Source organism: Notechis scutatus, chromosome 1 (genome assembly GCF_049901735.1).
Source record: "Notechis scutatus isolate UNSWTSFEM ecotype Mainland chromosome 1, rNotScu1.2, whole genome shotgun sequence".
NCBI classification, from domain to species: Eukaryota; Metazoa; Chordata; class Lepidosauria; order Squamata; family Elapidae; genus Notechis; species Notechis scutatus.
This window is the reverse complement of record NC_142009.1, coordinates 307306734-307450912: the sequence shown is the minus strand read 5'-3', so window position 1 is coordinate 307450912 and position 144179 is coordinate 307306734. Positions and strand designations below refer to the sequence as shown.

Sequence of the window (144179 nt, the reverse complement as noted above, 5' to 3'; positions counted from 1 at the left end):
AATAATAGATAAGCTTACATTCCATTTCAGATTACCTTTACAATCTGAATTACAGTGTAATTAGAAAGCAAGTATGTGACTTTCGGGACTATTATTAACATGCCTTTTTAATGTAGAAACTCCTGTTTATTGAAGAATCTTAGGGTAATAGAACATGCAATGTAAAGGAACACAATTTGTTGCATAATTAAGAGATACAAGTTTTCACATGAACTCAAGTGAACTCCCTCTGGAAGACAGCTAAGTTTACAAAGTCTATAAATATATTTTAATGTTTCACATTAAATAATGGCTAGCAAATAATGGCTGCTGATGCGATCTATGGGATAAATATCTCAAGATTAGTTACTTTTTCATTTCCAGTATACTAAGCTAATAAGAACCGCTTATCCTAAAGAGCTATAGGATTCACAGGGCATGTACTGCATTTTTAGTTTCATTAAAACAATAGCATCAACATTTTGCTGCTTTCTCTAAGAGTGAAATAGAAAATATAATGATGCAAAATAACTCTTCCCAGTTGTTCGTTAATCTTCCAATAACCAAATACCTGTTTCTAGAAATGTCAGCCTTAGTGATTCTTTGTTCTTTAAAAGTCATCACTATTGCATTCCTTTTTAAGAAACTGAACTATTTATTTTTAAGAAACTCAAGCAGTATTTCGCATAACCTTTTCAAATATGGCAGTATGCAGGAAATGAAATCCCACCTTAATGGCTTTTCCTCAACAACTGAGTTAAATGCTATCCACCGATGGTTGAGCTGACAGAAAGGTATGGCTGCCATAGATGATACCTTACGTGCCTCTGCTCTGTTTTATGTATTATGTGAAAAATAGCATCAGGTTATAAGAAGAGACAACTTCCTGAGTGGAAATTTTGAAGACATTCAGTTCCTTACACAAGAAACCAATCGACTATGAAGCTAAACAAGCTCTACCAAACCAAATGGCAAGAATTCCTCTAGGTCAGTTTTTCTCAACCTTGGCAACTTTAATGTGTGTATATTTCAACTCCCAGAACTCCACATCCAGCATAATTAAAGTTGCCAAGATTGAGAAAAACTCATCACAAAAAATATGTAAATAAATTGCCTATTCTTGTGGTGTGGGTGTGGGTGGGTGGGTGTACATATATGTATATATTAGACCAAGGAAAGAAGAGTGCCACATCAAACAACTAAGTGGAAGAATGAAATATTCTAGCTACATGGCTAAAGATAAAGTCTTAAAATGAATTTATCAAAACTGGATTCAAATCAAATCAAATAAAAAGGATATGAAATCTTCGCCTATTTCTTTATAATCTCTTAAGTTCTGCCTTTATTTCAATATTGTTATACAACACCTAATCAGTCAAAAATAATTTAAAAACATTAGGATAAATTTTGTATTGATCTAACTTTCAGCAGAGCTATTAAAAATCACTTCATTGCTTGATGGACAGTTGATGGTTTTGATCTAAAAATGCCAAGATTTTTGGAACAGAGTCACATATCATCTCCTCTGCATTATTGGGGAGTTATTTACACACACACCACAATTTGATTTCCAAATATATACTTATTGTAGAATATTTTCAGCTTCTATTCTCACTCCAATTTTGGGTGTTTCTCTTACAAAAACTGATGTGAATTATTCATCCAGATAATCATATGTTTCTGCTAGCCAGCACATTGCCAAAGTCCATTTGACTTTATTGCAGAAATTCTAAATATAACAGAGCAGGTTTAATTAAGTCACATGCTATGATGACTATTCAAGTACACGAAGAACTGCCTGAACAGAATTGAAATTTTAAAATCCATTGATCCACTATGCTAATTCTCTAACACCTAATGTGATTGAACCAGAAATGTTTTCTTGATATTAAACTAGAAAACTTTTTCAGAAAAAAAAGGTAAATGGTCATCTTTTATATAAAATGATAGACAAGCACAGAGATAATGCTGGGCAGTGAATATCAATATTAAAATGAACTATGAATCTTGATGATACTTCTTGAATCAGTTGAAGTGTTAACGAGTAAACACTCGCTGTGTTAGAGATGGGCTCCAAGGGAAATGATATCCAGAACCTTTATTTGCTTCGACAATGTTATTCCTGCATTATTTATTTTATTTATTTATTTATTTGATTTGCCAATTGTTTACAAGATAATAAGTATAAGTGTATACATAGTTGTGAATACATGAAATGGGTACATATAAGAAAAATAAAAGAAGAATAAGAGAAACAATAGGACAGGGACGGTAGGCACGTTGGTGCGCTTATGCACGCCCCCTACAGACCTCTTAGGAAAGGGGTGAGGTCAATAGTAGACAGTCTAAGGTTAAAGTTTTTGGGGTTTGGGGAAGAAACTACAGAGTCGGGTAGAGTATTCCAGACATTGACCACTCTATTGCTGAAGTCGTATTTCCTGCAATCAAGTTTGGTGCGGTTTACTTTGAGTTTGTATCTATTGTGTGCTCTTGTGTTGTTATGGTTGAAGCTGAAGTATTCATTGACAGGAAGGACATTGCAATGTATGATTTTATATACCATGCTTAAATCAGACCGAAGACGGCGTAATTCAAGGTTTTCTAGTTCTAGAATTTCAAGTCTGGTGGCATAAGGTATTCTACAACGAGTAGAGGAGTGGAGAACTCTTCTTGTGAAATATTTCTGGACTTTCTCAATTGTGCTAATATCAGATATGTAATGTGGGTTCCAGACTGATGAACTGTATTCGGTATTGGTCTAGCAAATGTTTTGTATGCTCTGGTTAGTAGTGTGATATTACCAGAGAAAAAGCTACGTAGGATTAGGTTAACAACTCTTAATGCCTTTTTGGCTATGTAGTTGCAGTGGGCTCTAGCACTTAGATCATTAGAGGTGAGTATTCCAAGGTCCTTTACAGAGCTTGGGTCATCAACAAGATCTTGACTATTCAGCTTGTATTTTATTTTCTGATTTTTTTGCCAATATGTAAGACAGAGCATTTATTTGTTGAGATTTGAAGTTGCCATTTGTTTGACCATTCTGATACATAGTCAAGATCTTTTTGTAGGGTAGCAGTATTGTCTGTGGTATTGAACAGCTTTACATCATCAGCGAAAAGAACGCATAGTGCTCTTAATATGATCACAGAGGTCATTTATGTAGAGTATGAAGAGAGTTGGTCCTAGAACACTGCCTTGGGGGACACCACTATTGACAGGTACAGAATTTGATAGGACGCTCCCAATTTTGACCATTTGTTGTCTGTTTGCCAGGAATGCTTCTATCCAGTTATTCAGTTGTCCAGAGATACCATAGGATTTTATTTTTAGGAGTAGTTTGTCGTGTACCACTGAATCAAAGGCTTTACAGAAGTCTATGTAGATTGCGTCTATTGCTTTGCCCTGGTCGAGTTGTGTCGTCCATATGTTTTTGCAGTGTAAGAGTTGCAGATTACAGGATAGTTTTTTCTGAAACCAAATTGTTTATTGGAGAGTAGGTTGTTTGTCTCTAAGTGGAGGATGATGGATTGGTTAATAATTGATTCCATGACTTTACAGGTGACACAGCATAAGGAGATTGGTCTGTAATTTTCAACTAGGCTTGGGTCTCCCTTTTTGAAGATGGGGATGACTGTGGCTTGTGACCATAGGTTAGGCAAGGAGCTGGTCCTGAAAGATTTTTCAAAGATTATGCTTAGAGGTTTGGCTATGGCAGTGGATAGCTTTTTTTAAGAAGTAGGCACATATTCCATCCGGTCCAATAGATAGAGATGGTTTTAGATTGCGTAGTGCTTTTCAACATTGTCTTCTGTAAAATCGATATGTATTAGATTGTTGTTATCTGTGGTACGGCTAGGAAATACTGGGCATGATCCATTGCTGTTTACAAATACTGAGCCGAAGAATGTGTTAAAGAGGTTGGCTTTAATGGTGTCGTCGTTGCAGTCTTTACCATCAGGTCCTATCAAGGGTGGGATGGACCTTGAGTCTTTTAGTTTGTTGTTTAAAAATTGTAAAAAGCACGGGTGGAATTGGTGCTTAGAAGGTTTTCCTCTTGTTTAATGTGATAATTGGTGCATTCGGTCTTTATCTGGTGGCATAAATTTTTGTATCGGCTTTTGAAATTGGCAACGTGACCAGATTTGTTTTTCAGCCAGAGTGATCTCTTTTTGGATTGAAGTTTCCTTATTGTTATGGGTAATCTGCTTTTTGTTTTGTTTTGGGAGTTGTTGTTGGTACATATAGTTTGATGACTCTTTTGACTTCAAGTAAAAATATGTTGTAATGGTCTTCAACAGTATTGCATCCAGTGAATAGAGATTGCCAATCAAGGGATGAGAGATGGTTGTCTATAAGATCATAGTTGCCTTTTTGAAGTTACAATTGGGGATTACATCATTGTGGTGATTTTTGTGTGGGCGTATGTTGAGACAAAAGTCAATCATATTGTGGTCACTGCTGGAAAAGGGTTCTTTAGTTTGTATTCCGTAAATTAAATTCAAACTATTGCAGAAGATGAGATCGAGGCAGTTGTTTAGTCTAGTGTTGTTGGTTACTAGTTGTTCCAGTCCCAGATTTGTAATAGCATTGTAGAAGGTTGTGTGTATGATTTCAGTTGTACATTCATTTAGGGTCCAGTCAATATGAGGTAGATTGAAATCACCAAGAAAGATAAAAGGGTATGGGCAGGATGCAGCCCATGTTAGTAATGTATTTAGCTTGTTTACATGTTCGATGTCATAATCAGGTGCTCTGTAACATAGTAAGAATCGAATTGTGATATTTAAGGATAGTTCACAGATGATGGTCTCAGGAAGAGCAAGCTCCTGGGTAACTTGGATATTTTTAGATGTAAGGACTTTTTATAGAAGATAGCAACACCACCTCCTCTACAATTTCACGATCTGATCGGTAAACATGATAGTCCTTACTGTGGTAATGGAGTCAGGGAGAGATGCATTGAGCCATGTTTCACAGACAAATATAATGTCGAATTTAGCCATATTTAGTAGGAGGAAAAATTCAGGTATTTTATTCACGAGGCTTCTTGCATTGAGTAGTTTGCATTTAAGGCCAGTAGTAGTTGGAATTGAGGTAGTTAGGGGCGTGCATGCCTAGTCTTGGGTGATGGTGGATCGGTTGAGGTAGGGTTGTGGTTGAGGGTTAAAGCTGAGTTGCGGGTTGTGTGGCTTACTTTTGATACAGTCAGCATGGTAGTCAATGTACAGGTTATCTCCCTACTCCTCTAGTCTAAGTAAAAGGTAACAGGGAATCTCTACATTTCGGGGCTTTTCCATTGATTCATCGAGTTCCACTCCAGTGTGCAACTGGGATTTTGAAATATCTCCACGTACACCTGTGTTTTGGTGGTTAATGGCTACTAGTGGAAGGGAAAGAGACGGTGACAAAGAAAAGAGTCCACTGAAAAAAGATACCATGATACTTACATTACAATCAGATTTCAACTACATATTTTAGGCAGCAAAAACAATAACTCAATAATCATACCCAAAACAGGACGTAACTTGTTGCCGTGACATCATCATCCTGCTTCCTGAAATCATTCTCTTATAAAACACAACTGGTTGTCTAGTTCATTGTCATATCCTTTTTCTGTAGCCAGTACAATAGGAATTTCAAAAACTGTTGCGATCATTTATCTACATTTTACTTACTTATTTGTTTATTTCTATCCCGCCCTTATTATTTTTACAAAAAACTCAAGGAGACAAACATATCCAACACATCTTTCTCCTATTTTACCCACAACTATTTAAATTATTATCATTACATTTCATACATCAGAACAATTCTGTGTGTGAACTCTTATTAATTATACAGAGAAAAGAATCTAATTATCTGCAATTCAGCTAAGAATTTTCTAAAGCTACAATTAGATTTACCTAATTGAGTAAGGTCCAGTTTGGTCCAGTGCATTCCTGTTGGGCAATTTGGTGAAAGTGTCCTTATGAAGACCTGCCCCAGATTATTCAAGCTCCAAATTGCATCCCGGCAAGCTGAATAATATACCATTTCATTATCAGAAGGAAGCTGAACTGTTGAAGGATGGAACTGAGGATTCTGATCACCAACACAAAACAGATCCTTGCTATTTTGGGACAACCATAAGAAACTTCCTGAAGGAAGGACAAAAATTATAAACTCTATATTCTTTAGAAACCTTTATAAAAATTAATCAGTATTTGTACATAAAGCTAAATCTGCATTCTAAGATTGCATTAATATAATTAGTATTATCTTCATAATGTAGTTAATTCACTTCACAAATACTTGGAAACCTGTTTAAATACATTATAAATTGTTTTAAAGTTATTCCTATATTCCATTAAAAAAAACAAGGCTAAGAAAGTATTTAAAAAAATATTCTTTCAGATCAGTGGCTGTTTTATCCTAGCATTCTCTTTTCCATAATAATTATATGTTTCTGGGAAACCAACAAGCAGAGCAAGAGTCAGTACAAACTGCTGATGTTGATCATATAAGAGAGGATTCATTTTAAATTTATAAAAATATATGCAAATGTTTCATTCCATGGTTTACCTTATATAAAAGCATTTATTTTATTTCTAATACTCAGGAAAATAACAAAAAATTAGTTAATTACCACAATACATTGGCACTGATCTAAAGTAAAACTGTTAATACTGAATGTGAAAAGAACAATCTTAGGCTATGCAGCACTGAGAAAAATAGAGCAATATATAGGAGTTTCCGGTTTGTCGGCTTCGCGGCGGTAGGGATTCGCGGGCTGCGCGATCCTGCCGCGCTAGCCGTTTTTAGGAGCTCCGACCCGGACGGGTGCGGAGCAAGGCTGCCCTGCAGGGGTAGCTGAAGGTAAGGGGATCCGGAGGAAGGGTCTGGGGTGTTGCAGACCCCTCCTGGCCGGCAGAACCCCTTTTACCAGGACGTGCAGCGGCGGTCGTAATGGCCGCCACAAAAGAAGTCGGCAGCGGGCAAGTATGCGCAGGAGGAAGAAGAGAAAGTTATTGAAAGTGAAAGTTCTTCTTGGTTGACCCAGGGCTTTGAGATTTATCTAATTTAATTCCTGGAAAAGATGGTTTTTGATGATTTTTTTCCACAAGAGAAAAAAAAGCGGCTATTTTGAGGTGCTGAAAGGAAAGTTTACTCTCCTCCCGCGGAATTAAGCCGGAAGGGAGAGGATAAAGAAAATATATAAATTTGGATCTTGTTGGAGGAGATGCCTTGAAGATTTGAGGACAGAAATATAATTTTAATAAGGCTTTAAAATATAGATTTGGACTCTTTTTTTTTTATTTGTTTGATACCACTCCTGGAAGAGGAAGGGGAATTTTGGCTTGCTTGGATTTATTGAGGATTGTGGATTTTGGGATTGTTTTACCTTTTTCTCGGAATATTTGGTTGGTGTAAGAAGAAAGAGGAATAAAGAAAAGAAAAGATTTATTTATAATGGCTTTCCCTTTTGAAGACCTGAGGATGAATATGAGCAAACAAAAGCAGCCTGCAAAGATGGTATGGAAAAAGCCTTTCTATTTCTAGAAATGGCGCTGGTCAATTACCAACAGACAATGGAACAGATGGAAACAGAAGAAGAACAACAAGGAAGAGGCGAAGACGCCATCTGTATTGAATCCCAAAACTTATCTAAGGAAGAAGGAAGGAAGAGAGCAAGGAAAATGAAGGACTTAAGATCTAAAAAAACATTTGAGAAAGAGAAAATATGATGCAAAGTAAATATAATGATAGCAAACAAGAGAAAAAGGGAACACAACAGAGAAGGGATCCCAGCAAGGCAGAGGTTAGAAGAAGAAGGGGGGTAGGAAGATTTGGTGGGGGAAGAAAAAAAAGGGAAAGGCGGAGAAAAGCCTCAAAGTTTTAAAATTGGATGGGAGAAGAGGAATTTTTTTTAGGGACAAAGGATGAAATATAAACTTCTGTAAGAAAGATTCTGCTAGGTACAGAAGATGGTATTGTAACATTTATATTTGAAATAGTAAATTAGAATGGTTTAAGAGTTAATAAGAAATTAAAATGTTGAAGTTTTTAATAATGATTGATTTTTAAAATGTAATAAAATATTGAAGGAAAGGAGGATACAATGTATTTAAACATTTTTGGTGGATAGAATGTACCAAGCAGAACCAAATTGGGTATTTGTTATGTTGAATGTTAATTTTACTAACTTAGGGGAGGATAGAAAGGCATCATACTCTGATTAGTGATTTCAGGAGAAATTCTTTTATTATAAGAAGAGATAGAGGGATAATGAATGGGCAAAAGATATAAATTTAATGATTTAATTAAGATGGATTAAATAAGATAGAATTGTGAAGAGTGATATGCGCTGCCCATGCAAAGAGAGGTAACTGGGGCCAAGGTACTTTACTAAAAGATTTTTTATGTTTGTTTGTGTTTGTTTGTGTTTTATGAGAATATTGGGGAAATTTTTGTAGAAAGACAGGAAAAGATTTAAATATGTAATGATTTGTTTGTTGTTGAAATTTTTAATAAAACTTGTTTTAAAAAAAAAAGAAAAAGAAAAATAGAGCAATATAAAAACTTGATATATCTATAAAACATGAGACTGAGGGTTATGCAGTTAAATATAGAGGTGGTAAGATATATAAAAAGTAAATGACAAATTCTCAACCTACAGTTTTACTTGATCATTTATTAAATATAATATATGGATTCCTAGTGAATCAATGGTTTAAAGGAACTGGCAAGGATGATCTTTGTAAGTTCTTAAATCAAAGTGCAAATTAAAGGCTCAGAGTAAGAGCACGAATTTCCAATTTTGCATTCACCTTCTTCTTGCTGTGTATTAATTAACTTAGAACTAAACAAGTTTTTAAATTACCCAGTTCCAATACTATTTTATGGATAAACAAAATGATAGCAAAGATCAATTTACATGTTTATCCTAGCAGAAACACATGAATATATTTTACACACACACACACACACGCACGCACAGACGCACACACGCACGCGGGTGATGGGATTTGTTTTTAACCTTCTTTTGTTGGAGCTGCAGAAGCTAACACAAAAGCCCATTTTGTAGCTGAAGCAGTGCCCCGAGGCACAACATTATTCCAATATGTACCTGAAAAAGAAAACAGGAAAACCATCAATATAAAAACAACCTCTGTCCCATGTCCCAGTAATGTCTGAACTACATTTTTGTTCTTTAGGTTTTTATTTTAAAGAAGAACATATTCTATATTCCTGGTTTCAATTTTCACTTTGATCTAATAATGACAATTATTAAGCATTCAGAGAAGAGGTTCCATTCATACTGAGATAGTCCAACCAGATAGGATTAATTGAACTACATATCATTGAAATAAAATATAGAATGGGGTTTCAGGTGAACTGAAAATGTCCTAGATAGGACTCAGTCACATACCTCTACCACTCACATCTTTTATACATTTTTAAATTTAAGATCTATAAACTCAATACAACATGCATACATTGCATTTGTTCTTGGTTTGAAGGCACATGATGTAGTGACCTCACTAAATCTAAGCAAGACTGGATCTGGCCAGTACCCAAACAAGTAAGTCTGCCTAGACATTCTTTGTAAGCTGCTTAGAAGATTCTGGAGGAACAAAATAATAAAAATGTTAATATTTAAAATAGAGATGGCAAAACTGTACACTAGGCCAGGGGAATATATGCCAGGAAGAAAGCATTAGACTCTGCATGCTTGGCTATGATACAATCAAATTCTACATGTTTGTTGATTCCCACATGCCTCTTCCATTCACAAATTGATATATGAGTTGGCAGCATTCATTATGCCCAGAAGTGACACAATGGACAAGATATTAACCACCACTGCTCAAAATAAATGTGTCCAGACACTTTCTACTTTGAAATAATTGGTAGAAATAAAATCATTGCTAAATGACTTTAGATGTGTATATACCAACAGGTTAAGTTTAAAAGTAACCTCAGCAACAAAAAATGCACTTGCCTATGAGGTTTCCCTTTGCTACATGAAATTCATTCTTCCCAGAGGAAATCCAAACACCGCTGCTATTGACTGCAAGTAGGCTTGGTTGACACTGAAGTTGTTGTGACCAGAAAGTTGTGCGCAGTTTGTCTGCCACTTTCTCAACAGGAGCCTGGGCTGCTGTTGCTACTGTTTGTGTTGCATGGATTATTGTCTGGAAAAGGCTGCACTGGTCAAACACAACATAATCAGTAATGCTTACCTGGGAGAGTAAAAGACATAAAAGGACTAATTTAGTTTCAGAGCACATTAAGCTCTCTCTTGATACATCACAGGAAAACTCCAACAAGAGGAACAACTTCTTTTCAACAGCATATAGCCTTTCATCATTCACATTTTCAAGAAACACCAATCTATTTCTTCATGTGGAGTTGGAAAAATTTCAGCTTTGTAACTATTCTATATATATTTTTTATTTGTTTGTTAAATTTATTTGTTGCCTTTGGGGGGCTATTCTAGGTGGCTTACAGTAAGAATAGAAAAATAATAGAAAGGAAGAAAAGGAAAGGAATGTAAACAGAGCAGAAATAAAATAATAGAACAATAAAATATAAACAATGAAAAAGAACAAAATGAAAATTCATCGATATAAATGAAAAGATGGATGGATGGATGGATGGATGGATGGAAAGCAAAATGTGGAGGGGGGAGTGGGAGGTGGAGTCTGCCATCAGTCCAGCAGGCAACTCCCACATGGAACTCCTCATTTGGTCCCCAGCCCAACCAGCAGAGCCCGGTCTTTAGGCTCTTGGGGAAGGATAGAAGGGTGGGGACAGATCTCACCTTAGAGGTAAGATGTTCCAAAGGGCATCATAATTTTGTAATTCTGAGAATAGACATGCAAAACTGTATCATTCAAAGTTCTGGAAGTCTTGCATGTGACTTATTTCAATTTCACACTTTGGAAGTAGGACAGTAAAAACTGCTGTAAGTTCTACAGTCAGCTAAGTGGTGCGTTAACAAGAACAATCAGTAGCTTGGAAATATCCCAGCTAATTTAATAGTCCCTTTAGAATAAAAGATATGCCATAAATATTCAACAAACTGGAAGCTGCATTAACAGCAAGCAGTCCAACATACCTGTTTTTAAAAAGGACAAATGAGAGGACAAAAATCCTGTTTTTGACAAGAATCCCTAGATAACCCAATGGGTCTAGCCAATTAGATGGAAAGTTTCCAAAAGATGTAGCCATCTTAAGCCATGGAAACCATCGAAAAAGTAAATGAGTGACAGAAATTAAGTTTAAGAGGCATTTCTCAACCTAGTAGCATCCACATGTCACAACATACATTACTGGCAGAAAATGAAATTAATTCATCTTTACGTTGATAAAGGCTATTCACAGAGAATGCTTCAATGTGAAATTAAATATTTAATTATCTGGGAAGGGGTTTCCTCAATTCAGTCTTGACTCCTGGTAAATATCTGAATAAGTCCCCACAGGTTTCTTGGCAAGATTTCAGAAGTGATTTGGCACTACCTGCTTTTGAGGGCTGAGGAAGAATGACTGGCCCAAGGTTCAAACCTAGCTGGCTTTGTGCCTAAACCAGGACTAGAATTCAGAGTCGCCTGGTTCCTAGCTACACCACTACACCAAAATGGGCCTTACTTTTTTTCCTTTTACTAAAGTCCAAATGCAAAGTTGCGGGAAACAGGAAATACCCTCTGAAAGATGCCTTGAATTCAAATCTTATTTTTCAGGAGCTACAGAAAAGGGCCTTCTTCTATGTGGCAAACATGGCAGTTATTTATTTGTCATGGCTGACAGCTTAACAGATTTAATAGATAATCAGAGTTGGAAGGGACTTTGTAGGTCATCTAGTCCAACCCCCACCCAAGCGGGAGACCCTACACCATTTCTGCCAAATGGCAGTCCAATCTCTTCTTGAAAGTCTCAAGTGATGATGCTCCCACACCTTCCGAGGGCAAGCTGTTCCATTGGTTGATTGTTCTCACTGTCAGAAAGTTTCTCCTTATTTCCAGGTTAAATCTCTCCTTGTTCAGTTTCCATCCAGTGTTCCTTGTCTGGCCTACAGGTGCTTTAGAAAATAGCTTGACCCCTTCCTCTCTGTGGAAGCCCCTCAAATATTGGAACACTGCTATCATGTCTCCGCTGGTCCTTCGCTTTACTAGACTAGCCAAGCCCAGTTCCTGCAACCGTTTGTTGTATGTTTTAGCCTCCAGTCCCCTAATCATCCTGGTTGCTCTTCTCTGTACTTTTTCTACAGTCTCAACATCTTTTTTATAATGTGGTGAACAAAACTGGATGCAGTACTCTAGGTGTGGTCTTACTAAGGCTTTATAGAGTGGTATTAGTACTTCCCTTGATCTTGATTGTATCCCTGTTAATGCAATTTAGGATTGCATTAGCTTTTTTGGCTGCTGCTGCACACTGCTGGCTCATATTTAGCTGGTTGTCCACTAAGACTCCAAGATCCCTCTCACAGTTACTGCTATTGAGCCTGGTTTCACCCAGTCTATATGTGTCCTTTTGGTTTTTCTTGTCTAAGTGTAGGACTTTACTTTTCTCAGTGTAGGACTTTACTTTTCTTGATTATCTTACATTTAGTAAATCTGTAAAGATGCACCTCTTTCACCAGACTTCGTTATAGAATTTCAGTATTTTATTATTTTAATCTACATTCTACATTGCTATGTTCTGCTTCATTTTACCTTTTTTAATAAGGTAAAATTGGTAAATTTTATACGGTAAAATTGCCAGAATATAGTGAAAGGGTATAATATAAATACGTTATTACATTGATCATTGTTATTGTTATTACAGCATTCTAATATATGTATTCCTCTATAACGTCTAAAGGAATGTTATCATTCTGAATGTGGCTACATTTTGCCTTACAATTTGTAAAATAAAGTTTATAATTATTAGTTTTGCCACAATGTTTATTTTCTGTCTGAGAATTGCATTCTTGTCCCTTTTTTGTTTTCTTTTTGAATTGTTCAATTAAAGTAATTAAACTTAGTGTTCAATTGAATGTTACCACTTTTCTCTTGGTAGAATATCAGGACTCCCTTCCCTCCCTTCCCTATCAGGGCTAGAGCTCCAGTTCCAGAATCGGATTATAGACATAATACAGATTTATAAGTAGTATCCCTACAAACAGAGAAACAAGACAACCAATGGGTATCTAGATTTAATTGATAAATGAAGCATGATTTCACCACTATCTTAAGAAGGCAAACTCTGGCACAGTATCATTTATGGGTGTTCCCCAAATCTTACGTCCTGTGATCTTCTGGCTAGGATTGAATTCAGGATATTATTAGGAATGCAAGTAAGAAATCGCCACCAAATAACCCCGCTTTCTACTGGAAGTAGAATAGGAAATGCCTACTTGCCACCAGTGGTTGTTGTCCCCTTGTGGCTTCTTTGAAACAACACCAGTTCTAAACCATAGATTTCCATGAATATCTAAAATCCAGATGGTCTGCTGGTCTCCAAGAGTAATACACACTGGCTCTAGACCTTGCATTTCACTGCAAAAGCAAGCAATACTTGTTTTTTTTTTTCTATTTATACAACCAATTCCTTAAGAACTTCTGTCAGTTTACAAGACTGAACATAACATCATTAAATTCAAAACACAAATATTGCTGTGTCCCTGTTACACTATCCTCCACAGTTTTAAAACTGTAAATATTTAATGCTAATTAAAAGTTCATTAGAAAAGCTAAATTTTAATAGCCTTTCTGAATCTCTTTAGGGAGAGTGCCATCTGGATCTCGGTGAGGCAGGGGGATATCTCCCAATATATATTTGAACAGTACCCAGAAGCCTATTGGAAGCCAACATGTTGGCTGTAAAGCTACTATTATGTGAATTAATGGATATCAACATTGACCATTGCAGCCTGCAACAATGGTAGATTCCAGACAGTTTTCCAGGGCATCCTAACATAAAATACATAAAATTGTAGTTGTGAGTTCTAGAGATGATTAGAATTGTTGCCAGGGCTTAATAACATTCTTACAGAAAATATTCCTTCCTCCTTTTAAAATAATACCAACCATACCGGAATTCCATTGAATTTCCATTCAATTTATTTACAATTCAATACATTAAATTCAAAATGGTATGGTATAATTTATTACTTTAGCCAATGGACACAACTTAATATTTGCAGATATATTTTACTGAAGAAAACGGAAACTTACATTCCACCGATATCAATGGACTATAACAATGATTGATCATGCCACTGCTCATTTTAAAGATATCCAAACACTACTTGGTGCAAATTAAATACTGCTAAATTTAAACATAATCTAAAAAGCTAATCAATTTGCCCAAGTCTTACAAAATCCAATAGAATAACCAAATATACAACTGTTAGCAGCCTATCATGAACAATTTGCAAAACTTAGACAGATAAGAGATTCTGGCTTTCCTTGGATCAGAATTGATCATTCACAGAAGGCCTAAAGACCTGGCTCTTCCCCCAAGCACAGAGCTAGGATGAGGTTAAATCAGGTCAAGAATTTGTTTGGTCTAATGCCTGGTGGAAGGGTTGTTCTATTTTTATTCCATTTTTTAATTAGTTGTTGGGACCCAACATAGAAGCCCTATGTGAGATAGGCATTCATTAAGTTCTTTAAATAAACGAATGAATAAAATTATCTGGATCTAGAAGCCTAAGTATAAAACATGTATGCAATTCTGATTATTAATGTAATAATAATTGTGTATGATGAAAAAAGTATATGTTAAATTGTATAACTTAATGGACATTCTTTCCTTCTTTTGCCAGGTTTCAAAACATTTACCATTTAACCAAAAAAAAAAAACAATAAAGCCTGATGTCCTGGTTGGGAAACTCTCTTCCCATGTGATGTAATATACGTTGTCTAAACACATGCAAGTCCAAACTGAGATGATGAAAATGCTGGTCCTTGCAAAATCAAGAACTATTACGAGACTGTTTACCTTATGGTATCACATTTCCAATGCTCTCCTTCAGGACAGAAACTGCTTACACCTTCACGAAAGAGAAGCACACGCTGCTCCGTTAGTGCCCAAATTATATTATTTCTGGCTGTAATCTGTGATAGTTGATATGGACAGTCTACTTTTACCGCCCTGGCACAGGGACGATCCACACTGAGGCCTTCAAATAAAATACAGAAAAGCAATATGTGCATCACTTGTTTAGTTTTTTAGTTTAGTTTTATTTCCTTTCTATATAATTTATAATCTAGTTAGAAAGATAAAGCTACCTCTGTTTTTGATATTATTGTATTTGACCTATACCCAAAGTATTTTCCTTTAACGTATTTCTCTCCTCTATGTAGCAATAATTCTTTTCTATTGTTATCCAGTTCATTCAGTTACTTAAGATTGTTTGAGAATCAATCTAATGGGAAAGTACTGCAGGATAAAACTAATATCTTTATAATTACCATTTACAAGGAAAGAAACATAGTTTTGGCCAGAATTAAAATGCAGTACCTATATTTTTAAAGCCCCAATCTTAAATTCCTAGGTTCCTCTTCAATGTGCTTTTTCTCACATCTGGATATATCATGCCCTGTTGAAAGTATACTTACCAAATATATTTCTATACAAATGCATACGCATGTTATACTTATATCTGTATCACAATTTTTAAACAGTATAGAGAAAGCAGGAAAGCAACATAACCTATTCCCATCAGCACGGCTACAAACTTCTAAGCAGCAGGAATTTATACTTAGGTAGGACTAAGATCTGGAAATATTTTGCCGCTAAATTTGGCCACTGTATGTGATCAAATATAATTACTGGACCACATATGTACTACCACAGCAGGGGCAAAATATATAATTCCTCTCTTAAATTTCATTGCAATCTTGGATAGAGTTTCCAACAGTGAGATTAAATTTCTCAGGGAGAGAGGAGGCATAGTTGGCCAGACATCTAAGAATTCCTGCAGGACAAAAACATACTGTATAACAAATCAAAATACTTGCTGTGAGAACCAGTAGTAGCTCACAGAAAAAGGCCAGCTATTCAATCATTACAGCCATATTTTTTTAACATATTTTTTGTTATAATAAAGTACACACGTAAAGGCAAAATAATAATCAGCATGTTTTGAAATTCTAAAAATGCCAGAATTATTTTTTCTAATTAATAAGAGAAAAGTCTTTCTGATGTTAAATACAAAGAAAGCTTTGTATTTAACAACAGGATGACTTTTTTCTTACTGATTAGAAATTTAAAAAAAATATTTACACAGAAATTAGTTTCCCTCTTGGGGCTGAGTTTATTTATTTATTATTTCTATGGTTGCGCATTCAGATACAAATTCTTTCCACTGCTGAATTACGTATCATCAAAGCATGAAAAGTGTGAACACAAATAGATGCTTCCATGTATTTGCTTGTTCGTTAGTATGACACAACAGCATGAATACAATGGGCTGGTTGCAGGCTTGCTGAGAATGAAACTCTGTTAACTGGGAGGGGGGGGGGGGATTTGCTGATTCCCCTTTGTGTGTGAAGCCTTGTATGTTGCCTGAAAAGCCAGTCTACTAGGAAAAGGAATCTTACAGCATAGTGTGGCAGGTATGTTGATTCAAAACCACTGATTTCTCCATATTGTTATTTAATACTAAGGCAGTTTAAACATTTTCCTAAATAAATAAATAATGCTCTGTCTTACCATTCAGCAGAAATCTTTGTTGGATTAATCATTTGACAGACAAAACATTTTAAAAGGACTCCTTCCATTGTAGACCAGCACGTTTGAATTTCAAGCCAATAACCCCATAAAGGATTTTAAACTATTTGACATAATTAAATCAAACAGCATCAGGCAATTAATACTTTCTATCTGGTTTTAGTTTCCAAAACTCTCTTTCAGGGAACAATTTTATTAGTTTTAATATTTTTACATTAATTTGTAACAACATTGCGTAGAGTGTTTTAGGGTGTAGTACAAACGAGCACAACCTAGCCATCACGCCATAACAGAGTTGCAACAGTGTAATCAACCCATTGTAGGAGAAGATTCATGATGGCAACAAAACTTCTTCCAAGAAAAACTTGGAATTTTCACTGAAAAACCTCCACTAATTTTTGAAGCATTCTCTCAGGATGTAATTTAGTAAGCAGATAATTCCAGAAGAAAAATAAAAAACTATCTTAGGTACCTGTCTGTAGATACAGATCACCATTTGTTCGAATTATCCAGGCTGTATCATCACTCAAGGATACAAATGCTGCTTGAGGTAAAGCTTCATACCAGTGACGTTTTCCTCTGATAGTTACTTTACCACAAGCAAAAGCTTTATTGGTTTTTTGCTCGATCTTCCATAAAAGAGTCCCTATGGAAGAAAGCTCACATAAATAAAATTATTCACAAAAGATCACCTTTAAATCTAATGAATTTGTTGTTTGGTAGCAGCAACTATTTTAAAGTCTAAGACAGTTTTCATCAACCTGGGGATGGTCTGACCACCATAGTGGTGGAAACAAGGAGATGGGAGTATGGAAATGACATTCCATGCATTACTGTGGAATGCAGTAATTTATGAAGGATACATCCACGGTTAGGTTCTTTAGAGGAACCGTCACAAGATAGTTGTAGTTTTAAAAATCCAACTCAAAACATGAAAAATGCCAGCTCAAGGTAAGCATTCTTCTCAAGTGTTAGGCCAATGAATAAAATCGTCCTGCAAGTATTCTTTATAGCAGGGGTCCTCAACCACCGGGCCATGGACCAGTCCCGGTCCGTGGAGCACTCTGTACCGGGCAAAGAAATTTTTTTAAAAAAAATGGCGGCTTTCTTCGCCTTCGGTGAATGCTGCTGGGATCGGGATCAAGGACACAAATGAAAGAAGGGGAGGGAGGAAGCAACTGAAGCCTGTCCTGCTTTCTGGCTCAGCGGCCGGTTTCCTCCCGCCTCGTTCCTCTCTCAGTCGCTCTCTCGCTGCTCCACCAGCCCAGGAAGAAGCTGCTTCAAAGAAGCCGGGGGTGGTGGCACTCTGCTCTGTCGCCGCAGCTCCTCCGAAGCGCCGTTCACCCCCACCCGCCATCGCCAGCATGCGGTCAATTCAGTGCCCCGTTCTGCCTGTCTGGTTGTTTGGGAGCAGCTTCGCTGAGAATAATAACTATTCGCCTCTTTTATCAGCGAAGCTGCTCCAAACGAAGAAGGCAGGCAGGCAGACAGAACGGAGCACTGTGGATTGAACCGTGCGTGGGCGGCGGGTGGGGGTAAACGGGCGCTTCGGAGGAGCTGCGGCGACAGGAAAAGCCACCACCCCCGGCTTTTGAAGCAGTTTCTTCCTGGGCTGGTGGAGCAGCGAGAGAGCGACTGAGAGAGGAACGAGGCAGACACCTGAGGGAGGGAGGGAGACACCTGAGGGATGGGGCTGAGGGAGGCAGGGCCGAGGCTCCTGACTTGGTGAGTTTGCTGGCAGATCGTTTTATTACCTGACTAGGTAACAACATCAGATGTTACCTAGTCAGGTAATGAAACGTCTGCAAGCAAACTCACCAAACTCGACTCTCCCCGGTCCTTGAAAAAGTGTTTGTGCTTGAAACTGGTCCCTGGTACAAAAAAGGTTGGGGACCACTGCTTTATAGGACAACCACTGCAAATAAGACATCTCTCTGGTGATTCTTATTTTCAAAATTCAATGTCAAGGAAAGTCCAATATAATGAATACAAAGAAGTAACCTACAAATCATGTAGTATTCTTTCTTCCTCCAAATCATTTTTCATGTATGTCATGCCTTTTAAACTGCAAGCCTAAAGCACCGCCCTGTTGCTTCTCTTTTTACACGCAAATAAAATGTAAAGATTAGAAATAAGCGATCTTTTCAGGAGTGTGGTGATCCTACAATAGAATCATTGTATCTATTGTAGCTTAAATGAATTACTACTAGTAGTTAGGGAATAATTTGTTGAAGCAGTCACCTAAGACAGTTACAGAGCTTCATTGGTAATAAACAGACCTCTCATAAAAGAAAAAGAGACCTAATTAGTTTCTGTACCTGATGGCACACACACTAGTGATTAGAGAAGTCAATACAGTATTTGTCAAATAAGTACAAAGTAGACTTACAGGCATGGTTCATTAGGGAAAGCCTGAAAGCTGAAGAAAATGATGGGACATGGACATAATAATTTACTCAGAGAGGACGAAGGAAAGAAATTGAATATAAAAGGTTATAATGATTGCTCCTGATTTATTTCTTGATTGATCATGGACAACAGAAAAACACTGTTGACATACATGGTATCCTAGCTTTGATTATGGATTTAAGGGATGGTAAAACCTCAAGGTCAAAACCACAACAATCTGGTGTAAAAGGAGGTGTAAAGGCAGTTTACAGATGTAACTCTACCATTTTCAGGACCAGGAATCAGAGTGTTACAGAATGTTTTGTTGATAAAAATACTAGAATATATCTTTCTACTACTTTATCCCTTTTCTTCAGAAGCTTTCTAGGAGGACAATCAATAAATATCTGCTATCTGAAGTAAAATAGTTGAAAATGGCATTTCTACAAAATATAGTTTGAAATCCATTGCTACAGAGCCTACAATATTTTGATGTACCCATAACAATTGAACAAATAATAAATGCACTCAAACCATTTTTCTACCCTAGGAAAAATAGACTAAAATGCAAATCTAACTAACCTGAAGGAGAGACTGCCATCTGCTGGACGTTATCTTCAAATTTCTGCCAACGCAACCCAGCACTAGGTAACGCACTACAATACAGGCCACCTTTGTAATCCAAGCACCAAATGTATTTATCAGACACAACTAGGCTGAGTATTCCATAGCCAGGACCTGCATATCCCATCCAGCTTTCTGCAAACTAAAGACTGAAGAATTAGAATAAGGATAATATATCTTCACGATATCTGAAGCTGCCTAATTTTGAAATTATATAAGGACTGTGTTTTTAGCACATTTGACAAATGTATGTTTTAATGTTTAATAATGATTATTGGGTGATCGTTGCAAAGCAAGCAGCTTAAGTATCTCTAGCAATGGGTGTTCAATTTATTCAGTGTGAATTTCCCAGGTTTATCACGAACCTCCGGAAAAAGTCATAACTTGTACCAATAATTCTGAATTCTGAATTCAGTTTGATGATTGTGAGAAAGTTCTGAAACTCTCAATTAAAAAGTGAGCCAGAAAGATAGACATATGTAGTCTTCAACTTATGATCACAATTGAGCCCAAAATTTCTGTTGCTAAGTAAGAAAATTGCTACGTGAATTTTGCCCCATTTTATTATCTTTCTTACCATAGTTAATTGAATCACGGCAGTTGTTCACTTAGTAACATGGTTGTTAAGTGAATCTGGCTTCCCCATTGACTTTGCTTGTCAGAAGGTCACAAAAATTGATCACGTGACCCTGGGACACTGCAACTGTCCTAAATATGTTGTCTGAATTTTGATCACCTGATCATGGGGATGCTGAAATGGTTGTAAGGGTGAAAAATAGTCATATCACTTTTCTGCATGCCGTTGTAACTTCGAACTGTCACTAAGTGAACTGCTGTAAGTTGAGGACTACCTATATTCTAGTAAAGTTATGGCACAATAATGAATTAAGTTAATGCTTTTAAGTAGGCAAGAGAATTGTTTGTGGCCAAGCTGTCACCATCTCTCTCATTGTCTCTTCCAGGGGTAGGATTCAACCGGTGCTACTACTGGTTCGGTATTTATGTTTTGCGCGTGCATGCAACCTGAAGCTGAGGTTGAAAAAGCAGGAAATAAAGGTCAGGTAAGAGCCCGGGTGGGCAGGTGGGCCAAACAGCTGCAGACACAGAACCGGTTCTATGTCTGCTGCTCTTCAGAGCTACCGGTTCTACAGAGCCGGGCAGAACCGGTAGCATTCTACCCCTAGCCTCTTTCTCATGCTCTCTCCTGTTTCTTAACACAAATCAAGCAAAATGTTCTCCTGTTCCTGAATTTGAGATTCAGATTGCAATTTTTTTAAAATGCAGTTTTTCGTGAAAGATACTCAACTAGTTTACCAGTAAACCACTCAGCAATTACTATCAAAGACTAGTTCTGATTATTGTAAACAAAGATATATATTGTGATACCCATAGGAAACAGCATGCCCATGAAAACTCTCATCTGTTTTCAGATCCCCTGCTCCATCCAATTTAATTTTAATACACTTCCAATACAAATAGTTAAATGGAAATCTGGCATGCTGAAGGTAAAGAATCAGCCTCAAGTATCATCATTTCCAAGAAAGTTTGATCTCTCTAGGATTCTTAGAAAATAAAAGGATGAGTATCTGCAGCATATTACTTCATTTCGATGTATGCTACCCTACTCAGAAAAAAAAGACAAGAATAATTTTGGAGGGGATATAAGGCACAACTTTCCCAGTTTGCTTTGTAGTAAAAATTGGGTCTTTCGCCACATGCTTTCAACACTTCAAATATGCCTGTCAGCTGAAAAAAAATTGAATGAAAAGATGTAAAAAATATAGTCATTCATTAAACTTTAAAAACACATGTGGAACTCAATTCATAAAAGCTTTCCTATTTCTCCTGCAATATTTCAGATTCTTTTCAAAAGCAACACTTCTGGCTGCAGGATAACAATATGAATGTGGAAAGGTGTTCAACAATAGTGGGGAAACTGAAGGAAAAGGTAAGGTGAATGCAGGTATGTTGCAATCAGATTAGAGAGACATGTCACAATGGTACTCCCAAGAATATACCTGATCAGATTTTGAAAGCGTCTCCTTCTCAACATTTGACTTGACTTTATCCTGTGGAAGATGGCAAGCTCCCATTTCTGTCACATTTGTCTCTGAAGATGAATAAATCAAGCCATGCCCATAGATATCCTCTTCATCACTTGATGCATATCTCTCAGCTCTACCAGTCTGAGAGTTACTCATCCACTCACTGGCATAGTCGGTGACGACTCCTTCTTTGAAATCCTGTCCAGGTAGCATCCTCTCCTGAGGATTTATTTCTTTTTCAGAAACAGCAGGATTATGCTCAGGATTCCCAGGGACTGTGGATCGTAAAAATGGTTGCTGCTCCATTACCTCAACAACCTCACTCTGAACAAACAATTTGTCGGCGCAAAAAGAAGTGTCCCTATTTACAGATGTTCCTTTTACAGAGTTGGTCTCTTGTAGGGAAGCTGAATTACTCGGCAGACGTAATTCATCTAAAGTGCATTCCGTTTTATGTAGGAGAGGAAAATGGTCTTCATTTGGAATAATATGTTTTGGGCTGGTTTCTAGTTTTTCAGACAGGGGGTTCCAGTTGTGTTCACTATGATCACTACTCATTTTATTTTCCACAACAAGCAAGCAGGAATTCGTAACACCCGATGCGTCTTCTTCATTCTTACAATTAGAAAGTTTTAGCAGTTCTTGTGTGTCCTTGTTGTCATCAGGTGTTAGAGCAACTATTGACTCCAGAGATTGAAGTACACTGAATGTTTCAGTATCGTTTTGTGTTTCCATACTGAACATGCTTTCCTGTTCTGCGGAACAGATGCTTAAGCAGTCTGTGGTGCTGCCTTGGAGGCTAGAACTAATGGAGCATGGTTTCAAATTTAGTATCTGAAAACTATCAGTGAAGGCTTGCTGTTCATAAGAGGGTGTGCTTTCTAGAGAGGTAGGATTTCTCCCGGTGCCATTTTCTAAATTCAAATGCAGTTGGAAAAGGTGGAGGTAAGAGAAGTTAAAGGAAGGAAAGGAGAAGTTTATTAAGAGCCAAATACCACAAAATAAAAATTAAAACATTGAAATTATACTTCATTCTGACTTTTACCCTGAGTGATTCAGTAGACTAAACTGCCTACCTGAACACTAGCAATAACAGAAATACTTTTTTTTTTAGTGTGGTGCCCTCTGAGAATACAACTCCTGCCCTTGATAGGAATATTAGGTATTGTGGTCTCATAAATCTGGAAGGCTCTGAATTGGAGAAGGATGTCAAAGTATTTTATGGCCACTTTTTAAGGTGGAAATGCTATTCAGGATTTCATGCAAGAAGGTCTTCTTCAACTCTGTTTTTTAAACCTTATTTAGCTGAAAATTATGGAAAATAAACTCGTTCTTTTATAAAGAGAACACATATTTTGTCACTGAACATAATGCTCCCAATTGCAATTTTAGCATAAACCTGATATATTGTAGTATCTAAAAGACTGAACCCTGAATCAGAAAACTACTTTATTTTGCCATAAATTAAGTAGGAAATTTGTTTCACATTGTTTCATGCACTATAAAATAGTAACATCATTGATCTACCTGCCCAAGACTGCTTTAGGATTAGAAGATAACACATGTGTAGCATTTTGAGATACCTGAAGTGTTACAAAAAGGCTGCTTTCTGCTATGACAATTCCCAACAGTAGGAATAAAACATAAAATCCAATACTTGATTCCACATTTGAAATTGGAACATTCACATTTCATCTTTCTGCTTTAAAAATATATTGATTCAGTTGTGCAGATCCCATGGTCAAAAGACATTGAAGGCCAGCTAAAGCCAGAAATCTAAAAAAAATCCAATCAGGTGTAAAATTTTCTACCCAATTAAGACAGAATTACCTGTGCAAATGACAAGTGTAATCTGAATCAAAATAGCCTCAGCACCATATTGCCAGGATCCAAAAAACAAGTGTACAGGGTAAACCAGCCAAACTTTTATCCTATTCATAACAAATGTATAAATTAATTCATTCTGAGATATGTTGATTAACAATGGTACTCCAGTGATATTCCATTAGATCCCAGTAGAATTTTACAGGCTACATACAAAAGGAAATAAAATTAATATAACAATTAGTCTTTCTCATTAAGCATTTACCTGGCTTTTTCTTTTTCTTCTTTTTTACTTTGATTGGTTTTATAATCAGTTCCTGGTTGAAATCTTCTGAGCTGATCAGGCTCAACCTTTGTGAAACTTGTTGATCCACTCTCTGTATTTCTGATGATGTTTGATCCCCATTGGTCAAGGAACTGGAGCCACTGTCCACAGAATTCATAGAGCTGCTTCTGCTTCTTGATTCACTGACTACAGAGTTGCCTCTTCTTCTTCTTGGGTCAGTGCTCAAGTCCCCCAATGCATCAAAGCTCTGTGAGCGAATTTTCTGTGCTATCAATGCTACTTCCTGGTCAGCTCTTCCTATGAAGCCATTTTTGTCACTAGGTGTCTGGGGTGAGGAGAAATTACTTGATTTTGGGTTTGCTTCTGGAAAGGGATCACATGAGACTGAAGCAATTACTAAATGTGGCCTTTCTAATTTTGGGCTCAAATCAGATTCCAAGCTGGTCCAAGCTTGCGAATTAATATCTGAAATGTGACAAATTAATAAATATTAGATGACAATTTACAGGAGCAAGAAAACACAGGAATGATTTATAAAATACAAGTAGTGTAAAATGAATGGCTAGAGATATCAGCCTCCTCAAATGAGTACTTCTTCTCACAACATAGTTTATTCATAGATTCTGCTGCTTCCATTAGCGTAAGATGTGTTTTTAAAAAGGATAATCTTTCACAACTTTGCTAGTCATGCTAACAGCAATAAATGTAAACAAATATTAAGAAAAGTACATTACTGATATAGTTCCTAGAAATATCCACCTAGTTATTGCCAAAAAACAATATTGATCTGAGAGAATCATTTATATTATTTACACAATATCTTATGTTTTTCCTACAATGACTATGACAGTAATGAAAAATTGACTGGAGAAAGAGGCAAGACCACAGAACTCATATGAACAGCAGGCAAAACTCTTTCTAGTGCCATAACATCTTATATAAAGATCAAGTTAAAATCTTTATTTTCTTAAAACTGTTCCGCCTTGGCAGGAACTAATTGTTAGTCACATTTAATATGACCTGCCAGCATTATCAAGGAATAGTTACAATGAGATGGGTAACCGTATACAAAAATAAAATAAAATCTATTCATGCTTTATAGTGTAAAGAAAGGTGTTCTCCTCTGTGCCAATGACTAAGTCATTTGACTTCTGAGAAAATCAAAGGACAGTGGAAACTTCCTGGCAATAATAGTCCTGTCTCTGGCAGTGATCACCATCTCTAGTCACCTGCAACAATAGTTAATGGAGAACTATTTCCTAATAATCAAGTGCATATGAAGATTTATGGATGCCTCTTGCCTCTGATAATTGATGTTATGTTTAAGAAATGGCTATTTTTGAGTGGTTTTACTGAATATAGTTTGTGTTGTTTCAATATAGTTTTTATATTAGGTTCTTTTAAATTTTTCATTCTTTTGTATTTACCCTGCCCCTAATGAAAGAATAGAAGAACAAGAATTTTCAGGATAGAATCATTTTATATATACTACTTAATATGCAAACCTATTGACACCAATCCTTCAGGTTTGCTTGAGATTCTAATGATATCCCTGTCTCCCTTTAAAAGGAATATCTCATTTTCGGTACAGGACACAGATACTATATCACCACATCCTTCCAAACTCCCAATCATGGTCTGTGAAAACAAAGAAAGCAAAAAAAAATAAAAAATGATAGGACTATATTAAGAATACATTATTATTACATATTTCAGAGTTTTTGTTTTTATTTATACAGCATTTTAAAAAATCAATGGTATACAATCAACCACACTATCACTTGCTTTAAATTTAAACCAAATACTTGTGCAACACTAATTCTGGGTCCCAAACTCAGTTGAAACATAGTCTAAGTTTTAGTTTGGCTATACTGTGAGCAGTGAACAACAATGAACTGCTTTTAAATTCAGTTTCTAACGGCAGTATCAAGAATAATAAATTTTCATATATATTCATATAGAAGCCCATCCACAGGTAAGCTGATCCTCAAAAGTTTTAATGTCCACCTACAGATAAACCAACTCACATTTTTTGTGGCATTTTGGTTTAAAAAATTGAGGATATGCTTATCCGCTGATAGGCTTATAAACAAGTATATATGGAAAATACAGGTACTTTCAAGAAGCTAGCCTCTAGGAACCAGACAGACAACAGTGGTTTGCAACCCTACCTGTCAGCTTTCTTACTGACCTTCTGGGGAAGACAGCAGGGAACACTGCAAATAGCAATCCTATGATCACAGGGCACTTGGCAATCCATCGTCAGTACAAATGAGTTGCCAAGCCCCTAGGTCACAATCACATGTAACTTTGGGCATGGGTTGGAAATCTCTTCATTCATTCACTGAAATTGTAATTTCAAATGGTCACTGAATGAATGTCATTAATCAGGATTACCTGTACATAGATTTGAGTGTTTGGAGGTGAGAAATATTATCTGAGATTCACTAAAATTGCTAGGGTCTTTTTAAAATTAAAATATATATATTTGCTTCTAAATGCAAGTTCTGGTGTCCTCCTAAAATGAGACAGTTTTCATATACATTCCCAAGTATATGAACCATTTAAAAAAGTGTGGCAGCAGCAGACTTCCTAGTAGTATGTGATGCCTCAGACTGTCACCTTTGATCTGTTTTTAGTTTCCATATATTCCATTCACTTCTTTAGATATCTGGAATATAATCCTGGGAAAAACATACAAAATATATATTTTGAGGGGCTACAAAGATTTAAAAAGTAAGAGAAAATGCAGGAGGAAGGCTTTCTCCCCATGTATTAAGTCTTTAAAAGGCTTATAATCTAATGGTGTGTAGGGGAAATAATTGAAAATTGTGTATTCATTTCTAGGAGCTACAAAAATTAGTTTGAGAGCCATATGCCCTTTGCATGCTGCAGCCCAATGCAACGCTTTTCTTCAAATCAAGTTACAAAAAACCTCCAGTAAATCGCAAGCCAAAATCTTTGCACGAAACATTTTTCACACGATTCCTTTCTATCATGTAACTATCTGAGAAACTAACCACAAATTCCTTGCATTCTGACTTGGCTTTCTTACCTGGTTTACTGTGTCTAACACATAAATGCTATATTCATTCCAGCTCATTACCCATCCTTCTTGGGAAAAGCAGGAAATGAATCCAAACTGTCTTTCTGGGAAATTACAGCTGCTCTTGTTAAAGGAGTTCGCTCGGGGATATAATTCAAAAGGCTTCATTCCAGCAGCAAATACATCTTTCAAAAGATAGGTGGCTTGAACCGTCCCATGAACATCTGATTTCCAAAGGCGAATCCCAGGCCTTGCAGCAAAGAGCATTAGGTCACTTTGTTTACGCAGCCCAGGTATAAAGCAGGCGCCAAATTTGCCTGTACTAAAAATATAAAAGCAAAACAATTATCAGTTCAGATAAACATATTTGAGAATGGGAAAGAATTTTTGTCACAAGGTGTTTGGGGTGAGGAGAGTGTTCTTAGTGAAGAATAAAATCATTGCTTAGATTTGTTCAGATACAGACGCTAACTATTTCCCAAAATGGGAAGGGCGGGGCTAGAAAAAGAAGGCAATAAATATTTTAAACCAATTTAGGATAATAATATAAAAACCAAAAGTGGTTGTATATAATTCAGGATACTGAGGACTAATTGGACCTTCAGTGTGCTGCTTTTGGTATCAATGTACTGACTTTTTATGTGAAACAAATTATTTTTATAAAAAACCAGGCATATTGTGAATGGCAAAGTGCCATTCTCTAATATATGGATCATCTTTCAATAGATTTCATAAATATTCACAGAAAATAAAATAAAAATGTTCACTTTGCCAGATAACATATTTCGGTAAAGAAGGGGGGAGAGAGGAACTATCGTGGTTTATCTGAGTTTTATAATTAGTTACATTTATTAATTTGTAAGTTCCCCAGCAGCCATTCTGTAACAATACCACAACATATTTTTGAAATTTCAAATATGCCCATCAGCCCCAAAAGGCTAATGACACATTCTAATTCATGGCAACTAGAAGTCCTCTTATAGTTTCAGTTAAGCATGCTACTTTAAATACAAACAGAACTTGAAATCATGCACCTTTTAAAATAACAATTTTAAATATTTTTAAAGAAAAATATTTGACTAGTCTTAAGTGTTCAAAACTTATCACAAGAGTTTTTAAATACAGACTTTCCTTCAAACCAAAATTTGATAATTACGTTTTTCTGGGTTGAGTCCCAACTTGTTTGACAGATTTTTCTTCAGTATAGAAAAGTACGGTTCGTTGTAAAGTGGAGATCAACAATACTTTCTGGCTATACTCTAGCTGTACGATTGAAGATGGTTCTTCCAATATCAAACTGGAATTGCAAAGACCCTAGAAAAGCAGAACATGGATACAGACTCTTCTGTTAAATAATCAGAATTCCATATGATCGGCACCCACTGGAATCCAACTCACATAATTCACCTGTCACTATCTGTTCCCTCCTCTTAGAACCACCATCAGACACTACTCAACTTTTTTTAAAAAACCCAGATCTCTCAGTAATAGATGTCCTACTCGTTGGCTCCCCAGAGGCAGCCGGATGACCACTGTGAGGAAAGATCTTGCTAGATTAAATGTATCCTTGATCTGATCCAGCAAGAATCTATATTCCTGGAATCAAATTTTGGGGAAAAAAGGTTTTAGTCAAATAGCTACTCACCTGATCTAAATCCAAAGCAGAATAAACTATTTTCCCTCGATCATCCCCAGAAAATAATTTCATTCCATTAGGACTCCATGCCAAGGCTGTAATGCTACTTTTGTGAAAACCAGACACATTAAATCTCCGAAGCTGCAAATAAAGAAATCATGTATCATCAATATATTGTATAAAAGAGACTGAAGGGGAAAAAGAGGAAATTAAATTGGATTGATTCATTAGTCTAGTTGGTATTTCTCACTTCAACTATTTTATTTTAACATATACACAAAAGTCACTGAATATGTTAATGGAGAAAGGAAGGGAGGGGAGGGGGGAAAAGGAAGGAAAAGAAGAGAGAACTCAAAAACCTATTGTATTTGAAATCACTAAATAATAGATTTTTTTTAGATGTCTTAATTAAGGAATTACACATTTCACTGGAACAAGTCTTGACTAGCACAAACTTCACATATGGTCCTTACTTGTTTGTTTCTCCCAGGTAATGAAGAAACAAGCTGAAAAATAGCAATCTTGCCTGAAACTGTTCCCACTGCAACAAGATCATCAAAGCAGTTTAAGAGTTTCACAATGGTAATGGATTCATTCTTCCCCTAATAAAACAAAAACAAAATAATGATTATGAAAATTAAGAAATAAACTTTACTTGTTTCAGGTCAGGAGACACTATTTTTAAATCAGGGCTTTGAGGTGGTTTAAATATTATCAGTTTAAAAGGAAAGAATTAAAAAGTGAATCTCAAAATGTCGATCTGACAAATGACTAGCTTGATTAAAGCAAGAGGTATGAAACTAGAAGTATAAAAAGTGGACTGCAGTCATCATGTTAATGACTCAGTTTTACACATGAACAATTGTATTAGTTATATTACAAAATCTGAAAAGTGTTACTGCTGAATGTTGACAAAGATTTTACTTTACCTTGCTGCTACTACTATATGTTTTTAATTAATATAATCATAAACATATTATACCACAATGAAAGGATTGCTTTTGTTGCAAACTGCTGTCTGGACTCAACTCAAGGTGTTGGTTTTAACCTTTAAATCTTTGTATAGTTCTAGAAGCAAATATCTCCTTCATTATGAATTTTTTCAGAAATTATTATTTATAAGCTTTTTGAAGAAATTAGTATTCATAAAGACCCATTTTAGAGAAGGATCTTGGACAATCTGGACAGTTTTTGCTGACTCTAATCTTCCCATTTTGGAGAGTGTTGTTGGAAAAGTGGTTGGCTGCAATTTCTAAAAGGTCTGGAGGAAATAAATTATCTGGATTCTTTTCAGTTAGTTTAAAGCGTATCATTGAAACAGCACTAGTCACACTTGTTAATGAACTCTGGTGCAACTAGCCTAGATTTTTCATAGTATCCTTCCAGAGCACCCAAGAATTTAGGAGTGGGAGTGGGAGACCTAAGTGCAATGATGATTATCTTCCTTTCCCCTTGGTGAGTGTCAGTCAGTGTTGATAAGAGGAGACAGTTGTTAAGGTTTAGTTCTTTGAGGGACATCTCCCTCTAGCTATTTCTCCCCATTTTAATACGATGAAGCAGAGTTGGCATGCTCCTGATCTATTAAACATTGTCATCTGATGGGATCCAAGATTCAAACAGCTCCTGTCCTTTAAATGAACTTTGAAGGTCTGGCTCTTTCCCTGAGCTTTAGGCTACAACAGATTGTGGAAAACCCTTTGCAAGGGGCTCTTATATCTGTTCCCATAGGATCATCATCTTCCTTTTCTATTCTCTCCTGTTCTAGTTCCTTTGTTTTCTGTCTGTATGTACATACACAGCATAAATAAGATGGATGGATGGATATAGACAAATACCATAGATAAAGAGAGAGAGAGAGAGAGAGAGAGAGAGAGAGAGAGAGAGAGAGATGCTCTGTGTATGTGTGTATGTAAAGAAAACCAACGAACTAGAACTCTGTGTGTGTGTGTGTTTTTCCAGTCACTGAAAAGTTGGGTGGCTTTAAAAACGTGTCTTGAAAATGTATTAGTGCTACTGAGGGTTTTATTCTCCCATTATGAGAAATGGTGTACTCTGTAAAGACATGATGCAGTAGAAGAAAAAATATGTCTTCATTGAGGGCAGAGATGAACACAGCTACTCTCCCAATTGTTTTCAATATACTTCCGTCCTCAGCTGTGTAGCAAATAGCTACAGATACTCAGCACAGCAATAAAGCAATGCTCTGAGGCAATCATGAAAACCACCTGAATTAATTTTCCACTTAAACAAGTACAATTTTCTGTGAGCATTAGTTTTCCAGGCAGCAAATGCTACAGAATTCTAAAGTATTGCAGAACATGTATTGATCTTGATGTGCTAAAGAATCATTTTAATATTCCCAGTGCTCTCAAAAATGGTAATACCACTGGAAGATTCAGCCACCATTATGTCACATATCCATGACAAGAGGACAAATAAAATTTACCTACCCTCAATCATCCTCCTTGGTTGAACTTAGAAAACCAAATACATGTAGTCCTTGACTTATGATCACAACGGAGCCCACAATTTCTGTTGTTAAGCGACACATTTGTTAAGTGAGTTTTGACCCATTTTATGACTTTTCTTGCCACAGCTATTAAGTGAATCACTGCAGTTGATAAGATAGTAACATGGTTGTTAAGTAAGTCTGGCTTTCCCACTGACTTTGCTTGCTGGACAGTCGCAAAAGTGAGCTCGGACACTGCAACCATCAAAAAAATGAACCAGTTGCTCAGTATCTGAATTTTGATCACATTAATACAGGGATGCCGCAATGATAATAACTGTGAAAAACAGTCATGTCACATTTTTCAACGCTGTTGTAACTTTGAATGGTCACTAAACAAACTGTTGTAAGTCAAGGACTACCTGTACAGCATATATTCCATTGCTGTCATTTACCTTGTAATCAATTGCTTATGAGAAAAATAGTATATAAACAATGTGATGAACAGTATAGCTTATGAATGAAAACATAAATTTATACAGTAAAGAACAAGTTTGCCTTAACCATTTTAGGGTGTAAATCAAATACAAGTTAACTTAAACAGAGATGGAGTACAATAACTATAATATAAATAATTTTTAATCTTGTTTTAAAAATACCACAGCAACTTACTTAAAACATTTTTGAACCTTATGTGTTTACCTATTTTTAAGATGGATGCTAAGTTAGCCAAACATCTTAAAAGACAGTTATGACAATATTAAGAGATGGTCTTACCTCAAAATTGTATTTTTTCATGTGATTCAAATGCCTGCAGTACAAATACAGCATGCCAATACTACTGCCAACCGCTATGTAGTCCTCATTAGTGTCAAGTGCAGTCAAGTAAACCACAATGGAACGAAATCCTTTTTGGATTTTTGTGGGAATGGCATTGAGAAGATAATACAAGGGGCAAAACTCCTTGAAGGTAAGTGACGGTATCACTGATGCCATAGTAAACACAGCACACAACCTATAGACTAGAAAAGATACATTTCATATACTTCTGCAGCCCATGAAAAAGCAGACAATTTTTTAAGAGCAACGTTCAGTTTCTAAAATTCAGTCACAGTAAAGAACAAATAGAATGCTCCTTCAAATTAAAATGTAGATTTTTTTTTTAGACACAACATAAATGTTTTGGATCTAATTCCAAAATTTTTCTTTCTGTAGTATAGGTATATACAGTACTAAGGAATTTGTCTTGTTTGTTTTAATCTAGGGCAGGGGTGTCAAACTTGATTTCATTGAGGGCTGCATCAGGGTTGTGTTTGACCTCAGGGGCCCGGGGTGGGGGGGCTGAGGTAGGGGTGGTCAGCTCGGCGTCACTTGTGTTGGGGGCACCTGTGGCTGCCTGAGTGCCCTGCCAGTGAAAATGCCCTGCTGCTGAGCTCCGTTTTTGGCTGCGACGGCCTCCTGCAACCCTCTGCCAGCAAAAACAGTGCTTGGATGTGGCCCTCCCGAGCTCTGTTTTTGCTGGCAGAGGGTTACAGGAGGCCGTTGCAGCCAAAAAAGGAGCTCGGGAGCCTGTTATCACTGGCACAGGCACCGCGGGCTGGTCCTTTGCTGTTTCCAGGGTGGCCCTGTGGGCCAGATCTAAGCCTCCCAGGGGCTGGATCTGGCCCCCGGGCCTTGGGTTTGACACCCCTGATCTAGGGCAATTCATGGTCCAGATGATTCAAAGTTATACTTTTTTCATTTGTCTTTATTTATTTATTTGTTTATCAGCCATACCATACTATTGCTAAGTAAAATATATTAAACCATACATTATGGTTTTTAAATTTTGGCTTTTAGTATATTAACCTTATTAACTATATAATCTGGATTATATAAAATTGTTCAACTTGAATATTGTTCAGCATTATGTGAATGAATCTTATAAGGTGATCAGTCTTTTCTTCTCCTCTAGCACAATCCCAAGGAGAAGACAAGAATCTTTCACATTGAATTATTATGTCAGGCATTTTTGATTAGTTATAACTATTATGAGAGCAGCTTCCTTCAGTAAGCCACAGATATTAATCACAGTTCAGAAATTTTCTGAATTTCACCTCAGAAGCACAATGAAATAAAAGTATGAGCTGAGATTCACTTATTTACACATATTTAAACATATCTTTTTCTGCACAAAACTGCACATATTTGTGCATAATTTTCCAAACTACTGCCCAGTTACAAAAATGGAACATTAAACGAATTGTGCACCAAATGAGCCACTGTTTATTTTAGAAATTAGCAGAGTTATTATCAACTCTACCCACAAACAACAATATGAATATTTAGTTAAAATACTTCATCATAAGTGTGACTTGAAATGAGAGGGATATAAAAAGGCACCTGTGTTTGTAGAACCTATATTACAGAATTCTAGGGATGTGCAAAACTATCAATTTGGGAATGAAACTTTTTGGAGAATTCCATAACATTGTGCTTTTCCTTTGGACTATGATGAACCTCTTCTAGACCATACCATCCCAAGTATGAAAAATTTCATCCAGAAAAATGTTTTGAGCACTTCAAACTGCTTGTGATTCAAAGTATTTACTTTGGAAATTGCCAACGCATCTCCTGGAACATCATGCTTTAGAAGAGGTCAGTATGTTTTAGACCCAGATATATACAGTAAACATACATTGAATATCCATTATAAAAATGTGAAAGTGAAAGTTCAAAATACTGTTCCTTGTTGAAAAGAAGGCATATCTTACTCTACTTATCTGCATGCTAATATAAGTGAAATTATGCATTTTCACTTGACAATCACTTTATGGAATATGGTAAGATCCTCTCCTGGTTTAGGAATTAAATGTATTTCAGGATTTCTCATCATTAGGAAAACAGATACATTTAAAATGATATATTGTAATTAACAGAGCTACTTTATATACTTTCAAGTTTGGTATTTTTTTCTTCTGTTAAATTTTGTCCAATTCACAGAGACTGCCTGCAGTTTTCTTGACAAAAAATTAGCTTGCTATTACCTCCTTCCTTAGGGCTGATAGAAAGAGACTAATCTAAAGTCACCCAGCGGCTTTGTGAATCAGGCAGGTCTAGAATTAACAGCCTCCTAATTTCTAGCATGATGCCTTAACCATATACCAAATTGGTTCTCAAAATAATATAAAACCTTCTAAAATTATATGTTAATAATAAATATAATTATAATGGATATTTCTAAAAAAGATTCCAATATAGAATAGACATAGGACTCTTTTCAAACAAATGTCCTTCATGTCACTAAAAGTATCAACATTTTACTAGAACATGTATGTCAACTTCACACTCACTTTATTACATACATGCCTTGTATCCAAGAATTGGTCACAACTGAAAGGAAGAAAAGAAGTCAGAATATCATCTGATCTTCTAAGTCCAGTTCCTCTAAAGTACAATACTTCCCTCCAGCAGACTTTCCTTTCAACTTCCTCCACAGTAGACAATTTATTCAATGGATCTAAAATATTTATCTGTACCCTTCTTTAATAATTTGCCAGAGTGCTCAGGAGCAAGAAGGCCCACAATTGTAGTTTTTCCTGAGAACTTTAATAACTGATGAAATTACAATACCGATTCACAAGGAAAGCATAGGTACAGCTCTAAAGAGATACACAGTTTGTCCATTTTATATGTGTGCAAAAGAAGAGCTTTAATTGTAATATTTTGGAGTTTTTATATTTAAGAATGCAATTTCATTAAAAATGTAAGGCCACAATTTATAACAAAAGGAACCATTGTCAACAAAATGTTTCAATAATTTAGCTCCTTTCCATTCACTTTTAACTCCATTCACTTTGGTTGCACAGATTTTTCACAAAATGTGGAATGCAGGATCTTTGTAGGACAGTGAGCTAAGTATATTTCCAAAATTTTAAATCAGTGGAAAATGCTCTACAAGGAGACAATAATGTATTAGCAAACATAGTAAACAGAGGATGTATTGGTTTTGACACCAAAAAGTGTTGAACTCCCAATTTTCACCAGCACCTGAAGGTTGCTTTTGAGGGGCATTTCCAGAGTAGGACAACAAAATACCGTTTAGTTTTAGTTACAGCTGGCAGAATCTGCTTCCACCCGTTTTTAATGTCAAGTCTCTAACAGAGACCAATTTCAGTCTTTTGAGCAAGTTCAGATGACTGTCAGCAACCGCAGCAAGCATACAAGCCATTTAATTGCGCATTTCCGAGGGGAAGGATTTGCACCAGCTAGTCCCGACCCCAGCAACCTCTTTCTTGAGAAGTTAACAGATAACAGATTAACAGAGTTGTAAGGGATCTTGTAGGTCATCTAGTCCAAACCCCGCTCCGCCCAAGCAGGCAGTTAAAGGAGGGAGAAGGAGACTGACAACTCACCCCCTCTTCTCCGCCTCTAAAGAGAGCGCCAGGCAGCAATTCTTTCGAGACATTAGCCCCCAGACCTTAGCAACACGGCCCTTGGAGACCCAGCGCTCCCCGCCCGCCTCGCCTGTCCAGGCCGCAAGCTCCCTACCTCAGTAGGACTCAGAGCCCCTCATGATCAACAAGGGAAGCGAGTAACCGCTCCCTCCCAGGCCTGGCGACGCTGGGAAAACAAACCGAGCGCCAGCACTCGCGGCAGCCGCGGAGTCTCTTAGCCGGGCGGGGCCGGACGTGAGCGCATTTCCGAGAGGAAGGATTTAGGAAGAGGGTCGCCGTCCGCGAAGTGGGAAGATGGCCGGTGAGTTTTCTCAAGAGTGGGGCAGTTTGGAGGAGGGGGAGGTGGGTTTCCGACTGCTTCGCTAGGCCACGGCTTCCTCTTTAAAGGGGGCCCGGCGGGTGAATGGAGTAACTACACGGTTCGAAGTTACAACGGTACTGAGAAAATGTGACTTAGGTCCATTTTTCACAGTTACGACCTCTGCAGTCTTCCCATATTCACGTGATCAAAAATTCAGATGCTTGATAGTCGGTTCACATTTACCATCATTGCTGTGTCCCAAGGTCCTGTGATCCCTTCTCACAAACAAAGTCAATTGGGAAGCCAGATTCACCTAACCACACAGTTACTAACTTTATCAACAGCAGTGATTCACTTAACAACTGCATCAAGAAAAGTCGTAAAATGGGGCAAAACTCATTTAACAAATGTTTCACTTAACAACAGAAACGTTGGCCTCAATTGTGGTCGTAAGGTGAGAACTACCTGTAGAGGTCGGGCAGTGAGGACCGCCCGCGATGTTTCTGTATGCCTCCCTCGACGTGGGTTGTAAACTGCCTCCCCGTAACCCACTGAAAAGAAAGTCTAGTCTAGTGACTCTTCGTCTTTGTGGTGCAAGGTCAATTAAATGAACACAGTTGACTGATCCAGCATTGGAGATTCTTGGGATAGGTTCTTAACAGCATGCCAGGCAAGACTTAAATGCAGTTTGGGTGGTTTCTAGTTGTCTAGGTAGGCAGCAGCATGTATAACTGCAGTTAGCTGGAAAGGCAAAGCAAGGTCGGGAATAGAAATTTGGGTAGGAAGCAACCAGAAATACTAACAATAACAACAACAAAATCTCTAGCATATCATTGCCGAGAATTCTTGAGTGGGTATCTCCTTAAAACCCTCAAGAACAGAACTTAAAGGAGATTTTTAAAAACCTTCTAAGATTGTACTTCAATCTGTGGTAGGAGCCCACCCTTTTAAGTTGTGGGAACCAGTTTCCACATTAAACGGTTGTATGGGCTGTTTGTTTAGGCATAACATGTTATGTAAATGAAGCAATTGTGCTTTTGTAAACCAGATTTATGGTCTACATCTGTTCACAAGGAATAAATTTATGATAGGAATCATGCCAAATGTGGAAAAATTTGTTATCTGCTCCTTCAATGTTTTGTATATTTATTTTGTCCAGACAACATATAAATCTGTTTTCTATTGACATTTTCTTGGAGTAGCATGGTCCATATATGACAGGAAAGAATAGATCTTTAAAATTTAAATAATTTAAAATCTTTAAAAGATCTTAGTAGAAGATATTTTAAAAATAAAAATATTAGTAGTAAAATCAACTAATTTAAATTATTTTAATGTATTTTTATTAGCTAGTAGTTCTACTCCTAGGACACCTGTATTGTCCATGAGTGCAAGAAAAATTAAAGATAATGCAGCAGACTGGCACAACCTAATGATGAAATGGGAAACCTTGAATGATAATGGATTTTCTATTGCCAACAAGATTGTGAACATCAAAAATGCTACACAGTAAGTACACTGATCTAATTTGTCAATAGTGTTGGTGCAAAACTCATTTTTATTTCATTTAAACTGGATTTTTTTTTAAAAAATATGTCATATGATGCACTTAGAAGTTTAAAGAAATTAAAGATGATTCTCTGTTACAATTAGATGATAGTTAAGGTATTTTTCTTAAATACTAACTGATTTTTTTTAATTATTAGGCTTAAAGACAGCAATTTGGAGATAGAACATGAGGATCCCTCTGACAGTGAAAGACTGCCACTTAACTATAACATGGAATTGGAGCAGTGCTGTACAGAACTACTTGGGACTTTTAAAAAAATGGTACTTCTTACTAGAATCTGTGCTGAGAAACATTTCTATACTTCTCACCTGTCAACGGAAGTATATCTTTGCAGCAAATTGTCATATTCCTTTTTAATTATTTTATCAGACCTATTCAAGACAGCAATCTTTAACTTTAAAAGATATTAAGCATATAAGCAAGATGTTAAATGAATGTATACTATGCATATTAACTCAGAAGTGCCAAACAAAACTATTAAATCATGTTTAGTTGTGGCTGTTAAAAATGTCCTTAAAGAAACATTATGGTTTGTTGCTATTGCTTACCTTGTCTATGTCCCACTTTTCAAAATTTCTTAGCTGCTAAAATTAGTGATCAAGCAATTTTGCTCAAAATGTTTACTGAACTTTCACTTCTTAAATGTTGAATCTTACTTTCTCAATTTTGCTAGGCTAAAATACATGAGAAAATGGAAAAACTGTGTTCAACAACTAAAGGGGTCTGTGACTTAGAAGCATATCATCATGCAGCAGAACCCAAGGCACCGTTATTTCACACGTGGCCTATTTCCCATTTCCGTAAGTAAATCTGACTTTTTGATAAGGACAGTTTATTTGAAAATGATAACAATTAATCAGAGATCTTGATACCTGCCCTTCATAAATTTATCAGATCCCCTCTTTAATCACATGGTAATGACATTTATAGATTTCTTTATGTTCAATGCAAAACATATGTATGTCCAAATCTCCTTCTGATTAGCTTCATTGAATGATACTTGGTTGTATTTTGAAAGAGATAGAAAAAAAATCTCTCCCTGCCAATTTGTCTATATCAGTGGTTCCCAAACTTTTTTGGTCCACTGCTCCCTTGGTGCTACAAACTCATCCTCGGTGCCCCCCACCCAGGGGTAGAATTCAAATTTCTGTGGGTGTGGCCTAATTTGAGGGTGTGGTTTGCTGATCACATGACTGGGTGGGTGTGGCCAGGTGACTGGCAAACCAAATACAAGTGGTCCTCACTTAATGACCGGTTGTTTAGCAAGTGTCTAATTTATGACTGGCCTCCCCAGAGCTACTTGACCAGTTTTTGGAGTTTTGACAGCTTAAGATCAGGGGTCTAAATCCCACCCCTGCCTGTGTGTGTGAGAGAGAGGGAGAGAAAGAGGTTGGATCAGATCTCTCTCTCTCCCACCAACGCCAGAAAGCCACCGTCAGTCAAAATTCATATTAGTGGTCTCCGGGATTTAAAATTATGAGTTTGGTGGTCCCTGAGGTCCAAAGGTTTGGTGACATCTGATCCAAAGGGATGAGCCTGAGAGAGGGAAAGAGAGAGAGAAAAGAAAGAGAGAGAAAATAAAGAGAAAAAGGAAAGAAAGAAAAAGGGACAAAGAAAGAGGGGGGGGATGGAAGGAAGAGACAGAAAGAAAAAGAAATAAAGAAGGAGGGAGGGAGGAGAAAGATAATGAGATATCTATTCTAGTCCAATCACCTGCTCCAGCAGGGTTAGAAGGGAGTGTGTGTGTGTGTTTTCCTTGTAATTTCCCAGTACATTTTGGTTTTGCCTTCAGAATTGGCACTGTAATACATTGGGGAAAAGTAATTTTTAAGGTGGAGATCTGCTCCAATGAATCCTGTTTAAAGCCTCAACAAAATGTGAGAGCTTCCTGATAGTCCTGACCATGTTTCGTCCACAAAACCTTTAATAGAAGCCAAAGAGGTTTCAATGTGCTGGCAAAGATGTTTCAGTGTGGAAAAGGGCCTCAGTCTAAACTAGGCCTCATTCAATCTGATGCATCAGGTCTCTCTCTTTCTCTCTCTCTCTCTCTCTCTCTCTCTCTCTCTCCCTCTCCCACCCTCCTTTCCTCCCTCCCTCCCTCTCAGACTGGCTTTGCTCTACTTTCCCAATGTGCCTGCGGGGCTGGCGCTTCGAACATGGATGGATGGATGGATGGATGGATGGATGGATGGATGGATGGATAGAGAGAGAGACAGGCAGGCAGGCAGGCAGGCAAACAGAACTTTTGGATGGATGGATGGACGGACAGACAGAATGCGACAGCAGCGGCACGTTGGGAAAGCAGTGGCAGCGGCTTTTCCCAACATGCTGCCGCATTCGAGGTACCGGTTCTGGAGCATTACTACAGTCAATGGGTGAACCTGCAGGGCCGGCACCTCGAACACCCCCCTGCCGCCTCTTAGCATCCCCAAGGGGACCGGCAGAGGGGGGCTAAGAGGCGGCAGGGGAGCGTTCGAGGCGCCAGCCGGCTCTGCAGTTTCACCCATTGAATAGCACTGCTCTGGAACCGGCGTCTCCAATGCGGAAGCAGTGGCACGTTACATGCCACCACGGCCGCGTTCCACGTGCCTCCCCCCTGCTGCCTCTTAGCGCCCTTCTGCTGGCCCCCTTGGGGATGCAAAGAGGTGGCAGGGGGGCGTTTGAGGCGCCGGCCCTGCAGGTTCACCCATTGACTAGCACCGCTCTGGAGCTGGCACCTCAATGGGTGAACCTGCAGGGCCGGCTGGCGCCTCGAACGCCCCCCTGCCACCTCTTAGCGCCCCTCTGCCGGCCCCCTTAGGGACACTAAGAGGTGGCAGGGGGATGGTGCATTGAACACTGCCGCGGTGGCACATAACGTGCCACCGCTTCCGCATTGGAGGCGCTGGCTCCAGAGCAGTGCTACAGTCAATGGTTGAACCTGCAGGACCGGCACCTCGAATGCCCCCCTGCCGCATCTTAGTGTCCCCAAGAGGGTCAGCGGAGGGGCGCTAAGAGGCGGCAGGGGGGCGGCGTATTGAACGCGGCCATGGCGGCACGTAACATGCCACAGCTTCCGCATTGGAGGCGCCGGCTCTGGAGCGGTGCTACAGTCAATGAGTGAATCTGCAGGGCCGACGCCTCGAACACCCCCTGCTGCCTCTTAGCGCCCCTCTGCCAGCCCCCTTGCCTCTCAGCACCCCCCTAAGGCATCCCACTGCCCCCCAGGGGGCGGTACCGCCCACTTTGGGAATCACTGGTCTATATCATGTACAATTTTATATCCATCTCCTCCTTCTTGGTTGTTTTATTCCAAGCTAAAGAATCTGAAACATTCTAACCCTTTCCTTATGGAAAATGTTCTATACTTCATTCATTTTGCTTTCTTCACTTTTTTTTACTTTTTTTTTTTTTTTTGAAAATTTTATTTGGGTTTTCATAAAAATAAAATACAAATAAAACATCTTTTTTGAAAATAGCATGGTCCCAGGTTATCACTTCTTCATACAGACACAAAACTCAATTTCATGCTCATTTTTATATTCTATTCCATATCTTATTACCATTTTATATTTTCTACATAGTTTTTCCCTCCTTCTAATTTTTTCAACTTTGTTTTAATTATCTCAATTCAAATCATTATATTTATACTTTTGTCTGTCCTGTTACAATTTCACATTATCTTTTCTTATTAAGCAAATTTTTCCCTGTAGTTACCAATTAGAGTATGACACCTTTATATCCTTTAATTTTATCCATTCAAGCTCTTATTTAAGCTTCAATGTATAGCTTTAAGATTATAGCATTCAATATAATACATAACTTCCAATCAAATTCTGCTTGGTACATTCTTAAAATAGACACTATATTCTTTTAAGAATATATATATATATATATAACCTCAGAAAACAAATATATATATATATATATATATATATATATATATATATATATATATATATATATATATATATATATATATATATATATATATGTAAGTAAAACACATTCCATTCCAATTCAATTCTATCATTAATATGCATTAAAATCTTAACATCTTTAACATTTCTTTTCAATTGAATATCATACTTCCTTGGGAACACTTATAAACTTTCCATAGTTAATTCTTTTTTTCCCATATTTCTCACTTATATTTTTATAAATCATTACTAATAATTAAAAATGTTCCCTTTTAATTCTCTCAATCATTTTAATTCATTTATTAACAAACATCCCACTGCATTACAATAAATATTTTATCCATCATCATATTTTCTAAAGTTATTTCTATTTGTAATATAACAAAGCTATCTTATGTACCTTTGCAGAATCCCTTTTACAATTAAATTTTCACCCATTATCTCTAAACAAACTTATGGTTACAATCCTTATATCTTTTCCCTGTTTCTCCGTTTCTTGTTTCTGTCTTTTACAACTTCTTTTCCTTGCCTTCTTCCCCCTCTCCTTCTCCCTCCCCTCTTTACCCCCTCCTCTCTCTACTTCTAACTCTCTCATCTGTAATCCCCTCTTCTGTTGCTTTCTAATATTATACTTATCTTTCAAATTGTTCTTCTTTTTGGTTGTTTTTTCTAATCTTAAACCTTTCACTCTCTTTCCCCCCTTTTCTTTTTTCCCCCCACTTAAATTATTTGATCATTAAAGATAGCTTCTTTGTCCCAATCTTCTTGTTCTGCAAGCGTTTCTTGTTGCTTCTCATAGTTCCAGATCTCCATTTCTAAGAATTGAAACACAAAGCCAAAAGAACTTCTCCCTTCCTGTGCGTCTTCTTTCCATTTTTAAAGTTCCATTTTCAGTTTTTCTAAGAGTGATACCATTTTTAAAACTTTTAAACAACCACCCAGTTAATTTTAGTCATCTAGATGCAAAAACCAAAAATCACCAAGTAATCCAAATAATCCAAGGCTGTTTCTACTTGCTTCTTTTTTCCACTTTCTCTTCCTGAGGTTCTATTATTTTGTTACCAAGTTTTCATTAAAATGTATCTTTGAGGAATCTTGTTAAAATTTCACTGTAAGTTCCTTTTAATTACAGTTCCATTCCTTAATTCCAGGCTGTCTCCTCCATTTTTCCAGATCCTGCCCTTCTATTCTTTTTTTTTTCTCCTTTCCAGCTTTGAAAAACTTTTAAATGTCCAGAAATCTTTATTATCCCCATGACTTTTATTTTCAGCTTAGATGCCTATTAATGTCAAAGTGGATTTTTTTTTCAGTTTCTTGCTTAAGTCTCTTAGCTGTCAGTATAAGGAAGGGAAGAAAAAAAACCTAATCCTTTCCCTTCTCTCTCTCCTTCGCAGCTTCAAAATCATCTTTGGGAACAATGTTGTTAAGTTTAAATTCCAGGGTACCTTATTTGTTGCTTTTGCTGTTTGACCCGGTCAACCAAAACTTTCTCTTCTTATCTTCCTCGTGCACATTCTTTTCCAGTTGAGTTCTTCTTTGAGGTGGCCATTTCTGACCACCGCTATAACCGCCTTCGGGAAAGGGAGTAATGGCCAGCTGGGGAGGAGAGATGCGGCTCTCCTCAACCCTGCAGGCAGTCTCCCCCCTCTTCACCACCTCTACGGGGTGGCTTAGCCCCGAAACCAGCTGGCTCAGGGCGCTCCAGCAGCGAGCATGGATCGAAGCCTCGGAGAGACGAGGTTTCGGTCTGTCACCAAAGAAGCTCAAACCGGAAGAGCACTTTTTTTCAGTTTTAATGTATATTGTCATCATACAGTTGTAAGTCCAGCCTATTATATTGTCATCATACCTTGGAAGTCCAGCCTATTATCCAGTGCAGGAATTTACACCATTCCAGATAAATGGCAGTTCAGTCTTTTTTTGAATGCCTCCAGTGATAGAGCACCAAGCTGTTCCATTGCTGTAGTTCTCACAACCAGAAATTCCTCCTTATTTCTATTGGTGATCTTTCTCTCTGTTAAGGTTCCACTTGTTCGTTCCTGTCTTACTTCAGGTACTAAGGAGAATAAATCCAGTTCTTTTAATTGTGTTCTGTAGAACTTACCAACTTTGTTCCTCTTCTTTGCACTCTTTATCAGCTCCTTAGCATCTTTTTTTATTATGGCAATGAGAACTGGACATAGAATTCCCCGTATGGTCTGACCAGTACAGCATAAAGTTGTATTATCTCTTCCCATTATCTTGGCATTGTATTTTGTTGATGCAGCCAAAAACTGCATTTGTTCTTTTGGCACATTGCTGGTCCATTCTTAATCTGGTCTGTCAATACTCCCAGACTCTTATTAAACACTACTACTACAATAAGCCAGGTGCTGTCTATCTTATAAATGTGCATCTGGTTTTTCCTGTATCTCAGTGCCTATTTGTCTAACTACTGAACAATATTTTTGTTAGGCAGAGCCAGGTGTTCAAAGCTATTGATATTGTTTTTTAAGCAGTCCCCCCACTTTTGTAATATCTGCCAGTTTTATGAATGTATCTCTTCTGTTTCCTCACCTAGTCATTATAAAGATGTTGATTTTTTTTTCAAATATGTCAACAGAACTGTACTTATAATTATAGAATCAGGCATGTCATAAATTTCTTAAGACCCTTAGTGTTGGCTTTTAAATCTCAGTACTTTTTCTTTTGACCCTTAGAGCACAATTTGTCTTTTTTTTACAACTACAGACGATGCTGTCTGTGTTTTGACCCACTGTACATCACTTTACATTTACTTAGATTTAACTGTTTGGTTAAATTGAAGCCATTGGATTGACCATTTCTGCTTTTAAAGGAATCCTTTTGGAACTGTTCACAATTATTTTCAAATTTTACCATGCTAAATACCATATATTGTAATCTGTCAGTAACCAAGATAGTTTACGAACAAGTTTAGAAACACTGGTGTCAACGCAGTTCAACAAGGTATTGCACTTCTTGTATCTATCCATTTGAGGCAATTGACCATTTATTTCTATTTTTACTTGTTTCTTAATTAATAATAGTAGCCCAATGTGCTTAACACAGGATCTGACGATTTTTAACTAGTTAGCAATCCATTAAACAAGAGATCTTATCCCATGATTGCTGAGTTCACTGATAAGGAACTTTGCCAAAGGCTGTTGAAAATCCAAGTAAGCAGCATCAACAAGCTTCATCTACCTACTTTTTGACCCAAAACATTCTGGAGTGGTGATGAAACAGGATTTAGTGCTGCATCTTATTCTGATTTCCCTTATTTACTCCAGATTATCTTTGGGTCCCATTTTAAAAAATGGTATCCCATTATAACAAGCCACAGAGATGGTTGGTCAAATAAATGCATTCATACGTGTTAAACTTTAGTTCTGTAGGGAGAATATTTCATCTCACTGTAGTTTTCAAGATTCTACATTATAAATCGAGATAGATGTATCCTATAATTTAAGCCAAAGTTATCAGTTGTATAAACTTCAGAATTTTTTTATCTAATAATAGTGAAAGGTTTTTAACTAAACACCTTTATGTATTGAGCTGAATGTCTAGTAAATTCATAGGCATATCCCCATTTTTTTCCTGGCAGTAATTCAAATGCTAATCAGGTCTGATCTACTTTGATTCAAAGATCAGCCAAATTTTATGCAAGTACTATGTTGCAGTATGCTGAGAAATGTGTGACAAAAATAGGGTTTAAAACACAATGCAGGACCTTTTTTTTTTAAACTTCTTTTTCAGATGATGTCTCGATCAAGCTCTTAGATATGTATTCGCAAGAACTGAAACTCAAGCACACCATTGTGGAAGAAATTGCTCATACGGCTGACCAAGATCTACTGATGGTCTATTTATCATCATGGTTATATCAGCCCTATATTGACAATAATAACATAGTTCTGTTAGAAAGTATGTTGTTAGAAACAGGGCATAGACAGCTATAATTGTACCTATTTATTTGATATTTCAATTCACCTTAAATTTCAATCTTTTAAGTAGCAAGATATATAGTGCTAATATTGTTATGGATTTATGATTTTGTTACACTTACTTGCTTGCAGCTTATTTATAATAAAAGTTCTTACTTTCTTATGATTTATACTTCTTTTTGTTCTATATTATACCACAAAGCACAATTGTCTTTTATTTCGAAGTATATTATGAGCAATATGGTTATTTTCAGAATACTTTGTAGTTTATCTGGGTATGTAACTGGGCTGTCAGAAAATTAGTTACATCTAAGTAGTTTAATCCTTCCCTAACATTCATAATGTGTGAATATGTGAGAATAGTTTCCTCAGTCTCCTCAAACTGGATAAAAGATATCAAGGAAAAAACTACAATCATGTATACTTCTCCACTCATATGAAAATAAAGCTGCATAATTATGTTTTACATAAATATATACAATTTGCAGAAGGCATAGTTTCTCTACTTTCAGACTCATATCTTAGTTAAACATTACTACTGGCATATAACTTATGACTTTTTAAGCGATTAATACAAGAAAACAAGCAATAGAGTGAAAACTTCAGATTGTGTATATCACATTTACAAATATGCCAAAACAAAACAATTCCTGGGCAGCTATTTAACATGGGAGTGTTCCAGTCATTGTAAAAAATAATTAAAAAACAAGGTTCAGAATAAGGAAGATTCTGAAGCCCTTCAAAAACCAAGCAACTCGTATGATACAGCCAGGATAAGGGAGATTAATTTCTAGAAAATAAAAAGGGAAATGCAGTCGTGGCCTGGTATGTAAAGATCAGCACTGTGCTCTTCCATTTTTGGTAACATAGTTGCTAGATGAATCTCTTATGACAGTGTCCTAGTATGTTACTGGTCAGTCTCTGTTCAGATTGTATTTATAATCTCTTTTGACTTCTTCCATCCCAACAAAATGTTGGAAAGATTATATAAAGGAAATCGGAACTCTTGATTATCAGCAGGATGACTCAAAAACCTGAAGAGAACGGGGACAAATTTGCTATAATGGGAGATTCCAGCCAAAGAAAGATCATGTTCAAAAATGGACCAAATCTGGCAGGGAACTTACAAAGAAAATAATTCTAGAAAAAAAATATCCAATGCTCTGAGAGAGAGAGAGAGAGAGAGAGAGAGAGAGAGAGAGATGTGCTTGGAATGGTGCATTTAGTCCCTCCATCCTGTACCCCAGGCACATTATGAATTACTTGGTTACATAAAAATTACAGAGATGCCTCCTATAATCACTGCTATAGTACTTGGAAAGAATTCAACAACTGTGTTGCATATACAGTACTTTCCCTAATTTGTTTAAAATTGCTGTTATGTGAGATGATGCACTAGATCATACTTAGCTACTTCCAAATCACAGCTGTGTGGATTAATCCATATTATTTTTTTAAAGGAGCTGTTGCTTAGACTTTTGCTCAGGAACTAAAAGGCCATATACCAGTACATAACATGCTAAACTCACTTATGTCTTATCAAGAGGCATATTAAGCTGGCTCCTCTTCAATCAAGTATGAGTAACAAGCATCTTCCTCATAGCTAGTTTAATATTCAGTGCAATTAAGGAATCATGACTTGTTCCAGAAACAAGCTAAGTCCATAGTTTACCCAACGTATTTTTAAAAAACACTTCCAGGAAACTGCCCATATTTTCCCTGTTTCTAGGAAGAACAGATATGAGCATGTACATCAAGAAGCCAAAATGTGTTATTAAATGCAAATGTAGTCTATCAGTGCATATGCCTTCCAAATTTCACCAAACATAATTTTAATTTAAGCTTTAAAATTCCTAATATGGCATGACATAAATTATTCAACTTTTTATATTTCTTTATGTCATGGACTGTTAAACTCTTCACTTCCAAATATTTGAATGTCTAGGTACTATGAATTAAAAGTGTTTTCAGAGTAACTTGGATTTGGGAAAATTTAAGAATATATCTTACAATTGCAAGTATGTACAATAGGATGTATCTTACAACATGAAGTAGATGAATTTTTACCTTTATAGCCATTTATAGATGTTCTATGTAGTAAACTAAATATTTAAGAAAACCTTGGTTATCTGTTTATTATCCAAGAATAGATGATATCTTTAAAACGTTAAAATGATTCAAGATCAAGAACAATCTGTAAGGACTTTCAATCTCAAATAAAGCTCTTCTACATTTTAAAAAAGTAAAATTAAATTGGAAATCTCATAGAAACAGCAATCTCTAAAGCACCATTTTCTTCAAGTTTATTCAGGATAGCATATACAAGAATTTAAATGTTCATTTTTAAAGTAATTCTGACAGTTGTCAAATTTATACAGTATTTTAGGTAGTCAAGCATTAATATATCCATAGCAATTGGTGCAACATGTTTGTCTCTTAGGAGAAGTTCATTTTCTATTAACTCCCTATAGCACCACTGATTACGCCCCTCATTTAAGTGCTGCTAGCTTTCCTGCAGAATTGATTCATTCAATCATTATGAGAATATTGACTCTTAGGAAGCCAATACATCTCCTCTTATGCAGACAAAGGCACGTGCAAGTAGGGACAAAGTGACAAAGTGCATTGTGATATGATGCAAACTCTGTAAGTTATGTAATTGTGGGCAATATGGCAACGCAAGTACAAAACAATAAAACTTGCATGGTAGCATCCCAATGCATGTTTTATCATAAAGGCCAATCTGCTCCTGAATACCTGAAGAGGATTAACAATATTATTAGAACCAGATTAGCAAAATTATCATTCTGGGGAGGTAACACCTAAACCTGGATATTTTTAGAACTTATGCTATATATTAAATACTGCCAAGCTTGTGGAATCAATTCATGTTTAATATACATTTCAGATAGACTTTCAAAACTGTTTCCAAAATATTTTTATAATGGCTTAATTTTAGTATTGTTAAAAGTGCTGCAACTTCAAAAGAATTTGTATAAATGTAGTAGCAGCAAACTGTGTTACAAGCAGATGTATAATGTAGAGCATCAGGAAGAAGCAAAGCCTATACTGACAATAAAAGTTCCCAGTTTCCATAATCTTCAACATCATGTTGTACTTAGTACATTCTCTACTTTTCTTCCATTAAAATACTATTAAATTGATTAGTCATATATTTTCAAGGAAGGATGAAGCTGGTCTATTCAATTTCCTGAGATCTAAACTGATGAACTACTCCTGTGATGTTTAATACTGTTGAAATTATTAAAGTTTTAAGAAAGTTCAAAATTTGTTAACAGCATTTTTTCTTAAGTTCTTGATATATTTTATTTTCACTGTTTTTTCATGAAGAAATCAAGGAGAACGATGACTGTATTTTTCAGATGTTTCAAGAGATATAATAAGTCATTTTGTTTACTGTGTCCCAACTTGACTTTATCTTTGTTCTTCTTGTGAATGTCCTCTATGGTCCGTTGGGCATCTCAAATAATCTAATCTTGGTGTACTTAAAGGCTGTAAATATTCAATTTTTCTTGAGTGTGTCGATCACATAAATCTGTATTTATCTTCCACAATTCTTGATTGGAGCAATTCATATTTTTCCCCCATATTTTTGCAGAATAATTTTTGCTGTACAGTTCTAGAACATAAGAAAACACACAAAAATGCTGTAATTTAAATGCACATTTTAAAGAATTATATAGCTTTTTGAATATAGAACACTGCAAGAGAAAGATTTCTTTCACTATGCATAAAATTTTGTATTTTTATTGAAAACCTTAAATATTTGCCAAGGTGAAAAAGGCATGTAAATTGTAAATGTATGAAACAGCAATTGTACAATCTCTAACTAATCTTAAAGCTGTATGAAGCTGTTGGGTCTAGGAGTGAAAGAAGTCTGCCAGAACATAACAAGGCTTCATAAGGTATTTCCAGCACCTCTCCACCTGTTTCTATTTCTTCATTTAGAAATATCTGTAAACTGCTCCAAATGCCCCCCACCAGGAATCTGCAGTTGGTTTTGTCATAGTGCTAAAACATGAAGTGTGTTTTGCATGCATAAAACAGGGTTGTGATTTTCATTTCATCCATATTCCACTGTGCCTGATTGAATTCTATTCTCTAGAGGCCACAGGTCTTGAAGAATGGCTTCTCATATAATATAAGGGGTTTAAATTTGGAATGGAAATCCCTATCTATTCTCAAACCCATCAATAAGCAACTGAGACAGGCAAGTAATAAATGGAGGAATCCAGGAATTATCACCTAGTGCCCCATCCAGGCCTGCAGCTGATTCTATTGATCAATATTGTTAATATTGATGGTACCTCTTCCATGTGAAAGCCTAGGCAACTGTTCTATTCTCTATCAAGAAACCTGGTAAAGGTTACATTTTAAAAAACATTAAAAAAACCAGCTCTCAGTATAAACCATGAATTTAAAACATAGCTGTTTATTATATTTAAAACATTTATGTAGCTGCCCACTTATAATCAATGCCCAATTAAAAAGCTATATTAACTTTCAGTCAAATCAAATATTTCTATCATTTAGTAACCATATGCAGTCACAGTGATGATGAGGTAAACATTGACTTTCACAGAACTGTACAACGAGGAAAGCTGAAGTAAAGCCATAAATAAGCACAATCACAATTTCACTTAGCAATTATTTAACCACAGAGTTGCCAATTGCAATTGAGGTTGCTAAATGAAGATTTTGCAAAAGTTCAATATCTTTTACTCCAGCTGCAATACATAAGACAAAACAAAAAACAGGCAAGAGGAGATTGCCCTTACAGCTATTGTTGGACTACAATTGCCATTAGCTGCAACTAAAATGGTTAATGGCAGGAATTAGGATAACTATAATCCAAAGCAAGAGATTATTCACACCTTATCTCACTCAAAGAAAACACTCTAATACTAATTCTATTATTAAGAGAACATTAAGGAGCAATGTCGTGTAACAAAGCATTATACCCTATTAATATAGGCAAAGTTCAAATTTTGCAAAAAGATAAATGATTTTCAATCCATTGCTGATACTTAGCAGAAGATAAATTTATAAAAAATAAAAGCATCTTAATGTTGCAAAATATATACATGTTACCATGACAAAATTTGTTTATTTTATACCTCAGCTGCTCATTTCTGTCCTGAGATATGGAGCAATATAGGCTCATCAGTAGATTCAGTACATTCAGGAAAAGAATTTGTCTGTATCTTTGTCACTTCAAGACAACAATCTGTAATTCCTAGTGATTCAGCTACCTGTTAAACAGAAAAAAAGAAAAACTTCACTGAAAGTGCCACCTGTAGAAAATAACTAGTCATTCATATAGTAATTATGAAAAGTGATCAAGGATTTTCTCTGTATTTTGCATCTCTATTTGTTATATGCTATTTGTTATATACACTTTTTCTAAAATCTAATGCAATTATTTACTCAGGGCTTATCAAGAATCTTACTAATAAAAGAAAATCCAAGTTGAATAATTAAGTATGTCATAATATCTGCTTCACCCATTTCAAAAATAATTATTTCAGAATGGTTTACATGATATTCACATATCTTTTCTCCTACATTTCCCAGTTTTTAGAATTAAACAAAATATCAAAAACAGTGGGTTAAGATTAGGATTAGGGTTTGACTAAAAGAATTATTAAATAACAGTGAAAGGAGAAATGTATACCAGATTGACCAACATATACGCTATGTATTGTTTGTCAGTGCTTGAATTCCTCCAAAAAGGGGCAAGGAAAAACTTTTGAGCAGTATCTTCATTTTTGGCATTGTTTTCTTTATGTGATTATCAGTTTTGAGGTTGCCTTGATCTTTTATGTTTTTATTCTTACTTTGTTGACTAGTTTAGCACAGCAAAACAAAATAAGTGTTCATTCGATCTGTTTTACTTAAGCAGATCAATTTTGCAGAGATCTTTATATTGGGACAAGTTATTGTATTCACATCCTGCTTATTTTCTTTATAACCATTGATGGTCATTATAGGACAGAATATTGATCCAGCATAGTTTATGTGAAGATGGAAGAATGCATATATAGAGTAATTTGATCAAAAAACTTTGCCAACCATATTGCTCATATTTTCAATAATCATTTCTATGAACCACATGGCTAGTATTTTCATTGTTTTCTTTTTGAAGGAAATGCAGTATCTATTTTATCTACGCATAATTTGACTGAGAAAGCTTTTGCTAACAAAAAAAATCTGAATTATTCTTACCTTATGATTTTTTATTTCTAATGGTTGCTTTAATTCAGAATTATTAAATGTATCTTGATACATTTTCTTTACCATTGAATGGAGCTCTTCAAACTCCTGGTAAACATCTGGAAAGACTGCTTTTTTTTGACATTTTTTCTCTGCCTGATCAAAAACAAAAGCTATATAAAAGTATAAGCAAGCTTACAAATAAAAATTGTACAATTTGTTTACAATCTTTTATTTCTTTTCCATTTCTGTTATAATGGAACTGGCTTCAGTTGATTACAAATATATACTTTTTCTAATATTATTTAGCAGACTCTTTGAATCTTTCCTTGGAAATCCCTTTTTCTCTTAGGCAATATCACACTTGCCTTGCTGACATTAGATCAAATTACTCCTACTTGCTAGAAAATATGGTTTTATGTATAATATAAGACTTGCCTTCATCAGTAGGAATTCAAATACAGTAACAACAGTTGTCAAACGTGGAACCACCAGTTCCATAAATTCTTCATTGGTACAATGCTGAATCAGCTGTTAAAGAACATAATTTATTTAAAAATGTCATAAAGTATTTTAATATGTAGATAAATAAGAATAAATAATAATATAAAGGAAAAATACCTCTTTTAGCTTAGCTTTTCTTTTAAATCTACTATTGGTAAGATGCTCTGCTGAGATACTATTAAAAGAATTGGAAGACAATTGACCAAGACTGCTAAATGTTGTAGAACATCTTGATCTATTAGACATCTTTGGTTGATAAGACCTTCTCTGCCGTTTTCTTCTTCCAGGCCCCAAATGGATGTTATATGGTTCTTCAGACTTTCTATTTTCTGCAGAAATATCAGACTTAAAAAAAAAAGTTCATTAGAATTGTTTTGCTTTTATATATTCATCAGTTTGAAATTATAGTAACAAATCTGCACTGTCACCATATATAAGGAAGTTAAAACCTCTCAAAGATAGCAAATGCATTTTTTAAACAAAAAAACACGATGATATAGATAAAAAATGTTGAAACATGTGGCATTGCAAAAAGCAAAAATGTAGTGGCAGCAGTAAAGTTATAAACTTTTTCAAATTGTGAAGTGGTAATCTGTATATTTTTATTTCATATTTGACATTCAAATTATTATGTAAGCAGTAGCCATCAAAGCTTCCTGCCACACCACATGGTAAGCACTATTCCTTTCTTGTCTTGCTTCCTAACTTTAGATTAGAATAATGTATGCCCCCCCCACCACCACCATGTTAAATAAGCTATAAATAATAACATTTAATGCCTGGAAGTGAAAAAGACTGAAGGACTCTGTTGAAGATGAAAGAACATTTGCTGATCTTCTGGTGAACATTTAAAAAAGAAACAAGAAGTCCTGCTCTTTGTAAAATTGATATTCAACAGATGGACATAAATGGTGGGAACAAAGGAAAAAGAAACAAAATTGTGTCAATAGGCAAAACCAACCTAGGCTGAGAGGCTAAGCCTTAGCAGACTTTTCTTCTTGGCCTCAACAATTCATAGGGATGGTGACATGATCATGAAATGCACATTTGCCATTTGGGGAAAAGATTATGAAGTAGCTCTAGACAAAATATCAAAGTGTAGAAATATTCTGACAACAGAAGTATTATCAAGACTGGTTTTCCCAGGACTAATATATGACAGCTGGATCATTAGCATGCCTGAAAAACTAAAAATGCATGTTTTTGAATTAAGATGCTGAAAGAAATTGCCAAGAATCCCTTCAGCCATAACAGAAGAAATAATTAAGTAATAGATGAAACTAAGTGAAATTTTGATTGGAAGCATTAAGCATGAAGTTAAAGTTAAAATGTCTGGGTGCATAATGATTGTTGGAAAAGTCTCTGATGTTTAACAATTAATTGCAATTAATTGAAGGCAATTAATCAAGTCAACAAAAGACAAAATAGCTATACAGGTCATCCTGGACTTATGACCAGTCATTTAACAACTCTTCCAAGTAAAGTAATTCTGGTTTTCATAAAAGTTTGCTCCAACCCCCAAACATTGCTGTGCTTGGCAGCTGACTTGCATTTATGACCAGTTGCTAAGTGGCCTGCAATCCTGTGATCACTTTTTGCAATCTTCTCTGCCAACTTCCCTAGAAATTCAGTGCGTTGTAAGGAGAGGGGATGGAGAATTAGAGGTCTGTTCCTGCAGTGCACTAGGTTAGGAGATTTCCCCTCCTCTTCATGCAGCAAGGAGAAATCCCTTGGTGGCCTTCAGGAATAGACCTCAAACCTTCAGGATCTGAGGTCTGTTCCATCAGGGCACCAGGGGATTTTGTCTCCTTTCTAGGGCTAGAAATCTAGCAATCATCACTGTTCTGATGGTTAGAAAGATATGGAGACGTGAGTTGCTTGCAGTTTAAAAAATTGAGTTGCAAAGATATGGATATGCTTAGAAAGGTACAGCAAATGGGAGCTGCTTGTAGGATGGCATAAGGTAGACCTTGGTAGGAAGACCACACCTTGTATCAGCTGGATGCATCTGCAATTACAGAAAAAGGCAGGGCTAAGTGGACCTGGGCATGGTGGCGCAGGGAGAGCATCCTTCACCCTGGCACTCCATTTAACAACCTACATACTCACTTAACAACCTCAACTGGAAGAGCTCTTCCAATTGCGGTTGTTAAGTGAATTGCTTTACTCTGATCAGTTGCTAAATGACTGGTCATAAGTCCAGGACTACTTGTATAGGTACTTTGTCTTCTGTTGGCTTGTTTAATTGCCTTTGGTTTTGCAAACTTCATAGACTTTTCCAACAAGTCATTATGCACTCAGAATGTTTAAACTTCAGTTTTGTGGTTAATGTTTCCAATGAAAGTTTCATTTTGTTTTATCTAGTATTTAATTCTTTCTTTTGCTATGGCTGAAGGGATTCTTGATAATTTCCTCCAGCATCTTAGTTTGAAGACATGCATTTTTATTCATTCAGGCATAGTCCCAATTGTTGAGGATTACCTGTATACTATCACTGACAACACCCATGAGATTACATAACACAAAGAAGCAGCTATTGATAAACAATCCTGGCAAATGATGTTCATTAAGTCATCATTAAGAGCTGCAAGTGACCGAATCATTAAACAACCACAATAAGTAACATTGGGTGGTTTTTTTAGCATTCTTTTATCCCACCTTTACTATTTTTATAAATAACTAAGAAGAAACATACCTAATACTCCTTCCTCCTATATTCCACACAACAACCACCTATAAAGTGAGTTGGGCTGAGAAAGAGTGACAGATCCAAGTCACCCCACCAACTTTAATGCCTAAAACTGGACTAGAATTCTCCTTGTTTGTTACCTGGTGCCCTAACTGGCTAATCCTCAAGGACTACCTTACCTGTTTAGCCACTAAGTCTTCTGTTGGAGATCCAGCTCAAGAAGTGGAAATTTAAATTATGATTTAAACTTATCCTATTTCTACACTTGGAGTTGATACCAAGAAGATGGTTTATATAACTCTGAATCACATAGGGTGTATTCATGATATGCCTATGCTTCCTGGTTATATTCCTAGTACAATATTTGGAATTTGGACATCAAGATTTGTGCTTTTGGAATACAACATTGAAGAAAGAAGCAATCTATTTGTGATTTGCATCAATGGATTGTTAATATTTAATTTTTTTTGACAAAACATTGAGGAAGAGGAATTTCAACAAACGAGGTGCTCTCTGAGCTTGGTTGTTTTCTTGTAGACATTTCATTACTCAAACTGCATAATGTCACTAGTACAACATCTCTAGCACTGATTATATTAATTGGGGTAATTACACATCTACAAGAAAGCAACCAAGCTCACAGAGCACAAGGACATCCGATTTCAAGCCTAAGCTACAAATATTCTCCTTTATTGGCAATTTCAACAAACAGTCATTTTCCCATGCATGAAGGCAAATATATGTGTCCCAGAATAAACTTGCAGGATCCAACCTGGGTTGGTCACCAGGACCAAGGGTTTGTTTTCTGAGCTTTCGGATTTGTGCTGGAGCCCATCTTCCGGGAACTTCTCTCTAGCTAGATAGGCTGAAGATGGGCCCCAGAAGATGGGCTAGAGAGAAGTTCCTTGAAGACTGGTTCCAGCACAAGTCTGAAAGCTCAGAAGACAAAACCTCTGATCCCAGTGACTGCCCCAGATTGGATCCTGCAAGTCATTTTTCTTAGAATTCTTATATTTATAATTAGCCAGACTCCTTCCTCCTCGTTTTATCTATGTAATGTTTTTGCAAATATTATTTCATTAATTTCTTGTATCCTTTCCTTTTATTAATTGGTTTAGCAGTGTTTTTTTAAATAGTGGGTGGGATATCACTCTAAAATACCAGTAGTAGCACCGGATTATAGCTCATTCTCTTTAAATGCATTAACAAAGAATATGTATTACCTGCTGTTCACTTTCTGTTTCAAGATTTTTTTCCAATTCTATAGTTAGTCCATTTTTGCTTACTAAAGCAAGAGTAACTGGTAAAGGTGAAGAAGGTTGATGGTTGCTTTCACAATTTGCCTTTTCAGCACACTCCAGTTGTGTCATTCTAGAAAATCTATTTATAGAAGATTCTGAAGTCTCTTGGTGCCCATGGCCTGGATTTATTTTATAGTGCCGTGATAATCCTCCTTTTCCTATGTAGGATTTTTCACAGTTTTGACACTTAAACAATTTTGGTCGCAGGTCATAGTTAAAAGGGTTTAATAATTCACATGCTTCCTTTACTTTGTTGCATTCATCATCTTCTAAGCTCAGCTCAGAATAGTCATCAGAATCAGATGGGTGACAGTCAGCCAAGTCTTCTGTTTTAATAAATTTGTAGTCCTTAACTTTATATTTGGGAGGGTGAGAAATCCGCCCAGAACGAGTTGTCACTTTCAGTGATTTTTTAATCTTTTGCTCTTTTGGTTGCTTCCCTTCATTTATAAGAGTTTTTGCTGAACAAGTTGGAACCAAAAAAACATTTGAAGAATCTTCTCTATCTTTTGTAATGGATTTATGTTTTTGCCCACGTGTAATTATTTTACTTACTGGCACTTGTCCAGGGGGATGTAAGGGGGCCGGTAGAAGTAGTTGAACTGTAGGTTTAAAAGAATTACATAAAAAAAATTGTTGAGATCCAGTGCCTGTAAAAGATTGTATCTGAAAAATCTCAGGATTAATGGCACTGAGTCCTAGAGGCTTAGAATTCTTCTCAACTGCTTTAGATCCAGCTATATTTTTAGACAGAGTTGTTGCACAAACAAAATCCAAACTTTTCTTCTCTTTTATCTGATCAGAGTCTACTTGGACATGAGTGGTTTCCATCTGTTTTATAAAAAAGAGAGGAAATATTAAAGAACAAGTAAAGATTTGATAACAAACGTTTTCTAATTATAATTATATTGTTTCCTTTTATTTTGATCCTATACATTAGAAACTTTTTGGGGAGCAAAAATAGTAAAAAATTTGCTAGTTATGCAACATTTTAAATAAAGTCCCATGCAGACTACAGATTAAACATTGGGTGAATTCATGAACAAATCCATGTACAAATAACCCTCAACTTATGACTGTAATTGTGCCTGGAATCATGGTTGTAAGCTTGTGGTCATTAAGGGAGACACCACATGATTGTGCCTGATGTTAGGACCTTTTTGGTGATGGCCATTAAACGAATGCTGCATTTGTTAAGCCTACACAGCAGTTGTTAACTGAACCTCTTTTTAACATTGATTTCTCCCTTCCCCCCAAAGAAACTAGTAAATAAAAGTAGAAAATTGTCATCACATGACAAAAAGCCATGAAAATTAATAAATGTGAGCTGGTTACAATCATGTGATTGCAGGCTATGTGTGCTGCCATTGGAATTTCTAAAACAGGTTGTACGTAGCTGTTGTAATTTGAAATGGTTGCTAGGAGACTGGTCATTAATTGAGGACTATCTGTGGTTATCCTGGCAGCAAGTGGTGTGCCCTGCCTTCCTATAGGATTGTTTTTTAATTCCCAGTGTACTCCATTGCCCTGATATCCCTGGAGATTTTCCATGCACCCTAACACTTTCTATCTTTCTGAGCTTCTGAATTCAGATCAAGACAGACAGATCCAGCATTTTAATTGTTGACATAAAAATAAAAAATAATAATAGAGAAAAGCTGCACTTTGCAAGTCACTGAATCAATGACACTTGCATCTAATACGGCTTGGAAGATACTGTACATCCAGTGGAAAACAATACTAACTTTATGGATCATTTGTAAAATGAAGTTTTCTTCACCCCAACGTACATTAATTCATCTTCACTGTCAGACAACTGTACAGGTAATCCTCAATTTATGACCAAAATGGAGCCCAAAATTTCTACTGCAAAGCAAAGCAGCTATTAAGTAAGTGTTGCACCATTTTACAACCATTTTCTCACAGTTAAGTGAAACATTACAGTTATTAAGTGAATATGGGATTGTTAAGTGAATCTAGGTTGCTCCATTGTTTTTGCTTGTTGGATACTGGCTGGGAAGGTTAAAAATAATGATCACATGACCCCCGGACAGTACAACTGCCATAAATACACGGCAGTTGCCAAGCGCCAAAATTTTGATCAGGTGACACTTATAAGTATGAAAATGGTTATGTCACTTTTTCAATGCCTTTGTAACTTTGAATGACCACTAAATAAATGGTTGTAAATTGAGAACTACCTGTAGTAAATTTTGAAGAGTAACAACAAAAGAACAATTGACTAGTTCACACTCAGACATGAGTAATTTTAACTATGGTTTGCTCAGGCTATGTTTACATTGTTCATATCACATTCAACCCAAAACGAATATGTAAAATTGTAACAATGTAGTGAATGAACTCAGTCTGTGGGCTTTTCAGTGTAGAATACTGAATTAGCTAGACTCTATTAGAGCCTATTCATATGTTCATTCAGTTTTAAGTGTTCAGTACAAGAAACATGTCAAATAGCAAGAGGACACTGCAGAATCATACACTTGGAAGGAATCTTAGAGGGTCATTTAGTCTGACTCCTCTTTAGTGCAGAATTTCCAAACTTGGGAAACATTGTGGTATGTGCACCTCAACTCCCTGAAATCCCCAGTAAATATGAGTAGAATTCTGAAAATTGGTCCATACAACTCAAAATTGTCCAAATTGGAAAATGCTGCCCTAGGGCACTTCTGACAAACCACTGAGTGCTTGTTTCAAGACATCCATGAAAGAGAATTCACAACTTCTTGTGTTAGCCCAGGGGTGTCCAACCTTGGCAACTTTAAGACTTGTGGACTTCAACTCCCAGAATTCCTCAGCCAGCAAAGCTGGCTGAGGATTCTGGGAGTTGAAGTCCACAAGTCTTAAAGTTGCCAAGGTTGGACACCCTGTGTTAGCCCATTTCATTGTTGGAGAACTCAATAGTTTCAAAGCACCTCCTGATATCTACCCTGAGCCTTACTCCCTTAGAGTTTTAACCTACAGATTCAGAATTTCCTCAGGGAGGCAATAAAGTCTACCCCTCTCTTCTGTGTGATAGATCCTTATTATCATGTTTCCCTTCTCAGTTTTTTTTTTATTTTGCAAGTTAATTCCTTTATTCATTCCTGAAAGGGCTTGGTTTCCAGTGCCCTCACCCTCCTGGTAGCCTTCCGCTCAACTCATTGCAATTCCTGACTGCTTTTGAAATATGATCTCCAAAACTGGATATACACAGTGTTGCAAGCGGAAAATAACAAGGGCAGAACGAGAGGGGGTGGTATGACTTTTCACGATCCCCGGGATTCTTTTAAGGCAGGTCAAGTTGAAACCAGCACCTGGAACGCGGGATAAAAACCAAGCCAAGCTCTACAATTCGCATTCACGACTCGGTTTACGATTTCCTGGGAAGCGCATCAACGAACATGGCAGTCTTTCTACCTCGGACAGAAGGGGTCCCGTCAAAGGAAGAAGCTCTGCCTCGGATCCGGCCTCCTGAGGTCTCTCCTGCCCCGGCTGCGACGAGCTGTGCAGGCTGCCGACCGGCTGCAGACGAGACCCCGAAGGAGAGGCGGAAGTCGCCGGGTTGAAATTCAGAGCCAGCAAGAGGGAAGGGGGCCAGGCGGTGCTTTGCCCTTGAGGTAATACGACAGCCCCGGCGGGACGACGGTCCTCGGCCTTCTGCGTCGCCTTTCTGACCGGTGGAGGGAGCCGCTCTTCTTGTAGCTTTCCAGCCATTTCCTCGGGCGCCCGAAGAAGCTTCCCGCAGCGGAATTCAGGGACCGGCGTCAACGGGCTCTCGGCCGGAAGGCCTGGTGCCGGACCTTCAGCAACAGCAGCAGCAGCAGCGTCGCTCCTGAAGCCCGGAGAAGACATCTTAGGAGGGAAGCGGTGGAGGGGGAGGCCCCATCTCGCGCCTCAGGAATCGAGGACTCGGGCAACACCGGAGCGGGCGGGTATTCTGAGCTGGCTGCGGTACGTCACGAGAAGGGCGGAGAAGGAAGTGGAGCGCTGCAGCCGGAGCTCTGCCGGGGGGACCAAATCTGGTGTCGTCTCCCGATCCGAAAAAAGGAGTTGAAGTTCAGCAGCCTTTAGAAGCGATGTCGGTGGAAAAGAATCCGGCTGTTGCGTTTTCCTTGCCTTCTCTTAAGACTGGTAATTTGCGAAGGCAAAGCCCAAAACAACACCCGGTCTGCTCTGTTAAAGATTCAAAACTCCATTTAGTTGCTTCATGGGGTTTCTAAAATCGGAGGTCTTTTGATGTCCTCGTTTTGCACGGAGAGCTATTAGGAAGTCTGGGAGAGGCTTAAAGATTAACACACATACACGGAATATCAACATAATTGAAAGCAAGATTTCTGTGCAGTGTATTTTGCACGTTTCTTGAAGATGTGCTATTAAAGATGTATGCCCAACTGTATTATTTTAATAAAATCAGTTGATAACTTCATGTGTGCATATTTTTATGGATGCCATTCAAGTGGCTTTGCTGTGGATGAAGCATTCATTTAAAATTTACTAGAATTTCAACGAAAAAGGAAATACTCCGATGGCCCGTACGGGGATCGAACCCGCGACCTTGGCGTTATTAGCACCACGCTCTAACCAACTGAGCTAACCGGCCATCTTGCTCAACTGCTCTATTTTACTGTCTTTCTGTTATTAAATCTCAGCAACACTGCCTCTGAAGGGTAAAAACTACTTTAAAAGTTCTTTGCTTTCTTTTAATTTTAATTTTCTGTTGTATAACTTAGCATTTCACAACTTATGTGTTCTCTTTATCAGACTACAAATCCCACACCAAAGCAAAGGAAAAGGTACATGCAATTGCAGGTTCTTTTGTAAAGAATGCTGTCAATGTTATCAAAGAAAAGTTCACAGCTAATTTCTTCACAAATGGGGTTCTTTTTGCAGCAGCACACAGCTTCAAAGTTTGAATTTTCAAAATGCCATTTACACATTTTTTTTCAATATGTGGAGCATATGAAGCAAAGCGAATCAATAACACAATACATTGAAGTTAATATCCCTTCAGTCCTGGTTCTACAATGAAATAACCTATTACTAGTATCACAGAGCTGGTGCTAGTAATAATTAGTGTTATTTCATCTGATAAATATATAAACCCACTCTGTTAGTCCTGCTACTGAATTTAAATAAGCAGTATTCTCATGTGCACATTTACTTATTACTAAGTCTCAAGGAATACTTTGAGATTTCTTTCAGTCTGTCCTGGTTTATAATGTCAGTTTCATGACCTCCTTGACTTATAACCATTCTTTCAGAGCTACAATTCCCCTGCTAGGTAAAAAGTGACTTAGGACCATTCATCACACATACCATTGCAGCATTCCCAGTCACATGATCAAAATGTGGATGCTTGGCAGGCAGCCAATATGTATTTATGATGGTTGCAACGTCCCAGGGTCACATGATCAACATTTGTGACCGTCCCTGCCAATTTCCAACAACCAAAGTCAATGGGGGAAGTTGGATCTCTTTATCGACCATGTGATTTACTTAACAACTGCAGTGATTTGCTTAACATCATAAAATCAGATGATTCACTTAATAACCATTTTGCTTAGCGATATGAATTCTGGTCCCAGTTGTGCTCTTAAATTGATGACTATCTGTAGGAACGTCATCAATTTATGAGAACTCGTTGAGTACGGTTTGTTAGCCAATTGTGAAACCACCACCAGATGAATTCGCAATTGGCTGACAAACCATACTCAACGAGTAGTCCTTAATGGGTCTAAGTCTACATGGGGGAAAGTAAGCAGTGGAGTGGCACAAAGTTCTGTCTTAGGCCCAGTACTTTTCAATATCTTCATTAACGACTTAGATGAGAGAATAGAAGGGGAACTTATCAAATTTGCAGGTGATACTAAGCTGGCAGGAATAGCTAACACCCAAGAAGATAGGTTCAAGATCCAGACTGATCTTGACAGACTAGAATACTGGGCGGTATCTAACAAAGTGAAATTCAACGTAAAGTAGAGTCCTACACTTAGGCAAGAAAAACCAAAAGTACGCATGCAGACTGGGTGAAACCAGGCTCAATAAGCAGTAGTAACTGTGAGAGGGATCTTGGAGTCTTAGTGGACAACCAGCTAAATAAATAAATATGTGCAGCAGCAGCCAAAAAAGCTAATGCAATCCTAAATTGCATTAACAGAAGGATACAATCGAGATAAAGTGAGGTACTAATACCACTCTATAAAGCCTTAGTAAGACCACACCTAGAGTACTGCATCCAGTTTTGGTCACCACAATATAAAAAAAAAGATGTTGAGACTCTAGAAAAAGTACAGAGAAGAGCAACCAGAATGATAAGGGGACTGGAGAATAAAACATATGAAGAATGATTACAGGAACTGGGCATGGCTAGTCTGGTGAAGAGAAGGACCAGGGGAGACATGATAGCAGTCTTCCAATATTTGAGGGGCTGCCACAAAGAGGAAGGGGTCAAGCTATTTTCTAAAGCACCTGTAGGCCAGACAAGGAACAATGGATGGAAACTGAACAAGGAGAGATTTAACCTGGAAATAAGGAGAAACTTTCTGACAGTGAGAACAATCAACCAATGAAACAGCTTACCCTCAGAAGGTGTGGGAGCATCATCACTTGAGACTTTCAAGAAGAGATTGGACTACCATTTGGCAGAAATGGTGTAGGGTCTTCTGCTTGGGCGGGGGATCGGACTAAATAACCTACAAGGTCCCTTCCAACTCTAATTATCTGATATCTGAAATCCAGAGAATTGTGGACACCATGGTACAATTCCCGATAACTACATGGGCAGAAGCATGCACTTTTCTTCAAAGCATTATAGTAATGATTTGGCAGTATTTTTGATGTTTTTCACTTCTCATTTTGCACTAATGCCCTGGTGATCTTCCATCAGAGTATTAAGTGGGCTAGTTGTTTTCCCTTTTCATTTCATTCAGATAAGCCAGGTTTTATCTCTTGCAGAATGAGGCCCAATTTATGTATTTATGAATTGTGCTTAAAATCATCCACAGATATGATAGAAGCAAAACATGAAAGAGAATAAATGTAATGCTTAGAGAATGATTCACAAGTAAGGACTAAGGTAGAGGCATGATATCTTTTTGCTTGTTTCATGTATATACCAGTAGGAATAAACATATAAGACATTATTGTGATGAAGTTAGAGATATTAATTCATACACTTTTGTATGCTGATAATACTGTGTGTTACCTGAGAATCCAAGACTTGCAATGAATGTTAGAACAGATTGTACAATGCAACCAGGAATACGGATTTGTAAATGTATGTATCAAAGACCAAGACAATTGACAGGTACAATGGAGTGAACAATTGTAAATAATACTCAAATGGTGAAAACTTAGAGCAGTCAAATAAATTTGCTTATGTTGTGTTGGAATTTAAACCCACCCCCTCCAAGGAAAATGAAAATTTTTAGGATATACTAAAAAGGCAGAATATTTCCCCGAAAAAAAAGTAGAAACTCAGAGGCAGAAACTCAGCCCCCCACCTTTGCTAATGGGCCATTACTCTGGCCTGAGCCAGTCTATTTTATGTAACAAAAATCTACTCCAGGTAAGCCATAATAGGAATTGCCCAAAGCCCTTTCATTACATCCTCATCCAGCAAGGCTCAACCAAGCCTGGGACTCAGGACAAACCTACAGAGTTGCCCCTGCATGGCCCCATGGGAGTCTGACAACCAATCAGAATACAAGCTCAAATTCAAATCCCAACAGAGGGTATAAAATCAAGGGTCTCTCAGCATCTTGCACCTTTTTTTCCTTCACCCAACATCTTGAAGCACGTGATGATCCTTTTCACTTTAGACCTCTAAGCCATGTGGTCCTGTCTACCGTTAAACCATCTTTCCAAGCAGTCACCATGTTTCCAGTGTCTTTCTTCCCCACTTGAAACTGAACCCAGAAGGATATTTCTTCCAACAGTTGGTAGTGTAGAATGTTTGTAAAAATGGAGGAAAAGAGAGTGTTTTTTTAATATTTATAAATGCTGGTGGAAAGGTAATTGGGCAGCCTGTGATTTGTTATAAGAAATATTGAAAAATTTAAAATGGCTGTATGTGAACCTTGTGAATTCTCAAGCTTCCTCTTTCCGATATGTATTCAAGATGGACAGTGATTAATACACACACACACACACACGTGTGTGTCAGTGATGGGATTCAATTTTTTTTACTACCGGTTCTGTGGGCATGGCTTGGTGGGCATGGCAGGGGAAGGATACTGTAAAATATCCAGTCAGAGGTGGTATTTGCCGGTTCTCCGAACTAGTCAAAATTTCCGCTACTGGTTCTCCAGAACTGGTGAGAACCTGCTGAATACCACCTCTGGTGTGTGTGTGTGTGTGTGTGTGTATGTATGGGTGTAGATAAGCCCTAATATGTCTATTCAGAGCCCCCCAAAAATAAAACATAGTATAAAATAAAAATATAAAATAAGAAATACGGTAGCATCTGTATGTTTGTTAAGGTATATATGTGTAGACTTTTAACAGCAGGCAACAGAATTTCATTTGTAATGTGTGCCAGTGTGCCCACAGTAAAAAATGACAAAAAATGACAATAAAAGTTATCTATGTAAGAACATGATTCTATCTACTCTGTAGTAACAGTAAAGGGAATGCAACTGGAGTTGGTTATTTGAATGGTAAAACAAGAATCAGCAGGGTCCAGAATGAATGGATTCTGAATGAACATAGGTTAAATACAAAAGTTAGCAGTCAATACAAAATAAATATTTTCTTATAGATAAAATGAATGACTGAATAGCAAATTGAAAATATAAAGGAAAAGTGAATGGGTAAAGACTGGAAAGGGACCACTGGAAAAAAGCTTGATTGGAAAGAGTTGATGAAATCTTCAGAGGTTCAACAGGCAATATATGAAGTGTATGGATAGTGGAAGCAAAGATAATTTAGAAGGGTATGGAGGGGTGTTGGTGTGAACTAGATTGTGCTTTGCTTTAATCTGTTTTTCCTCGTGCCTTTGTCATGTAGACCATTCCTGCACTTTACATAATACAGCTTACCACAAAAGGGGGAACAAAATAGGAATGTACAATTCACCCAATTTATTGGGTTCCTAACCACAGCCTGCACTAGGTCTGCAAGTACTACATGCAGAAGTACACCTGCAGGACAGTTATGTCTCCCCGCCATTTCCTACCCCACCCACCCCCGCATCCCTTTGGCCATTGCCAATCATCAAATGATGGACTAAAACGGAGCTTGGTCGATTTCCACGCCACGCTACACTAAAACATAGTGGGTTAATTCACTATTTAATGGGCGGCTGGAACAGAGCTTATTCCCAGGAAAAAAACATATTCAATTCTGTTGCCTCCTTAAACTAGTACCAATGGCGGATTTCTCCCTAAGAAAAAGCCCAGACTGTACTGCATACCCGCACTCGGCACGGGAGGAAGCACTGCAAGCGACCCTCCTGAGACAGTCGTAACGACTGAGGATGCGCAAAACCGAGATGGGCTGGGAGCCGGCGGGCGAGGAGTAAATTGACACTCCGCATGCGCAATTCTGAAAGCCCGCAAACATGAATCCTGCCCTTCACCTGCCGCAGTCAATAGGAGAGGGCGGAGGTTAGTAACTGCGCTTGCGCCACTGTTAGAAGCCGGTGCCGCTGCGAGGGTGGGGCTAGGTCGTTTTCCCGGGTTGAGGCGCTTGATGCTCTGGGGTTGCCAGGGTGACGGGGAATACAACATGGCGCGCTGACAAGTTCTGTCGTGGGGAGGGGGTCTGGCGGTTCAGAGAGGACACGTGTCCTCGACCCCCCCCCTCCCCACCCCTTGACCTGGCGGGAACCTGCGGGAGAGGCGGGCTCGGAGGATGAACAGTAAGGGAGGAGGCGCAATGGTGGTTCGCGGCACGTGGTGGAAATAGGTCGGAAACGGCGCTTGGTCTGCGGATTCGGCGAGCCGACGGCTTGGGGAGGAGGGGTGTGTAGAATTAAGTGTTGAGGAAAAAAGGGGTGGAGGGGAGACGCCGCAACCCCTTCCTTTCTCATAAATTGGCGAGTCGAGGAAGAAGCGTCTACTTGGAGAGAGAAAGATTCGACCAGGGCGTCGTTTTGGGATTGGGGCCAAAGACCCTCAAGCCGAAGCCACGGGGTTGGGTGCCATGGGTGGACGGAGGCTTTACAAAGTCGCCCTCTTCTGCCGCTATTCCACCTGGCGGGAGGGGTTTCACAGGGAGGCGCCAAGTATGGCAGGATGACCTCCCCCCCCGGCGGGTCTTGGAATAGTAGCGTGGAACCCGCTGTCTGATCCGCTCCAACCACGCTGATAGAAGGGGCTTCTATCTGGCTCCAACAGTAAGAAGTGTGTAGGTCTGTTTTTAGTGGTTCTGCATTTTTCTTTCAGTTCTTTACCTAATACAGCTTACCTCAAAAAGGGATAACAATGCAGTGTACTTCAGCCTTTCCCAAACCAAGCTTGAATGGATATTACTGTATTATCTCTATTCCAAGACATTTTGGACAACATGGTGAACTAGATGAAATGGTTCATAAAAGATCAAGCCACAGTAAATGTGCAGGCTGTAATTCCATCCTAAGCACTCTTCCTGTGTTACTAGCGTAGACCTTCAGTTTATCTTGTTTTTGCAAGCTTGTTTGGGCACAGTTTTCATTGAACTCAGAAATGAAGAGGAAACACTCGGTTATTAGAATCCATTCTTTAAAGCTGAACAAGGAAATCCTTTGAGGGATTTAGAGTAAGGATTAAAGCATGTAGAATGATAATCTTAAAATGGGGTATATATAGCTTTATATTGGATGTGAGGTTTCAGGTGGGTGTCTTGGTGGATTCTGTTTATTAGATGCAAAAAAATTATTTTAAGGAATGTGTTATAGTTTTCTTGTCTCAAAAATGCACCATCAGTTTTCAGTAACTGCAGTCAGGGGCTTTTATTTTTATCCTGCCAATATCTCTATCTTGTCAATCTATGTATGTATATTAGCTCAAGATGGTCTCCTGTTTTCTCCACAAACATTAAAATGGTTTTGGAGGCCACAGGTTGTCCTCTCTTGCTCTAATAGTTTATTCATGTCTGCAAAAACAAGTGAAAGCTAGCAACTTTAGAGGAATCCTATCAGTTAAAGTACATGTTTCTATATACTGTGTATAAATTTCAGCAACAGTTTTCAGTATCTCATTATAGAATTTAAATAGCCTGACTAGGAAAAATCTGTGCTTCAATTTGTTGGGCAGGTGATTAATGGTCCCTCATACAGATACATACACTAATATGAAAATGATCACATGTATAGATGTTAAGTGTTAAGACAGCAATGTAGAAATAAGGGATAGAGTAATCATTTTGTCAGAATTTATATAATGTATAAATAAAATCATTTATATTTATATAAATTGAATAAAATAAAGGATAAGATGATACATATATAAATCATAGGCTTCATTGGAATAGTCTGTTTAGGCCAAGTCTACTTCTTATGTAGTGCATTCTCTGACATAATTGCCCAGCCTGCAGTTTTGATACATTCAACAAAGATCAACCTTGTTTTAATAATTGGTTCTTGAGCTTCTTCTGTGTAATAAGCTCCTGATAGTCAAAAATTACTTTCATATTCCCCATTGTCTTTTCTGAAAACTAAACATATCAAATTCAGTCTCTCATAAGACGAAGTTTTGAGTCCCATTTATAAATCATTTTGCTGAAATAGGAAAAAAACAGAAGGTTTATATACCATAGGAGAGATAGTAGTGGTCACGTGACAGTGCTGTATATCGCTTGTAAAAATGGTAAATAAACTAGATTCAATGCCTGGAATGATAGAGGTACATAGGCAAGCTACAAAATTTTATTTTAATGTTTGCCAATTAGTGTATATTCAAAGTGGCAATAAAGTTATTGTAATCTAATCTAAGATCATAGGTCCGTAGGCACCTCCTTGAAATTTATAGGCTTGCTTCTGACCTCAATCACAACAAATCAGCATCTTTAATTTCCAAGTTATGTTGAGTTAGGAAACAAACAAAATTGGAGTAAACCTTCACCTATTGTTCTGACCCAACCGGGTTCCTAAAGAACAAACGCAAAGGCAGCAGCCCCCACCTTTTAAGGTTTAATAACAAATTCTGTTCTGAAGGCTGCTTTCCACTAATTAGCTCTGACAAGAAAGAGCCTTGCCAAGTTGTTTGTCAAGGCTGCCAAAACACAAACTAAGATGTCTACCAGTTGAGTTTCAGAGCTTCTTTGCCATCTGCAAAGAATGCTTTTCCAAACCTGGCTTTTATCCTCTTGAGGGAGGGGCCCTTACCTTGCAGCCTTACTCCCAAGTTGCCTGTGCTGCTGTAATTGTTCTTTCCTCCAAGCAATCCTTCGTGCACATGCACTTGGCACAGGCTCCTCGGGAACCTCCTCATCACTGCTGCCAGCCCCCACAATCTCTGAAGGCAGCAGTCCACTCCCTGATGGTCCTGGCCCTTCATCAGAGTCCTCACTCTCCTCAGCCATCTGCACCTGCTGATGGCTAACCACCTATGTATGTTTGTGTGTGTATACAAATAAAAACATCTAGTAACTTCCCAAAGCCTGGAAAATGTAGAAAGTATGGCTCCATCATCTTCTTTGATATACAGTAATACTGAAAAGTGTGAATCCTTTTGAATTTTCAACATGTCTGGATAAATATGAATAAAATATGATCTGTTCTCACAAATCCTAAAACTAGATAGAAAATCCAGTTAAACGAATCAAAAACATTATGTTTGCTCATTTATTGAGGAAAAAATGATCCAAAGCTATATATTTGCACATGGTAAAAGTACTTAAACCTCTAAGATTAACAGTTGATTTGCAGGGGTAATTAGAATAATGTGTTTCAATCAGTGGGATGATAATCAGGTGTGACTGGGAAATCATGCTTCTCTTTAAGGAACAATTTTTTGCTCTTCACTGTCAAAGTCTGAATCACAACTCAGGTATATGGAAGTGTGTCATGGCTCAAACAAAGGAAATTTCCGAGGACCACTGAAAAATTGGTGTTCATACTCACCAGCCTGGGAAAGGTTATATAACTATTTCCAATCATTGTTCAATAGTTAGTTTAGAAATGGGCAATTCAACACCATTGTTACCCTCTCCAGAAGTGATTGACAAGCAAGAGCAAGGTGTATAATTCTCCATGAGGTCTCACCCCAGAAAAACATCTAAGGCCTCTCTTGTATTGGTGAATGCTAACATTCATGAGACCACCATCAAGAGAACATTGACAACAATACTGAATATGGCAGGATTGCAAAAAGAAAACCGCTATTTCCAAAAATAATATTGCTGTCAAGGTTCAGTTTGCGAAAGACCACATGGCTATTGAAAGAATGTTCTCTGGATGGATGAGAGCAAAATAGAACTTTTGGGCTCTAATGAAAAGCATATTTTCTGAAAGGCAAATGCTGCATTTCAGCATAAGACCATCCCATCTGTGAAAGATGGTAGTGGCAATATATTTTGGTTTGCTTTGCTGTCTCTGGACCAGGGAAGCTTGGTGAAGCTATGAATTTTCTTAATTACACCAGCAAAATTCTACAGGAAAAGATCAAGGTATCTATAAACTGAAGCTTAAGAAAAAGTACAATGGATATAGAAAGTCTATATACCCGTTAAATGCCAGGTTTCTGAAATTTAAAAAAAATCAGACCAATAGAAATCACTTCAGAATTCTTTCTATCTTTAATATAACATGTAAGCTGTACAAGTCAGTTGAAAAACAAACTGATTTGGGGGGGGGGGGTGTCACAAAATCTTACATGGTTGCATAAAAATTCACATCTTAAACTAACACTTTGTTGAAGCACCTTTTGATTTTATGACAGCATTCAGTCTTTTGGGGTAGGAGCCTATCAGCATGGCACATCTTGCCTTGGGGATCTTCTTTGCCTACTCTTCCTTGTAAAACTGTTCCAATTCTGTCAGATTGCAAGGGCATCTCCTGTGCACAGCCCTTTTCAGGTCACCCTAAAGATTTTCAGTTGGATTGAGATCTGGACTCTGGTTGAGCCATTCCAGACCTTTGATCTTCTGGTGAAGTATGTCTTTTGTTGATTTGGAGGTATGCTTTGGGTCACTGTCGTATTAAAAGGTGAAATCTTCAGCATTTTAGCAGAGGCCTGAAGGTTTTGTGCCAAAATTGACTGATATTTGGAACTATTCATTGCCACTCCCCCACCTTAACTAAAGCCCCAATTTCAGTGGGAAAAAAAGCAGCCCCAAAGCATAATGCTGCCACTACCATGCTTTGCTTTGGGTATGGTGTACTTCTGGTGATGAGCAGTGTTTTTCTTGCGCCAAACATACTCTTTGGAATTATGCCCAAAATGGTCAATATTGGTCTCATCAGACCACTTTTCTCACATGCCGTTGTTAGACTTGATGTAGGTTCTTCCAAAATGTAGCCAAGCATGGATGTTTTACTTTGTAAGAAGAGGCTAGTGTCTTGTCACCCATAGCTCAGACATACAAAGAAAATGGGAGATTGTTGTCACATATAGTACACAACCAGCACTTTCCAGAAATTCCTGCAGCTCCTTTAATGTTGCTGTAAGCCTCTTAGCAATCTGTTGAATCACCTTTTCCCCCAATTTTGGAGGGACATCCAGGCTTTGGTAACGTCACAGTTGTGTCATATTTTCTCCACTTCATAATATACAGTCTGCTGATGACTGTCTTCACCGTGTCCCGTGGTATAGCCAATGCCTTGGAAAAAAATGTATACCCTTCTCCTGACTGGTATTTTCCAATGAGATGCCTCATAACAAGAGTCTTCAAACTTGGCAAGTTTAAGACTTGTGGACTTCAACTCCAAGGATTCCTGAGATACATGACTGAAGGAGGAATTCTGGGAGTTGAAGTCCACAAGTCTTAAAGCTGTCAAGTTTGAAAACCCCTGCTTTATAATTTCTTTGTAGATCATGGCTTTTGCTGTAAGGGGCAACTGAATAAATGTCAGAAAAATCCTACTAGAAAAGCTGAATTTTATATGGGCTTGATCAGAGTCACTTTAATTGATAGCAGGTATATGCTGAGTAGTATTTTTAACATCAGTTTGAATGTGATTGGTTAATTCTGAACACAGCTACCTCTCTACTTATAAGAGGTAGGAATACTTATGCAGCTACATTATTCTTGCTATTCCCCCCCCCCCCACATTTTTATTGCTATTTTATCTCCTAAAAGATTTTGATTTGGTTTTCAGTTGAATTATACAGCTTATATGTTATATTAAAGATAGAAAAAATTCTGAAGTGATTTATCTTGGTCTGATTTTTTTACATCTCAAAACCCTGGCATTTTAACGGGTATGTAGACTTTCTATGGTATGTCCACTGAAGGTCATATAACAAGAGAACAACCCCAAACATATGACAAAAAATGGTTGAAGCAAAGGTTTTGGAATGGGCAAGAAAATCCTGACTTTAATCTTATATGGTGGAAGGACCTGAAGCAGACATCTCATGCAAAGAAGCCCACCAATCTCCCTGAGTTGAAGATGTTGTGTAAGGAGGAATGGCCTAAAATCTCTCCAAACTGTTGTGCAAGACTCATCAACAATTATTGTTTCTGCTCAAAGCAGGCACACTAGTTACTGAAAGCATCGTTTCACATACTTTTGCCACACACAAATATGTAATTTTGGATCACTTCTTTCAATAAACAAATGAAAGTCTAAACAAGTCTAATGTTTTTGACTTATTTGTTTAATTGAGTTCCCTTTATCTGGCTTTAAGTCTCTCTCCCCCTCCCTTTGTGTGTGTGTGTGTATTTGAGTTCTATGATTTTACATAGCAGGACATAGTAAAAATCATCTGGTCCTTAGCATTTTTAAAAAGTAAAATACAACCTCAGATGAATGAGAACACATTACATATTACATTATGTCACTTATTTTACAAAAAGAAAGCCAAAATTGAAAAGCCATGTGTGGAAAACTAAATACACCTTATGATTCAATAGCTTGTAGAACCACCTTTAGCAGCAATAACTTGAAGTAATTGTTTTCTTATGATTGTATCAGTCTCACATCATTGTGGAGAAATTTTGGCCCGCTCTTATTTATAACATTGTTTCAGTTCATTGATGTTTATGGCCACTTGTTTATGCCCAGCCTCTCTTGAGATCCTGCCATATCATTTCAGTTGGGTTGAGGTCCAGACTTTGGGCCATTGCAACACCACGATTCTTTTATTTTTCAGCCATTCTGCTGTAGTTGCTGGTATGTTTGGGACTATAGTCCTGTTGCATGACCCAGTGTCGACCGAACTTTTGGCTGTCGGTCAGATGGCCTCACTTTTGACTCTAAAATACTTTGGTATACAGGAGACTTCATGGTCAATTCAATAACTGTGAGGAGCCCAGATCCTGTGGCTGTAAAGCAAGCCCAAACCATCACCCCTTCATCAATGTGCTTGACCGATGGCATGAAATGTTTGTGCTGATATGGTGTATTTGCTTTTTGTGAAACACGGCACTGCATTATTATCTCCACTTTGGTCTCATCTGTCCAAAGGACAATGTTCCAGAAATCTTATGATTTGTTCAGATGCAAAGGTTTGGAAACCTAAGCCATGCTGCCATGTTCTTTCTAGAGAGGAGAGGCTTTCTCCTGGCAACCCTTCCAAACAAACCATACTTGTTCAGTCTTTTCTAATTGTTTAGTTTACTTTTATTGTCATTGCACCTTGTGCAACGAAATCAAACATCATCTTCAGTACTCATAGACTTTAATATTTAACATACTAAGTCCTAAAGAGTCTGAAATGTAACTCTTGGCTTTTTTTTTCAGTTTCTCTTAACATTGCAGTTTGACCATGGAGTGAATTTACTGGGGCATTCACTACTAGGAAGATTGGCAACTGTCTTGAATGTTTTCCACTTGCAAATAATCTTCCTCATTGTAGAATGATGGACCTTAAATTGTTTGGAAATTGTTTGCTTTATAGTTTTTCCCAGATTGATGGGCAGCAACAATTGCTTCTCTAAAATCATTGCTGATGTCTTTTCTCTTTGCCATTGTGTTAACACACACCTCAATGTTGGAGACTAGTAAAACTCTTAAAACCTTGCTTTTTATAAAGGTAGTCACATTTGCTATGATCAATTGATCAAGGACACTTGACTAGCAGCACCTGGCTGCTACTTTGCCTCTTCATACCTGTGGAAGCAGTAAGGGTGTACAGGTAGTCCTTGAGTTATGATCACAATTGAGCCCAAAATTTATGTTGCTAAGTGAAACATTTGTTAAGTGCATTTGTCCCATTTTATGAGCTTTCTTCCATATTTGTTAAGTGAATGACTGCATTTGTTAAATTAGTAACACTTGTTAAGTGAATCTGGTTTCTCCATTGTCTTTGCTTGTCAGAAGATCACAAAAGGTGATCACATGACCCCGGGATACTGCAACCATTATAAATGCGAATCAATTGTCAAGCATCCAAATGTAAATCACATGACCATGGGGATTCTGCAACGGTCCTAGATGTGAAAAATGGTCATAAGTCTCTTTTTTCAGTGCAAGCGGTTCTTAAGTGAACTACCTTGAGAACTACCTATAATTAGTTTTTCACATGTAGCTTCTCCATTTTGGCTGTAAAATAAACGACATAATGTAATATGTCACATGCTGTTGTTCATCTGAGGTTGTATTTACCTACTTTTAAGAACTGCTAAGGACCAGATGATTTTTGCTATGTCCTGATACATAAAACCATACAACTCAAAGAGGGTGTACTTTCTTTTTCACGTGACCATACATATGAGTACGTAACTGTGTGTACCATGAACACAGTCTTTTGATTTTATTTCATTTTCATTTTCACTTTTCATATAGGAAAAAAATGTATCAATAACACAACTCCTTTCTATTAAAAAGTAGCTGACTTTATCACAGACAAAGATTGAGGTTGAATAAAAATGAGGAATTCAAATAAACACTGGATGTTTTACATAAAGTAAGTTGCAGGTTGGACTAGAAAACTTCCAAGGTTGCTTCCAACCCTTTTGATTATAAGATACTATAAACAAACCATAAATGGAAGTTTCCTTCACTGTAGAATATGATACTTTTTTTAACATGAAACATGACAATGGTTAGGGGGAAAGTCTTATTAAATATGAGTTACTAGTACAGTTATATTGGAAATGCTTCTCTTTACAGCTAGATGCAGTCTGAAGAAGTTAATTCTCACAGAAGTTAGGCAATGGAGAATTATAGGAAGTGCTGTACAAGTGATATGAATGGGAGAAGACTAAACCAAATTTTAGAGCAGAAAGGTATATACAAAAAATAGTCAGAATTGGGTCAGTTTCCAGATGTATAACTCAGCAGAAAAGTAAAAAAAATGAATGAGGAGGAATATTGTTTGTGAGCCTATAGCACATAGATTAGTTTGATTTATAAGTTATTCTTGGTCATACAGAATAACATTAGAATTAAGCTCTTCAAATTTACATGCTTGGAACATTAGATGATTATTGATAATGTCCTAAGATATGCTAAACTGTATGCAAGTCCATTTTAATGATGGTACTGATATTATTTAAGCACAATAACTAATTCTTTTTATAAATATATAATTTATATCTAGTGAAGTGAAAACAACAAACTAGGGTTTCTAAAAACTAAACTAAAACTTACACGGTTTTTATTCTGCAGATTTTCTCAAGACCATGATAGGTATGTGAGATGTAGCTGATAGAAAGCACTTGAATGTTATTTTAGCAATCACAAATAGAATTTCTCATATAATTCTCAATAAATGATACTGGTATAATCCTTTCCCAGTGCAGAGGTGTGAACCTTAATTTTAAACAACTACAGTAACAATATGGGAATTACCTGAAAGACATACATTATAATCTGAGGAGGAAACAAGTGTGCTGTTAGAATAAGTAAACTACAATTATGGACATGTTTGATAAAACAGAATTTAAATATATAAATTTACCTTCTAGTTTATTGTTCCTTTTTAGAATACAAAACAATTGGTAAAATTGGAGAGGGAACATTTTCTGATGTTCTGAAGGTACAGAGTCTAAACAATGGACGTTGCTATGCTTGTAAACAAATGAAACAGCACTTTGAAAGGTAAAGTCTGATTCTTTTCCATTTTAGTTTGTTGTTTAGCTTTAGTATATAAATGTTTTATTTAAATCTTCATTGTCAAAAGTTGATTTTAAAACATTGTTTTGTTTGTAAATGCATATGTAAAATCTAGCTGCCTTTGGAGATGAAGATTTTTTCCTGACATGTCTTAAATAATGTGTGTTCAATAGTACTTCTTGATTGTAGCATGCCCTACAGTGTTGAGTAAATACAGCAGATTTGAGATTTCCTTCTCAAGAACTCATAATAATTGAAAGAAGTGTGTACTATACGTTTTCTATGCCACCATATAAAAAATAATGGTACTTAGTTTGCAAGTAATATCTCATACAGTAGCCATGAAATATCACACCGCACCCAGATAAGCTGGCAACATGCTGCAAGATATTATTACAGCCTATGCTTTGTGTGATTTAGGAAAATATATGCAACAATGTGTAAATGACAGTTGTTTATTTTTCATCTAATCTTTTCTACTAGCATTGACCATGTGAATAACCTGAGAGAAATTCAAGCATTAAGGCGATTAAATCCACATCAAAATATCCTTACATTGCATGAAGTGATTTTGTAAGTGATACATGCTTTTTTTTTCATTCCCATTCTGTACCATTCATATTGATCACCAGATGTTTTATAGAAATATTCAATTACTATTTATCAAACAAATCTCATTCTGATTAAAATTATTTTGAGAGAGGGACCGTTCGCTGTAGAATGAGATTTTGTCATTTCTTGCATCTTTTCTCAAGATGACAGCAAGTAGGGAGTAGGTTGTGTGGACTACTTAACTTTGGAACTTTGGAGTTGAGTAGTCTTTGAGCCATCATTTTGTTCTATTGACAGTATGTGATATAGGCTCTCAGGATTGATCTGGCAATCTATAAAGACTTTAAAAATCACATTAGTTTTATTCTATGTTCATACTTGGCCGCTGACAATACTAATAGTGTCAAGGGAGAAATACAAGAAAAATGCAGTTAGAGGCTCAAGAATTGAAGTGTTTAATTGGCAACATGCAGAATCCAATCTCATTCCTGCAAGGTGCTTATTTGAGATTTTGCAGTGGGGGATTACTTGAAGATATGTGTCATTAGATTCTGTTTATTGTGTTGTATGAAAAGTCATATCTGGTCACCTGCCAATGGAGATTATCAGTTGACAATAAGGAATATTCTGAACATGCTAATGTATTTTGTTACCATGAAAGAGAAACCTCACAATCCTCACTACACATTTTGCCAGACAACTGTTCTATTTAACCATTTCTGAAGTGAGAAAATATAATATAAATCTTTTTATTTTAAAAAAGATAAATTTTTGAAGGCACATAATTACCAAGGTTCAGCAGCTTCTGTCGCAGCAGGTGAGGGCAGAACAAAAGCAACATTGAGATAAACCCTTGGCCCTTTTGTATATATGTCATATTGTTGCATGCATATTCAAAAGGAAAAGATCTTGTGGAGTAATACTGCTTTCATCATTTTAATAAAAGCAGCAGTATCTTGCAGATGTCTATATCCAATTCTCAGGGAGAAAGTCTTTTATAGAGCAAGGCAATTTCCTCACCTATTACAGAACGTTGTAGTTCAGTAACAGCATGTAGAATTGTATCAAGTTTATACTTGACTTGTCCAGTTACAGTTACTTGTCAAGTTCCAGGACTCAAAAAGATCCCCATCTGTGACCACAGAATTGGTCAAGATGGGTTATGATCTGATGTTATAAGGCATATTTGTGTGTTCATAGATTATTATGTTGCTTGCTTAAAATCTATAGTTTCTGAGGATGACACAAATAATACACTTCAGTAAGTAATCTCTTGATTAGGGCAGGCAAAAAAACATTAACATCGAAAGCAATGTTTTTGCTTTTTCAATAATGTTGGTTCTAATTAAATAAAATATATGCAGGTACAGCATGGATTTACTTTTATCATGTACATAAGGGTGAGCAATTTGCAAGCCATGCGAGATTATCAAACGTTTATCCTCTGCTACAGGTTCTTCCTTTTCTCTTTCATACCCCACTATTACTATCACACTGATAGAAGGGTGATTTTCCTCCTCAAAATTGTCATTCAGTAGTCTACTTATTAGACTTATTTTGGTTATTGAAAAACTAATTCAGCCGTGTATCAAAGGTGCATAAGTATGAATCTCTTGGAAACCTTTGTTTCCTAGAACATTTGATTGCTGATTTGCTGTAAAAAATGCTGGGGAAGTTGATAAACAATTTTGATGAGGAAGAGGATTTTTAAAGAGAGTCATCCTCATAAGCCTTCTCCAATATTTTTTTCAAAATCATGAAAGATGAGATGGCAAAATGAACTTGATTTTCCTTTTCTTCCTCAGCAATTTTGAATTTTGTGGCATATAACTGCTCTATTTAACATACAATGCTTTTTTTGTGCATATGTAAAAGCTAATGAAATATACAGAAAACTAATAGAACCACTTTTAAAAAGTAATTGAAAAAAATCTGTCCCATTCTTGAAGTGCTTATACAACTTATTCTTCTTTCTTTCATATAATTCCATTAAAACCAACGTTTTAGTGACAAGAAAGCTGGTGCTGTTGCATTAATATGTGAACTTATGGACATGAATATTTATGAATTGATCAAAGGTATGTAGCATATACAATATCTGAACAATGTCTCAAGCAATTTTTTTTCACAAGTGAGACAGTTGCATGTTTAGTTTAACCAAATATTAAGTAAGATGCTGCTGCAGGTTGAAAAAAGATGCGTTTTACTTGCAGTTATGGAAAAACCTTCAGATTAGCGTGGATGTACATAGAATCTCTTTCTGGTGGCAGTTGATCTCCTTCAGAATAAGTTAAGGCAGAGAGAGGTTTTGGAATATAGGTAAAGTATCTCCATAATTACATATATTGAAAGAGAATGCTATCCTAAAGAAGGGCCAGTCTGCAAAAAAATTTAAGGAGAACATAGTTTATTAATCACTACATATATTTGCTGTATTAAGAATTGTTAAATCTATGCCCCACCCTTACCATCAACCAAAGCCAAGGCAGCATGGATAGTAAGTCAAAGATGGAAATTGTATGTCAACAACTGGAAAACTACTACTTCATTGTGATACAAAGTTGTTATCTCTGTTACAGCAGTTGTATATAAAATGAGGGTTTATTCTGCTTTCAAATACTCATGATTCGAAATGAATAACTGCATGAAATATAAAAGCTTGAGTCCTGCTCTAATTTTTCAGATTAGAATAAAAAACCATTGCAACTGATATATGACCAGTAGAATATAGTCTAAAAGGCATCCTAGCCCACTGTGTTTCATATCAGTTGTGATTTGCAAATCCCTTTTAAAGGTAGCCTTATAGAGGACACATTATAGGAATTGAACCTTAACAGTGATTCAGATATGAGTCCTGTAGCCAGTTTTGTCTTTTTAGGAAAACATACCAATGGTGCACCCCCTGAAGGTGGACAAGGTGCTCTGAACAAAGCAGCTTTGAATATCCTGGCTAAGTTAGGGGACATGGGTATAGGTCATGGGTAAGCTATTTCATAACTAGATTTAAAAATCAGTTAATTAGCCAAAATCATTGCAAGCTGTTTTTATACTCAAGCCATCTTTATTTCTAAAAAAATCCAGTAAACTTGATTTCCAAATTCTAGGAAGGAAAAAACCATTGCCTGAAAAGAAAATAATGAATTATATGTACCAGTTATGCAAATCTCTTGATCATATACACAGGTAGGAAAGGTTTTTAACTTATTTGCTTGCAAATTTACATTTTGGATATTTAAATGGGCTGAAATTTGTAGACTATCATTCATGTATCTAACATATATAAAGGTGTCATGGGCTTTGACTAGCTTTTCTTTTCTAATTGTCATCTCTCCTCTGGAATATCTTCAGAGCTTTATGGATAATTTTTGGGGGCATGGGTGCAACAACTTATATTGAAACTAAGGAGTAGGCTCAAATTCTCCCGAGAGATATGTGGCTTTCTGTACGACAGCCTTAATATAAACATACTTACCTTTGCTTTTATTTTTATCTTGATGCAGAAACGGAATATTTCACAGAGATGTGAAACCTGAAAACATATTAATAAAGGTAGGTTGTCTTTGATAATTTTAAAACACGAGCAATATGAATGTACCAAAATTCTTATGTTTCAAAATGTTTGTTTGTTTGGACTGGTATTTGAATATGCATCTTATGTCTATAGGAAAAAGTACATTTCAACTTTCTGGTGATTAAACTGTCAAATACTTGCTTTAGATCTAATATTGTTTTGCTTTTTAGCATCCGGTTTTTTTATTACTCATGGAAAAAAATATGTTTTTAGACAAGTCAGTCATTTTTGAAACAGGCTGTAAAAAAATCAAATTTGATTTTTCTTAAGTAAATTGTGCTAGCAGCTAGCAATTCTCTGAAGACTTAATGTTCAAAGGTTTGATAGTAATTGAGACCAGAATTTCCATCACTAAATGCTACAGTTATGAAACATGCCACAATGACTGCATCATTTAGCAACAGCAGCCTAGCATTCTCTTTGGCTATCATTAAGTGAGGATTTTATATGACCATGACTTGCAACTTCCTGCCAGCTTCCACAGGCAAAGTCAATGAGCAAACAGACTGAAAGTTGCAAGTTCCAGGCAGCTTGCAAGCAGGCTGGAGGGCAGGTGAGTACCATAGATTGGGAGGAGGATTGCTGTGGTGAGTGCATGTGAGCTGGGAAGAGGTTGCTGCTGTGTCAGAGTAACGCATGCAAGCTGGTGCAGCATGCATGTGGTGCAGCCATGCGCATGGATCATAATCACATAGCCATGGAGGTAATGTGTTGCTGGAATTTTGAGGACTAATCATAAATAGCATTTGTTCAGTGTCATTGCAACTTCTAATGGTTGCTGAACAAATGGTCTTTAACAAAGAACTACCTATTTATCTAGATTCTCAATCATCCAGATTATGGTTATTCCAAAATTGCTTTTCCAAAAGGCAACTGGGCTTTCTTTGGTTTTTCTTTTTCTTTAAAAACATTTCCCTTCTCATGCAGAACTGAAGAAACTCCTTGGATGAGAAGTGAAACATTTTCAAAGAAAAAATAAGAAAGTCTAGTTGCCTTTTGGAAAAGCATCTTGAGGCTGCCTATAAGTATTTTCATTTATTCCAAAGGCTGCCTTGTGGCCAAGGATTCAAAAATCAAATATGGCCAATTTAGATCACTTTAAAAAATTAGCCTTTTCTGTTCAAAAATAGAACAGCTATTTCTAAAATAAAAATTCCTTAATTTCATCTTGAAGTATTAGTAGTAGTTCATTATTTGTAAATATTTTAATGCCTGATCACTTGAGATGCACAAATTGTCTTATTGTAGCAAGATCTTCTCAAGCTTGGAGATTTTGGATCCTGTAGGACCATACATTCTAAGCAGCCATATACAGAATATATCTCTACCCGCTGGTATAGGGCACCGGAATGTCTTCTTACAGATGGTTACTACAGTTATAAAATGGACATCTGGAGTGCTGGCTGTGTGTTTTATGAAATTGCAAGGTAGGTTATTTATCAGAAGGAAAGTGGATAAATTAAAAAGAATAAAGAAACTCTTCTGAAGTATAGGCCTGTGCAGATATGAGATAGTTATAGGCTGTATTATGGAAAAAATACAAATATAAAACTGGGGAAGATTTGAGGCTCAACATTAAAACACACATGGAGAAAATTCCAGTTCAAATGTCTGCATTGCTGGTTGATGAATTGCATAATAGCACAGGGAGTCAGATTTAAGGTAGACTTAAATCTGTCTCAATTAGAAATATTTGGGTATTTGTCATTGTTAATCATTGTGTTTTTATCTGGCATAGAACTTGTATTAAGTGAGGGGTTTGTGATTCAGCTTAACATAAACGTGTATAATACAACAGCCTTGCTGCTGTACATCTGGATTTAGTCAATGGTTAGAAAAAAGAACATCAGCAGCTTAATGAAGAAAGGAAAAATAATTTGAAATTTAGCTGAGAGTCCTAATATCCAGCCTAATATCCAGGCTTCAAGAGTGGCCGTTATCTAGCTGCAGACAATAGTAAATATGTCTCTAAGGAGGACCCTTAAGGCAAAGGCATGCCATGTGCATATTATATTGAATTTGGGGGATTACAGGCTTTAGCAACAAATACTTCATTTCTAGCTGATGAAATATTTATGTTCTTAGATAGTTACAGGCTGAATTGTACAGATAACATTTTTCGATCACTTGTCTCTTTTGATGCTTTTTCCCTTTTTATTTTGAAAGATGTTTATATAATGCTGTAATGTTATTATTTAGTACCAACAATATTATTTAATACCAAGGATGAACAGCTTTCTCATAATAAAAACATAAGCTTGTCACAGAGTTTGGTATTTATCACATTATCAATTCTTTATTATTCCCAGTTTCCACCCACTTTTTCCTGGATCAAATGAATTGGACCAAATATCAAAAATTCACGATATCATAGGTACTCCTCCTAAGAAGATTCTTCATAAGTTCAAACAGTAAGTGTGGTTTCACTTGATATTCATTACTTCGTTTTATTTAAGGTTGCCTAAAATTACATTAGAAGTATGTGTTTATTATCTTGCAGCTGATCACAGTCAAATCTAACAAAGCATATAGCCAGGGTCTACTTCTCAGAATTCAGAACCAGAGTTACCACGTTATTTTCATGTCCCCTTTTCATAATGTATTAAGACTGTTTTATATTACTGTTCCCTTGAGGAGTGCTCCTACTGTAGCACTTTTTGCACAAGTCACAGAATTTGAAAGCTGTAGGAAGACCCCTTTGTTATAAATTATTATAACTTCTTCTGTGTAGCTTTAGCATTCAGTGAACATTCAATCGAATCGAATTCTGTTAATTTTTTGAGATAAGCATAATTTTCTTGGCAATGTGGTACAAGGGATTTCCCAGTCCTGCCTGCAGACCTGGTATTTCTTATGGGTCTCCTATCCATGTATTGATCAACTCTGTTTTGGATTTTCAAAATAAATTAAGATTATAGGTGCTGTCACTTAGCTGGGCTGCTGCTATATAGACTAAACTAGCTTTACTGAGTAACTTTTTAAGGGATTATTAAGTGTCCCTTTTATTCCAGTTCAGCAGTTATCATCTGGATAAACTGGAAGGCAAAATTTAAAATTACTTTTGACTTCCCATGTTTAAGTGAGGGTAGTATCAAATGGATCTGAAGAAAACCACTGTGATTTTATGGCATAATAATGCAAGTCTGCCCAATCATATTTGTGTTTTAATCTGAGAAGCATTAAATTGTAGTGATATTCATGATATAGTCATACATATGTAGTTTGCCCTGTATGGCTAACTACAGGAACAAAAAATGCTTTGAAACTGAAACTTCTTTTGTATTCTTTCAATAGCAGTAAGACTGACTCTGCTGACAGGAATGCATTTTCTTTCACTGGATTTATGCAGGTCAAGAGTGATGAGTTTTGATTTCCCCACCAGAAAAGGAAAAGGAATCTCTCCATTTATCCCTAACCTGTCTAATAAGAGCCTGACACTTATGTATGCAATGATACAGTATGATCCTGATGAGAGAATCTGTGCTCATGAAGCACTTCAACACCCTTATTTCAGAGAATTAAGGTAAGGGAATGTAAAATAAAATTTGATTTTGAATCAATATTCAGTTGAAAAATGTATCAAGCTAGCTAAGATTTAAAATAACTAAGCTTGAACCTATTTGATCAACTAAGCTAATAATTTAAGTTAATACTTAGTTTTAAGTATTTAGCATTTGCATTTCAAGTCATTGTTTAATATGTTTAAAGGAGGGAAGTAAGTGATTTGATTGTCTAATTGATGGAAAAAAATTTAAAGGTCATATATGGGATTTTATCTGACTTACACTAAACAGGTTGGCAGAGAAACAAGCTTTAACCATACACCGAAAAATGAGATTAGTAGAAAATCCATTAGAAAGGGATTCTATTGGCTTGCGGCGTGTTTCAAAGGAGGATCAAAGGCAGGTAATCTTTAAATCAAAGACTGAGTAATAAACCTATTTAATTACTGCCATTTTTGTTCACACACTCTATGTCAATTTTGTCCTTTAATTAATCATCTTAGACATGTGAAACATGTTTCAGAATTATTGTATCAAAAGATTCTAGCATTTTTAATGATTTTTTTGCCGTTTTAACTATTGAACACCTATTTGTGATTTACAGGTTCAGAAAGGCTTTTTTTAATTTATACCATTATCTCTTATGCATGCAATGCTTGGAATAGTATGATAGTTTAGTTTTAGATATGCTATATATATATAGCTCCTGATATTTTGTAGGAAGTCTTTGAGGACATTCAAAATAGTGCTGGAATTAACTAGTCATATGCTTTTTCTGGAAATTATCCAATTTACATCTAGGTTCATGCAATCAATATATAATAATTATGGAGTGTTTGATTCTGCCAACTTTCCAGTTATTCTGGGAATATTAAGGATATCAACAAATCTGTCCAATAATTCCCAAAGTTTATTTTAATCCATTCTCTACCCTCATGTCCTCCCCCCTCCCCCCAGAAACCCCAGAATCATACTTGGAGAACAAAAATTAATTAATTATAGTACATTCCTGTATTTTGTTGCAGAATTCTAGACACACCAGATTTAAGCTAGCAGTACCACATTTCTAGGGTTTATCTAATTCTTTGTAAAATATGATGGATGTTCCTCGCCTTGTTTGCACACTCAAGGAATAAATTTTTATGCCAATTAAAGAATAAGAAAGGAAGGAAATTGTGTCATTCTAAGGCTTAGAAATCTTTTAAGGATAGATTCCAAGAAGACATCTTCTAAGGTTCTAAGGCTCAATTTTACAAATAAAACATCAAAGACTGTAAGCCAATTTTCCAAACAAAAATCCACTTTCAACATATACACCCTTGAAAGTCTGAAAATACTGGAACGTAATTTGGCTACTCTTTTAAAACTATATAGAATGTAATTGCTACTTTTTAATTCTCTTTCCCTTTATTAATCTAACTATATAAAGGCTTCCACTGACACCATGCTTCCATATGATGAGATCATTCCAAAGGCAAGCAGCAATCTTCCTTAAGAAAAGTTTGGGTAGAACTTTACATATATTTGGGAGTAACTGCACAGATTGCAATATCTAAACCATCCTAAAGCATATGTGAGGTCATCAAACACATTTAGCCTACATAACATTATTTTCAAAAATTGAATTTGTATTTTTATTTTAAAAGAACTTTTTTAGGCAAGCCCAGGAGAATCCACTGGGACTTCATGGACTTCCCAATGCAGTTGAGTTGCCAAAACTGACAGTTCCTGCTGTAACCAACTTGACTTCTTACCCTAATCCTTCATTTCAGTCAGTTTTTACCCTCCCAGCATCCAACAGACAAGTCCAGGTTTTGCAGCCTATAACATATTTTGGGACACATCGCAAGGTAATTTTGCCTTGCTTATTAGATTACATGCTATTTTGTACAAGTAGATTATAGCTCATTTTAACTTCTATTGTCTCATCAACAGTCTGAAAAACAGAAGGAATTTAAATCTCCTATGAAACAGTACCACCTGCCTGCTCTGGAAAGACGAGGTGGAAGGTTTTGATGGATCAAAACAGTCATGAGTTGTCTGGATTTTTAGTACACAAATGGCAATAGTGCCTTATCATCTCAAATGCTGCAACAAGAAGCTACAACAATCATTATTTGGGACTTACCCATTTTTTTTACAAGTCAACAATGTAACCACCATTTTTATAGCTCAGAATGCACTTTGATTTTTTTAAAGGAGTTCCTATTTTTTTTTAAGTTTTCTTCAAAGATGATCATTTATTTAACGGTGTTGCACTGGCAGGAGTGAATTGTTCCAACTTTTATATCAAATGCTACATTGTGTTTATAGATATATATAAATAATAAATAAATAAAAAAGTCAATTTCTGGGGGAGGGGGTTGTACATGTGATCGTAGGGTTAATCAGAGCCAATCTTTATCATTTAGAAACTTCAAAATTTAAATATAACCTATACAAATTTGTGTTCTGAAACAATATAAATTAGCAGGTTTTTGGATGGTAGATGGAAAAGATCAGTCATTACTCAATATTCTCTTGTATAGAAAAGTATAAGTAAGCTTTCGGTTGATGTATATTGTCACACTGGCATAGTTCAATGTAGAATGTTACACATTTGTTTTGAAAAGGCCATGATGTTTGAAACTCTTGTGTTGGAGGAAATAATCCACTCTAAAGGGCATTTAATTTAGCTTTTATAAAGGTATCAGTAAAAATAAATTTATTAAAGAACTTAAGAAGATTTTTATAGGATTATTATGAGATCAAGTATCGTGTCCTCTCACAAAGAACTGTCAAATACCATTACTCTGTAACAAGAAAAAAACTATGTATTGCACTAGAGTAAAAAATATTGATACTGTATAACAGTTGCACCTTAAATAACAGCCAAATAGCAATGCTTCAATAAAGTGGCAAAAAGAGAGCTAAGACTGGACTATATCTTTGAGAAAGGAAAGCACAATGGTAAAGTTTGCTGAAAGGTCACAAAAAGAACACAAATGCAATAACAATACATAAAGCAAGTTCTAAAACTGCTGTATTTTTCTTCCTATATGAAGGCAATCATTTGCTTGAGGATTCAGTAGTCATAAACTGGTAATATTGCCATTATTTATATTTTGTACAAAAACTATGGGAGGATTGAGATTTATTTTGAAGAATTTTCATATTATTTCACACAGAATCAAACAAGTCTTCAGGATAAGGTTTTCTTTTGGGAAAGATAACTTAATTTGAAATTTAGAATTTGAAGAGCATTATTTTTGCATCTGCATTTTTGTAACTGGATGAATATTGTATCAGTTTTAGTTACCTGATATAAAATGATGTTGAGACTCTGAAAAGAGTGCAGAGAAGAGCAATAAAGATTATTAGGGGACTGAAGGCTAAACCATATGAAGAAGGGTTGCAGGAATTGAGTGTCTAATTTAATGAAAAGAAGGGCTGGGGTGACATGATAGCAGTGTTCCAATATTTAAGGGGCTTCCACAAAGCACCTGAAGGCAGGACAAGAAATAGATGGAACTAATCAAGGAGAGAAGCAACCTAGAACTAAGGAGAAATTTCCTGACAGAACAATTAATCAGTGTAACCACTTGTCTTCAGAAGTTGTGGTGTTCCAACACTGGAAGTTTTTAAGAAGAGATTGGACAACCATTTGTCTGAAATTGTATTGGGTTTCCTCCTTGAGCAGGGGTTGGACAAGATCATCAAGGTTTCTTCCAACTCTATTACCTACTACTCTATTATCTATTACTTCCAACTCTATTAATTCCCCCTCCCAAAAAACTCTCCAGCAGGAAATTGTGAGTAAAATTCTCAAATGTAATCTGGATCTAAACCTATATTAAAACAGCAGCTCCCAACCTTTCCAGCATGGTTGACTGGTGGGAGAGGGAATGATTCTGAGTGAGTGGCAGGTATGCACATATGCTGACCACTCGCACGAATGGAGCTTTTTGTCTGCGCGCACCTGTGTGAACACCCACTGCTTACACAAGTGGAACTTCGCGCACACACTCGCCCACTGCTTGCATGGCCTGGTTCTGAACAAGACAGTACTGTGCCACGGGCTGGGGCCCCCTGTGCTAAAGGCTACAAAGGATGGAAAAATATCCTTTAGGAATGTTTATGTTCACAACGCAGAAGCATTATTTTATATAGTTACTGGCTTTAGTCATATCCAGAACATTAGAAGTTTATTCTAGGATCTTATAATTTAAAACAAGGCACCTATAGTATTGAATAAAGTGCATTGTGATTTGATTAGAGTTGAAATATCATAGAATCTCTAGTCAATTTACAAACTTCTAAAAAATGTTTTAATTATGTATTCGTTATTTTATTGCATGAAAAGCAGCTACTTTGCCTTTAGACGTCTGAAAGCTCTCTTCAAATAGCCAAAACATGAAAATGTTTACTCTTAAGAGCACTCAAGAAGGAAATGCTCAAGAAGAGATTTTGCCCGTTAACAGTCAGGCACAGTCTCCCACAGGTGATGAAAAATTTTTTGTTTAATATCCCAAAGATGCAATACCAGACTAAATACACCCAATATGAAGAAGTCTGATTTGATAGAGTAATATACTTTATGATTTCATCCCTTAAACAATAAAAGCCCTTGTACATTATATTCTCACATTATTCTCTACATATATGCATAATCAGAAGCACATTATATTTCATTGGAAACTAAGTCTGAGATTCATCTCCCATTAACATGTTGAGGACAAATTACTTGACAATTTTGGAAACAAAAGGAAAAAATTAAGAACATATACTGTTTTTAGGTATGCTTAGATATTTGACAGTAAGGCAACCTCTGTTCTTGTTGAATAACTTGTAATACAGTACAATGTAATTTTTTTTAAAAAAAGCTTGTAGATTTTATAATTGCAAAAGTAAGCAGGATGGCAGCATGTCACTTCCTAACCAAGAAATGGTAGCACAAACACCTGCACAACTGCTTGAGAGTGTCATGCATAGCGAGAAGAGACAAGTTTCCCCAAATGTTCCTGTTCAGCTTTTTAATGTTTTAGCATAGCATTATCTAGAAGCCTACTCAGATGCTTGATAGGCTAGACTATTTTATTTTGTAAAAGCTGTAATTTTGTTCTTCAAAAGTGAGGACTTTTTTCAGAATTAGGCAAAGGTAAGCACCAGCAAGTGATTTCCCCTCTCTCCGCACACAGAAATTTTCAGAGGAATTACTTGACCTGGGTTTAGACTAAAAAAATGGATTCTCTGCACTTTTGTGTTCCTTAGATCTCAGTATTAACTGTTTTTAAAGCCTGTTTTCCCCCCTGCTTTTTAGTTCCACAGCAATTTTACTCCAGAATTATGATTATTTTTTATTTCTAAAGAAGATGGTTTGGTTGAAGCACTTAGTGTTTCTTGCTTCTAAAAGTATAATTATACATACCGATTTCCAGAGTTGGCTCACAGCGGCAGAAAGGGAAGAAGCAATTCTGTGATGACTGCCCTCCCCCAAAACCATTTTTGCAGAGACAGACTCAGCAAAAGCAGCCCCTTCTGCCTCCACAGGATGAAATGCCTTCTGTGGAGAGAAACATTGTGTTCACAGTTAAATCCAAATTCTGGGTTTTAAGCAGCTGGTTCACACACTGTGCTGAGCCTTTATATGGCTTATGTAGTTTTGGCTTAGCATGATGTATGAATCCAGCCATTATAATATATAATTCATGTTTAAGGCTTATCAAAGTGTGAAGCAAGCTATGATTTCTTCTTAAGGCATAAAAATGTCTTCCCTAAAATCTTAAACCTGCCAATGCACAGTAGTCAAAATAGCACTTTTATTTTGCTTTCGCTAGCAGTTTGTATTATGCAATCAAAAATAGCCTGGCACTATTTAGTTATTTCGTACTAATTTTGAAAGTAGTTACTATAAGCCCCAAAACACTTTGGAGTATGTCAAAAGGCTTATATGCAGCCCAAAGGATAGTAACGTATTGCAGACACTACTGAAACACTGTTTCAAACAGTGTGCAGGGCAGTGTTAAAAATATGGAACTGTGGAAATCCAGCAAATAAGCAGGATTATCTGCACAAACAATCATATACAACTTTGAAACAGAACATTATTTATCAAAAAGTGGTCTGTGAATTGCAGCCTTTAGCACTCAGGTTTTTTTCTCCAGAAAATGAGACTACGTTGCAACCACAAGTATTCAAATAAGCTCTTTGCTTCCCCAGTTCTTCTGCTTCAGAACTGCCATCAAATAAGATTGGCACGGGGATAAAGAGGGAAATACCTCTGCAACATGTGTTAAGGGGAAAAAAATCAGGACTTTTCATAGAGCTGGTGGGGGGGGGGGGGCAGGAGGGCAGAGAGAAGAAGGGTGTGAAGAAAGCAGAACTGAATGGTTCTAATGCAAGCTCTACTTCTTTTTCTATGTGCATCCTGAGGCTCCAGGCCTACAAGAAAGGGGGCAGGGCTTGCTTCACAATGGCTGAAATGCTGATACCATTTTGACAAGAATCTGGGAATTTTCTGCCTCTTGATCTGATCTCTAGAGAGGAATCCTCCGCCGCATAATTCCACTATCAAGCAGACAGCATTTTCTTCAAGAAAAAAAAAAACTGAAGGGGATTCTTCAGATTTCAGTGTGTTCAAAATTAGTTTAATAGAACTAACCAAGCAGCAATTTAATTATGCAGACTCTCATATTTATCCTCCAACAAGGCATCCATTTTTCATTGAAACAGGAGAACTATGTACTTTGGCACATTATTCTACAGTGGCAACCTATTGTTACAATAATTTTAAATAAACATTTTAGTGTTTCTAATCACATTAACAAATATTAAATTATAGTTTCCCAATGCATGAAAATGGTGACGACCACTGTTAATTAACATATATTTTAAAAACTAGGCTTAGGAACTTTGTAGTGTTCTAAACCGTACTGAGGAAAAGCCATTTAGAATAAAGTGCAGGAAAATAACACCTACTAATAAAAGCCCAGTTCAATAACTCCTAAATCTGACCTGAGTGTTTTCAGAAATAACATCTACAAGAATTTAAATCATGTCCATACCAAAAATATTACATTCAAAAAGTTACATCAAAGGTGATTTAAACAGAAGGTAAACAAAACTGCATATTCAAGATAGTTTAATATGTATTTTTTGAATTAGAAATATCACTTCCTTAAATGATTAAAATTACTAGTGTAATGATTTCCCCAATCACTGAATTACATTATTTACATATATAATACAGATTGACTGTAGCTGAAACTTTATTAAAATAAAATGTTTGATACAAAGGATTTGTTTCTTTATAACATAACTTTAGAGGGTTCCCAAACACCCATTTTAAAAGTAATTATCCACTAGCATTACGCTATTTAAGTGCAAACAATCTTTTTAGAAAAACCTATGATTGTAGCATCCATCTTCCTGAATTACATTTGTGAAACCAGAAAGTAATGACTTTAATTTCCCATGAGAGCTTTTCAGGTTAACCATTTCTGAATTTAAAAAAAGCAGTGCAAAGAAAAAACTCAACAGTAATATTCTAATGTATAACACCATTAAACTTACTTGGATTTAAGAAACATTTTATTTTACAAGTGTAGACGTGTGTGAATGTAAGTATGTGATTAAATTACACTGAGAAATATAAAGCAATTGTGATTTTTAATTGTAGCACCAAAAGAAGCATTTTTAAGCAAAATTCTTCCTTAGGTGAGCAGCCTTCGAAGTATTAGATGTAAAAATATAACTCATTACAGAATTATTTTGTAAAACACTATGTGATTCACATAACACTCTGCCTTTTAAGAATTTGTGATGCTCTCTGGCTGAACAGCAGCTCCTGGTTCCATTGTCATTACTTCTTGTTCTGTGTTCAAAGGTTTGCTAGGAGGAGTGTGGTGGCTATACTACAGTTCCACTTGGAGAATTGGCCTGGTTTTGGGATGGCAAAACACCCTGCAAACAAAGCAGTTTACATTAATCCAGCAAGAGAATGCAACATTTACTTTGCTAAACACTTATGTTTGCAGATTTTTCTTGCAGAATATTTGCATACTAAATTTATAATTTTAGATCATATTGTTCAAAAATGTTAGTGAATAACTCTACTTGGATATAACAAAACAAGTTCCAAGACTTAGGACATGAAAAGAAGATTAAAGCAATAATGAGTTGGCGTCTGGTATGACCAGCAAGAAGTCTAACAGCATCATGAAAACTGCTGCAAGTTTTCCCAAGCTGACTTCAGAAATATCCTCATGCATCTCACAGGAAATTCTTAAAATAGAGATTTCATGCTATATCAGATGTTGAGTTGATCAGAATCATAGAACACTTAAGTTTCTCTATGCAGAAAATGTGATAAAGCTACACAGAATAGTGTCTTTTATGAACTTATCTTATAATATTAAGAAAAGGAAATGAACTATAAATGTGTCTGAATTATAAATCCTTGCTAGGAAAATTAGTTATTTGCTGATGTACTTTGCGCCTTTCAGATTATTTATATTCCTTGCAGTTTATAATTTGTACCCATAAAATACAATTACTCATAAGAAATTTTTACCAGACTGAGATTTTTATTAATGAATGGGTTTCCAATCTGATGCCTGAAATAGCAATTTGAAGATTCTCAGCCAATTCATGTACTCTTTGGACAGAAACAGATGCTTCAATCTATTTAATTTTTTTTTTGTTAGATGAGGAAGGTGAACATTTCTGGCTTTGTCTGTTCACCTGACAGATGCTCTGTTTTACTTCACAGATATGTAATTCATTCAAACATTACATGGAAAATCTCAAGGATATGAGCCATTTTAGTGAAGAATGCCCTTCCATGAATGAAACATAATGAGCAACTCTGCCCCAAATTTGATGCAAACTGTAGTTGCAGTCCATTAATTTTTAAGCAACTAACGTGTCATATTTTCCTCTTAACAACTGATTTTGTCTATGGTTTATGGCTTAATAAGCCATAGTTTTTGTGATCAGAAACTGATTCTTGAAGTTGAAAACAGAAGTTTAAAAATATGAGCAAGAGATAAATTTCTGTTATGCACACAAGCCTCTGACATTTCACAACCCTGCAAACAGTATAACATCAATAAAAGCTTTAAAAGTTTGTGAATGGTGGGTAGGAATCCTTCATAATCTAAAATACAGACTTTTCAGATATTTTTCTTAGTTTGTATCACACAGCTACAGTTGGTCACACTCAAGTTTAAAGTCCACTTCTAATATAGAGTTAATTATATCTTTGGAATCTACAGGAGCTCTTTCTTGCTTTCTCCCAATAATGATAAAATGCTAAAAAAAAACAAGCATATTTTTGAACCCAGAAAGTTCTACAATTAACACTTGCCCTAAACAAGGTAAGGCAACAGAATTTGTTTCAACGCTTTCATACACCAAAGTTCTAGTACCTATTTTTAGCTAAGATGCTATTTCTGGTAGAAGCCAGCAAAAAAAAAGATAAACTGATTTAGAGCACACCCAATATGTTTTAAGGCTAGAAGTAAATAATTATTCTGCTAGGCATTCATTGTAATTACTTTGCCTGATACATTAGAAATTCAGCATGGAACTTTAGTCTCACTGCAGTAGTGATATTTAAACTCGGGAAAGGGTGTCAGTAAGAATGAACCCACTTTTTTTAAAAAAAAAAAGTATAGCATGAACAAGAATTCAATAGAAGAAATGGGGAAAAAAAGCAAATGTGAAATCAGATGCAATCTCTGTTTATTAATCTGTTAAGCACTTTACTGACAACTTCTCCAAGCTCCCTCCGCAAAGTAAAATCAGTGCTAACAGACAATTCAGTCTTGTGAGAAAGACATTACTGTGCAATTAAGAAATTTCTCTTCAAATTTCCTGATCTCAGATATAACAATGTAATTGTATTATTTCCCTTTTTTCTCAAATAAGACATGTTTAATACCTCTATCAAGAGCAACTTAACATTCTACCTCTCATTTGTGGTGTATTTTTAAGTTACGTAAAACTATTATTTCAGGACTTTAATAAATATAACAGCAGGATCCTGATTATTCTAAACCGCATATGCTCATAAAGTAGTAAAAATAGCTTACAAGTAACAAAAAAATAATAATAATTCCACAATCTTTCTGCAAATAACTTCCTAGTTTCCTTTTCCCTAGTTTTAAATTTTCTAAACATATATTTCTGCAAATGCTGTGCAAATACCTGGTTTTTTTGGTTGTTTGCCTAGATTTGTTTAAAATCTTATGTTTGTAGAAGAAATCCTGAATCGGCCAAGGAGCGTTATCAGAAACAGCCTAACTCTCACGAGGCTGAGCATAAACTGGGGGACGCTGTAATGGAGCCATGTGATGGAAGGTGGAGCGTTCCTCAGTAATTAAGCTCAGCCTACAACAGCACAGACTGAAGCACCTCCCACTCTGGATGATCCGAGCAGCTCTAAGGAGAATCTTATGTTTGTCAGAGTATAAGACTATTTCTTGTAAAACATGTTTAAAAACAAATTTAAAAGATCATTAAGAAGTTCCAAACAAGCCAGATGAAATCTTAGTTCCATTCAGCTGAAAACAGGTCCAAGAAAAATCAGAAAAAAACTTGAACATCAGTTTTAGATTTATTGTTTCAAACGTATTATTCACCATTCAGCTATCAACAGATGCTAACTAACATACATCCTTGTTTAGTGACTGCAATTTGTTCTTTAAATTAAAAGCCAAATGGTTGTTAAGTAAACCATTTGATTGACAATGAAGATGCTGCAACAATTGTAGGGTGCTGCCATTTCATTTAAATAAAGTTCTCTTGTGCAGCAATGCCAGCATTACTCGCATTCTGGCATTGTCAGGCACAGAAATTTCGTTATAACTGGTCAGAAAACAACTTTTTAAAAAGAAATCACTACCAATACTACCATTTGTAAAAGCTTGCTAAATGAAGTAGCACTAAACAAGAAAACTTAAACAGGAATAGTATTCTGGATACTCATAATTTATAACAGCAATCTTGATAAGAAGTTCCAACAATAACATTTTAAATTACTTAACTGTACTCTTACTAGATTTTTTCTTCTGATTCTGATAAAATATCTACCATGAAAGATTAAACAAATCCCACTCACTAGAGGTTGTAAAAGTATCCCCTCCTCTTGCTTACTGAAAAAGGACCAGCAATACAAAAATGTGAACCATCTAATTCTCCTTGATAATTACTTCAGCTAAATTTAGCTTCATTTTTTTCCAGCTGAGCATTTCCTGGTGCACATATAGGTGGGCTGTGAGTATACAGTGGGCTGGCATGCTTAACATACAGATCAGAAATGAATTTAGTATTTACTGTGCATGCTTAATACACTAAAATGTTTTTGAGATCCTTACCAGAGAGAACATAAATAAATATTTTTCATTAGTACAACTTTGTCTTGTTAAATGATTTCATTGTTATGCACGGCAGAGGGAAATAAGATGCTTTTTTATCTGTGAAAGAGAAGAGCACGTTCTCTGGAGATGGAACTAATTTTAAGAAATAACAATATTTTCTGAATCTATTTTTTTGTATATGCTTCTTTATCAAAGCACTTTTCATAATTTATCTTCATAAAAAAATGTTACAATTCAATTGCATTTTTTAAAATCAAGTATATATTTTAAAAATCAAGTATAAGTTGATTAACAAATAAAAACATGCATGCAGTACTATGAATAAGTCACGTAATTTTCTTGGTCAAATAAATATTCCAGTTGAAGAAGCAAGATTTAGACAAAAATTTATGCAAATAAGGTGGGTCTCTCCCTACACACACAAATAAAGATATAGAATTATAGATGAAGTCTGACAACATATAAGAACAAAAGAACAAGATTAATTTGCTCTAAAATTAAGGGATTCATTTTGTTTAACATTAGGGGACTCATTTTATTTAATGTTAAACGAAACATCAGGTTCTGCATAAAAATTCCACTCCTAAAAATAATTAACTGCACGTGTTTAATTCAAAAGTCGGGTAACTGTTGGGTCATTTTTAAAAGGAAGTCTAACCCCATGACTAGACCCGTGTTTTATCACAGCAATCACACTTATATAAATACAATTTATCTCTACACGCAGGGTATCACCACAAAGCATTTAATTTAGGACAATGCAGCATATTCCCAGGGGGCAGTCACAGTATTTACAAAGTGTGCATTTTCCCCATTGCTTGTCACCTCTGAAAGCTCTATGGCTTCCTTAACACAGACCAATCTATTTTAATATTAATCTAAATAATCTTCATAAACCATCTCTATGGCCTTATATATGAAATATATAGTTAGAACTTAAGCACAAGATAAATTTTACTATTGTGACAAGCTAAAACAACGTCTCATCTAGTGTTAGTGTTCTATGTCAGCATGAAGAAATTGTTTTATTCACCTGTGACTTTTAAATAGTGCCTTACTATAACACAATAGTGAAGAGAATTACGCAGTCCCCACAAATAATTAGTACAGTGAACATGTTAGATGAAAAACTTGGGTGTGTGTGTGTGTGTGTGAAATGTGCTTTGGAACTTCATTTTGTAAGTACCACTTTGAAAACACACCTTATTTTCCAAAATGATTAAAGCAATCCAACTAAAGCTAAAATTGGTCAGCAACATCTAGCAATGTTAGCAATCTATATGAAAATTGATACATATATTTTAGGATTCTGCCAAATTAAGTTTTGGACTGCCTGTTTATGCACCTAATTCTGATAAGCAACTCATAGTGTTTAACTAATACAGTTGATAAATTAAAGAGCTCCTATAGAATCCAGAAGATATCAATTTTTCATTTCAATAGCTCTTTAGAAGATTTAGATAACCTTTTTCACCCCATGGTTCTGTCATTCAAACTGGAAATACCAATGTATCAGGTGTACCTTCAATTAATAACTGAACAGGATATACTTATATTAATATGATAAAAGAACTCTTAAACCAACATTTGAGATGGGTATGAAATACTCAAGAGATTGTATCATTCATTTAGGCTCATTTATAAAAACCGCAGTTACAGAAGCAGCAGTTACAGTGGCCAGTTTTTCAGAAAGCCGCCTGTTGCATTTAGTGAAGTATCAGCTGTGGCAAAACAACATTGCAACTTCAGGCATGAGAAGCACTACTGACAGTTAACTATATTTTACAATTCAGTCTCATTTTTTATTTAATGTCAGTATACAGAGGACAACCCCGGTAAGTTGTAACGTCAAGTATTTAGTAGGGTTCTTCAGCTGAAACAGTGACATAAAATGCTAAAAAATAAGCAGTATGAAACAAACATGATTTTTAAAAATTATAAATATATGAACAATACTTATTAAAGCTTCATTATTATTGCAACAGTCAATTTAGTTTAACAATTTATGTTAGAAAGGCTCTTATGAAATTTATTTAAATTGCCAAGAAATCAGATGGACGTTTATAAAGAAAATACATATGAATTTACTGTTGATTTTCACTATATCATTACAATTTTGTACAGTATAACCTAACGTGTCAGTCTTAACAAATTCATGTATACAGATTTCATAAATGCAGGGAAAAATCTTGCTTTTAAACTTTATACAAGTTATGTGACAATAAATTAGCTGGTTTTCTTTCTTTCAACATAATGCAGGCCAGCAGTTATTCTTTAGTAGCTTTAAAGTGATGGAAGGGAAACATACATGGTCTGTTCAAGTACATTACTTAGTTTCAAAAAAATCAAGCATTTCTGAAATGTTTTAGCATGACTCTTTTCTTTCTAATTTGGATAACCACATGGAGGCAATTACTCTTTTTTGGCTTCACAGAAGGAACTGGCTAATTTTTGACTGGGTATCATTAACTCATATTAATTCATCCCAATAATTTTGTATAAGAACTTTTCAAGGAATCCCCAGATCCTGTTTAAATCATTAAATCTAGCATTACGCCAATCACAGCTAGCACATTCTACAGCATTTTATATTTCCATTCAATAAAACAATTTTGCCAATGAAATTTCAAATGCAATTTGTCACACTCCAATATAGCATCACAAAATATCTGTACAATATTTTAGCACAGAACTAAGTTAAATAACGATGCTGTATTACAGTTGCTGATTATATTGGAAAATGTTCTACAATTTAGATCTAATTTTTTTTCTTGTACAACATGGTTCAAATAAACATAAATTTAATTGGATTTTATTATACAAATTGGTAAAACATTTACTCTGCCAGGGTATATGCTGCCAGTTCATTCAATTCAACCTTTATTGTTAGTCAAATCATACTAAGAATATGCAAAGATAATTAGCTGCAAGTTTCCTGAAAATTACAAGTGGTTAATAATAATCACGTTGGATAAAATCTGTCAATGAAGGCAATACCTGATAGAAATCTAGGTGTGATTAGCATCACAAAAGAAATCCAAGAACTTTCTTGCTGTCTCTACCAGACAAGCAAGGAATTGGTCAAAAGATTCATGAGCAACTTAACTTTCTTAGTGATGCAATACATTTTTTTTTTACAAAGCATTACTGAGAAACTTTCATGCCAGTAGAATAGGCAGCTTTCCCATAAATCAGCACAGTTCTAAAATGTTGCTTTTATGTGCAACATGACTTTACTGTGTGCTTTTATTCAACACAGTATGTTACATTTTAACATGTGTCTAAACTGTATTTTGAAAAAGAAAGGACTCGAGGAAGCTCAAAACATGTGAATGCAGAGTAAGAAAATCTAAGGCTGTAGTGTAAATCTTACTCCAATCTATCAGTGTTTCTTTCTAATATATGGGTTCCTGATACTGAAATCAGAATTAGATACTTCAGCCAAGGCAGAGAGCAGCCAGACCAAAAGAGTTTATTCTCATGAATAAATATACTAATCTGTTCTTCTGTTATCCTTGCTGCACCAGTCTGGCAAAGCGGGGGGAAGCGGGGACAGAAAAGGCTGGCTCAGTAGCAATGAAAATTCAAACTGCAAAATTGGTTGAGTCTTTTTCCTCAACCTGGAAGTTTGTGACCCTTTTATCCAACTGAAATCTTCTGACAAAGGCAGAAAATAATTTTAGCAGCAGAAAATGGATGAGTGGAAACTATATGCTAGAATCACAAACAGTGCAGGAATACAGCAGCTTTAAAGGCTTTAAAATGAAGCTAAAGGGACCTAGGATAAGATAAATGTAGGCAGTGTTTAAACCGGGAGGGAGGGGGAAGAAATATGTTTACCATTGTTTTGAAGATTAATTAAATAGGCATAGAGTTTAATTAAGTGCTCTCCTATAAAACAAAAAGCAAGGTTTCTGTTACAATGACCACCCTGGCCAGAACCCTGTAAACATATCACCTAATTTGCTAGTTTAGGCCAGCTAAGTAAGCTCACCAACTGCAAAATAAAGAATAACAACAGCAATAAGAAACCCATCCTAAGTAAACGCATCCTAAATAAAATGGCATTTACAACAGTGTGCAATATTAGTTTTCAGAGACCTCATGAATACTATCAGCATGAAACTTACCTTAAAGATTTCTGCATTTGCCAAATATAGAAATCCTAGCTTTTGATACTGCATACTCTTATCTCTGAAATATTTGAAATGTCTTCCAAATTAAACTGTTGCTATATGCAAGTTGTACTAATTAGTTCACTTCAGCTCCTTTAAGAATCTCAACCTAATAAAAATGGAAGCAATCTAACAGCCAGTGTTAAATTACTTTGGAATTTCTGGTACATTAAACAGAGGGGCAATAATTTCCCATTTCATCAATACACACCTGAAAAATCACTATTAGCTTTCTTTGGCCCCTGCATAGACTAAGATGGAAATTATCTTAACGGAAATGAATAAAGTGTAAGGTTTTATCCTCATAATTTGCTTCTCTCATCCACATGAAAATGTCACATTTTTAGATTGTCTATCCAAGATAAGGCATACAGGAAAGACCACATATAAGAACATGTTTGTTAAGAATTTAACGAATAAAATTTTATTACACATTACAGAGCAATAATGAAACTCTAAGTCCCAATAGGCTTTGATTTCTATTGGAAGAACTCTACTTGCAATAATTTTCTGAAGTTTGTTCACTCCAGGAATTGACAACTGTCAAGTACTTCATGGCTTATTCTCTGGAAGATGTTTTAAAAGCGCCCCATGCTACATCTCTAAAAAAAGTCAACCATCAGCCATTTCAGATATCATTTTCTCTAGCTTGCCCAATAACAAATGAGACTGTGCTAGTTTTGATTCTAGCTCCAGCTCTATTGTGTTGGACTATATAACAAAAGATTTCCCCAAAGCCTTATACATGGCTACATAAGGAATCATAGTTTGTGGAGGCTGAGCCCAGGATGGCCAAGTGAGTGCACAGAAATCACCTCAAGTTTTTTTAAAAAAATCTTAGCTACAGCCTTCAAATTGCCAATAAACATTGAAGTCAACCTTTATCAGCATAAAGTGCTAAAAATTTAAATATCTAATTTTGTTAAATATGAAATAAAACATTACCACTGCCAGATTTAAGCCTATAGATTTAATGAACAATGCATGAGTTAAAAATAGTTAACATGAAAATAATGTGAAGTGACAAGGAAAATTATGGGATGGGGATACATTCTGCTAAGGGACTTTTGTGATCTTAAACACAAAAATACTTGAAGAAGTTAATATTAAAAGTCAAGAATATTACAATGCATATTTAATATCAATTTATTCAAAATTTAAATGGAGACACTATAAATTATCCTGATTTCTGTAGAATTAAAAACCCATCTATGAATAGCTTTCAAAAAAGGTGAGAACGTATTCTGTTTATTGACTCCTATTAGTGAACTATTTGAAATTCAGCTGTCTAAAATATCACACTAGATCAAATTATAGTCTAGGAAAGCTATATTCCTGAATGCCCTTGCAACTTTACTCTCAGTAATTTAGATTTGTTTCAATTATGTTTATATAAAAATAGTTTTGAAAATATAAGAAACCTATCACTGACACTTTGGATACACAACACATCTCTGGCTGGAAGGCAACTGTATTTCAAAAGGACTTCACCTAGGCCAGACACTTCAAATTGTTCAGAAATACGGCATGCAGTATCCAAAAGTATGGCTCTGAGGAAATAATTTTTACATTAAGCGTAAAGATTGTTTATATTCAACATTCACTTATGTTTTGAGAAAAAAAAAACTACCTATTCAAGTTCTATTTCTTTGATGCAGCATTAAGGATTAAAACTTACCACTTTACCAGGCCTTGCCCATGTGCAAATAAATCCCTCCTGACAAGCAGTGACTATACAGTCTTCAAGAAAAATTAACACAGTCAGTCTTTCATGTGCTATCTTTTTACAGATAAGAGGCTCTAACAAAGGAACATCTTCCATTCTGGGGCACAGAGGCGTTCCCAAAGTTTTTGCTGGGTCTGTTTTGGTTTTAGTAACTAGATTCAGTTTGTCACTGCTCTTACTAGATATATGTCCCATACTATGATTTCGCTTATGATCTTTTTCATGGTGTTTTTCCTTTCGGTCATGTAACGATAAGGTTGCAAACTTACTAACACCAGAGGCAATGGCACCATCCATGACACTGCTTTTGCTGCCAGAATTGGAAACTGCAGAATGTGGAAGGCTGTTGGAACGTGGAAGAGGAGGTGGTACAGAGTTTCCAGGTGTTGTGATGCTATTTCCATTACTTCCTGGGTTAGCTCCACCACTTCCTGTGGGGGGACTTGTGGCAGTCATGACATTTGTATGTGTCCTTGCTCTTGAGAGGGGCTGGTGTGGGAAGAGGATGTCTTCTGTTAGGTCCCATAAACATAGCTGTGTGTCCTGACCTACTGAGCCAAACCTATACGTTACACTTACTGGGCGACTCTCTGTAGAGTTCCTTTTTGATAATCTTGACTGAGTGCTATTTGCTCGATCTCGTCCAAAATGGAGGAGGTCTTGGAAGTCCTCGTCGCTGCCGCTGAATTCCATTGGATCATTTTCTTCTACACTGGTTGTATATGGATCAAAGGCCACAACACTGACCCATGATTTGTGCCCATGGCCTCTAGCTATCACTCGACAGTCCACAAAAGACCAGACAGTCACCAAATCATCCTCTCCACCTGTTACAATGTATTTTCCATCTGGGCTCCAACATGCACACAGCAGTCCTCCAAAGTAGCTTTTCATTGTACCATGCAACTCAACTGAATCAAAGTTAAATACACGAAGAAAGCCATCCTGACTTACACATGCCAAGAATTTTCCATCTGGAGAAAAACCAAATTCATTTAGGGCACCTTCACCTACTGTCCATTTAAGTAAAGGGTTTCGTGTAGATTTACTTTTGCATGTATGAACTGCAAAACTTTCCCCTTGTTTAAGTAGCTGATAGTGTGGAGCTGTGGTACCACAGTTGTGTTCCACGTTATATAAGTACATATTGCCACTGGAATGAGCTACTAGGAAAAGACTTTCTGAACCAGGCACCCATTTTACACAAGTTACTCTGGACTTGTCTATTAGTCTCTGAAAAGAAAAAAGAAAAAATATAGTTATCACAGTTCTGTATCATTCATGTAATATTAATTCTTTGTCAAAAATACATATTTCTTCTTGAAGACAACTAACTCATTTTGATTTTGAATTATATTAAAAAGAATATCTTTCTTATAAATATGAACAACCTGCCAGATTTGTCATTAACATTTTAGTATAAAATCAGGCTCAGAAAATTAAACATATTCCAATGAAAAAATACTAATCTACTAAATTCTGACTTAGATGTAGAGGTTTTTTGATCTGAAATGAAATTTTAGACACTGAAAGCCTCTCTCCCCTCCTCTCCCCCTCCCTGCCTTCCTTGATTTGAACCTATGTACTAAATTTTCCAATATTTTTTAACTATTACAGTATTCGATTCATTATTCATTTCAAGCCATATAAGCCAATTTTTAAAGGCAGCTAAAAATAACAAAATTGCTTCTTTCTCCAAAACAGTATCATACGGTTTTAACTGGGACATAAATTTCACAGGTGTGTTCTGGAGCTCTTAACAAAGAGGTGTCTTAGTGGACAACCATCAGGATGTCTGTGTCTATTTATAAAAACTAAATAAGTTTATACCTGTCCTGTGAAAGCAACAAAGCCTTATTTCATGGGGGGAAACCGCCCCCCCCAAAAAAATTCACTGAAGCAATGCTCTGAAGTTGTACAAAATTACAATATTACCAACACTTGAGCTTTAAGATCTCTTTATCAAGTAGGATGACTGAAGAATAAAGTGAATAATTAATTAAAATTAAAAATAAAGAATTGGAAAACATATCCTTGTGCCATTTTCTCACCATAGTTAGGATAGAAAATTTTAATTATAATAAAAAATATGTAACTCATTACACCTAACAATGTAAATTAATATTCCAAAATCATCCACCCACCATTTTAATTTAAACCAACTTCCCTTATGAAAAGGTTTTGAAATTAAAAATCCTGAAATGATTTCATACAATTTAAACTGGCCCCAATAAAAATACTGCCTCAATGCATTTAGAATTATTCAAGTTACGATATACTTGGATTAATTTATATAGCTGTTGTAATATTTAGAGAAGCATGAAATAGAATAATTCCATCTCGGCATTTTTTTTCTTCCATTTTTTTAAAAATTTAGAATAGACAGCATGAGAGTGTTATGTTTTATTGTACAACTGGAACTAAATAGGCTATATTTATAAATGAGTAAATAGGTGGCAAAATGCTAGTTTCTCCTCGTCAGGAGCTACAATTTTTGGTACTGATTGTGAGTTAAAGGAAAAGCTGTAATGAAACCTTTGGGAAGGACAGTCTTGAATTATAGTCTAGCAGATAAACTGATACAATCTGCAAGAGTCCCTACCGCAAATTATGAATAAAAGATAAAATCAGTGAATAGATAATAGTGATAGAGGGGAGAAGAGGGTGTTTAAACAAAATTGTATGGGGTTTTGTGCTATGAAAGCTGGCATAATTTGCAATTTCTCGGAAAACGTAAATTGATTTTCATCGTTTCAATTTCTATGGTACTTTTTTTATAGAATGAAAAGATTGTTTTAGTTGTTCACAATTTTGAGAAAAAGTAGCATTTTAGATTCTAATCCCACTGAAAGATTATTTCCTACCTGAAGTCTCTAAAAAGCTCCTCAAGGAACCAAATCAAAAAGAAACCAAAATCTTTCCTCTATCCTTTCCTCTCACAAAATTATGCGAGATGAATTTCCCTTTTCTTCTCCTCTCACTGCAAGCTTTTGCCCACCAGTTTATACCCCATTTTGATGGATTGTAATAATTGAGAAATAGTTTGGATGAGAAGAATTGTCTGTCAACAGATTACCTTTCACTGACAGGATGCCACAACTGAACAATAATCTAACAGCTAAACCTGCCCTGTTGTTATCTAAACAATGTACATGAAAAACATCGTTCATGCCAAGGCTCATTTTTCATAGCATTAAAACAAGCAAAAAAATCTCCTAAAAACACACATTCATGCAAGTTTTCTGCACATATCTATTTTATTATCTTCTATTCATTAAACATGAAACTCACAAACAGTGACTAATGCTAATGGTTATTGTTGTTATTATTGTTGTTATTATTGTTGTTATTATTATTATGATGTCTGCAATAGATTTCTAACCATGTTTACAAACTATCTTAGCAAATTCAATGAAGCATATAGAATGCTAATTAAAACTGGGGAACAATGCAGCTTCATGACAGAGGAATAATTATCACTGGTATAAAACTGACCGCACCTGAAGTGCAGTGTACCCTTATCTACCTTAGCATAGTACTCTTGCATTTTTAATTGTAAGGATAGGAAGTTGGAGGAATGGCTAGAAGAAAAACCCAATATACCCATTTTGCAGTAGTACTATAAATATACATTGTTCTATTCAATGTTCACCAGCGCAGATTGTTTCCAAGTAAAAAATAATTATGCCACAAATGAAGAAAATGTTATAAAGAATGCAAGCTCATTTGCATGCACCGAGATTGAGATATTCACTTACTTCTTCGTTAAATAACTTGCTAGTTTCTTTTTTAATAGGATCTATTAGCTGCACCTGTCCTGCAGAGAAGCCCACTAGAAGAGAAACACTTTCTGCTGTGGCTGTTAAATGATTGAAGTCATGACATGTAGGTTGCGTTCCTTTGTATATTCTTTTATCTATTGGTTTACTCAAATCAGCAGCCTGCAAGAAAGATTGAAATTGGGATTAGCAACGGTTAATTCAGTTTAAAATGCTAGCTCTTGGCTCTTTGCTAAGAGAAAAAGCAAATCAACTATTTATAGTCACCAAGGCAGATTTAAAAAGCAGAACTTTTTAAGAACCAGCCTTGTCCTTATTCAATCATGTATTAAGGATTTGCCAAATGTTTGTATAATTAGGGATTACTGTTTTCTTAACTCTCAACAGGGAGTTGATGTATTTCTGCCACAAACTGTTGTTAATAGTCATGTTTTATAATTAAAGTTCATATCTGCATTTTGCAGATGAAACACACATTCATAAAAAATATGTACACAGATTATGCATATAAAGTACAAGAGGTAACTCTACTCTTTATAATATTTTTCACTATAAATACAAGCAATGAACTTTTTACCACACCTTTATAAGCATTTGTTACTGAATCTAGATGACAAATGCAGTTCCTGGCAGATGGTGAAATTTGGTTAACCAATTAAAGCAAATATTTCAAGAACTAATTAAATCTCTGTATTGAGTAGGGCATCTTCTCACTACGGCAGATGAATTGGAACAGATTATCAATTATTACGGTGCATAAAAATGTTTTGTATATAGGCAATGCAACCCTCAGTATCCACTATAAACCTACTAAATTTCATACTCTTGTAACTATTTTATTTTTAAACCACCACATGAAATTGTGACTATTGTAATTGTAAGCTGGGTGACAAGCTCCCGAATTGCAATTACACGACCATGGGGACACTGGAACAACTACATCTCTGAGGACTCCTCATTCAATCCCATGGTAACTTCAAAGACTGGACACTAAATGAGAACTACCTGTATATACTTCAATGTTGCTTCAAGTACTAATAGTATTGCAAATTCTTTTTGAAATCTGAGGATCAGATAATTCCCCTGCCTCTCTCTCATTACAGTACATATCCAACCCAACATCTGAAATACACACACAAATTCCCTGCTCATTCCCTATGAGTGATACGTGTTTTCCTCAATCTCGGGTCCTCTACCAGAGGTCTCAAAGTTTGAGGATCCTCTGTAGTCTTTTAGCTGTTCCCCAGCACTGCACTCTTCTGGACAGAGACCTCTGACACCATTCCTGGATTCTGTTGGAACCACTCTCCCAGCTTAGTAGTCACAACCCCAAATGTTCCTACCACCACTGGGACCACTTTTGAACTTTACTCTCCACATCAATTCCTCCTTCAGGCCTTGGTCCTTCTCCAACTCTATTCTCCTCCTTCCTAAAGTTGTTGTCACTTGGCACTGTTACACCACCATTGCGGTCTTCTGATATTTGTCTATTACCTCAATGTCTGGTTGACTGGCTAATCTCTGCCTGTCTGGATCTCGCAGTCCTAGAGAATGCTCTATTATTCACTGTAACTTTCTGGGGAACCTCTCATCTGGACTTGGGTTTGCCAATAATCATCTGACAGCCCTTTTTAAGGTGACCTGGCCCTTGTGGGGAAAGATAGGGCTCAGCACCATCATCGTACTGCTGCGAAGAATATTATATCTAATTGGCAAAAACTGAGATCTTGTCAGGTTTGGATTGAGATGCCTGCTGCATGGACTTATGGGGTTATCTGTAGTAAGTTTGACTCTGTGATTCCTAAGGAAGTTGACAGGGTTTTCATATCATTTTATCCTGATCAGCTGCTTTTATCTACATGTCTATCTTTGATGGTTAAAGCCATACAGGAGGTAAATGATGGCTTGGTCCATGTGCTGGTGTTGGCTTTCTTCAGTGAAGAGGCATTCCCTTTGTCCTTGAATGAGGCTGTAATGTACTCTCTCTTCAAGAAGCTTTTACAACAGTGGTCCCCAACCTTTTTTGTACCAGGGACCAGTTTCAAGCAGAAACACTTTTTCAAGGACCGGCGGAGGGAGGGGGGGAGATTCTATTTTCCATTCCCAAAACTTTATGTTTACCCTACAACTAGCATTAAAGACACCTGACTGCAGTCTCTCTAGTTCTAGGTCTTGCCCAGCTGTGTAGCTACAAAATTTCATGCAGATGTTTCTCTTATCTCTGTTTGGTGAAAACAGGAATTGAATGAGGAGCATTTAGTCAGTGTGTTTTCCCTAGGAAGCTCCTGTAGTCCTTGTTTAGGGTTCAGAGCTACGATGGACCTCTAACATCCAGCCCAGGAAGAAACTGCTTCAAAGAAGCCGGGGGGGGGGTTTCCTGTCGCCGCACCTCCTCCGAAGCGCCCGTTCACCCCCACCCCGCCCGCCCACGCCCGGTTCAATCCAGTGCTCCGTTCTGCCTGCCTGCCTGCCTGCCTTGGTTTCTGGTTGTTTAGGAGAAGCTTCGGCTGAGAATAATAACTATTCGCCTCTTTTTATCAGCCGAAGCTTCTCCGAATCAACCAGAAACGAAGGCAGGTAGGCAGGCAGAACGGAGCACTGGATTGAACGCCGGGCGGGTGGGGGTTAACGGGCGCTCGGAGGAGCTGCGGCGACAGGAAAGCCACCCTCCCCCGGCTTCTTTGAAGCAGTTTCTTCCTGGGCTGGTGGAGGAGAGAGAGCGACTGAGAGAGGAACGAGGCGGAAGGAAACCGAAGCCGCTGAGCCGGAGAGCAGGACAGGCTTTGGTTGCTTCCTCCCTCCCCTTCTTTCATTTGTGTCATTGATCCCTGATCCCAGCAGCATTCACCGAAGGCGAAGAAAGCCGCCATTTTTTTTTATTTTTTTTTCTTTGCGGCCCGGTACAGAGTGCTCCACGGACCGGTACCGGTCCACGGCCCGGTGGTTGGGGACCCCTGTTTTACAAGACCAGATCCTGGAATTTACTATGCTGTCACCATTGACAGAAAAGGCAATATTCTGCAGGGAATATTACTATACAATAGAATTGTAGAATATTTATTGCAATAAACATTGTAGTAAAGTGCAAGGATAAAGGTCAATGAATAGAGAACCTGATGTGACTGGACAGCTCTGAACCAAAGAGAGCCTAAATGCAGGAATTGGAGAAGAGAAAAAATGCTTTTAAAAAGTAGGGAAAGCTTCGGATGTAATGGGTTCTAGAATTCTTTGAACCCTTTTATTTATTATATTTACTTACCATTAAATCAAACTTACCAGTGGTACTATGCTGTACAAATAAAACTCAAAACACAATAAAATCAAATTTAAACATAAAATTGATAAAAATAAGAACTATTAACTAACTAATAGAACAGAAGCAATTATAGTCATGGCACTAACCCTAATTTACACAGCAGGAAATTACAATTCAAAGGCCTCCTACCAAAGTTTATTGCATTCCAGAAAAATGGCAGCTTGATACTGGTATGAGGCTATTCCACAGTGTGGAGACCATCATTAAAAAAATGGTCTGTATCCTGTAGAAACTTATACCTGGTGGTGCTGGCCCTGAAAATGTCTGAAATACAAGCTACATATAGCTTTAAAGATCCAGTCTGCCAACAGGAGTGAGGCAGGTGGCCAGAAGTGGAGACAGGTAACAAACTGCAGGTCTTTCAAGATATTTTTTTCAGCTATATTTTCCCATTCTCTCATAAATGAATTCCCATTTCCCCCATCTTAAGACCTCTATGTATATAACTTACCATCTGACTGCAGCCAAGAAAACTCTATGAGAGTCACTAATAGCCAAGTCAGTTCCCCTTCCAGGCACCCCAGTCAGCAAACTGATCAGGGCTACTCCACACAGTTCCCTCTCTCGATACATCATACACCCTTACAATCCTCCAACCAAATCCATGTACGTATATTTTTGTCTGTTACTTCTTACTTTCTAACATCATTTTAATGTCTCTACCCAGGCTCCTTTTTTAATCACTGTAATGCCATGAAGGGAGGAAAACCTAAGTTCTCTACTAAGTTTTCACCACTAGGGGAGGCAATCTTCTCTCTACAGTTGCCAAGGTTGGAGACCTCTGCTCTACAGTACTCTTAAACCACAAGATGTGGACTGTAGAGGATCACAGAGCTGTCACTGGAGAAAGTATGCAGCAGTCATTAGTAAATCATGAACTAACCCAGGAAAAAAATAAAGTGTGAAAGAAATTATTCCACTCTGAGTGTCTTTGGCATAAAAACATGTCACACATTCAAGAGTTCTGGTATTTCTTACAGCACAGAACTGATGCCAGCAGAGTCCATCCTCTTCCATTCCACTTCCACACAGACTTAATCTTCTGATGCCAATGGCAAGGGTAATGGCAAATCCAGTGGTGGTGCCTCTAATCTTAACTTGCCTCCAAACTGATTTAGTGGATAAACAGGGATTAACACCAGAATATGAGATCAAGCAGTCAAAGAACTATCAATTCAGACAAAAAAATAAAACAGTACACAATCAAGGAATAACCCCCCCCCAAAAAAAACCACTCCCATCAACATTGACAGAGCAAACCACTGTATATATAAAGAGAGCAAATGCCATTCCCTTCTAGCACTGAAGATGTTATATAGTTGGATAATGAAACGTCTGAAAGAAAACAACCAAACTAACAAGGACTCCACAATTCAACACTGAGAGCTACAAATGCTCTCTTCTATGCAATTTAATGGAGCTGCTTGTATTATTTTCCTCTTTTCTTGCCAAATTTCATTCACCTTTTAAGGCCTCCTCCTCCTCACTATTGATTGCTATTTATTTCTGTTCATCTCCCAATGAGCAAATCAGCCAGTATTCTGCCGCAAGCAATCACTCCGTGGTCCATTCCCCCTGGAGAGCCACAATGATCCCAGAATGTACAATCTGTCTTGACTTGCCATCTTTGCCACCCCACACAAAGGATGGCCCCAAACAAGTGATATTTTGAAACAATCTTTTTCTCTTTTCTTTTTCTAAAATGCCCTTTTCTCTCAATTGGTATTTCTTTGGTTGCTTCCTTCTGTCTTCATGAACTTGGTGAACTTGGTCTTCTTAACCATCATGAGTGTACATGTGCATGGGAGGCATGAATTGGGTAGCATAAGATCATATAGGATCATAGGTGAGAGAATTAACGTGTGCAGTTACCAACATTCTGAGCTGCTGTCCAATAGCATTAAAACATATTAGAGAAAATTTTGGGATTTTTTTTCTTTACAGGTCTAGCGTACTTGGCTCATTTTTAAACTCCTTTCACAAGCTCCCCCTCCACTATAAATCTGATCCCATTCTGTTGAACTTTCAGATAATTATCATCCCCATTTCCTTTACATAATTTATTTCTCATATTCCACTGGTTGAAAGAGAATGAAAACGAGAACATGCACATATTTCTATAGTTATGAAGATCTGAAGAATTTATTTCTGGTTCTATATCACAGCAGTGGGTTATAAAGAAAATCTCATTTGGGAATCTTTTAATGATGTTCTTATAGCTGTGAATGAGATAATCAAGCAATGCAAATGATGTGGTAAAAACGAAGGTCTTGGTTGCCTGAATGAAGCTGTTATGAATATTGCATCTGCTTTGAAGATGTTAAAAGAAGCATGTCTGAACATGCAAGTTGGAGGTTAATAAATATTCTTATAACATTAATTATGTTATTTTTCTTAAGGAGATCTCCAGTCTTTGGTCATAACTTTCAATCGTAGTTTCTCAAGTTACCACTAGAATTGTCTTGTATGACCTTAAGTATATGTTATTAGATTGGGCGTTGGTACCTAACCTCCAGAGTGTTTAGGAACTAGAAAGAGGTGGGAGTAGAACCCCTTTCCTCACTGCGAGGGTGGCACGGGCTGTATAGCCTTGATTTCAGAGAGGTGTTTGATAGCAGTTTCTATGAGGGCACGTTTAGAACGTTCTCTGGAAAGAGGAGAAGTCATGAAATGATCCGGAGGGGAAGAACGAAACTGGAGGGAGAGGCCAAATTTGACAGTGTCCCTAACCCAGGAATCAGAAGTGGATGATTCCCACTGGCCGGCAAAGTATTTAAGGCGACCGCCAATGGGATAAGCGACTGAAGTCCTATCTGGGACGCCGAGACGCTTTACTTCCTGCTCCCCGGAAGGGCCTCCTGTAGCCGCCCCCCCTCCTGTTCCTGTCCCCCGTGTCGCCCCGGTCCTGATAGGCCGGCCGAAATGGCGGGGACCTCTGAAATCTGGGGGTGAAGGGTGTCTGAAAAGAGGCACGAAAGGAGCCCCTTCGAAAGGGCTGGGACACTCTGGGCTCTTGCCTACGAAAGAGAGATGGGAGGAATTTCTTTTTATTCCGGCTCTCCATCAACAATGGTTCCAGAGCCGGGCCAAATAATTTGCCTCCCGAGATGGGAGCGGAGGCCAATTTAGCTTTATTTTTAATGTCGGCCTGCCAATGTTTAAGCCAAAGCAGACGCCTGGCTGTAACGTGCGAGGAGATAGCCCGAGAGGAAAATTTCACAGAATGAAAAGTAGCGTCGGCCGCAAATTCCGCTGCGGCCGAGAGCTTGGCAATGTCCTGATGGGCCCTGGTGTTAGATGGGGGGACATGCTGTTTCAACTGTCGGAGCCATCTGATGGAAGATCGAGTGAAAAAGGATGCGGCCGTGGCAGATCGAATGGCCCAGGCATCAGATTGGTGCGCCCGCCGTAGCGCCATCTCAGCCCGCTTGTCCTCTGGCTTCAGCGCTTCCACAGTGTCAGTGGGATTAGAGGATGATGCGAGCCGCACTATGGGGTCATCCACCTCAGAAGTGTCTAACATGGCAGAGAAATCCGTATCGAGGTTAAAAAGCCTCTTGTCCTGACTGGAAGGAGCGGGAGGGGGGCCTAATGAGGCCAACTGTCTCACTACTAAGTCGGAGAAAATTGGTGGCATAGGAATGACTTTGGTCTCGACGACCGGCTGCTTGAAAATAGAATCCTCTGGGTCCCCAGAGGATGCTGGAGGGGGTTCAGAGGGTGACTGGGAAATCAGACCTGAAATATTTTTCGCCCTAAATAGCAAAGACTTGAACAAATGAGGCTTGAACAGGCCTACAAAGGCGGGTTGGTCGGGGGATATGCCCTCGTCCTCTGACATCTCTCCTTCCATTGGTTCTACCTCGGAAAAGGGTTCAGCGTAGTGAAGGGACCCCCTATCTGACCCTTCCTCGTCCCTGAAGGGATCAAGGCCCACTTCCTCTTCCTCCTCCTCTTCCTCCCCTTCTGGGAAGGGAAGCTCCCTTTGGGAAGGTACCTGACCATGGTGGGATTCCGGCCTGGGGAGGGACCTTCCGGAGACAGATTCGACCTCAGGTGCCATCGTTTGAGAACCTGGTCTGGATAACTGTTGGATACCTTCCGCGATCCCTTGGCGGATGGCCAGCTGCATCCATTCTCTAACACTGTCTGGGATGATGTCTGTGGATGGGCCCTCTGGGCGTAAGCCTGCAGCGGTCGGTGTGAATATCGCTTCAGGTGCCCGAGTGGCTTGAAAGCTCCGGGCGGGTGAACTGCGCCTGGAAATAGAAGGCTGTTCTGGCAGAGGAAGAGGTTGAGTAGAGGTAGAGGGGGTGGGGGTGGGGGGAGCTGGGGTTACAGAATGAGAGTCCCTAGAGCGTTTGTCAAACTCCCTCTCCAAAGCCTTGTGGCGCCTTAAGGCGTCCCTTTGAGAAGCTTTGGATGAGTCCTTGGTCCGTTCGCGCAAATGGTGCGTCTTTGACTTAGCCTTCAAAGAAGGTCCCCTGGGATTGTCTTCTGCCATAATAAAAAAACCAGGTACAGAGGAATATTAAATAAAGAGGCGGTTGGCACGCCTAGGAGTTCGGCCTACAACTTGGGCCGGATATCCTATAGTTGAGCCGCGTCCCCCTTTTGGAAAAAAATTTTTTGGTTGAAATGCAATTTATTTATAAATTTATTTTATTTATCTATTTATTTATCCTTTATTATTATTATTATTATTATTATTATTATTATTATTATTATTATTATTATTATTATTATTATTGGTAGGGCCAAAAAGGGGCCTAACTGAACTGAAGTACTGGGATATGCCAATTGAAGGAAAAAATATTATAGTTTATTTTATTTTGTGACTACATCAAAAGGAAAAAATTAAGGAATATTTCTAAATAGCCAATAGACCGAATGAACACTGAGGCCAGATAACAACAACAAAGGAAGAAAATAGAAAATAGAAATTAGGCCTCCTGAGGCAGCCTCCCAAACAACATGGGAAGTAGGTGCCTATCCTTTCCTCTGAGTGGGCTGCGGAAAAAAGCCAACAGATAATAATAATAATGGGGCAACAGGGCACAGAACCACACTACCCCCTAGATAGTGAGGCTCCAAACAGGCCTGCCGGTCCTGCTATGGGCCTCCAAAAACGTCGCAGCAAGATCGCAAACAGTTAAAATGGCGCCGGCCACGAGGCGCGCCCAAAATGGCCACCGGAATCGGCGCGAAGACTCAGAGACGGAATAAGCCCTTCGACAACAACAAAAACTAGCCTGAAGGCAGACGAAACGAGGGCTAAAGAGAAGAGAACTTGCCTTCTCTTAAATGCGTTCGTGGGGGGAAGGCACAACGGAGCGCAATGGAAAGCGCAAATACAAGCCACTGCTTAAAGGCAGAACGGCTTAAAAGCGGCAGAGGCAGAATGGGGGGTGGGAGGGGTGAAAGGCTCTAAAAACCCCGTATCTCCCCCCTGAGGGGCGAAAAATCGCTCCTTTTGCTAAATTGAGACAAACCAAATGCGCAGGGACCAAGGAGGAAAAAGGAAAGATCAAACCTGAGATTTATAGAGAAAAAACCTGGATCGGCCAAGGAGTAACTGCTAGAGCTGCCTGTCTCTTGCGAGGCTGAGCTAAAACTGGGGAACGCTACGGAGGAGTCACGCGGAGGAGGAGGAGCGTTCCTCAATTATAGCTCAGCCTGTAAGAGTGAAGACTAGAGCACCTCCCACTCTGGATGCTCGCAGCAGCTCTATGGAGAATATGGCAATTAATTCAGTTAACCATAAGATATTCCTTTTACTCTTACAATTCTCTCCACGGATATAATTAGTCACAAACAGTAAGTACACTGAATTATGTGAATCAATCCTCAAAATTATATCTTCCTTAAAATTGGCATCTACCATTTCAAAAAGTATTTTATAGCAGTTTTCCTGAGACATTTTATATGTATATGTGAGTAAGGACCGGTAATAACTCATAGCTCTATGCACATATACCAAAAGAAACCAAAAGAAATCTTTTGTTGAAATAGGTATAAAGAACTTCGCAATAAACACCAGCAAAAAAAATATCTGATAAAAAATGCTGGCTTTGTTTATGCAATAAACTCTTTCTGTTTGGATAAAAACACATACTTCACCAATATACTTTATTCAGGTTTGACCAGGATAGAATCTAGCCTAGTTTCGTGGAGAGAGGTTTTTCCATGGACCAGAGAGGGCGTGGTTTCGTGTGCTGCCTGAATCCCACAGATCGGGCTTCCCTTGTTTGCATGGGCCGGTTTCTCGCATACTGTGGACTGGTGCTGGTCCACAGACTGGGGGCTGGGGACCCCTGGTTTAGCCAACATATCTGATATTGCAAAGGAATGTTATTGGATGAAGAATATCAGGAAGATTCAGGTGTGTACAAATAATCTAGACTGGAAAGCTGTGACCCTGGCTAGAGCATTATTAATCCATAACAGGACAATCTTCCTTACTAAAAACAGCTAAAATGAACACACTGATAAATATTTACAAATAGTAGCAATCAGCCATAATAATGATATGTCTATACAAGTTTTCTCAAATAATATTGTAAACGTATCCATGTCAAGAAGAAATTTAGGAGAAAGTAAAACAGTTTCCAAACTCATAGCATATGGTTGCAATATTCATTTAATATATCTCCCAACAAAAGACTTTAGTGTTCAAAACAACGAAGACCAATGTAATATATACTGCAACATATTTTCACAATAAACACTGTGCAACAGCTGCACTAAAGAAAGCAGGGGGAACCTAATGAATTTTCCCACAAGATATCTGGAACATATTAATAGATAGTTTGAATCAGTCTGTTAAGGACTGCTTACTGTGACAGCAATTTGTGAACAAAATAATAAAAAAATAAGGACCAACATTCCTTTATGGGGCTAAAGAAAACATCACATACATTAAAGTCTATTTGTATTATGTTGAATAAAATGCAGATAAATAACGAATTTATTGAAATTGAAAGGAATTTACTGTAGTAAATAGAAATAGACAAGCTAAAATAATGGAGTAAGTACTGGACTAAGTTCATTTTCTAGCCAATATTTTCAATAGTACCAGGATAAGTCTTTTTAACTGAGGAAAAGATGAACATGCTTTGACATAAACATTGAGCAACCATCCTCTTTTAATGTCAACTAATATATTTCAGGGGAAAAGGTAATCCATTCATGATATATGTGCCTGCTAATGACTGTTTAAAGAAATTCACTTTTCAGAATTACCTCGTTTATATAGTGATACCCAGACATAATTGTTGCACTAATTCAACTTTTAGCAGCAGTAGTTTTTTTCTGCCAGGGTAAGAAAATCCTGGGAATCCTATTTATTTTTCAGCATCTGTATAAAGCAAAATACGAAAGCTGAATTTGGCACTATAAAGCTTCCTGTTCTGACTTGATTTAAATTGCTTTTTTAAATAAAGTTTAATTGAAATGGATACGTTTGGACATTTTGGTTCAAAAATTGTCATTTGAGAAAACTAGCCAGATTAATAATAAAAGTGGATAATGGCTGATTTCCCAGGATATTATGATCTGTGAGCTTGATAGCTTGCTTGCAGATTACCCAACTAGGTAATGGGTGCAAGTATGGTTTTCTCCTTCAAAAGAGGAAATAAAAAAGCTAAGGAAAAAAATATTTGTCTGGTTTTCAATATGAATCTCAGTTTCATTATTTCAGGGAAAAGGTTGTTGATCTCAGACCTCAGTTACCTTGTGCCTGCTGCTGTGCTCTAAAGTGGCAGGATGAGAGTCCCGGGATGTGCTGCAGTGGCGGTAAAGTCCAGTTCCCTCCACTTCAGCCCTCCCCTGAACCCTTACACAGCCTTCTCACCCACCAGCATCCAATGGCAAAGCATTTTCTTTCTGCTATCCGGAAGTACAACGGATGCTTCCAAATGATGTCTTTTGGAGCCAGAGTGGTGAAGGACGGAAATTTTATGCCAACATTCAAAGCTCAGGGGCAGGTCTACCACAGGATAGGGAGTATTATGGCGGGGCCTCAGCAGCAGCCTTCATTTCTCCAGATATACTTTGTTGGTGATGATGACAATGAGAGGGACATCCATTGTGGAATCTATATATATAAAAGCAAAATACCACTCATGCATCATCACAAAATCTTCAGAACCGTAAAGCCTACAAACTTGAAATTTGGCACATGTGTTCCTCTTGACTTCTAGGTGCTCGCTAACAAAAGATTTTTTCGAAATGACCATCAGAGCATTAGTATTTCCTATATTACTATTATTAACATACTCTGATGCTAAGGAGTTCTACTCCCCCTCCCTACCTGAAAAGAAAGCTAAGCCACACCCAGGCTCCTTGCTGTCTCCTTCTTGTTCACACAGCAAATACCATTTCAGTTTCCAAACAGCCTTGAACTCTCTCACACATTGACAGGATGCTAGCCAGATGAATACCGATGGATGCTGGTAGGTAGAGGTACAATTTCCCCCCCTTATTTTCCTCCTAAAAGACTTGCCCGATCACATAGTTTCATAGCGAAGCATGGGTACCCTGCTAGTTCAAATATATTTACAAGAAACTCATCTCCTCTTTTAAAAAATGTTCTTCATATTTATTTAAACATAGTTCCAGATATGGCAACTGTTTCATAACACAACTTTTATGTTGAATCTTGTTGCCAAAATGCGCATAATTTTAGGCAAATGGAGTTGAAGACTGCAATCATAATCTAAAAAACATTCATTCAATCTCCATACCGCCACTGTCTATTATACATTACATCAACTTTTATCTTCTGTCTTATATTGTTCAGATAGCAACTAAACACAACGCAGCATGTAATTGTGCTACATGAATGCATAAAGGTCTTCATTCTTTTGTTTGGTACAAAAATCGGTTAAGCTATTACAACTGATTTGTTTTTCTCTTTGATATATTTTGTTGACCAACCAATATAAAAACTTAACATTTCTCCAACTGAATGCACTTGCAATTACAGAAAACATCCCGTAAGGAGCAATTTATTAAAAACATCTTCTCTAAATTCACTTTTTAATGTAAATTTAAGCTACGGTCAATGGTAGGGTTTTTCTTACAGATAATCTTTTTCTCTTGTCAGACTAACTGGATTTGAGAAAAAAATAACCACTATGAATAGTTATGAATTTTACAAAACTTACAAGACTTTTAATGAGCCTTACAAAAATATCAAAAGCAGCCTCAAGATGAAGATATTGAAGGTAAAGTAACAGCAGGAATATAATGCTTCAACTACTTCCTGATCTTCTCAACCAACCCCATCCTCCCACAAGCTTTAAAGAGAGAATACTATATTGGAGGAAAGTTAGCTATCAGAAGAATTAGACATTTCTATTATTCCAAGTGTCCCATCCCAATATTGATTTTTACTTTTAAAGCTGTATTTCAGCCCTTAAATTGTTAAAGTTTGTTTCTCAAATGGAAATATCTAAATATATCAGAAATGAGTACTTACAGTGTATCATGCATAAAATTTTAATGAAATTCCAGAGCTAACATTTTTTATAATTATGTGAATTCAATATAACAAATATAGAACCTACAACCATCCAAATGTTACAACTATAGCTTCAAATAGATGGCCAATATTTAAAAATGCTTGGTAATATGATTTAATCAATGTGGAAGACCACACTTTTTTCACTCCTGCCAATAATGGCAATTAAATATAGGAGAATTGTAAATACTGCTTAAACTCCTACAGGATATAACTGCACTAAAATTTAGTCTACAAGAATCTGTTTGCAAGGGTTTATGCTGTCAAAGAATGTGCTCATTCCTGAAATTAACTCAGATCAAAGTTTACTTAAATGGGAATGTTCTCCGAAATGCAAGTTGTTCAGATGTTATTTTGAATTGTTATGGAAACATTCTAACATGGGGAAATTAGTTTATGTACTTTGATCTTGTTTGAAATTGAATTTTTAAAATTTTTTATTTATTTATAAAATTTCTATAACCCATCATGCTTGCCACACTTAATGGATGTCATGTTTAAATTCATATTTGTCAATAAAAATAAGTAAGAATTAGGACATTTTTGAAGTTTTCTACTGTAGATTACAAAAACACATCTACAAAGGAAGGAAATTTGTTTGATGTACTTACATGTAAGGAATTCTTAAACAACTTAATTATAAAGTAGATATAAACAAAATGTCATTTTAGGGAATTCCTTAAATTCTAAAATGGAATACAGATGGTTTATAGATGTATGATTTGAAAGTTCTGTACTGTTACTTGAATCAACATAAATATCTACTTCATAGTTAAAACTGCCTTCAGATCCATTTCAGAATTCTTTCATTTTCTTGCAGATGTTTCATTACCAAACTAGGTAACATTGGTGTTAGTAGGGAGTGGGGTTTGCAAACAGCACTCCTGATTAGCACTGATGATGTTACCTAGTTTGATAATGAAACACCTGCAAGAAAACAACCAAGCACAGAGAATATCAAAAACCTCATAGTTCAATTCTAAGCTACAAATATTCTCTTCTATTGGAACCAGGGGTGGTATTCTACCGGTTTGGATCGGTTCTATAGAACCGGTTGTTATGATTCTGTGCAGTTCAGAGAACTGGCAAATCATGCCCTGGCTAACCCCTCTCCTCCCCACCCAGTCAATCCTTACCGTGCATGTGCAACATCGCACACGCCCAACATCGCTGACTGTGTTCTCCCCTGATCAGTCATTCCTTAAGGTTTTTTCTCCCCTCCCAACGATCAGCCGTTCCGATGATCAGCTGTGCTGGATCACCTCGCTGTCTTACTGCTTTGCCCAGGAAGCTTCCCTGAGGCCCAGGAGCAAAAAGGGGCAACTGGGGGTGTTGCTGTGCGCCCTCCCTGCACTCCATTTTTGCCTTCCTGGCAGCAAAAACGCCCCTCAGGAGGCTTCCCTGAGGCCCGGGAGGCCCAAAACGGAGCACGGGGGGTGCTCCCCAACATTCCATTTTTGCCTTCCTGGGCCTCCATTCAGGAGGCAAAAATGCCCCCCAGGAGGCTTACGTGAGGCCCAGGAAGCAAAAAGGGGGTTGCTGCCACACCCACCCAGTCACATGGACACGTCCGCCTAGCCATGCCCACAGAACCAGTTGTTATAAAATTTGAATCCCACCCCTGACTGGAACATATACTCTATTATAGCTTTTATCTTAATTTGTGTAATGACCCGATTCATCCTATTTTAACATCTTTTCCTGGATATTCAAATCAGTGTTATGTTAAACATCTCTGTGATCAAATTTCTAAAATTGCTTTAGCAATGGTAATGTTTCTAATTGGTACTCTTAGGATAAGGAGCCATTTCATTTTAATTTATATAAAGAGATTGAGGATTATATTGAAGACAATTATATAATCTTCGGCTTTAAAATAATTTTGTTATGCTGTATAGATTTTAAATAAACTGACTAAAATCATAACATACAATGCTTTCTATATTCCAACAATGCTACTAACATTCACAGCAAGAATAATCGCACTCAACAACATCCCAAATGATTTTGAACAGCTATACATTGAATCACTTCTTAAATAACATACGTAAGAACATTGGTCTTATCCCTGGTGGCAAGGTGTTCCATGAGAGAGAAGCTCCTATAAAAATGTTCTCATGGGTTCTCATTCCTACTAGACAGCGGGGAGAAACTCCAGCCCTAATTCCACACCAATTCTGTTGTAGTACAATCTCAGCAAGAGTCAGCTTTCACGTCTGAACCAATAATCACTCTCTCTTGCTAGAGTTAGATCCTAGCAGGTTCCTTCCCATCCAGACCTGTACAGCCTTCAGATCAAGTCATGACTTCTACTCTATCTTCTGACTCGTCTGGAGATGTATAATTGAGTATCATTTGCATACTGATAACACCATATCCCAAGCCATTGAATAACTCTCCAAACAGCTTCCATTAGGATGGAAAGATGGTTGACTACCCCCACATCAGTACATACTGAAGTGTCATAGGACTTTATTTCTCTGCCCCAACACATACACTGACGGAACTGACCACAGGAAAGAGAAGAATTACTGAGTACCCCCAACTTCCAATTCTTGTAAACATTACAAAATGATTCCATTATTAATCACTGAAAGGTGGAACAAGACAAGTAGAGTTGCATTCTCCCTTGCTAAGGCCTTGGCAGAACCTGAAAAGGTTAAGATAATCACTTCTTCCAGAATCTTAGTTGCAAGGAGGGAAAGCTTGAAGGTAGTATTAATACTAGACAACCCATGATCCACTGAATCATTATTTCATTAATATTTCCTTATTTTCAGAAATATTTTCTTACCTAAACACAGACAGAATGACTAAGGTAGGCAAAAAAAATCAGTGTAAGCAAAAGTGACTTCTGACTTCAACGTTGAGCTTCCTTATGGAAAGCTGGCTTTGAGCATTGGAAATCTTCCTTCCTTCCTTTGCCAGCTGGCAGGTAAATTGCTGCAGCTGGGTGAGTGAGTGAGTGAGTGAGTGAGTGAGTGAGTGAGTGAGTGAGTACATGAGTAGTTGGTGCAGTGCAAATGTAGAGGGACTGGGTATAGAAGATGCACCATTTCTCCATTGACCTTCTCTCTGAAAGCTCCCGCAAGCAAAAACTTTCCTAGTAAGAATATGGCAAAGAGCAATGGCAATCATATCCATTCTTTTCAGTTCCCCATCAATTTGTCAAGGAATATTGAAAATGAGGATCATGAGACTGTGGCTGACCAGTGCTGACCACCAGCAGCACAATGGTGCTAAAGCATCCAAAAATCCCCCAAATTTCATCTCCTCAGGAGCACAGGGCCTGAGCATTCTGTAAGCTAGCACATTTGTGGTACATATGTTGAAAAGGTTTTGCCCTATGATGCAGTGTTTCAATCAATTGAAGGTTGAAATGGATTTATCAGTATTAATAGCTGGACCTAAACTTTAAAGAGATGTATCAGTGCCTTTCATAGACATTGATACCTTCCCCCCAATAGAAAAGCATTCGCAATTGCCCTAGACCAGGGGTGGGCAAACTACGGCCCGCAGGCCACATCTGGCCCATTGGTCTTTTTAATCCAGCCCACCGAAGATTGGTACAGAATTAAGGTTTGATGTGAATGATTGAATGATTGCATTCATTTGATTTTGACAACTTAATTATAAAGTAGATATAAACAAAATGTCATTTTAGGGAATTCCTTAAATTCTAAAATGGAATACAGATGGTTTATAGATGTATGATTTGAAAGTTCTGTACTGTTACTTGAATCAACATAAATATCTACTTCATAGTTAAAACTGCCTTCAGATCCATTTCAGAATTCTTTCATTTTCTTGCAGATGTTTCATTACCAAACTAGGTAACATTGGTGTTAGTAGGGAGTGGGGTTTGCAAACAGCACTCCTGATTAGCACTGATGATGTTACCTAGTTTGATAATGAAACACCTGCAAGAAAACAACCAAGCACAGAGAATATCAAAAACCTCATAGTTCAATTCTAAGCTACAAATATTCTCTTCTATTGGAACCAGGGGTGGTATTCTACCGGTTTGGATCGGTTCTATAGAACCGGTTGTTATGATTCTGTGCAGTTCAGAGAACTGGCAAATCATGCCCCTGGCTAACCCCTCTCCTCCCCACCCAGTCAATCCTTACCGTGCATGTGCAACATCGTGCACACGCCCAACATCGCTGACTGTGTTCTCCCCTGATCAGTCATTCCTTAAGGTTTTTTTTCTCCCCTCCCAACGATCAGCCGTTCCGATGATCAGCTGTGCTGGATCACCCTCGCTGTCTTACTGCTTTGCCCAGGAAGCTTCCCTGAGGCCCAGGAGCAAAAAGGGGCAACTGGGGGGGGGGTGTTGCTGTGCGCCCTCCCTGCACTCCATTTTTTGCCTTCCTGGCAGCAAAAACGCCCCCTCAGGAGGCTTCCCTGAGGCCCGGGAGGCCCAAAAACGGAGCACGGGGGGGGGTGCTCCCCAACATTCCATTTTTTGCCTTCCTGGGCCTCCATTCAGGAGGCAAAAATGCCCCCCCAGGAGGCTTACGTGAGGCCCAGGAAGCAAAAAAAGGGGGGTTGCTGCCACACCCACCCAGTCACATGGACACGTCCGCCTAGCCATGCCCACAGAACCAGTTGTTATAAAATTTGAATCCCACCCCTGACTGGAACATATACTCTATTATAGCTTTTATCTTAATTTGTGTAATGACCCGATTCATCCTATTTTAACATCTTTTCCTGGATATTCAAATCAGTGTTATGTTAAACATCTCTGTGATCAAATTTCTAAAATTGCTTTAGCAATGGTAATGTTTCTAATTGGTACTCTTAGGATAAGGGAGCCATTTCATTTTAATTTATATAAAGAGATTGAGGATTATATTGAAGACAATTATATAATCTTCGGCTTTAAAATAATTTTGTTATGCTGTATAGATTTTAAATAAACTGACTAAAATCATAACATACAATGCTTTCTATATTCCAACAATGCTACTAACATTCACAGCAAGAATAATCGCACTCAACAACATCCCAAATGATTTTGAACAGCTATACATTGAATCACTTCTTAAATAACATACGTAAGAACATTGGTCTTATCCCTGGTGGCAAGGTGTTCCATGAGAGAGAAGCTCCTATAAAAATGTTCTCATGGGTTCTCATTCCTACTAGACAGCGGGGAGAAACTCCAGCCCTAATTCCACACCAATTCTGTTGTAGTACAATCTCAGCAAGAGTCAGCTTTCACGTCTGAACCAATAATCACTGTGTCTTGCTAGAGTTAGATCCTAGCAGGTTCCTTCCCATCCAGACCTGTACAGCCTTCAGATCAAGTCATGACTTCTACTCTATCTTCTGACTCGTCTGGAGATGTATAATTGAGTATCATTTGCATACTGATAACACCATATCCCAAGCCATTGAATAACTCTCCAAACAGCTTCCATTAGGATGGAAAGATGGTTGATTACCCCCACATCAGTACATACTGAAGTGTCATAGGACTTTATTTCTCTGCCCCAACACATACACTGACGGAACTGACCACAGGAAAGAGAAGAATTACTGAGTACCCCCAACTTCCAATTCTTGTAAACATTACAAAATGATTCCATTATTAACCACTGAAAGGTGGAACAAGACAAGTAGAGTTGCATTCTCCCTTGCTAAGGCCTTGGCAGAACCTGAAAAGGTTAAGATAATCACTTCTTCCAGAATCTTAGTTGCAAGGAGGGAAAGCTTGAAGGTAGTATTAATACTAGACAACCCATGATCCACTGAATCATTATTTCATTAATATTTCCTTATTTTCAGAAATATTTTCTTACCTAAACACAGACAGAATGACTAAGGTAGGCAAAAAAAATCAGTGTAAGCAAAAGTGACTTCTGACTTCAACGTTGAGCTTCCTTATGGAAAGCTGGCTTTGAGCATTGGAAATCTTCCTTCCTTCCTTTGCCAGCTGGCAGGTAAATTGCTGCAGCTGGGTGAGTGAGTGAGTGAGTGAGTGAGTGAGTGAGTACATGAGTAGTTGGTGCAGTGCAAATGTAGAGGGACTGGGTATAGAAGATGCACCATTTCTCCATTGACCTTCTCTCTGAAAGCTCCCGCAAGCAAAAACTTTCCTAGTAAGAATATGGCAAAGAGCAATGGCAATCATATCCATTCTTTTCAGTTCCCCATCAATTTGTCAAGGAATATTGAAAATGAGGATCATGAGACTGTGGCTGACCAGTGCTGACCACCAGCAGCACAATGGTGCTAAAGCATCCAAAAATCCCCCAAATTTCATCTCCTCAGGAGCACAGGGCCTGAGCATTCTGTAAGCTAGCACATTTGTGGTACATATGTTGAAAAGGTTTTGCCCTATGATGCAGTGTTTCAATCAACTGAAGGTTGAAATGGATTTATCAGTATTAATAGCTGGACCTAAACTTTAAAGAGATGTATCAGTGCCTTTCATAGACATTGATACCTTCCCCCCAATAGAAAAGCATTCGCAATTGCCCTAGACCAGGGGTGGGCAAACTACGGCCCGCAGGCCACATCTGGCCCATTGGTCTTTTTAATCCAGCCCACCGAAGATTGGTACAGAATTAAGGTTTGATGTGAATGATTGAATGATTGCATTCATTTGATTTTGACTTGTAATGACAGGCATTTTGACACCAGGTGGCGGCCCGTCTGTCAAATTTTAAAAGTCAATGAGGTCCCCGAGCCAAAAAGTTTGCCCACCCCTGCCCTAGACCTAGGCTGTCAAGATGCCCACGGCTGTATATGTACTCTCTCCAGGAGGTGAAGCAGTCTTAGATTAGCAGTCAAAAGCTCACCTCAACAAGCACTCTGTCAATTTCCTAAAGATCAATAGGTTAAAAGTCTTTCCAAATAATATTACAAGATGTCACCCTCAAGACTTTAGATTCTGTCCAACCAATTCCAAACAAAGGCAGTGATTTTAACTGCAAAATCTCACAGTAACCCATTAATGGATCTTTCCACTTGTACTTCCCTAAAAGAAACTGAGTCATTTTTAAAACGATTGTCAGATAGTTCTTTATGGAACGATAAGGATAGAGAAGTAACTCTGCTTTGCCTCTTTGAATTATAGGTTGAAATTTGGGCTTAAGCCTCTACCTACCTAGACACATTCTAGAAATCAAAGGAACCAAAATTGAGCTATTTACAATTTTTTCCCCTCTTCTAACAGATTAACTACTCTGAAATAGAAATCAGATGTAACAGGATGCCGCGCCCCCCACAGGCACATGATGACCTAGAGAAGTCCACTGTTCCCATGGAAGCCATGAAATCCTAAGCCTCCTCAGAATTACCCCAGGGATGAAGTGTTGAAATCACACAGGATAAACAACTTTGATATATCAATCATTACCATAAGGTAAGGCTGAAAGCTCAGGCAAGGATGCCACTATCAGATAGGAGGGTGCTGCAACAGTAGCATCTGTATCTTGTTCCAAAATCTCAACTGCTATAGAAATGGACAGATTTATACATCTGTGGTCTTTTTAAAATAACACATTATCTTGGGAAGCTATTAACCAGTTCAATAGCATATGATGGGTGTTCGGGAAGCCTACTGAATCATGGGTAATTACAAATTTGAGATATGAGCTATTGCTAATAATGCCTACTCTTGCTTTCCAATATTTATAATCTACTATCTAAATAAGGTTATTGATCAGAGTAACTAATAAAAAACATTTGTCTATTCCACATGTCAAAGCAAATTATTAGGACAAACTAGGAAGAGGAAAGAACAGGGGTGTCAAACTCATGGCCCGTGGGCCGGATGTGTCATGCGCTGGCCATGCCCATGCCCGGTTTAGGGAAGGGGAAGTCACGGTACATCACGTGACGATGCCATGACGCGAGTTTGACACTCCTGGGATAGAGAGTAGGAAATACAGAATAGGTAAATCAGAAATACACACTGAATTTTGCTGAATCCCAAACTGAATCAGACCACTCTATAGAGACTATATATCTTTACAAATGAAGAAAGATTGCCTTCAAAGCTTACAGAAAGGATCTACATCTTCTTGAAACATCCCATATTATTTGATTATCTTGAAGTATTCCAGAAATGCATTTTAGATAATGTCACACTATGGAGTCAAGTAGTCCCCATGTTGAAAGGAAAAGGATTTCTTTCTAACACGCTTGCCCTATCTGCTGTCTTGGTCTTCTACCTAAGTATCCACCTGCCAGCCAGCATACTGCTCTTTTCACTCTCTCTTCTTGGCCCAAGTAACTCATAACAAATGATCTTCAGAGAGAGGAGCAATGATCTAACTGCTGAAGCAATTGTTTGGCTTGCAGCTGCATAGATAGCTACCATGATTACCTCACTCATGATATCTAACACTGAAGACCTCATTCTGAAGCATTTAATCCAGGAAGGAATGATGGAATTGCAGTCACTGAGTAATAGGCAATGCAATATATAGCATGAGAATCTGGTATCAATGTTGTTTTCTATTCATTCACCTAAAGTTACCTGTTTCTCCAGTCTTGCTGAGAGGATTATAACACAAGGGTTATAAAGGTTCTGTATTAACAAGAGTTTTTAGAAATATGCCCCTTCAACTTTCCTTCCTTCTTATAAATCTAATAAATCTCTACACTTATCCACCATTGAACTTTTAATTAAGGGATAAGTGTTACAATATGTATTCTTTTCACAGAAACTGCCTGCCAAACAACATAAGAGTTGTATCTGTGGGTTCAAGATCCCACACATCTTTATAAACAAAAAATCAAACCAAAACCATACTGAATCCCAACTATTTTAAATCTGTAAAATGTATCACCAAATAAAAACCAATGTGCCTGCAAAAGTGAAGTTGTAGCATCATTGTATGTAAATAATTTATATAGCTCCATCATCCAAACTCCCATACCTATTTGCTGTACCTTGGCTTCTTCTCGATAAAAGGTCTCCTACATTTTCAAGTGGTCCGGATGTATATTTAAAAGTAAATCATGTGCATACTTGTGGATTTTTCATTATAATTAATGGGAGATATAAAGTTTTGGTTTCACTTCCATATGAACCTGACAAATTGATTGGCCTCTGCCCTTGACCAAATCGAACTATATCCTGAATTATGTTCCAAAACCACACGCCTATTTTAAGTCAATATCATGTTATTGATGAACATCTGGTTATACAATACCAGGACTGAATCAAGGGTTTTCAATTTGCAGAGGGTCTCTACCATAACAATAAGATAGTCCCTCATTCTTCTTTTGCACACTCATCAATATAGTTCTGGTTGTTCTCTTTCTTTCCTAGCATAGATGGCATTATACATGCAAGTTTCCATAACTTTTTTTCAACAGTATTCAGGAGATAAATTGTTACTACAATCTAGTAGTGTATTTTCCATCTTTTGGATGGTCAGCTTTGATCATTGTTGCTGCCTTTCTTCAAGCAGGAGACAAGGTAGTAAGATGATGAATAAATCAAGGACAATAATATAATTCTGAAGGGAGTAGCAATAATAAAGCATCAATGAAAAGTAGGAAGGAGAAATCTTAACTAGGTGATAGAATTTGGTTACAAAGTTGAAAATCTATTACAATCATTCCTTCTCCTTTATTGACCTTACAAATATCAACTTTCCCAAATGACTAAGCTAAATAACAGACAACAATTATAAATGTTGCAAGTTAGTAGCAGCTGCAAAATGTTTTGCACTGTGTTAGGAAGAGATGCTTTGGAACTCTAAGAACACATCAGCTGCCAGCAATGTCTTTCTACAGGATCTGTGGCTGCTCTCTGCTTTAATGAATTGCAGTCAGGTGTTGTGTCTGTACTCACATATATGCCAAAGTATTTATTCTGAGTTAAATCTGAAACACTGCATCTTTCTGCTATACAATTTATTTTGGGTGGTTTAAAATGTATGCAAAAATGTTTTAGCTTCCTTAAAATGGAGAAGATTCTAAAAGCAGTGAGGCAGAAAATAAGTCAAAGCCCATGAATAAGATCATCAATGAGCCTGCAATTCAATCTTGATAGACCTGCTAAAATAATTTCTATTTTGGGCTTTTTATAGAAAAAAAAACTAGAACCACAAAGGATGCAATCTAGTATTAAAACAAATTTAAAAGTAATTAGCCTTGATTATGAAACAAAAAAGGAAACTAGTTAATCTGGTCAAGTAACATCTAGAAGTTTGATTTCTAAATGTTATTAGGAGCGCTGAAAAGCATTTACATTTTCTCAAAATGGCATCTTCTATGCATAATGCATTGCTATTCAGACACAGACAGAAAATGCAGATTGTTGGCATGGATTAATCAAATTATGTTATTCTTATATTCAATCTGTTCCCCATAATCAGCGGATTCAATGTAAGAGGTCTATTATAAACATTTGAACTCCTGAACAGCTTGGGATGGGGTATTCTGAAGAAAGCTTTCTTCTTTATCTGTATAAACATCTGAGATTCTGTTCCTGGTGCCTTGACAATGGTGATTTCCAGATAACAAAGGTTCCCAGATACAACAGCACTTTGGTCCTGGGACGCTGCTCTTTTAAAAAAAAGAGAGGATCCAACCATGCTGTTCTTCTGCAATCATGATCAATATTCTAGATCTCATTTGCCATGGGATATACATACATGATATTAATATTGCTAAGACAGAGGCTTTGGTTAAGTGATAGAAAATATAAAAGAGTTGTTTTTCTGATTACGTCAATGTTCAAGGATATACCACATTTTTAAAAAACCATAACATATGTAAAAAGAAATGTACAGTTGTAACTAACTACAAGAAACATGTTTACTGCAGGAACAGCCATTTCCTTGTAATATCTCTAGAGACATGATTCAAGGAACCAATGAACTCTTGCCTATAGATATAAACAAGATAGGGAATAAAGCTGAAGTCAAATGCAGTTATCCTGTTATGCAGAAAATAAAGTGTCTGTCCATGTCAAATTGTATATATTGCTAAGAAATGTTCATATTGGTATAAAGTGTAAAAATAAACATGCTTCTTGAACATATAGATCCAGAAAGCAACACGACTTCAGCCAATTTTCTGGATTATTTTTCTACATAATTTCTGCAGAACCTCATAAATCAGGCTGAGGAACCTGATAACAGTCCAGAGTTCAGATCAGTTTCTCTACCTACCCAGGCAGACTAGATGATGTTAAACAAATGGAAACCACACCCTCTGTTAGCACACTTCTCACCTCATGATCAGGAGGTACCATTCTCTATTTTCTCTCATGGACAGAAAATAGTGCTTTGAGCATATAAGATGAACTCGAGAGTTCATGCAAATAAAGTAGGGAACCAGTTAACACAGCTGCAAACTGTCCTGCTTGTTCCCTCATTAGGAAAAGCATGGCACTTGCTTTTCCCAACAAGGGATTTCCAGCTGGCAATCCAAGGGAAGTACCTGCAAGAGTGTCTGTCAATCTCAGCCACACTATACCTTTCTTTTTTGTGTCAAGGTATCACCTGTACCAAAACAACAACATGAACTGTTAAGAAATTACTCAGGAAACAAAGAAGAGCTTAATCTACATTTTAAAATAAATTCCATAATTGTGAAAATGCTTAAGAAATACAAAGGAACAAGGTCAAAGTATATATATACAAATATCTGTATATTTCAGCTAAAACTTTTCACCACTGGCACACATGTACTTAGCTAAAAATTTCAGAAAACCACTAATTTTGAAAGTTCACAGTACAGAAAAGGAATGTGTTTAAGAATACAAGGAAACAAGAATATAGTACCAAGTCTATAGGCTACTTAATTATAGCAATGGACAAACCAAACCACATTTTATCTATATGAAGATTAACAGCTGTGAGATAGATATTCAGCATATTTTGGGAAACAATTTAAGATAAATTATGCAGGATACAGTAAAAGTGCAAGAAAGCAGAAGAACAAATTTGGAATAGAGCAAAAAACCTGGTAAATATAAATATTTTCCAGATATACAGGAATACATTCAAATTTACAGAAAAGAAAATCTTGAGTCTTTCTAGAAAGGCCAGACAAAGGCAAGCACCATTGATAAACCCTCCACTATGGACATATGATTTTTTTAAAAACTAATAGTAAGTAATACTTCAAACCCATGAAAAAAGGGGGGTTCAAGTTAAGGTTGGTTCCAGGAATTTTCTTAGAGACAATATAGTTAATACTCTTGGCAACAATACTGAAATTGTTTGCCACTTTCTTCTTTTGGCACAAGAGAGGAAACATATTTAAGCTCCCAAATAGGATGAGGAAGGGGGTGGCATTCTGAAATTTGAAAACAGTTTGAAGTGATATAGTTGTTATCCATTATACTTTTCAAACAATATTCAAAGGCAGTCCTATACACAATATACTATCGGTAGTCCTCAACTTGCAACCACAAATTGAGCCTAAAATTTCTGTTGCTCAGCATGACAGTTCCAATGTTAAGCATTTTGCCCCCTTTTACAATCTTTTATAACAGTTATTAAGTGAATGTAGTTTCTCCCTTGACTTTGTCAGGTGATCACAAATCACATGACCATTGGACACTGCAACCATCTATATACATGCCAGTTGCCAAACATCCAAATTTTGGTCACAGGACCACTGAGATTCTGCAACTGTTGTATAAAAACTGGTTGTAAGTCATTTTTCTTTAGTGCATTTAAGTTTTAATGGTCACCAAACCAATGATTGTAAGTCAAAGACTCCCTGTACAGTGCCCCTGTAAGCTGATATTTATGTTAACTACTATGCAACATAACTTTTTCAGGTATTTTGTGTAACGAATTAAGAAAATGCACTTATATTTACATATTAAATAATGCAGAATAGAATTTTGAGTAAGCACGCACACAGTCATACCACAAGACATAAGCTAGAGAAAAGGACTAGGGGAGATACAGCAATATTCCAGTATTTGAGGAGCTGCGACAAAGAAGAGGGGCTCAACTTATTTTCCAAAGCACCAGAAGGCAAAACAAGAAACAATGGATAGAAACTAATCAAGGTGAGAAGCAACTTGGAATTAAGGGGAAACTTCCTAACAGTGAGAACAATTAACTAGTAGAACAGCTTGCCTCCAGAAGTTGTAGGTGCTTCACCACTGGACAGTTTTAAGAAAAGACTGAATAGCCACTTGCTCAAATTGTATAGGGGGTCCTGCTTGAGGGGAGGAGGATGTTGGATTAGAAAACCTCCAAGATCCCTTCCAGCTCCATTTTTATCTTCTAATTTAAAATAGTCACTGATTATTGTTACATAAGATGTATCGTACAAAGCACATATAAAACTTGAGACTTTGTTGTTATGTATGCATCAACCTTAACAAAGATTCCTATTTCCTATCCATATCTAACTCCTTATTTATGACACATATCATCACTTTGAAATCCAGGGCACTAAAAAATAAAGTGTGAGCAAATATTCTTTTCCACTTAAGAGACTGAGCACATCTACTTTCAACAGCAGAAAAGTAGCAAGTATAGTAGAAGTGTGACATTTCCACAAATGCTTGACTATGTATCATTTATTACAGAATATTTTACATCAACTTTTTCCAATCTGACACATTCCAGCTCACGCTTAATTATGGCATCTATCACAAGCTAACAAGAGCATTGCCATGCTGCCTATTAATGATAGAAGGTATTGTCCAACATACTGGAAGACACACAATTGTGAATTTAATCCAGCCTTTTCTGAACGCTGTGTAAGAACTTCACACCCATACTTCACTATTAAACAAATATATATTCAATATTCACTATTTCTCAATATTTTCCCTTGACTTGCTAGAATACTTAGGACAAATTACTTAGCAGCAAATGCATCTATCTGCCCATATCTAAATCTTTTATTTTCGGTTTAGCTATTACATTCAATATTTTAGTAAAATATGCAGCATGACTACTGCAGCACATCTGAATTCAGTGCTAACACATGTTTTTGTAAATCATGTAAAACCTATGTTCAAACTAATCAGAACTAAAGCCAATATATTCACTAAATGATATATATTGCATGACCAGGGACCTGTTTCAGTATGTGCATGAACTTCATATAGTATGCATTCAAAGGAAAAAATTTAATATTTTGTTCACTACCTTAAGTCAAAGACTCAAAATATATTACACTTTTACAAAGTAAAGGCTTCATAAAGTATATTATCAAAAAGCTAAATAACAGTCACATTAAAGCTATGAAAAGGTCTGTTCCTGCTTCTATTCCACTGACAAAAATAATAAATGCGTAAGATTTCATGGTTCAAATAATATTAACTGACAGATACAATACTTTTCCTCTCTGTAACTAAGGTAGTTTTAAACATATTTCATTCATATTACAAGCTTTTTCTCTGAAAAGCTCAAGCAGCACATGCAGCACTCCCTTCTCCAATATTTCACAATGATACCATGAAGTACATTGTATGACTAGACCAGAACTACCACTAAGTTTGGTGGTTGAATGTCTATTTAATCTGGGTCTTTAACAACACAGGCCAAGTTCAGTAAAATACCTAGTTCTGACAGATCCATGCACTGTACTTAAAAGACTATTCCAATCTCTGAAAATTGTTCCTTATCATATCCAACACTTTGCACAGGGGAAAACGAACACACATATCCAGGCTTTTTTGACAGATAGAAAAGGTATTCACAGATCAACTTTCTTTTCAATTTGAAAGATATTCCTCTTGCAGCTTCAACATTCAGAGCACTAGGCTAAGTACAACTTTAGCTAATATTTTAAAATATATATTTTTTTAAAACCGTGAGTTCCATCATTGCCCTCAGAGGCATAATCCAACATTTAGAGGATGCTTGCTTTCAACCCTCACAAAGCTCGAAGAACATCTGCGCTGCCTTAGGTGAAAGATATCAAAACTTTACAAAGTACTCCCCCCTTTAAAAAAACACAAACCCGACCCATCCCTTTAGCTTTTAGAATCCCGCGTAATGTGCCCGACTGAGCTAAACGGTAATAACTTTGCCTCCGCAAAATCCTATTCCCGAGGTAACCACTTCCATTCGGAAACGACAAGGGAGTAGGACCCTTTATCAACGCGGGGGGAGGGAGGGGGAATAAACCGGCGAGGAAACGCCTTGTTGACAACCACGGTGTGCCTGAGTTTGCTACACCACCCGGCCGTCCCCTTGCTAAGGATGAGCAAAGGACCCGGAAGATCCGTCCCCCTTGTGCCTCCTTCTCACCGACCCACCCACTCCCCAGCAGTACTGACAACCGGCGCTCCCCTCCCTCCTCTTCGGCGCGTTACCTTGCGGACCCCCTTGTAAATGTAGAAGTAAAGCTCCCGGCCCACATTGAAGCAGAGCCGGTCCCCATTGCCACTCTGGTCGTTGACGTTGACGAAAGAGACGCGAACGGGGTTGGAGCCCTGCGAATTGAAAGGCACCCGGTTGGGCCGGCTGTACTCCGAGTGGCTCAAGAGCTTGTAGAGCCCCTCGCGGGTGGTAAACTGGGTCTTAATCTCGTTCATCTCCTTCCCTCCTCCCTCCGCCGCCATCTTGGAAAGGAGCATTCATCGTCTTCCAGTACCCGGATGAAAGGCCAGCGCGCAGACGCACCAAAGAAGGAAATTGTTTCTCCTGCCTGAAAGCGCATGAAGGGAAGCTGGCGAAACGTTCGTGCCATGAAGTGGGAGGAGCGAAGCTTTTCCCTGTTTACCGCGATGCTGCGCATGCGTCAGTTCGGCCTGGTGCAACGGGATGAGGTGGAAAAGATTAAAAGCGATGAGCTTTCGGAATGAAGGAAGTGATGGGAAGATTAAAAGAGATGGGCTTTCGGAGTGAGCATGCGCCGAAGGGGAAACTACTTCCTGGTGGTTTTGCGTTGTAATTTTGTATTGGTAAGAGGAAAGTTGCAGCAAGCGCTTCATAGGTACTTCTGTACGAAAATAATGCAGATTAACTGCGGATGTGTATTTGGAAAATATATTGCACACATTCTTCGTTGCTTAATTCGTACTATATTCTTCATTTGTATTGCTGCGATTGTATAACAGCTGTTATTATCCAGTGATTCAACTTTTGGTTACTCATTCAATCTTCACAAATAAATACTATATAATCTGTTGCTTCTTGCCTCCCAAGAATGGGGAGGGATTTTCTGTATAAATGCATTTACGAATACAATGGAAAGTTGTCACACCCCTGTTAAAATGCCAGAGTTTTGTAAATGTTAAAAAAAAAAGATCAAGATAAATCACTTTGGAATTTTTTCCATTCTTAGCATAACACGAAGTGTACATTTGAAAAACAAATCTTTTATGCGGAAAATAAATAGGAATGTGGCTGCAAAACTGTTCACATCCTCTTGTAAGTAGGTAGGTGGCTGTATTCAGAATAACACCTTCCAACACAATGATGACCGAAAGCATACCCCCATGTCAAGAAAATAATAGCTTCACTAGAAGATCACATTTTGGAATGGACCAGCCAGAGTCTGGAGTGAATCCATCTGAAAATCTGTGGGGTGACTTGAAGTCTATGCACAGGAGATACCTTCACAATCTGGCTGATTTGGAGTTCTTTTTCAAGGAAAAGTGGGCAAAGATTCCCAAAGCAAGATGTGCTGTGCTGATAGGTTCCTACCAAAAGACTGAATGCTGTCATAAAAACCAACAAATTATTAGTTTTAGGGTGTGTATCCTTATGCAACCATATTATTGTAAGTTTTTTTTTTTTTTCCCCCTAAAAGTTTTCAGTTTGATTTTCAATTGAGCAGTACAGCTTATATGTTATATTAAAAATGGAAAGAATGCTGGAGTGATTTATCTTGGTCTGATTTTTTTACCTCTCAAAAACCTGACATTTTAACAGGGGTATGTAGACTTTCCTTATTTATTGTACCTTGCAACAATTCCTTTTATTTTCCGGATACTTAATTGCATTAAGATTGTATCTTAAAGACTTGAAAAATTATTACAGTGTGGCATAAGTCAGCCTACTTCATTAAATGCAGAGAGATATAAGCAAGTGATTGTACATAAGGGCTGCCATATTTTACTTTATTGTCACTGCACCTTGTACAACGAAATCAAACACCATCTTCAGTGCACATCATGAACATGAACATGAAAATAAACACAAACACACATCCTTCACCCTTCACACATTGAACCGGAAACCCTCCCAACACCACACCAACACTGCACTATACAGCAGAACTGAATATCTGAACTGAAAAAAGTCTTAAGTAATCACCGTGTGAAAACAAAAGATAAAGAGCTGTTTGTATCTGCTTCCATGTGGTGATTAGTTGTATTTTTGCAACCCACATATGCTAGTCATGTACATACTGTATATGATGCCTGAGATTTTAAAAAAGGGTATAGACTTTAGTACTGTACTGCACTTTGCAATCAGATGCATCTGATCTCCATAATATTTTGCATGTTACAACATAAGCTACATAACTAGATATGCAAATATACTCAGGTTGTATGTTGCTAATTCATTTAAGAATGCAAATACTGTAATGTCAAAAGGTCTTCCCCAACAGTAATAAGGAATTACTGTATGTAAGGAACTACTTTCCAAAAAGTTGGAAAAACCATTAGCTACTTTTTCTACAAGCCTCCAAACCACTATAAACCATTTTTCAAGACTGAATAAAACAATCTCTCTCAATTCAGTTTCAATATCACTTATTTTTAGTATTGTAAAATGTTACCTTCAAGATCTGGTGTATAAACATAATACTCTGTTTGAGCTCCTCCAAACAACCCATTTATTGTGGTAGAAAAATGTCCCATTTACCTAACCATTTGCTGTGGGGCTTTGTGTCTCCATGGCTCCTTCTGCTATAATATTTTGTTAATGAGCCATTTTCTTTTTTGTTGGGTAGTTTGGTCAGGAAAATGTCAACCTAGTGCAAAGTTGAATGTGGGTCTTCAAGAAGAGTGGTATTTCCATTGATAAGTAGTAAATAAGTAGAAAGCAACACCAGTTGGGAAGAGCAGCCACATCTGTACATCATGTCTTCCATTTGGGCACCAATGTAGAAGATATATATTTGGCCAAATTGTTTGCTGTGAGGTTACAGTCATTATAATCTATTTTACACAGGGTGAGTATGTGTGAATCAAGCAGGGGCCATTACAAAAGTAAGCTGGTTTCCAAGCATCCAAATTGTAGTCACATGACTGGGGAAGGTAGTACGGTTAATAATTTTGAAAATAGCTTGTTAGTAACCTTTTCTGAGGCCATCGTAACTGCAAACCATTGTTAAAAAATAAGTAAATAAGTAAAAAATTACCTGCACTGGCCTTCTTACTGAGCCTTTATGGAAAACATGTTGTGAGACAAATGGTTTTTATATATTTTCTTCTCATCTCAAGAATTGGAAAGATGAGCCTATACGTCTAGCTAGGTATTCTATGCTGTAGATCAGGGGTGTCAAACTTGCGGGCCAGATGTGTCACACTGGCCACACCCACCCACGGTTTAGCAAAGGAAAAAAGTTGCAATATATCATGTGACAACAGTGTGTCATTGTGAGTTTGACACCCCTGCTGTAGATGATAATGCTCTGAATGCCATATGAAAAATGTTAGAAAATCATCTACAAACCCTTATAAATTGGTATATAAGCAATTTGTCTTCAGTTAATTTAGTTTAACCAGTCATATTTAGAAACATTTCCAGCAAATCATAGCTGTGAAAACCAGCACCTTGAATAACATCCAGAAGCCAACTGATAACCAGTACAGCTCACATAGCAGTGGTGACATGTGCATAAAGGGAGAAGTGCCTGTTACTGCTTGCACCATTGCATTTTGAACCAGCTGTAGCTGCTGGCTGGTCTTCAAGGGCAGCCTTGTTTTATACTGTCTGATCCGGTAGCTTCATTTTTGCATTTTCACTGCTATTGTTACAAATGGCACTTTTTACATTTTGTAATCGTATATCTTCCTTCAAATCATATAATGATGAGGACTTTTCTTCATGGAACCTACAGCAGTAGTACTGACTAGCCGTTACAGCACTACTACAAGACAATTGTTTTATTTATTCAGAAAACCTATATGCCTGCCCTTCTTCAGTCACAACTCTGGGTGGCTCATAGCAGTTGTACAGAACCAAAACATCATAGAAAAACAATAAAAATAATAAAAAAGCAATAATGGCAACAAGAGAAACTTGGAGCCACAACCAATCTCCTCCAATGCAGCTAGCACCACCATCTCCAGGCTCCAACCTCACCTTACCCCAGCATTAGGAGGAAGGAGTAGCCTTTAGCAGCCTTCTAGAAGGCCAAGAGGCTGGGGATCTGATGAAGGGAAGAATATTCTATCTAAGGGAATACTAAGGGAATTCCACCAGGCAAGAGTTGCTATGGAAAAGGGACCTTTCCTTCATTCCACTAGATGGCAAAATTTAAGGGAGAGATCAAGTCTGCTCTTTTCTATGTTGGTAGAACTGGGCAGATACACTCAGAGAGAAGTGATTGTGCAAATAACCTGTCTGTGTGCTAGGTAGAGCTTAAGATAACCACCAGTCTTGAATTAAAACTGGGGGGGGAAATGGGAGTCAGTGCAGCTCACACAATAGGGGTGTATAATGGGCAAACCTTGGGGTATCCCAAACCACATACACTCTTGCATTCTAGACCAGTTGTAACTTCCAAGTGATCTTCAAGAGCAGCCCCATATAGTATGTTGCAGTAGTGCAATCAGGAAGCAACCAAGGCATAAATGAACATGAGCGAGGACTCCAGTCCAGAAATTGGCATAATTGGCACTGTGGTAAAATGGATGGCCAATAAATTTAATCAACCGATAAAATGAATCTTTGCAAAAGCTCCTTAGCCACCGCTATGATCTGCTCCTTGAGTAGGAGCTGTGAGTCTAGGAAGATACTCTCCCCCATCTAATGGTATGTGGGAGCTTACCTTAAAGACAGGGGGAAGACCTCAACCCGGGCAATGGTTTGATAAGAGGCAGCTTATCCTGCAGCAGGTATGTGAACATGGCAAACATCTCAGAAGGAACCCACCTTACTTTCTTGGCCTATAAAGCAAGAAGGGGGGTGGGGTGTATACTTTCAGACTATTCCCATAGGAAAAATGTGTCATGGGTTTAGCTTGAGAGCAAACTATACATTAAAATAAAATTATTGGGAACAGTATGTGCACAACTCATGCCACAAGCTTACCCATTATTTACTCAAGTAATCTAACATTCTGGGTCACTATTACAAAAACAGATAAATATAAGCTCAGATTCTGCATTCTTACAAGCAGCTTTCTTGAAAGTGCTTCCACTCAGCTTGGATTTGTATAATAGCCTAAATATGATTGGCTGCTGTGTGCTTGTGCTCTGACTATTAAACCAACTAAATGAGGAGGAATGCTTATATATGCACTATCTAAGCTAAATATATGTAAGCGGCAATGAGAATTACATGGTTTGAATATGATGTTAATGGTGTAGGACAGGGGTCTGCAACCTTAAACACTCAAAAGAGCCATTTGGACCCGTTACCCACAGAAAAAACACCGGGAGCCACAAAACCTGGGTGGGCGTGGCCAACTCAATGTCACTCCCCCATCATATGACACACCCCCAGCCACGCCTGCCCAGGTTTTGTGGCTCCCAGTGTTTTCTGTGGGAAATCGGTTTCTTCTCCCTCTCCCTCTCCCTCTCTCCCTCTCTCTCTCCTTCCCTTCCTTTCTTTCTCCCCTTCTCTCTCATTTGTTTCCTCTCTTTTCCCTCTCTCTCATTCTTTCCCTCCAGCTCTCTCATTTCTCTCCATCTCCCCCTTCTCTCTCTCATTCTCCCCATCATTTTCTCATTTCTCTCTTTCTCCCCTTTTTCTCTACCACTCATTTTTATTTTTCTCTCCTTTTTCCTCTCCCTCCCTCTGTCTTTCTTTTTCTTTGTTTCTTTTTCTCTCTCCTCTCATTTGTTTCCTCTCTTTTCCCCCCTCTCTCATTCTCTCTCTCCAGCTCTTTCTCCCCTCTCTCTCTCCTTTCTCTCTCTCTCTCTCTCTCCTCTGTGTCTCTTCTCTCTCTCTCTCGGAAAGCCGAGGCTGGGCTGACCCAGTGAGGTCTCCTTGGGGCTCTTCGCTACTCCTTTTCTTTCTTCTTGGCAACTTCTTGGGAAATCAGGCTGGCAAAGAAGCGAGCATCAGCTCTGGCAGCAGCTTCCTTCTCCTTCTCACGCGTCCCCCTTGCTGGCTGTTGCAGGGCCTGGAGAGCACACACTGTTATATTCTGAGCATGGGTGCAAGGAACGGAGACGAGGAAGTGAACGGTGAACTTCAACTCTTTATTAACTATCAGGAACGGAGCAAAAGCCTTGGACAGCAGCAGCTCTTTTATAGAGCCTGCTTTTCTAGTAAGGTTGTCAAGCTTTATTAAATGCATTTACTTAGTTCATAACACACACAAGCAGGGATATCCTCCTCAAGCGAGCGGCTGGGCTTGGCCAAAGTGCAGCGAAGGCATGCGGAGCTGGCGGGTTGACTTGCTGATGGGCGAGTGTCTTTGGCGAAGGTGCTACAACTTTCTTCTAGCAGGGCAGCGGGAAGAGGGAGCTGGCCCCACCAAACCTTGCATACCCACCCCAGGGATCAAGCTCGGAGAAAGCCATAGCACCTTCTCCACAGATGCTCGTCCTTCAGCTGTCAATCTGCCAACTCCACATGACTTCGCTGCACTTTGGCTGATCCTGGCTGCTCGCTTGAGGAGTGTATCCCCGCTTGGGCATGCCCTCCCGGCCCCACAACAGCTGCCCAGGGGGTTGCATGAGGAGAAGGAGGAGAAAGCCACTGCCACGGCTCATGCTCCTCAACTGCAGGCCTATCCCCCCCTTCTGTTGTACCCTCCTCACGGATCCCATTCCCACCCCACCAGCCCTTGTGTTAGCGAGGCTGGCATTGGCCGTGGCCGGGTTGGGCCAGTGTCTCGGGGTGGAGAGCCGGTCGCACGACTGGGTCAGCAGAGAGCCACAGGAGAGGGGTCAAAAAGCCACATGTGGGAGCCACAGATTGCTGACACCTGGTGTAGGAGATGGACAAGAAAAAATTGTGTTGAATTTTCCCCATCAGAATCTGAATGTGCTGTTTTGGCTCCCTCTGCTGAATCTGTGTCAAATTGCAAGAAGTTAACACCTATTTATTTTTAAAAGAAATACTACAGTATAGTGCAGGGGTGTCCAACCTTGGCAACTTTAAGACTTGTGGACTTCAACTCCCAGAATTCCTAAGTTGCCAAGGTTGGACACCCCTGTAGTGTTTACAGAGTTAAGGGGCAAGATCTCTTTTTTTGCTTTTCCATATCTCATCTCTCTTTTTCTTCAGGTCTATAAATATGCAACAGAATTAAATGGGAACACAATTAAATGATAAAAGAAGCTGTATAATTTTTGCTGGGTTAGCAAAATCATATGCATCATTTCATGCAGCAATTCTTGAATGATGGAAATTATCTCATCATGATATGGTGATTACATAGTGAATATTCACATGATGTATCTGTCATACTTGTAATGATCCAGCTAATGATTAAACAGCTTGCGATGATAAAATGCAAAACTGCAAGGGGAAAATAGGTACAGTACTCAAAATTGCACTTCCGCTTTGAATAATGTTCAGACCTTGACACATAAACTTGAAGACATCAACCTGGTGGATTTTGGTGCAGCATTCATGGTTTTAAAACTCTACAAAAGTTCTGACAAGGAATTTGTACAATATCTTAATTATTAATATAGACATAATTATTAAACATGGAGGGCTCCTGAAATGCTGTTACACAGAAGAAAATAAATTTGGAGGGCAATATTTACAGCTGTTGGAGTTACTATGAACTATAAAGGCATTCATGAGTTGGCTCCAATTTGTTGCAAATCTGTCTATAGCTTTTGAAGCTTTGTAAGTGACACCGAAAAAAGCCATGAACTATTTCAGAATGAAATCCTTTTTCTGAAAGATGTAGTACTGCAAAATAGGCTGGCCTTAGATTTGTTATTAGTGGAACAAGGGGGAGGGGTCTATATGTACATGAATCAAAGCTGCTGTATGTTTCATGAAGGCTTTGTTACCCAGCAACAGAAATTAGCTAAAAAAATTCTATCCTGGTAAGAAACAGGGAAATCTTTCAAGAAAACCAAAACATTTGGGCCTTGTTGACAGATTAGGACAAATGAAATATTTATTGCTTGTGGAAATGGCTAAGATTGAACATAGCCTGCCGGGATGCTGCCTACTTCAATGTGTCCCTTTAATATCTGCAAGGCAGTGTTGCCATTATTCTCTTAGTTCTGCCCTAAGGAACATTCCCATGCAATTTCAGGTGTTAATTGCTCACTTGCTTACTAAATATAAGAGTGGTTCAGTAAACAATAGGTTGCAAACCAAGTGGAGGATTTGTATTCTGGAATTTTAGGCTTCATTGACAGCTTTTTAATAAAGGTGATGCTAGCATTTTAGCATGTCATCCATGTTCCTTTTTTGAAGTTTAGGAAACATGTTTTTCCTTTTAGCCAAAGCATTTCCTTTGATATTCAAAAAGTAGCCTATTCAGAAAGTAAATATGGTTGTAGTCTAAAATCCCGAGTGTTGCAAGTGTTACAGAAAAAAACCCAGGTGGGAAAGTGGAAGATGTAACATGTTTTAAGAGTGTCTTTTCTCAGTCTAATCAAATTTATTTATTCATTCATTCATTCATTCATTCATTCATTCATTCATTTATTGGACTGCAGAAAAAACAATTACTACCAACCTGCCTTCCATTGAGGACCTGTATACTGCACGAGTCAAAAAGAGGGCTGTGAAAATATTTACAGACCCCTCACATCCTGGACGTAAACTGTTTCAATTCCTACCCTCAAAACAATGCGATAGAGCACTGCACACCAGAACTACTAGACACAAGGACATTTTTTTCCCGAACGCCATCACTCTGCTAAACAAATAATTCCCTTAACACTGTCAAACTATTTACTAAGTCTGCATTACTATTGCTATTACTATTAATTCTCCCATCCTTCCTTTCACCCATCTCTTCCCACTTATAACTGTATGACTGTAACTTTATAGCTTGTATCCTTACGATTTATAGTGACTTTTTCCTAGTATGATTTAATTGCTTATTGTACCCTATGACTTATTAAGTGTTGTACCTTATTATTCTTGACTCTTGATGAATGTATCTTTTCTTTTAATGTACACTGAGACCATATGCACCAAGACAAATTCCTTGTGTGCCCAATCACATTTGGCCAAGAAAGAATTCTATCTGTTTGATTTGTTGTTTTCTGCCATATCACTTATGCATTTGTTTCTGTACCCTATGTAAAGATTTGAAACACTCTTACTTTTTGCTTTGCCTAAAGTTCTGTGCATGTGTGTTTGTGTGTGTGTGTGTGTGTGTGTGTGTGTGTGAGAGAGAGAGAGAGAGAGAGAGAGAGAGAGAGAGAGAGAGAAGATATGGTAGATGGATGGATGGATGGATGGATGGATGGATGGATGGATGGACGGAGACGGTATTCAGCAGGTTCTGACCAGTTCTGGAGAACCGGTAGCAGAAATTTTGAGTAGTTCAGAGAACCGGCAAATGCCACGTCTGACTGGAGATTTTACAGTATCCTTCCTCTGCCACGACCACCAAGCCACGCCCACAGAACCAATAGTAAAAAAAATTGAATCCCACCACTGGTGTGTGTGTGTAAGAAAGAAAGAGAGGGAGGGAGGCACAGAGAGAGAGGGGTGGGGTGGGGGGGAGACTTTACTTAGATGTAATGTTTCTCTCCCAAATTCAGGACGGAGTTCTTTCTAGCGCCACGTCACTGCCTGAATTTCTTAGGCAGGAATACCTCACACTGAATGAAACCCACCTCCAATTCCTTGCCACTGTAGGCAGCAAAGTGGGACACTATGATCAGCATTCCTTCCATCTATGTCCTACCATTCAGACAACTAATTTTAATGCTGTACCAGAAGTACATCTAAGTTAGATGCAGGATCAGGTCTCCAGCATTGCCATGTTGTTTCTTAATATTTATGAGAATTTTCTTCAGATTGAGTGATTGTATGTATGCAAATACAATACAGGCCTGATACTGATTGCCTGAAAAAAACGCAATGTCATTGTCTAGCGTAGATCATTTATTAATAACTGATTTGAATGGATTGAGCTGTGAGTTGTAGGTGACAACCAGTGGTGTTCCGTTCTTTTATAGTCTATATCAGGGGTGTCCAACCTTGGCAACTTTAAGACTTGTGGACTTCAACTCCCAGAATTCTGGGAGTTGAAGTCCACAAGTCTTAAAGTTGCCAAGGTTGGACACCCTGGTCTATATATTTTAATCTGCTGACCTTCGGAATTGATCAGGCTGTATTGATCAGTTTTGTTGGGTGGGTGGTTCTGTCTTCTGAATGCCTAGTTTAATTCCATCAGCTGAGCCACTTTCTCAAGTGAGTCTGACAAAGTGGTTGTGGTGTAGAGCAGGACTTTGATGTGTAGGTTTACTGCATAATATTGTATTTGTGTGCCCACTGTGTAGTTTTACAACATAGGTCTACAAACTTGGCAACTTTAAGACTTTGTGGACTTTAACTCCCAGAATTCTGGGAGTTGAAGTCCACAAGTCTTAAAGTTGCCAAGTTTGGGAGCCCCTGTTTTGCAAGGACATTAAGGAAGTGGTTTTTCTCCTACATGGGTGTATTTGTTTATGCTTTCAAAAAAGTGAAGACCTTTACCACTGATATCTGTCTTAGTCTGCTTGTCATTTTTAATTATCTCGGCAGAACATTTTGTCAACTTCTTCAAAGAACTTTTACATCATCTGACTCACAAGTGGACCAGAGATGGTATTCAGCAGGTTCTGACCAGTTCTAGAAAACCGGTAGTGGAAATTTTGAGTAGTTCGGAGAACCGGCAAATGTCACCTCTGACTGGCCCTGCCTCCATCTATTCTCCCGAGTCCCAGCTGATTGGCTGGGTCTTGTTTAGTTGTCCTGCACAGAGGAACAGAGTTGGAAAGCAGGTTAGTGGGGTTGGGAGGGAATGGGATTTTGCAGTGTCCTTCCCCTGGAGTGGGGTGGGAATGGAGATTTTACAATATCCTTCCACTGCCACACCTACCAAGCCACGCCCACTAAGCCATGCCATGCTCACCAAGCCACGCCCACAGAACTGGTAGTAAAACAAATTGAATCCCACCACTGGGCCAGCCATTCTCTCTCAGCTCAACTCACTTCACTGGGTTGTTGTTTGGGGCAAATAGAAGGATTATGAACTTATTATTCAATTTACAAAAAGGTTTCCAAAGCCTTGAAGAAATCTTTGAGATTGAGATTCAATCTTATGACAGCAACTTGAAGATCAAGATTGTTAGAAGCAAAAGAAAGGACTATAAAGTTGATTTATTTGATCAGGATTAAAATAAGATTTTTTTAAAAAATATGGAAAATCTTTATGGGCTTTTTGCCAACACTTGGAATTCCTATAGGATAATGGGAGATGAGAAGATGTGAAATCTGTATGTAATATTATGGAGGGCGGGGAAATTAAATTGTCTATACTTGTTGCAAGGAAGATTGGGAGTCGTTTCTTTAATTGTTTAATTGGTTTTTCTCGTTTTTGTCTTTTTTTGTTTTTCATTTTTGCATGTGTATTTCTTTTTTTCTATATTCTTATTTTCTCTGATTTCTGTTTGAATGACCTTTCAATATTAAACTCTTTAATAAAAGTATTTTAGAAAAAAATAAAAGAAGCATGGGAAATTTATTTCTGATTTTGTTGTCTTTATTTTTATTTGTATTATTTTTATACTTATTTCTAGTAAAAGGCATGATTAGATAGCTAACCCTTGAATAAATCCTGTAACCACAGCTGAAGCAAGAGCAATGTTAAAATAGTAAAGACTGTATAAATTATTCATAAAATAGAATCAGCTTACCTATGAGAGAAAGGCCCCATTCAAGAAATCTGTTGCTCATTTGCAAATAGCTGTAAGCAGGTTCTCCCCTCTTTAAAGTTGAGCTGTTAAGGTCAGTGAAGACCCACTTGTCTTTATATGAACACATGATGGGCAGAGTTTTTTGCATCATCATGACCAGCATCTTACCTTTTTTTAAAACCATACCTGTTGATGCCCCTCCCATGGCTCCTTTCAGATAGCTCAGGGACATTCACAGAGAGGGAATAAGGGGTACTGGCTTGGTGCTTTAGACAAAATTAAATAACTTATTTTAAGACTCTTATCTTGGAAGAGAATTTGCAGATTAGCCTTGGTGGATGTGAATTGATGACAGCAAAAGGACTAAATCGAAGAAATGAACAAACTAACATCTAAATGTACCCTTATTTGTATTGCTCCGCTTTGGATCTACAATTCAATTTTCAATATTCAGTTCAGTCAGTTCACTTTTCTACTGTGTGTCCGGAAGTGTTATAATGAATGTTTCATTTTGCTGAAGAGTTTGACTTGGCACAGGTAAGATATTTTTTTTTCTCAGATGGCTTGATCATCCTCAAGAAAAGCCAGTTGGAAGCAGAGACAACGGTGGAGACACCTAAGAGCAGGTTAAACCAGCTATCCCTCTCCCCCCCCCTTTTATCTCTCTCTGCCTCCTCCTCTTGTTTCTCTGCCACTAGGTATCAAATGAGTTCTCTGGCTGGAACTGTTCTTCATTAGTTCACAATGTTTTAGG

General features: G+C 37.3%; 6 protein-coding genes, 1 long non-coding RNA gene and 1 other non-coding gene across 20 annotated transcripts in view; 3 read left to right on the top strand and 5 right to left on the bottom strand.

The window, feature by feature from the left end:
- The window catches only part of TECPR2 (tectonin beta-propeller repeat containing 2), a 49224-nt gene extending 13600 nt beyond the window's left edge, over nt 1–35624 (bottom strand). The window contains exons 1-16 of the mRNA XM_026680187.2: nt 35509–35624; nt 31756–32000; nt 29003–29131; nt 28539–28670; nt 28050–28207; nt 26903–27215; nt 25353–25485; nt 23827–24312; nt 21711–22651; nt 19651–19834; nt 17153–17326; nt 14947–15127; nt 13358–13499; nt 9962–10202; nt 8996–9085; nt 5883–6116 (exon numbers count right to left, since the gene is read on the bottom strand). Of these exons, the coding sequence (XP_026535972.2) occupies nt 5883–6116; nt 8996–9085; nt 9962–10202; nt 13358–13499; nt 14947–15127; nt 17153–17326; nt 19651–19834; nt 21711–22651; nt 23827–24312; nt 25353–25485; nt 26903–27215; nt 28050–28207; nt 28539–28670; nt 29003–29131; nt 31756–31974 (3757 nt within the window). The 5' untranslated portion in view covers nt 31975–32000; nt 35509–35624. The remainder of the gene's footprint in view (nt 1–5882; nt 6117–8995; nt 9086–9961; nt 10203–13357; nt 13500–14946; nt 15128–17152; nt 17327–19650; nt 19835–21710; nt 22652–23826; nt 24313–25352; nt 25486–26902; nt 27216–28049; nt 28208–28538; nt 28671–29002; nt 29132–31755; nt 32001–35508) is intronic.
- On the top strand, nt 19619–33619 carry LOC148133477 (uncharacterized). The gene is made up of 5 exons (XR_015746853.1): nt 19619–19716; nt 20655–20753; nt 29020–29111; nt 32933–32983; nt 33487–33619. It is a non-coding gene; the product is annotated as an uncharacterized LOC148133477 (long non-coding RNA).
- On the top strand, nt 35608–45294 carry CINP (cyclin dependent kinase 2 interacting protein). The gene is made up of 5 exons (XM_026680217.2): nt 35608–35715; nt 37065–37224; nt 37422–37545; nt 37959–38085; nt 44941–45294. The coding sequence occupies exons 1-5, from the start codon at nt 35709–35711 to the stop codon at nt 45141–45143; spliced, it is 621 nt and encodes a 206-aa protein (XP_026536002.1). The 5' UTR covers nt 35608–35708; the 3' UTR covers nt 45144–45294.
- Nucleotides 45295–47415: 2121 nt separating this feature from the next.
- On the bottom strand, nt 47416–59822 carry ZNF839 (zinc finger protein 839). Of its 3 annotated transcripts, none has more exons than XR_015746851.1 (7): nt 59271–59822; nt 55779–56687; nt 51984–52211; nt 51801–51893; nt 51375–51535; nt 50267–50401; nt 47416–48768 (listed from the first exon to the last, which is right to left on the bottom strand). XR_015746851.1 is itself a non-coding variant. In XM_087952192.1 (7 exons), exons 1-6 carry the CDS (start codon nt 59703–59705, stop codon nt 50276–50278), a joined length of 1935 nt encoding a protein of 644 aa, XP_087808318.1. In that variant the 5' UTR covers nt 59706–59822; the 3' UTR covers nt 47416–48768; nt 50267–50275. The 3 variants fall into 3 exon arrangements, 2 of the variants coding, with proteins under 2 accessions (XP_087808318.1, XP_087808319.1); XM_087952192.1 differs by having other exon boundaries at nt 51375–51514; nt 51797–51893; XM_087952193.1 differs by having other exon boundaries at nt 51375–51514; nt 51797–51893; nt 55779–56689; nt 59297–59807.
- A 557-nt stretch (nt 59823–60379) lies between these two features.
- TRNAI-AAU (transfer RNA isoleucine (anticodon AAU)) lies at nt 60380–60453 on the bottom strand. The gene has a single exon. It is a non-coding gene; the product is annotated as a tRNA-Ile (tRNA).
- A 4949-nt stretch (nt 60454–65402) lies between these two features.
- MOK (MOK protein kinase) lies at nt 65403–85528 on the top strand. 9 transcript variants are annotated; one of them, XM_087952202.1, is made up of 13 exons: nt 74093–74165; nt 74865–74979; nt 75478–75567; nt 77554–77624; nt 78651–78729; nt 79047–79095; nt 79593–79670; nt 80366–80544; nt 81427–81528; nt 82467–82640; nt 82912–83023; nt 84267–84470; nt 84556–84951. In XM_087952202.1, the coding sequence occupies exons 1-13, from the start codon at nt 74093–74095 to the stop codon at nt 84634–84636; spliced, it is 1407 nt and encodes a 468-aa protein (XP_087808328.1). In that variant the 3' UTR covers nt 84637–84951. The 9 variants fall into 9 exon arrangements, with proteins under 9 accessions (XP_087808321.1, XP_087808327.1, XP_087808324.1 ...); XM_087952195.1 differs by lacking the exons at nt 74093–74165; nt 79593–79670 and adding an exon at nt 65403–65458 and having other exon boundaries at nt 84556–85528; XM_026680214.2 differs by lacking the exons at nt 74093–74165; nt 79593–79670 and adding an exon at nt 65499–65712 and having other exon boundaries at nt 84556–85528.
- WDR20 (WD repeat domain 20) lies at nt 75434–132050 on the bottom strand. 3 transcript variants are annotated; one of them, XM_026680193.2, is made up of 6 exons: nt 131774–132050; nt 103640–103822; nt 99834–101114; nt 88028–88162; nt 79019–79075; nt 75434–77925 (listed from the first exon to the last, which is right to left on the bottom strand). In XM_026680193.2, the coding sequence occupies exons 1-6, from the start codon at nt 132035–132037 to the stop codon at nt 77905–77907; spliced, it is 1941 nt and encodes a 646-aa protein (XP_026535978.1). In that variant the 5' UTR covers nt 132038–132050; the 3' UTR covers nt 75434–77904. The 3 variants fall into 3 exon arrangements, with proteins under 3 accessions (XP_026535978.1, XP_026535977.1, XP_026535979.1); XM_026680192.2 differs by lacking the exon at nt 75434–77925 and having other exon boundaries at nt 78805–79075; XM_026680194.2 differs by lacking the exons at nt 75434–77925; nt 79019–79075; nt 88028–88162 and adding an exon at nt 89225–90561.
- LOC148133476 (uncharacterized) lies at nt 109659–111568 on the bottom strand. Its single transcript, XM_087952194.1, has one exon. The coding sequence runs from the start codon at nt 111478–111480 to the stop codon at nt 109786–109788; it is 1695 nt and encodes a 564-aa protein (XP_087808320.1). The 5' UTR covers nt 111481–111568; the 3' UTR covers nt 109659–109785.
- Nucleotides 132051–144179: the final 12129 nt, after the last annotated feature.

Excerpts from the sequence above, each read along its gene's own strand:
- ZNF839 (XM_087952192.1), bottom strand. The coding sequence starts at position 59,705 with ATGTCTTCTCCGGGCTTCAGGAGCGACGCTGCTGCTGCTGCTGTTGCT. Across the intron at positions 51,515-51,796 it reads ATTCCTACTGATGAAGGCAA|AGAAAAAATGTCAAAAAAAA; the intron begins GTCTTATATTAT and ends TTGATCAGGCAG. Across the intron at positions 50,402-51,374 it reads TAGAAATAAAAAATCATAAG|GTAGCTGAATCACTAGGAAT; the intron begins GTAAGAATAATT and ends TCTGTTTAACAG.
- CINP (XM_026680217.2), top strand. Across the intron at positions 37,225-37,421 it reads AACATCAAAAATGCTACACA|GCTTAAAGACAGCAATTTGG; the intron begins GTAAGTACACTG and ends TTTAATTATTAG. Across the intron at positions 37,546-37,958 it reads TTGGGACTTTTAAAAAAATG|GCTAAAATACATGAGAAAAT; the intron begins GTACTTCTTACT and ends CAATTTTGCTAG.
- MOK (XM_087952202.1), top strand. The coding sequence starts at position 74,093 with ATGGAGAATTATAGGAAGTGCTGTACAAGTGATATGAATGGGAGAAGA. Across the intron at positions 80,545-81,426 it reads GTGTTTTATGAAATTGCAAG|TTTCCACCCACTTTTTCCTG; the intron begins GTAGGTTATTTA and ends TATTATTCCCAG. Across the intron at positions 83,024-84,266 it reads CAAAGGAGGATCAAAGGCAG|AACTTTTTTAGGCAAGCCCA; the intron begins GTAATCTTTAAA and ends TTATTTTAAAAG.
- LOC148133476 (XM_087952194.1), bottom strand. The coding sequence starts at position 111,480 with ATGGCAGAAGACAATCCCAGGGGACCTTCTTTGAAGGCTAAGTCAAAG.
- WDR20 (XM_026680192.2), bottom strand. The coding sequence starts at position 132,037 with ATGCTCCTTTCCAAGATGGCGGCGGAGGGAGGAGGGAAGGAGATGAAC. Across the intron at positions 103,823-131,773 it reads TTTACAAGGGGGTCCGCAAG|GCTGCTGATTTGAGTAAACC; the intron begins GTAACGCGCCGA and ends TCTTTCTTGCAG. Across the intron at positions 101,115-103,639 it reads GCAAGTTATTTAACGAAGAA|AGACTAATAGACAAGTCCAG; the intron begins GTAAGTGAATAT and ends TTTTCTTTTCAG.